Source organism: Lepeophtheirus salmonis, chromosome 4, assembly GCF_016086655.4.
Source record: "Lepeophtheirus salmonis chromosome 4, UVic_Lsal_1.4, whole genome shotgun sequence".
NCBI classification, from domain to species: Eukaryota; Metazoa; Arthropoda; class Copepoda; order Siphonostomatoida; family Caligidae; genus Lepeophtheirus; species Lepeophtheirus salmonis.
In genome coordinates this window covers 15,529,352-15,650,491 of record NC_052134.2, presented here as the reverse complement: position 1 = coordinate 15,650,491, position 121,140 = coordinate 15,529,352, and the positions used below count along the sequence as shown (strand labels likewise).

Sequence of the window (121,140 nt, the reverse complement as noted above, 5' to 3'; positions counted from 1 at the left end):
TTTGTTTGCCTACTTTCTTCACCTGATCGTTACCATGTAGGATATGGTTTAGCAAAGAACGATACTGTTCCAGCAAGGATAGGCTCAGGGGCAATTCAGGGTTTTCTTGGAATAATATTTTAGGTTTGAAGATTATAATATTGAAATTTCCCAGAAATAAATTGCGTCTACACGCAAAATAGATGTGGTAACCCAACTTAAGGCTCTGGCTGTGCCAAATGAGGAAATATTCAGTAAATTCCTAATATTTTGAATGTGTTTGTGTCGGACAATAAATCTTAATTAACTCTTATTCCAGAGTAGTTGTGAGCCAATTTTTATTTAACAGTAACTTAAAGGAAGCCAGTAGGTATATTTTTATGTGGATAATATAACTTACCATGATCCTTCAACTTCCCTCACTGCCATTTTGCAAATATATATAAAGTGTTAATGAAACAATATAGTTAAACTTAATGGAATGCATACAAGCAACTAAAACGTCAAAAAAGAACTTCAACCCTCACGGGCTTGCATGTTATTTAATACTATGCCAAATATTTTTTGATTAACAAATTATACGTGCATATTTATTTTTAATTGGTGTGGCCAGAAAGGTCAACGAGTCCAAACTTCACACATTTTGATCAGGTATGTATATTATTTTATATTGGTCAACAGAAATTAGAATCAACAGCATCACTGATGGAGGTCTTCCATCACCACTAACATTGCATAGAATCAATACATAAATAACCTTTTCAGTTATTTTTTCAATCTCAAATTATCTACCCCCCCTCCCACTATGAAAATATGCGGTTTGTGTGAGCTCACACATGTATATAAATATATATCAGAAATTAAATATCAAATATTTTGACATATCCATTTATAACGTCGGTTATACAGTCTACATACATATTTATTAATTGGATAACATATTTACTAACTTGGTACATATGTATTTATAAAACATAATCACTCATTTTTAGACGTTCCCCGTGTGTCTAAAAATAAAAGCCTCTTGGAGCCTTTGTTAAATGTTTATTGACTTTTCACTTCTTTCAAATTGTTTTCCTTGATTGCAAATTGATGAATTTTTACCTACAAATGACATAAATTGCCTTAATTTGATTTAATTTTATAAAAATAAATCCCGCGTAAATTACTTGAAAGGTCATTGATATGAACATATTATCAATTTGTTCGGATTTTTTTTTTTTTTTTTTTTGAAGCCCCTACAAAAAGAATTTCTTTTATTTAGTAGTTTGATAAAGGAATATCCACCCTTGTTCGAATATTGGAGGAGACAACTTGATTTAAATTTTTAGTAGAGAAATAAAGTACTATAATTATGTTCAGGAGTATGTTAGTTAAAGGTTTCTCTAGAGGTGGTTCGCAATAGTTGATCAAAAATGTAACTATAATATCTTATTAACATCGGATCCTGTCGTGAAAAAGGAAAGTTCATCTTTCAGATTCATTCTATTCAAATTCTTTATTGTTTCATCAAATTTTGCTTAGTCTATTAATTTGAAAGTTAAAGACTCCAGTTTGAAATATATGATCGGTGTAGTCACATTAATATGCAAATTTTTGACAACTACAACAAAATTAAAGTGATGTCATATTTAGAAAAAATGATATTAAGTGTTAAATATTTATTTAAAGTTTTCTGTCTGATATCCCATTTTTCGACTCTAATATGAAATGTGTTTTTTTTTTTTTTTTTTTTTTGGGGGTTGAAATAGAATATGGATCCTTTCATCTTAATTAAAGAGTCCTTTCTTCTGGTAATACTTAGAACCTTTTTTGTTAGAAAAAGTAAAGACTTTTTGTCCTCTTTCATAAGCTGTGTAAATATTTCATTGAAGTTTGGTATGATAAATTTACCGAGATCAGAAAGTTTAATTTGAAAAGAAGTTCACCTAAACAGGTCGTTGATTCAAAGTGAACACACAACGATCTGTATTATTCTCAAGTCTAAAATTGCAAATCAGCTATAGCTCTAGATTAAATTAAAGTTACAGATTCAAGTAGAGGTCAAGATTATGCTCAGAGTTGTTTTATGCACATAAGTGATATTTCTATATTTTAGGTAGTTATTTATGTGTAGTTAGTAATACAACTTTTACTGACTTAGCTCCTTATTTTTTAATACTAACGTCTAGCAATAAAAGTAATTAGAGGGTGTACCCCCTTATTTCGGCTCTTGGGAACAAGAAAATCCGAGTAATATGAAATCCGTATTGTAGAGGGACTTTTTTAGAAGTAAAACTCGTAAAATGGGATAAATTATTTATCAAGGTCCTTTCTTTAATATTTTTCCTTTGTATTTTTTGTATGGTTAGGACAGAATAAAAACATTTTATGAATCATAAATTACTTAAAATAGTGTACATATACCAGGGAAGATGCTTATTAATTTTTTTATAAAATTTAATCTTAATTGAGTATTCACTTAATTTTTAATCCAGTGATTTCAATACCTAAAATTTAAATAATAGGAACCGAACCAATATATATTCAGCAACCAGTTTTCTTACAAGTTTGTATAATAAGGATTAACCAAACAAGATACTCATCCTATATAAATTTTATACTTCTATGACATGAATATATATATAGGAGTTCGTTAACAGCCACAAAAATTCTTGTTATTCCCAATATATAGTTTTTCACAATTTAGTATCATAATGTAAAGTGCAATATGAGAAGAATATACTGCACTATACAGGGAGTTAGAATATTACCAAACACCTTGCTATGTTAATTAACAGACTGCTTTATTGTCAAATTACGGTTCTTTTTGATCATGACATTTTTTCCAGGAAAAAAATTAGCGAGTTTTTGAAGTGGGAGTCTACCCAAATTTCGACGTTTTCCTTTGATAAAACAATGTTTGATTTTTCTAACTTTAAACGATCAATTTATGGACAAATTTTCTGGATTTTCATAGACACTTAAGTATTACTTACATTCTACATCATCTTGTAAAAAAAAAAACCCCATTTTGAGTTATGCAGTTTCATCTAGAGACGTTTTGGTGTGAAAGGATGATAGTACGTTTATCTTAAAAACCTGCCATGATGTGTTTTTGACATAGGTAGCTAAAAAAAAGGGAGAAAAACAAACAAATTTAAACTGGTGACATTCCCAGACTTTATCCAAAAAATTTTAACAATCATTTTTAAAGAAACAAACCAAGTTCAAAGATTACTAAACATATAGTATCAAGATGCCCATTTAAAGTATGATTGTGGCATATCTGAGGATTACAAAAAAAAAAGTATGGAAATCACACACAGCCTATCCAAAACTCACCAGTGCCACATTAAAGATGTTGACTTAATTTGTGTATAAGGCTGCAATAATATTTTGATTTTAGATCATTTGGCCTGAATAAATTCCCTTTGCAGAACACAAACCTATAGTCAACAAAACAAATCGATTATTCACACATTATCAAAAATGCAACCATACACCATGAAAATGTCTGAAAAAAAGAAGTATTTAGCGTGCATGGATCAAAGCAAATTGTAATTAAAAAAAATACTCAGTTACCAAAATTTCATATATTATTAGTAAATTTCAAGGTTAGACCCGTTCAGCCTTTTTCCACTATCGTTCGTTCATTTTTGAAAAAATATCGTTCAAATATTCATTTTTTTGCGTTCATTTGTTCATTTTTTTTAACGAAATGGCAACCCTCACGAGGTGTCCATTTTGAGGTACCACAGGTGATATACCCCCCCCCCCCCCTAACCTACTAAATGAATTTATGGAGGTTGATTGGTTAGTTATATAATAATTCATGATACCTTCAGCACCCCTATCCCACAAAAAAATTACTGCAGCTGACTAAAATTGTATAAAAAATTGTCACGCCTTGATTTTGTAGTTAAAAATGTCTTTGGAGAACAATATAATAGGATGGACGAAATGAACGCCATTTAAAGAAATCCTCCATTAATTTTTCATTGTTTTTGTTAGGCACTCAGGCATTCCAAATCAACAGCTGATAAATTTGACAATGACTAACTTGCGTTCTCTTATCAAGATGTTAAAGGAACTTCATACCAAAATTAGCAAAAATGTTTAAAATGGTGCAGATGCGTTTTGTAAAGTCTGGGAGTGAAGCTAACACCGTTGTTGTAATCCTTATCGATGCAAGTTTATACATTAAATGTTCATCTTAAAGTTATTTCATTGTAATAATTGTTATCACTGAAGGCATACTTAAGATAGTCAAAATATTTCTGAGGAACACAATAAAAAATTTAAAAAAAGAATAAAAAAGCACAACATGCTTATACAACAAATAATAAACTGGGATGTAGAAATGTGCTGCACTGCAGTTAGCTGTAATGACAAAAATACATATGATGCTTATCCTCAGTGAGACACTTGGTCTTGCTTCTGGGAAATAGTGAGATCAAGTCGTGGTAGGATGCGTGAGAGACTGATACGCATTCAAAGTTCATTTCAATATGTCCCTTGTATTTGATTTTCTGAGAGTCACAATAGAAACCCACATTACTCACATTATTACTCACAATAATAGGTGGTCATGAAAGGCAACATAAACTTAATTGACCATTTTGACCGAGAGGGATTTTAAGTGGCATCATGTATTCAGAATGAAGCAAGGTCTACTACCTATGTGAGCTGAAGCTTCAGGCTGCTGTTTGCTGATTGTTTCATCAGTTCATTTTCCAACACATTCAAGATACCTATGTCATCTGAAGCAGGATCCATAAAGGAAAGGTCCAAAATTTAATGTATGTATTCACATTTATTTCATCTATGGTTATACCCAACAACAAAACCCGTGTCTCACGCCTTTCTATAGGCTTTGGTTTTGCACAGCTGGTATCTTTCTTCCTTTAGATTTTACCTCTTCCCTTTGCTGAATAATAACAATAAATAACTTAGTACCACTTCCTCTGCGGCACACTGGTTGAGAAACCCTGCTCTATTGTACATGTATGCTAAGTACATAATATATGTATACACGTATTGAAACAATGAAATATTTAGCTTTTATAAAAAAGACATTCACATTATGTAAGATATAAATAAGAGTTCAAGTTTATATTTTACATGAAGCCATTTACTTTCATTTCTAAGGGCTTCTTTTTTTATTCATTTTTTCTCTTTCTTTCTTTCTCCTTCCCGGTCCTTTCCATTTCTCATAGCATGTTGCTTAAATATATACAATACAGTGAAGATTATCAAGAATTATTGCAAATTGGAAATTTATGTGTCACATTATAGAAAAAGATGTATCAGAATCAAAAGCATATCTTTGATTGTATGTACATTATACCTAGTGTCTAATAGGGCATTACTAATATCTGCAATACGGCGCAAATACAGTACGCAGTCATGCAGGATATCCAAATGAGACCGATATTATTGTGCGACAGATCTTTACGTAATTTTAAATATGACATGATCAAGACTAAACTTATGTAAAAGACTGAATTAGTTCGATCTAACAAAAAGAATAACGATCTCAACTGTTCTAGGATTTTTGATACCTAATACTAGATTTTCTTTATTTAAATATGAACTTAATAGTGAAAAAAAGTATTTAGTTTAAAACATGAATTCACATTATACTTAAGAATTAATTTTCTTTTGACCACCTCTAAAATCTTTCAATATATATCAACAACAAAATCATCATGATATTAATAGATATAAGTGAATAAAATGTTCCTAAGATTTTTCATAGTTTTAAATTAATACGGTTAATTCAAAGAATTCATCATAGAGGAACATATCTAAATTTGGAGAAAATATAAAATCCATATTTGTCAACTTGCGATATCCTTCAAGTGTCTTTTGTACTTTCTAATCATTGTTACTTGTGCCTAGGTTATGTCTGATTGTAGAACAATCAAATCAGATACATAATCAGTGCCGGCTTTTATGAAGGCATTAGAGATACTTGCTCTAAGCTTCGTGCTTTGATGTAGAAAAAAATAAACACATATAATACCTCGACAATAAAAATAAAAGTAACCCCACATTTTGTCTATGCTTTATACACCGCACACAGAAAGTGGTCCTGTTCCGTATTCCAAAATGTTTCAAGCAGCTTGGGAATATTTAAAAGTATAACCATTTCAAACTTTATAACTCTATGTATATGGACTAAAAGGTCGGACTGAAATTGTAGCATTATTCTAAACAGTCTAGAAAATTGGTGCAGTTTATATTATTTTTTTACAGCCCATAAAGGGTCTTGAAACGAAAAAGTGCACTATGAGAAAACCAAAGGTGATTCAAATTTGGACTCAAGTATTTTATGTTAGTGTACTTCAAATTACAAGCCTCAAAGGATCAGTTAATACAGTTATACACTGGATTACGAAATAATAATAGGGGTGTGAAAAGTAAACCGAATTTAAAATATTCGTATACTTGGAGCTATAAAAGAAAGTTAAGATGGTAACCCAGATAATTTAAAGAAGGGTTGGAGGAGAGCTGCTTAGCTGTCATGAGAAATTATTAGATAAACACAAGTTTCACTCCGTATCAAGAAGCAAGGACATAGATCCTTTCTATTCTACTCTGAGTCCAACAGGGACTTACGAGTAAACTTATAATTCCCCAACAAATTCCTCAGCTGTACCCTTTGTCACTCATGAGCAAAGAACCTCACGAAAGTACTTTATACTTATATTTTCTCTCCTCAAGAATAACCATAACAGTTTAAAGAAATAAAAAAACACCATTCAGATCGCCCGCATCTCACACCATAAAAAATATGTAACATTTATATCCCTACTTTTGCTACATAAACACTACCATTTCTTGACAATTATTTTTCATTGTTTCAAGACACAAGAAACTAAATAGTTTAGTTTTCTTGTCTAAAGAGATGGATTATTTATAATCGTTTTCGTATAAAAATAATATAGTTAACTAAAAGGGCCATCAAATAGGCCTTAAGTATTGTTGACAGAAGAATTATATTCGCTCAAGCTGTTGTTGGGAATTTTTGCAGGTCTTGTACGTTTTTTACGTGCCAAAATAGCTCTAATTACTGATTTTGTGAACATAAGACATAAATAAAAAAATTAATAATAATTAAATAAATAAGTTTACGACTTATATATTTTGACATAACGTACACAAAAATATATTTGGAATTTATTTTTCTTTGCCAGATTTTACTTCAAAAGGAAATGCATTCATCTACTTATTTTTACATGACCTTGGACATATTGTACTTCAGGATGATTTAATAAATTAAGCAATCTCCTTTCTAAGCAATCCTGCACAAAGGAGTATTTTCAACTACATTTCTTTATTGTTGCGTACTTTCTTTATAATATCAAACAATTTTTCTTTTTAAAGATAGCTGACAATTAGTTAGAATCGTTTGTTTTTTATAACGTTTGAAAACATGACGAGGAAGCACATTAAAATTTAATAACCAATTCTTTAATGAGAGGAAAGTTATGCAACATCCAGTATGAGTCTTTCTCATCCTCAATTTTATACTTCAAAATCAATTCTTACCTTTAAATTTTTACAAGAAGGAGAAAAATAATTTAAAACGAACGACCTTATAAATAAAAAGAAAGTTCATTTTAAGAAAGTAAGAAAACACTTTTTAAAATAAAATGTATTAAAATAACGCCAAAAAAATATTAATTAAAAAAAAAGGAAGGCCCTATATTTATTTTTGAATTAGTGGTATTATTATTTTTTAAATCCAACTTATAGAATGAAAAGGACCTTGCACATTTTATTTCGGTCGCAGAGCCACTGCTTCTAAAACTGGGACTGTGCCTAACAATTTTAGAGGCCATTGATGTGCTGAAAATTTACATATTGTAGGAAGTCTATCCTTAGACAAGGATGACACGGACTATATTATATTATAATTGTTGCTTCGATGTTTTTTGTTTTTTTTTATTAATTTAAAAAAATGCTTTACCCCTAGACATCATTTTAGATGTCAGGAGAAAAAGCCATATCCTTTGTATAGAAATGTAAATATTATAGAAAAGTACAACCTTTTTTTTTTTTCCCCCAAGGAATCATTACACAATCCACTGTTTAGTCAACTATTTTTCTATCAACATTATTAATAGTCGACACTTTATGTTCAAATAGCAACAATCAAACTAAGTAGTAATGTGCATTAAATGCAATTTTGTTCTAATATGCCTCCCTACATAAAAATATGTATAGAGAAAAACTATTTACTAAGGTGGTCCGAAAAGTTTCCGATCTAACAAGGATAAAATCAGTGATGGGAAAATTAATTTATCTTTTTAACTAGTTAAGTTACAGTTAATTATTATTTTATTTTTTTATAACTAGTTGACTTAAAGTTAATTTCTATGAAAATTAACTAGCTAAGTTAAAGTTAATTTGAGTTTTGTTTTGTTTTTTAACAATCTTGATTAAGATAAAATCAATTTCGGTTTATTAAAAAATAACTATTTAAGTTATTCCATTGAGAGATTTATCAAGGTTTTTTAAACAAAGGAATATTCTGTCAGTCTCTCTGGTTAAAATTTTCTCCACTTCCAATTCAACGATCAAGAAAATAATATGAATTCAAGTGTCTACTAAAATGGAAGTCAAAGACAGGTAAAATTTTAGATTTTTTTAGCTTCTATCTAATTTTAAACTATATTTAAAATTATAGAAATATCGGAGATAATATAAAAACGACATTTTCTACGACATTGACAAAAAAATCCTTTTCATAGATTTGGGTTGGAAAGTTTAATAAAACAAATAGTGTCGACACAGTGTTTAACTAAATTATCAGAGAACTAATGGGTACTTAGAGACAGCTTTTTAGCATATCAAATTAGAATAACAAAATAAATTCAACTTTAACTAATTAACTTAATCAAGTTAAGTTAAAAGTAAGATAACGAAGTTTAAAAAATGAACGAGTTAAGTTAAAAGCTAATTTTATATGAATTAAAAATTAACTAGTAAAGTTGAAGTTAAAACAACGCTGTTTGAATAATTGACAAGTTAAGTTAAAAGTTAATTAACTTAACTTATCTAACTGAAGTTAAGTTGAATTAACTTGCCCAACTATGGATAATATACATTGTTTCTGATTTTTTTTTTTTTTTTTATCCTTGTAACTTTATCCAACTTTTCTCGGCGATGCTCCCATCTCTATAACCCGTCTAAAAAGAACTCAGTGTTTTTTCTGCAAAATAATTGTTCACGATACACTTTATGTTTTTTACTCAATTACTTCAAATTGGATTCACTTAGACACGTTAATATTTAACACAACAATACTTTGTTTCAATCTATTAAAAGGTTACTCTTTCAAAAAAAAAAAAAATTGTTACTGACAGATCGATAATAATTTTTTGTCCATTCACTCACAACAAAAACACTCACATCATCTTTATGAAAGGACTGTTACATGACAACTGCGTGGCTTTAATGGCTGCAACTTTGGTGAGTAACTGTCAACAGATACTAGATAGATGTGACTAGCTTCTATTTATGCGTGCTGCGATATTCACGTTGGTTTTGGAAACTTTTCAGACAATTTTCTTACATAAAGTGAGCAAGGAACGTCTTAAAGGAACAAGGTTATTGAACTATGTGCAGTTAAATTACTTATACAAAAATTTCAGACTCAATCTGGAACGGATCTTTTTTCCATTAAGTCTCGAGTTATTTTTTACAAAACAATTTGGCAGATATATCGATACAGACTGCAATATGAGGGAGTGAATCAAAGGGACCCAAAACCGGAAATTCCTGTAAATAATAAATAATATTCATTTCTAAAACAAATAATTTTTTTTCTATACTTAGCCTTAGATCATACGCGACGACACAGCCCCAGCAAGGTCATGGAAATTCAAATTTTGTCAGCACTCAATGTGTATAGCATATACCCTAGAAATTGAGGTATAATTCATTTTATTTATCATGAAATCCTTCGTTAGCGAACAGGGATTTTCTGGAACCAATTCTTACAAAATTGCTTCCAATTTGTTTAAAATAGATTTAAATACTAGAAAGAGCGTTAATATGATCAAGAAATATCTTTTAAAATGAATACAACTTTTGTTGTTGCAAAAAGTATTTGATTGGATCTATTTGCAAAGTTTAGTAAATTTGATTAATTTGTTATCTTTTAAGTTATTCTTTTTCTTTATTTATTTCCCTTTTTTGAATTTAAGGTATATGTTGTTGTTTTTTTACAAATGTAATATCAGCTGTTATCCCATATATACCACTCAATCTTATCAAAGTTAATGAGTACATTTTTAGTCCCAAAAGTTAATTAAAAGTAATCAATATTTCTACTATAATGATAATCAATTACATCTTCCTGATGCACAAATCTAATGTTGTTATGATTAATTAGGGATATTTTGAGTCTATGTCAACAGTGTATCTAAAAATAAAATTTAGATTAACATTGAACCTAAGTTCATTAACTACGTCACAAAAATTATATTGACTAAATGTTAAAACGCAATCATCACAACAGTAAAACATAAAATAAAATCCGCAAAGATTAGATTTTTTTTTTTTTTTTTTTTTTTTTTTTTTTTTTTTTTTATCGAATTAAGAAAAAAAAAACATTCGATAAAACAAAAAAAAACAACCTCAGATTGGCCCTGGGTATACTGAGATTAAATAAGTTATAGATATGTAGATAGATGTAAACATAATGTCATTTCACCACAATTTTTGTCGAAATTACAAATTTGTTTAGTTTAAAAACATATCCCAAACAACCAGTCCCGTTAATGTTACCATTCAATCGTAAAATTTTTTTTATTCGATTGGATATCTCGGCGAAACTACCATAAACTATAACAATTTAAGGAATTTTGTATATTTATTCCAAAAAAAGTTATTATTTTTTGTATGATCAATTGTTCTCAAAAAAGTGGACTAATTCTTTTTTGGTCTCACTCCATAAACTAATTGATCAATGTACAATGAATGAAACCCACAATAGTAGCTAATATTTTATATTGTGCACGCCACTGATGGCTATTAATTTGATTCCCTAAAATTCGCATAAACTAATTAATATTTCATAGATATTTTTATCAAAAAAATTTAATTTTGTACAAAAAGAATAACAAATTAAGTATCTGTGATTATATATCTAAGAGTGTTGTTTATTAATACGTATTTTAAAGCATGACGATAAAGAGTGGAACATACTGCAACTCTCCAAATGATAATATTATTTATTTAAATATAACAAATACGAATGTTTGGCACATGAAAATTTGCTGTCTATATTATTTTGACAATGCGCCATTTTTTAAACAACATTTTAAACCATTACTTTTTTATTCATTTCATTAACCGCAGGAACGTATGTAGGGGATGGAATTGAGGGACTGTAGCCCACTCCCAATAAAATTAAGAAATTTTTGCTTTTTATTAGAAAATGTAATATTGGATTTTTTTTTAAATCCTATATATAAAATTTAATTTAATTTTTGAAATAAAAAAAAATAAAAATTTCTGTGAATAACTTAGAATTTTTGAAATTTTTCTCAAAAAAAATCATTTTTGTGATAATAGTTATGAATTTTTAATTCTAAGAATTTTTTATTTCTTGAGAAAGAAATTATGAGTTATTAATGTAATATTTGAAATGTAATTTTTGAATTTTTCATAGAAACAAAAATTATTTTTTGATTTTTGTGAAGTAAAAAATCCAAAAACCAAGCCTATAATCCTACGGACGCCCCAGAAACGTGTTATTTAAAGGACGGACACTAACAAGGAAAAATAATCTTTTCACTTTTCTATGCTCTTTCATAAATTAGTACATACAGACAAGCATAAATTTACAATGTATTGACTACAGACTCTGTAATTATTGTTAACAGTGATTTCATGAAACGTGTATGTAGTAACTCATAAATAACTGATTTGTTGATAGGTAATTTGTATTAGGGTGGCCCTAAAAAATCTATGTTTTAATCCTAATTGTCTCACCCCTTTCCATTGTATGCCCTTCATAATAAAACTACACTGCGCAACATATTTTTAAATTTAACTAATATTACAGGAGAACACTCATTTTGTACAAATGAATTTGAGAATTTATCTTTGAGCAAGGAAATCCACAAATGAACTAAGATGTTTCAATCATCCGAATTCTGAAATATCTGGGATTATAGTCATTTGAGACTATTTATTATTGTTCAGAGTTATTTTTTACCCTTAAAACAATCCCTAAATTAAAAGTAGGATTTATAAAACATATGTAAAACGGTTTTTATTGATTCTGTATCTCGTTTTGAACTCAATTTATTGTCATTTTTAGACGGAAAAACGACAGTCTTCTTTTGACCCTTATAACTTATTCATAATTACATAGATAGTGATGAGAAATATGAAAGCTAATAATACGATAAAAGAAAGATATAATAGTCCTGAATTGCTATATTCCCAGATATTTCAGTATTCAAATGACTCAGAAAAACTGTGATTAGTTTTGGATTCTACACTTATAGATAAATTCGATTATTGTCTGTCTTCAATTCATTTGTACAAAATCCCCCTCCCCTCCCCCATAATTGAATTTGTTCTTTTAAGAAATTTAATATTTGAAATTTCCATTTTTTTCCAAAAATTTTAATATTTGATTTTTTTTTTTGAAATTATTTTGTAAAATTCTAAATGTATGAAATGAAAAAGATAATCAAAAACCCTGTTCTAAAATTAATTATTTAACTGTTTATTTAATTTTTGGACCTCAACTCTTAATTCTTGGTTTCTATTGAAGTATTAACAGATAAAAATATTGAATTTTCCATTTTTTTTCTAATCAAATAAAACTATAATACTACTAACTTTGACTGTGAGCATAAATAAATTAACATAAATGATAAACGACAGAAAAAACTTGGAAATGTCTTGATCATTAACCTTATAAGCTTTTTTTCACTTGAAAATATTTTTTTCAAGTATAGAACGATTCATAAAATTAATAAAGTATCGTTTTAAAATTATATTAAAGGTCACAAAAAAGATCAACTGTCTCCAAATTTTTATTTTCGGTTGTGGTCTAGAGGGTTCCATATTTAGAGGGATTTATTAATTCGATTTTCTGTTGTTTATGTATGAAAAAGTTATGTTTGAAAAGTTTTAGTCTTCAAAAGTAACATGGATAGCCATTTTAAAATTTACAACAATCTCTACTTGTAAAGTGATTCAAAGGCTTTTATTTTAAAGTTATTTTGTTGAATTTCTAAAAATTTAATACAGATCCCCTTCTACGTGATATAGAAGAATATAATTTAGATTTTTCCTTTAGAAAAAAAACATTATACAAGTTGTGTAGTTTTAGTAGTTTCGATATTCAGTCCTTTTGAAGATTGTTTTCTATTTGTTGTATTACAAAGTACTTTACATAGAAAACAAACCATTAATGGAGTCTTGGTAATGGTAAAATTTAATTAATTCTAAGTTTCATTAGTGTTGTCAAATTAAAAAGTCAGTAAAATGTTGAAACATTTACAATTTTAGTCAAAGGCGTATATTTGTACAATTTGAACCAATTGAAAAGAACAAGGAATGAAAATAAGAACTTTTATTTTATTACTATTGTCAATTAATGTAATCCAACATCCATGGTATAAATTAATTTATAAATTAAAAATGACACAAAAAGGATAATAATTATTACAAACAACAAAAACTTAAGTAGAAATAAATAGAAACTACATACAATGTTTGTGCGTCCGTTCAAGTCATAGCTAAAGTTTTTGGCTCATAGACTCCGAAGCTGCCAGATAATAAATAATAATAATAGTAAACGATATACAATGAAAGCCTACACATTTAAAAGATTTGAGGTTGCGCTGATTTTTTCTCTAAATTGTTCCGATAGATTGAAATTAATATTATGTCGTGGGTGTTATTCTATGGAGAGAGAAAAAACTTTAATGACATAAACATTACATTTTCCTTGACCTCTTGTCGTCAAGCCTCCTCAAAAAAGTTATTCTACGTTGAATAAAAGTTTCGAAGCCCATAGGAAGGCATCCTTCTTCACATCGAATAGCATGTACTATGCTCAAAACACGTATAATTAAAAAAAATTAAAAAGTTGATTTTTTAAGTACACTATCAGAGCCACCCTAATATGTATACATTTCGATAAAGATAAAAGCAGTCCTTGAAATTTATGAGGTATGATTGGGAACATTTATACCATAGGTTCCTCATAATATTACTATACATAAATAAGTAGTTGCCGTTAGTCAACCCGTTTCTAGGCCAGATTACCGAAACCACTTTGGCTATTGTCACTTTGCTATACGAACATTCTGCCGAACGGACACTTTGAAGAATTATTATTGTGCCAAAAAAGATCAAAACTATATTTGATGATGATTCATGCTGCAATATTTATCTAATTAATTAACAGAATGCTCCAATGATAAACACATCTTGATCATTATATATGTATAACTATAATTATAATCAATAGAGTTGTCGGAAAGAGGAATTCATTACGTCTAAAGAAATTATAATTGTATCTGTCAAGGTTTTCTCAAAAAGAAGTTGGAGTACTCAAACCTCAAAAAAAAAAAAAAAAAAAAAAACAATTGACACCTTTTTCGATGAAATTTTGTGTATTATATAGATGTAATATTTTGCCTATAAATAATTAATAACTATGGAAGTGTTATTCTATTATTGTAAACATAAATTGACAAGAGATAATTAAATAAAATCAATCAACGTTCAAAACACTGTTAAGGAGAAAAGAAGCAAAAAAAAAATCAGCAGACAACAACGAAATATAGCGTAAATTTCTATATTAGCCCCCCACCTCAAAAAAAAAAAAAAATTAAGGCATTTTTTAAATTTTTTTCTAAAAAATTTAACTTTTTCTGAATAGCTATAGATTTTTGAATTTTTCTGATAAGAAATTTTATATGTGAAAATTCCATTTTTTTTCAAAAAATATTTGATTTTTTTCTTGTTTAAAGTTGGTTTGTATAAATCTACATGCATGATATGAAAAAAGATAATTAAAAAACCCTGTTCTAACAGCCACTTGTTTTAAGTCTGTCACTTTACTAAGTGACCATATCAAGTTTTCAAATTTAGATTATTAGAAAATAGGAAACTTAGTTCTAGAGATCACCAGCATTAAGAGGTTTCATATTCAGTGTCTCTTATTTGACCGCTTAATAAGGTTTAACTATGGTACTATGAGACCCATAAAAATCATTTTATTCAAATTATGTATAAATTTATGTTCGCCATCTATAAGCTTAGATTATTATAAAATTATCTGCATAATCGGATCATAATTTAACTAACTGAGATCTACCCAACCCTCAACTTCAGTTAATAAATATACTTTTTTTCATCTCCAGTTGGCCTTTATGTGTAGACTATACAAAAATTTAGTTTTGGATATAGTTGTTTGCAATATGAACTATGCAAGAGAAAAAAAAGTAACACCATGGTAACTCTGACTTTTGAGGGATTTTTGAGGAGAGCAGCTTATTTGTGATGACATTTTATTAGATTAGCTTTAAGCAACCTTCAGAGGAAGGAAAAAAACAAAAGTCCCAGTCTGTATTTTGCAAGGACATAGACACGAATTACTCCGTTGTCGATCCTCAATTATACTCGAAATCCAACAGGGACAGACGAGCGTACTTATAATTCCACAACAAAACATCAACATTCTCTCTGGCATTCGTGAGCAAAAACACTCTAAGTTACACTATATACTTAGGGGTTCTCTCCTCAAGAGTAATTATAATAGTTTTAGAAAATAAAAAACACTATTCAAGTTGTTAAGGATTTACAGCCCTACCTTCACTACATAAATACAATAATTTGCTTACAATTATTATGAATGTGTCTAGAGACAAGAAGCTGAATGGTTCTTGGATAAGTTTTTTTACCCATTTACAATTCCCAAATAAGAGAGGATTTTCCTCTTTGTCATTCACACTCTAGGGATTATTTTATAGTAAGACTTTCTATCTTCAAGAATAAAATAAGTATGACAACAACTTTGAAAATAAAAAACACTCTTCGCCTGCAAACGTCTAAGCTCATATTTTTTACAACTATATATATAATACTCGTTTATTTCTATGAATGTCTGTACACCTTCATATTAAAAAAATATTTGAATCATTCACTCTTCTTCTTCTTAATAGTTAAAGAAGAAAGATTCAAAAGAAGCCCCTGAAAGGCCAACGTTATTCATATTAGTTAACATGTACTCGTTAGTCAAGACACTACATGTTTAAGAGACTTCTCGGTCCCTCCTATCATTTATTTATTTGGTCGTCAATGATAACTTTTAGAAGGTGCAACCTGGATCATATCTTTATAAGAAAAAAATATATCAATATACCTATAAGTCCATTGTCCATCCTCAAATAACACCCTTCTCATCAAGATGAGTAATCGAATAACCTCAGCTAACTCCGTGACTTCGAATTCGACTCGAAATAGGGCTCCTTCTTTTAAGAAGTCCTCTCGAATGAATAGTCATGAATTCGAAACCGTTCGTCCCGATCAACGCATTCTCACTCCAGATGAAAAGGTAAAATACACATACATGCATTTCACATGATAATTTTGTCACAGATACAAATCAGATAAATGTTAACCATGTGACCTTGGAGGAGGATTTATTCCACTCTTAAGCACTAAGGCTCCGAACAAGGCTTTAAAATATCAATGTATAGTTTCTATGTATCACCTTTTCCCAATAAAATGTTTTATACCCAGTAGAAAGAAATGTAAAGATACATAAAGATATGGAAGATTTAGTCTCAAATATTTTAAAATTATAAAAGTATTCAAAATTTTAACTAAATTTACTTTTTTTTTACAAATAAAAAGTTTGAAAATAGTAAAAGTTTAAAATCATTTACATTTATTATATCCATGTATGTAGACTTTAGAATCTAAAATGGGCGTCTAAAGTTAAACCAATCCCATAAATTTTCACCCCAATGACATAATCTAAATCAAGCAAGTTACTTATAACCTTAATAGGACAGAAAATAAGCATAACACATTGTGATTATTTGTAGTGTATCAAATCTAAAAAAATATTTTTATTACTGTTTACCTATGCTTCTCTCCTGGGATCCTATTTTCCTAGGATTCTGCACCTACAGAAATCTTGCATTTAATTATTTCATAACATAAGTTTCATTGAATTACTTAATGACTTATTAATCAAATGTCTTATTAACATTTAAAAATATCTGAGCTTTGTTTTGTTGTAACAGTTATACTACCACAAGCTCCATAAAAAAATTATTTTGTTCATCACTTACTATTTCATTTTTATTGTGGCGGGCTGGATTGGATCAGGAAGTGGGAAAAATGGTGTCTATTTTAAAAGAGATCCCTTCAAAAATCCAACCTATATAATATTAGTGATAATGAAAAAATGAAGAAAATGATAATTGATAATATAATTTGGGTAAAACTAGCTTACTCCTAAAGATATAAAAAGGAAGCAATGAAATTTCCCTTTACTTATTATTTACTAACCGGATTTCTATAGTTTGTGGGATTCTATAATTTAAACATTTCTTTTCCTGCCATACCACTGTAAGAACATTTTCCATGAAATGAGAAACTCTAATATATACGTAGCCGACCAGTACAAAGATATTGTATACCTTACAGTTTATTTCTCTTCTGATATAAATTTTATACAAAAACTATTTCATCTCGTAATAAGATCTATTGTAATGATTTTAGAAGGCCTTAAATCAATTCATAACTCAAAATTGCAATGCACTCTGAGATACCCAACTACTCAAACATTATAAATAACAACTCTATATTTTTTAGATGTTTCTTCTCAATGTTGAACGTGGAGACACGGCTATGGTCAAACGAATAATCACAGCATTCTCCAACAAGAAGACCATATTTGATTTAAATTGTGTAGACCCCCTTGGACGAAGTGGTCTTGCCATAGCAATTGAAAATGAAAACTTGGAAATGATTAATGCACTTTTGGAAAACAAAATTGAACCAAGAGTAAATAATATACATTTTTTGCATTACATTATTTTTATTAAAAAAGCGTTCAAAGGTTTAGTGATACATTTATTTTCAAGGATTCTTTATTAGTCGCCATTCGTGAAGACTATGTCGAAGGAGTGGAGATACTTTTAGAATGGGAAGAAGAAAATCATAAACCAGAAACGCTCTACTCGTGGGAATCTGTGGATCAGGTCACTGCAAACTTTACTCCTGACATTACACCTCTTATTCTTGCAGGTAATCATCCAAGAAATAATATCCCTGCTCATTTATTTCCATTCCTTTTAACATTAGCCCAAGAACAAAAAAAAATCAGTCTCAATTTTTTTTAGTTCCTTTAACTGTTCAGATGAATTTGCACTGTCAATATTATATGAGTACTACAATTACTCCAACAGGCCTAATCTTGGAAGTCCATATACATAAAGTATACTTCGTTCTCTAGAAGCGACCGTGAATCGAACTTACGCATATGAAGATTAAAACAATAATTTCTCTCGAGCGCGTTGTCCATTGAGATATTCGCTCCAAGTTTTATTTTATTTTTCTTATTTGCTGTTTCTGTGCATTTCACTAATAGAGATGTGATAATTGTCGACATAGCTCAAAGAACAACACGCGCGGGAGAAATTATTTTCTTGAACTCAATGTGCGTAGGTTCAATACTCACTCGCTCCCACAGGAGAAAATATACATTATATACAATATATGTACTTGAAAGTCAGTTTATTATTCCTGGGTCAGATTGGGTAATTGTAATAGTATAATGTTGATTTACACTTCATCAGTACAACTCCATCTGAATAATCAAAATGAATTAAAATAAAAGGAGTAAAAAAAAATTGTTTTACTCCATGTAGCGCTTATTAATATTTTGAACTTTGATTTTTATAACTCATATCAGTATTTATAAAGATGCATTGGTCCCGTCCTGTCTTCTTCCAATCTCGTTCCATTATCGGTCCTTGAAAAACATTCCAAATAGAGTGACCTCTAATGGCATCATTTTGACTAATATGATTGCAAAGTAAATCCTTTTTCCAATTGAATTCGTTCGGTAAAATCTGAACGATCATATATGCGAATATTTTGCCAGTATTTTTAATTTAAGTAATTAAGTAAAATTGAAGTATTTATTATTCTTATAAAAATGGACCAACTATTATTGATGATGGCGTGGTTCATTTAATAAAAAAATTTGTATTAGTAGGATTGCGTCCGATTAGAACACGTTCTTAATATTTAGAATTAGATCAGTCCTTGTAATTTTTCTTAAAAAATGACGATGGTTTAGTCAGCCCAATAGGATATATATTAAGAGAATTGCATTTATCTTGTAAAAAATATTCAATTTTCTTTCATTAACAATATAATACGAACATATTATATTATAAAAAAATTATATCATTTATCATATAATAAATTTGGGGGTTGGCAGGGGCTTGGTTTTTGGAAATTTCTTCAAAAAAAATTCAAAAGTCTATATTTATGAAGAGAAAATTTAATTTTTTGCAAAATTTTCTAATATTAAATTTTTTGCAAAATTTTCTATTATTAAATTTTTTGAGGAAAATTCCAAAAACTAAATTCCTTTACAAATTTTTCAAAAATACATTGCTACTGACAAAAATTAAATTTTTTTAGAAAAAATTCAAATATTAAACTTTTTATCTGCTGCATAATTTGCCCAAATGGCCTTTTTTACGAAAATAATTATTGCAAAAAAAAAAATGAACCCCTCTTTTCGCGTAAATTTGTTCATCATGATAAAAAAATCAATAATATTGTGAGCCTACCACCCCACGGAATAATTTAAAAAAGGAAAAACACACTCAATGACGTCACGAGGGATCAATTTTACCTTTTTTAAGGACTGACAAATGGGACTGGACTGAATGGGACAGGATTACACCACGGTCTTCAGTCCTATATAAGAACAGGTACACCCCACGAATTACATCCCTATTAAGCTGTGTACAATCATCAACTACTTTTAAATAAATAATGGGAAATAATTAGATAAATGTTAAATGTTTGGACGGGGGTGTGAGGGGGAGAATAATGGAAAATAGACTCAAAATACTGTGGTATTAGCCAATTTTTCCGAATTGTGGAACTATTCTTCATTTATAGTAGAAAATTGTTCACAGTTTTATTTATAAAAGATTACACAAGTCAACCAAATTGTACTTCTTTTAAATTTCTTATACATTTCCAGGAGTACTTGACGAACTAATAAAGAATCTGTTATTTGTTTTTTTCATATAAAATCTGGATTTCAAGAAATTTTAATTTTAATTTTTTTATCTTTATTACCCTTTTTATAAGTTAGAGGGAACTTGAGGTTGAAAATAGTTGATAAATAGGTTGGAAAAAAAATCAATAATTGCAAGTAAAGTAAATCTTATATTTCCAAAATTTTACATGGATTTCAAATATGTTGCAATCATCCAATCTTGAGAAAATGGAATTTAAAAGTAAAAACACACCCTATATTATTAATTTTGTTTGAAAATAAATAACGGCCCTGTTTTTCAATTGTTGTTATGATGTGTTACGAACTTATGCGAAGCAAACAAATAATTAGGGTTTTATTTAAAAAATATTATTTGGAAATAACAGGTTGCAATATTGATTTTTTTTAACAAAAGTTTATTGATGTTAAATTTGTAAAAAAGGAAAAAAATATATCCAAATATTAATAGATTAACATTGGCATTTTATACTGTTAAGTAGATTATTGATTTTTTTTTTTTTTTTTCATACTCAATAATAAAATATGAAAAGGGTAAAAATATTCAAAATTTAAAATTTTCGAAAACTAGATTTCATACTAAAAAAATAATTACAGATTCGTTGTTGGCTTGTTAAGTACTACTGAAATTAAATATGGAATTTACAAGATTTTTTTTTTTTGACTGTCGTCATTTGTGTCTAAAAAATTAACGTTCAGAACAGAACAAATTGGGAGTGAGAGAAAATTCACAAAAAAGTACATAATAATTCTTGATGTAAAAAAAAAAGAAAAACCGAATAAACCATTTGTTAACAGTGACAATTCAAAGAATGTTTGGAAGAAGAGAAGCTAACCTGTCATGGTTAGATTAGCTATAAGTAGCTTTGTAAGGAAGAGAAGTAATACAAATTCAGCTCCATATCTAGCAAGGAAATCTTCAATTGCGTTACCACATCAATCATGCATGTACACATAATTTATTTCTAAGAACTTTAAAAATTATAATCTTCAAACCCCAATAACTCTCCCTGTGCAAAAAAGAGATTCTTATATTCTGGAAGGCCTGTGTTTTTGGAATTTTAAAAATTTAAAATTTTTGTAAAAAAAATTTCAAATATTAAAATTTTTGTAAAAAAAATTTCAAATATCAAATTTTGTGATAAAAAATTCAAGCAACCACAGTTATTTATAAAAAAAGATTAAACTATTTGGACCAAAATGAAGTTTTTTTGAAAAAAATTCAAAAATATTCACAAAAAATTATATTTTTAGGAAAATAAATTCAAATATTAAATTTTTGGGAAAAAAATACCAAATCCATAGCTATTCCTCTATAGTCAATAACCCCCTAAACATACAGAGGTTATGTGATTTAAAACAGTGAGGATTTCACTTATGAGCGAAATTCCATATCGGACTCATAGTAGAATGGAGGATTGATATGGGAGTCATCCCAACCAATGTGCTAGCTAAAGACGGAGTAGGGTTTGTTTGCAATCTGTTCTTTTTCTTTAAATTGTCATGGTTACCATATGATTTGTTGGCTTACTTCTTCTTTTTTTGTAACATAGTGGTAATTCCTTTTTATTATATTATGTTCTTTCTTCCATTGTTTCTAAAGGTCGGTTTACTTATTGGAGCAAAAAAAAAAGCTTTTTTTTTTTCTTTCCTTTTGTAATTTTTTTTAAACAAACCATAAAAAAATAGAGCAAAAAAGAGACTTTTTGCTCCCATCCGTGAACCAACAACCTCTCTTACTTTTCAAGAGCGCAGAATAAGCGCGATTATTCTTTATGAATGACTAGAGTAAAAAGTACAGAGAATCCGAATTACTTAATAAAGTCCATTGATAATATCCGAAACCCCAATAAATTCAAGCTCAGTCGTTTCAAAATGTCCCTGGCAGACAGACGGATCCACTGGATTTTGCGACTGTTGAGAATATTTTTCTACGCCATTCCTTTTCAAATAAAACCCATGAAGAAGAATGTGGAGATTTATGAATATATTTACTCACCACTCAAGGAGCGGTTTTTACTTCTGTTGTCCCTTCTATCAATGATTACTTTCATGGCAATTCCCTTGATCATTGACTTGGAACTTGGAAATGAAGAAGGTATCTTAACTGTTATGAGTAACATTGGAAGCACAACGAATTTTGTCGTCCTTTACTTTTGTCCATTTTGTCTCATCTATTATTCCTACAAATCCCGCTCTGATGTCATTGTAATAATAGATAAAATCCAAAGACATTTTACGAAAGCAAGATATATTAACTACAAGTTAGGTTTTCAGTCTGAACGTCACTCGAATGCCATAAATTATTGTCTATGGATGTCAGTAATCAATACTACGTCAAATTTTGGTAAAGTCCAGAAAGCCATTTAAAAAAATTAAACCTTTATCATTAGAGTCAAGCTTTTGAGCTCAGTCTTAGGACAATAATCTAATTTTTGAATTTGGTACATTTCCAGTTTTTGTTTTTTTTGTAATGTGTTTGCTTTTTAAATTCTTTTTTAATTAGAGAACGGAGGAGCATTTGTGGATTTTTTTTACCCTTCTTTTGAGGGTGATAATCGAAATTTGATTAATCAATACAAAAATGTCTCAAATTTTGATTATTCAAGTCATTGTAAGGTCGAATTTTCTAAAAAATACTTTGGGCGAGTACAAGTAATTTTCAGAAAATTACGTGTTTTTTCGGAGTTCAAGTAATACCGGAACTAACTTTAATTTTAATCAATAAAGTAAATACTCAATTACCATTAACCATTACAATACCGTCAACTAAAAATTGAATGCTAAATCATGGAGCTCTCGATACCTTGAATAAGATGCCCCCCCAATGAGTCATTTTTTTTTCTTTTATTATATAGAGGGTCCTTCAGATAAATTCGGATTATCTTTAACTACATCATGAACAATAAGGAATGTATTTTACTCGGTTATTTCAATTTTTAAATGAGAGGTTGAGTGTTAGCTTTAAGGTAGTTGCACATCTTTTAATTCAAAACAATTATGGTGAAGGAGACCTGGAGGAAAACCATCATCGAATGTACTTGCACGGGGTACAGCCCAGCATACATAAAGAAGATGCTCGGCTATCCAAAGAGCACAGTCTACAACGTCAACAACCCCTTGAAGTTGATCGAAGAGTATAAGAGAAAAGCCCGCAAGTTACAGAGTGATAAAAAACGCACTCATAGATTGATCGTAGGACTGAAACGATCTCTGAAGATATCTCCTCAAACTTCTTGCCAAAAGCACCAAGCAAGCCGTTCAACAGTCTCCATGGCCATAAAAACTTACCCGATAATGAGGTCATACCACTTCTACAAAATATATACCCTTGTTGACAAAATAAAGGCCACCCTGGCTGCTTACGGAAGAAAATTGCTGAAAGATTGGAATTCCCATGATAACCACATCCTACTTTATTCGGATGAGAAACAATATACTCTCAAGAGATATTACTACATCCAGAACGACAACCCACAGGGAGAGTCAATGTCCCCCATCCTTAAAACCAAGTTTCCAGCAAGCATCATGACCCATTGACCCATGTGATCATATCCCCCCTCCTCCATCTTCTTTAAGCCAAAAGAGAGGATGGGTAAAAAAAAAAGACAGGTACTGCGAATTCTTGTCTGAGCAAGTTATACCTTTGATGAAAGTTGAGGTCAATGGTGTTGAGTTCCGGCCTCAACAAGACTCCGTCCCTCTCATAAGGTCATCAAGACCCAAAACTTCTTGAAAGAAGAGAAGGTACCATTTTGTGACCCCCAGACCTGTAGATGTGGTGAAGGTCTAAAAATCCTTTAGACCTCGTATCCAGCGAATTATTTTCGAAAATGGCGGACACCAGGAACTTTTTTTTCTTTTGTATCATTATAGCTTCTAAATAAAATTTTAAACCTCTAATTTCTTACCTTATTGATCAGGTTGCAGATAAAAATGGTCCGGATTTACCTGAACGAATATGTACAATAATGTATAAATAATAAAATAGGGCCCAAATATATTGTTTTTAGTATTTTTAAATGTCAAACTACACATTTGCTCAAAAATTGGTCTTCCTCAGATTTTATTCATTACACATTTTAATCATAGCAATTATTTTTGACAAAAATTGACATTTTTACTTTTTAAAACTTTAAATAAAAAACTCAAAACTAACCATGGATATCGTTTAATATGTGTTTATTTCCAAAGAATAATGTATCTAAATACAAATGATATACTAAGAACTCTATAAAGTAAATATATGAAGAAGGATCTATGGCTCAAGCGGGAAAAAAGGAAAACAAAATGACATCGATAGATTTCCATGTATCTAAAATTTCATGGCTGAATATACATAGATGAAATAAACTTTTGTCGAAGTGATATACAGTCGAGTCATTCGATTATGACAACAGATCTGTTTAGAAAAAATGTGGGAACTTTCTAAAAGCATTAACTTTGAGTTGAGGTATTATGATCTTAAAACAGTCATGGAAGATTTATTTAACAGAGCTCTGTTAGCCTTTTTATTTATCCCATGATTTAATTTTTTTAAAAGGCTTCTCTGATTCTAACCCACGTATATGTCAGTCTTCGTCTACATGTTTTACACAATATATGCAAACAATAAGAGTATTTACATATTCATTATAATCGCTACACGCTTCATCTCTGCAATTATGATGCAGTTTGGCCCTGGATTTGGATCTGAACTCATAGTGATTCGATCAATGGAGAAGACATCCCGAATCATAAAGAAACTAACAACTCAACTTGACGTTGTTCATTCTCAATCGCAACTGATCAGCTTGCTCCGCGATATTCGAGATATTATTCATCTAAATCAGGAGATCTGTGGAAAGCTTAGCTTTAATACAATGTCGTTTGTTGTTTTGGAGTTTATAATATATGTATTTGGAGTTTTTGCCTTCTTGGGCTTTCAAATCAAAGATACTATCGCTGGTCTAGCTCTCTTTGTCTCATTTTTGGGAACGCTTATGCGATGTCGGTATTTGGTCTATACCACAGAAACGTATAACTTAGCTCTGGATCAAATGAATTTTACGTCCGAAAATAGGTTTTGCAGCAATCTGAAGGATAATAATAATCCTTCAAGGGAAATTATGTCGTTTAAATTCTTGAACCGGGAACTTAATGATTTGGTTCCCTTCTCTGCTGCAGGATATTTTGTCATCACAAAGAGTCATCTCGTCTTTATTCTTCTCTCCAGCATTACTTATATTTTCATCCTTATTCAGTTTAAAATGACAGAACTATCCAACTTTTCCCATTCCGTTCTCAAAGAAAAATTTCAAATTCTGAATGCGAATTGTAGTGCCTACAATTTAACCTCACACACAGAATGAGAGCTTGTTTATAAATATCGTATCATTTCACTAATTTTAAACCCATAATATACATAATATATAAATCTAGATTATAATTTTTTTATCAGCTCAACGGAATAACTACGAAATTCTAAAGCTTTTACTGGATCGAGGAGCAACAATACCCATGCCGCATGATATCAAATGTAGTTGTGATATTTGCGTCAGCAGTCATTCCGATGATTCCCTCAGGTTTTCTCTCTCAAGAATAAATTCATACAAAGCTCTATCAAGTCCGTCACTCATTGCACTGAGTTCTAAAGATCCCATTCTCACAGGTGTGTATGTTATATACTGTCATAAGTAGAGCTGTAAATAATAACTAAATAGCAGTGCACGTAAAATAATAATATCAGTTGGTAACCTCTATGTTTCCTATTTTTTAAACTTTCCTTTTGTTCGTCAGATGGAGTTGCAGGGATTAAGTATAAATAAACATTACGGGTTTGCAGTTACTCTGCCTGATCTAGGAATTATCTTTGAAGCCAATCTGCTAAATGTACATATACTTCCTTCTCCAGGAGTGACAGTGAATTGAACTTACAGACATTGAATTCAATAGAATAATTTATCTTGTGCATGTTGTCCTCTGAGCTACGTCGCTGCATTTGTTATTTTCTTTTTCTTATTTGTAGTTTCTGGCATATCCTTGCTAGAGAACTGAAAATTGTCGAAATCTTTGCCTAACCAAATAAAAAAAAAGTGTTTGCTTATATTCCTCCTAGTTTAAAAATTAAAAAATACTAGTGTGTAAGGAGTACTAAAGTTGAGTTAGTGATGATGCCTGTGAGCAGATATCTCGTCTCTTAAAGTTATCAAAATGCACTATTTTTTTAAAGCTTACGCTCGCAAGGATTTCAACCATTTTCTAATCTCTATTCATGCTCAACTTACAGCCAATCAGGAAAGAAAAATATCTTCATGCCGGTATGTAACCCCAAAAGAAAAGGAAGCAGTATTATAAATACAAAACATATGTTGTTTTTTTATCCTTTTTTTTTTACCTATCGGGAGTGTTAATGATTTAAATTACTTGAGTGACTGAGTTATGCAGATTACCAACTGAATGTTTTATTATTATTCTATTTTATAGGTCTATTCATAAGGTTAATGTTGATATTTTTTATAGTTACATTGCGTCTTTATTCCAGCATTTGAACTTGGGAATGAGCTGAAAAAGCTGAGTGCGTTGGAAACAGAGTTTCGACAAGAGTATTCTGACTTGAGAGTACAAATTCAAACCTTAGCAACAGGACTTGTGAATCATGCAAGAACCAGTTATGAATTGGAAGTTTTGTTAAATCATAGTCCAGATGGAGTTCCTTGGACGCCAGGGAAACCGCAGACACTTGAAAGACTTAAACTTGCTATTGATGTGAATCAAAAAGATTTTGTGGCTCATCCCAGTGTTCAACAGCTATTAGGAGCTATTTGGTATCAAGCACTTCCTGGATTTCGTCGACTTCACTTTATAAAGCAAATCCTTGTTTGTTTAAAAGTTGCATGCATGTTTCCTGTATACTCAACTATGTATATGCTAGCTCCGGGCTCAACGTTAGGAAAATTTGCCAAATCTCCTTTTATTAAATTTATCCTTCAATCTGCTAGCTACATGTTCTTTTTATTTCTGTTGGCTCTTTGTTCTCAAAGAGTGGAATACATCGTCATTGATATATTGGGTAATTCTTTCATTCATTCAGATTAAAATATTAGCAGTACTTTAGCCTCAATCACCTATACAGTTTAGTTTAGTATCACTTCAAATCTATAAATTTGTTATTTATCTCATTAGTTAAATTTCAGAAATGGACGTTTTATCATTTCAAAAAATAATTCATTTTCTAATTATAGATAATGGATTCCTTGAGAGCACTGTTATCGTATGATTTCATTTCAATTATTAGAGGAGGAACTTTTTAATATACATACATATGTAAATATTGTATAAATTCCCCCAGCAACAGTTCACATGAAATCATGTACCTTTAACAGCACGCTCAAGTAAAACTCTGTCTCTCCATATATTATCTATGCCTCCAATTTTCAATTAAACACGTGATTCAAGTAGAAGCACAAGTAAAAGATATTAATTCAATATGTATGTAGGATCTGGTAGATAAATCCAAGATTGTCTGTAATGTTGTGCAGAACCCAAACTAGGTAGTTTGTGAGTTTGTTGTTTAAAAAATGGGTCATCTCGGAAAAGTTTTGACAGCTCCCTCTATGCGAGAAACATACGTATATATTATTTTTTATTAACTGATATTATCATTGAGGGAGTTGTATAATTTTTCCGCAAGATAGCACACCTCACTCTCTACCACTTTGTTTACAAACGAATATAAGTGAGCAACGTTCATGCCACATTATAGGATAAAATTATAAACGGAATATTGTCTTTACATCAATATACAATAACTCTATTCTATAAAGCCCCTCTCAGCGTCTAGTATCCTCGCCAAATGAGGCATAAATGCATTGATGGCCTTCATTGCATCTGAAAGATACATCTTTGTTCTAGTTCATGATGATAGTAGCCTTTATTGTTTTATTCAATTTTATATAACTTAATAATCTACCCTTGGAAGCATACAAAAGAACCTGTCTCTATATATTGCATTTATTACCGAATTAAAATGTACAATAATTTGGTTCCTTGTTTCTATTTATGACAAAAATATCCTTTGATATATGAGCAAAATGGAAAAAATATATGGAATGTGGATATACATATGACCACATTTCCAAAAAGAGTAATTACTACGTAAATATTAAATGTCCAATGATTGTGAAATGAAGTAAAAAAAATTACGACTTGTTATTCACAGTAGATTGTCCCTTTTTTGGGTGAATCCCTTCCCTTGATGTACCTCTGTTTTATCAAGGAATAATGATAGCTTCTATGGAAAATGAAAATAAAACACTTTTCAGATTGCCAACCAGAAAAAAATCTATCTCGCATTAAAGTCATATTTTATACAACTCTAGGTATTATGTTAAAATCTGAAGAAAAAAATCGCCCTAGTAAATTTATGGCTGCTTGAGTAAAATACTACCCCCCTAAAGTATAACAAAGGTTAACAGCTGACGACATTGGAACAGTCTTTCGCATAGCTTGTTACCTTTATACATTTCAAAAAGTTATTTTTGTTCAACAACTCTCAATTGAATTAGCGTTACATTTTCCTATGTTATGTTTGATAAGGCAGAGAAACTGCAATTTTTACCCAATTTATATCAAATTAAAATTGATGGTCTCGAACAAAAAAGGTATTTGTGCAGAGAGAGAAAAATTATTAATCCGAAAACGGGGCAGTCTAATCCATAGCTTGAAAAATTGTATCAGATCAGTTTTCTCCAAGGTAATTAGTCATTATGATAATTATATATAAATAACTAGTTTACTATATTTTGCTGCTATGACTACTCATTACATGACCCATGCTTAGCAAAACACTTAATCATTATTTGCTAGATAAACAAAAAGTATTCACTAATTGATTAAAATTATGTATGGGGGATAATCAACCGTAATTCATTTATATTTAAAGCGGCAATAGGTATTTTTTTCATGTTTTAAAACTTTTCATAAAAAAAAAAATTCGTATGGGCATTTTAAGTAAAATTCATCAAGTCTAGAGATACAGTTGAGTTCAAGACTCAAAGAAAAAATAAATTACCTGTTTAATAATTTTGATTACAAATCCAGCAATTATGAGTGCATTGAAATAAATTAAATGAGCATTATAATTTTATGAATAGCCACAGATCATAGAGGACGAAAAATATAAAGCTAACAATGCGAAAGACTGTTCAATTGTCTACGTCTCTTAACATTTGATATGCTTAAGGTATAGTATTTTGCCGAAAATGCCATAAATTTAATAGACTGATTTTTTTCCTTCGAATTTTAACATAATATCTAGAGGGCGATATTTTTTGTAGATGGCAATCTGAGAAAAGTTTTTTTTTCTTTTCTGTAGCTGTAATCATTAATATTTTATTCTTGAAAAGAGAAGATTTAAGTATAAAGTAGATATTAATGCATGTGCTCCAGTGGTAAGGAACCATAGGGCCAAACGCCCTCCACTTTTGCGGAACTTGTATAGTTATTACAATTAAATAATTCATCTTCTTTAAAAAAAAGTCATAATTTTGTGAAAAAATAATTAATTTCCCTATTAAGTTTTATATTAATATTCCTTCAAATTTAGCTCTAAATTTAGAAAAACAGTATAGGTCTTCTTCAAAAAAAAAATATATATTTGTCAAGTTATAAATAACAATAAACAATAAAAAAACCTTTTTTATCCGATTCTGAAAAAAAAACCCAACATACCAGCCCCCTTGAAAATACATTCCAGTGCCGTTGATGTGCAAATAAATGACTGATGGTAACACTGAGGAATTCTTGGAGAGTTATAAGTTGAAGTACATGGAATCAGCTTATTTGACTAATAAGTCGCTAAGTTCTTGCTAGAAACACATTGAGATTTTTGTTTATTTCAAACCTCTCACGGCATATTGCAGCTAATCTAATAAAATGTCGTGACAAATAAGTTACACTCCTCCAAAACATTCTTCAAATTGTCAAGGTTCCTTGTTCATTTTTTGGCTTCTTTTTTTAACATACCAGCAGGTTATAGTAATATCTAAAAATAGACCAAACACACCATTTGTATTAAAATTATCAAGGTAATAATTCGTATCATCTGTCCGCCTAACTAGTGCCAAGCAGCCAAGTAAAAATCCCTGTCATTTCTATAATTTTTCCCCTGTGGCAAAGATTATGACTGATAATAAATAAAAAAATGAGAATTTAGACGTTCTTATCGACCTGGTACTGGGTAGTGACGCGTTGGTTGGGCAACCCAATCTTAAATAATCACGAGCGATATATTGGTTTGATTGTAAGAAGTTTGAGAATAATCAGTAGCACTAGACAACAAAATGTCGACAACTTGTATGGCCTCGGTTAGAGAAGGTGGATTGCTTTTACCTTGATAATAATGAAAATCTTTAATTTATTTTTGGGGGGTTCCGATGTCATTAAGAGGCACTTTTTGACCAAAATAAATCCTTTTATTTCTCTATATCTCTCTGTTTCTCTCTCCCCCCCCCCTCTCTTTTCCCTCTGTCTCTTTTGTTCTACCTTCGTTCTTTGTTTCTATTCCTCTTTATTCATCCCTCCAACATGGGCACGCCTTGCTAGATTGTTTGTAGGTGTAGAAGTTTTTAAAATGTTATAACTATTTCTTCATCAAATTTATTAATCATAAAAAATACCTTGTGAGTTCAAAAACAAATCCAAAATAAGGATTTTCTTAGAAATTTAATAAATTTCTCATTTTGTATAATAATCATAAAAACCAAAGTTTATCGTGAAGACATACATCTTAATAATAAAAAAAAAACATCTTAAAAAAATAATACATCAAAGTTATTTAAGATTTGGTGCTAAAATAAATATTTTTATATACAAATAAAGCTATTTAGGTTTATTGCTGATATATGATACCTTGCTCTCTGTAGATCACAAAAACAGAAATTTTGGGTTACGAAAGTAATTTTCATTTGTATCGAGACTAAGAAAATCAAAAACATACTATATGAATCCAAAGGCCAAAAAATTTTAAATAAAGAATTTGGTTAAATTTTCCCTAAAAATTTATAAAAGTTATAGGATATTAATTCCTTGGTTGACATGATGAGGAAAATCTATATATGGATTTTTTGGAGTGGCTGTATATGGCATTATGGGTTAGTATTTCTACTCTGTTTTCAAGTGTTATTTTTTAATAAATCGGCCGATGAATCAATTATCGGGTTTTCTTTCACAAATAATCAGTTTCCTCGCCAAAAAAACCATATTTGTCAAGCTGTGTGTAGTTTAAGCTGGTTTAGGGCTAGCCTTTCTGACTCTAGCTCTCTATTTTAGTTTTTGCGGTTCCTGGATTGGAGTGGCTCGCTGATATAAAAGCTGATTGGATAAAGCACGAAAGAGGATCTCTTCCAAGTATTATAGAACTTGCTATCATAGGCTATATACAAGGACTCGTTTGGCAGTCCTTAAAAGTCCTGTGGAAGAAAGGTTTATTGGATTTTTGTTTGGATCTCTGGAATTTAGCAGATGTTTTTAGGTATAAGCTATGTTTAATCATGAGCCTCTTTATTTCTGTTTTGTTCTCTTAAGTTATGGATCATTTATGGGTTGGATAGGAATGAGAAGTTTGGCGTTTTTGTTAGTTCAAAGAGAAAAGTGGAATGAAGTTCCCGTAGAGGAAATTTGGATTCCACGAGAAGAATGGCACGTGTTCTCCCCAATGCTGTTGGCAGACGGATTGTTTAGTGCGGGAATGATCTCAGCTTATCTGAAAATCATTCAAATTTTTAGTATCAATCCATATCTTGGACCTCTACAGGTGTCTTTAGGGAAAATGATAATTGATATTGCAAAATGGTTAGTTCTCTACATATTAGTCCTATTCTCCTTTGGATGTGGTTTAAATCAGCTTCTTTGGTAAGATACTATGAAAAAAAAACTCCATATCGAATCTACGTATTCTTTATGTTAACATCAAACAGGTATTACTCAGATTTAGAAAAACAGAAATGCTATAGTCTTCCAGGAGGACTTCCCGACTTTGAAGTAAGTTTTTCTTCGATATGTACAGCACCATAACTACAGAGGGGGACTAGAAAGCCATAGAAAGCCATACTATTACTATACATTGCTCGTGCACCTTTATTGATAAATAAATAGTTGAACCATTATTTAAATTTTATTCAACAAAAACTGCAGAACAGTTACTGTCTTCTGAATTATAGTGAATAAAACCCTTTACTTTTTAATATTCCCCCAAACTTGTAATTATTGAGAGGTGTAATGTTAAATGATTTTTCTTTTTTTAAATTTAAAAAGTCATCAAAAAATTCATTTTAAATGTAGGGTTTAAAAAAATAAAAAAAACAATTAAAAAATTTCAAGAATAAGTAAATATAGCAATCATCTAAGCCATTTAATTTTGCAAAGAAAAACCTAGTCACGCCCTAGACCCTTTTAGAGTTTGGATAAAGGACTGAATATATATTTCAACTTTTATATTTATTTAATTCAGAATTTTGGAGATTCCTGTGTAACTTGGAGACGATTTTTTAATCTTTGGGAAACGTCACAGTCCTTATTCTGGGCGAGCTTTGGTTTGGTCGAACTCGGGGATTTTGAATTATCTGGAGTGAAAGAATTTACTCGATTTTGGGCTTTACTGATGTTTGGAAGTTACTCTGTTTGTAATATCATTGTTCTCTTGAACATGCTCATTGCTATGATGTCTAATTCTTACACTGCCATTGCTGAGAGATCTGACACTGAATGGAAATTTGCAAGAAGTACTATATATATTTATACAGGGTACGAATTCTCAACATAATAACCAATGTTATGCATAATATATAAACAAAAATGATATAAATGGTCGTAAAGTAACTTTCTATTAAATGTAATTGTCATTAGCGGCAATGAAGGCCTCAATCTGGCCACAAAGTCGGATATTGACAGTTTCAGAATAACACCACGTATGTTCTTAAATTCTTCGCATATGGTTTTGATAAGGCTGACGACTTTGCTGGTGTGAGGAAGTCTGTTTGTATGAGGTTCTAAATCACAAAATAGTTAGTAAAGGTAAGGTTTATCGAGTTTGGGGCTATAGTTCTATCAACACTAAGGTCAGTCTAGTCAACGCCATGGGGAAAAAAATCAAGAACTTAGAAAGGGCAAACCTACAGCCGATTTTGTGACTGGATTGAGGCCAACATAACCGCTTATGGCAATTACATTGAATATAGCTACGAACTGCCATTGACTACGTGGGATCTTGAAGCCTCCTGTGTGCATTTATATGCAAACAGTCTTTTGTGAATTTCTTCCACGATAGTCAAAATTATTTTTGAGACTTTGATTGTCGTAGTCGAGATATTTAGATTAAAAAATGGCGAGAGTTGAGAATCTGCACTCTGTTCGTAGGTGCATATTTTGTGTAAGTTGTTATCTTGAACATTTTAAATAAGGTCGCCTATGGATTTCTTACTTTGATGAAGGATCCACCGTTCCACCGCCATTTAATATAATTCCAACTGCCAAATCCATGAAGAAGTTGTTTACTTGTTTGTATTGTAAAGGTAAACAAGCTGAAAAAGTAGATTCAAGGCAACGTAAAGCAGCAGATAATAGGTACTACGGTGTGGTAAGATGTCTTGTCAAAAGATATATCACAGAAGAGCAAAGAAAATCTCAGGATTTTAATGTGACGGAGGATGATATCAATGAGGTTAGGAAATTATGCCTAAGTTTTCATATCCCAGGGATAATTTGTCCTATTATACTTTAAATTCTCTTCTTAGGTTCGTCAGGATATTCGATCATTTCGTTATGATCTCATTAATATTTTGAAAGAGAACAACATGAAAACTCCAACAGTTCGTGAAGAAAATGTAATTGGACGTAAATCAAAGGACTTGGTAAGTTCAAGCAGTATTATTTATGTGCCTCACTAGGGTTACGAGATTTTTTGGGGTGAATGAGTAAGATTTCTATGGGGCTCCTTTGTTTCATTCTATCAGGTATTTGTTAATGACATTAGTAAACAATACCCTGATATAAATAAATGAAGGTAAACCCAATTCCCTGAGGAAATAGCTAACATGTAAAAAGCTTGAAGTGGCCCAAGAAAGTGCCCTTCAAGGAAATGGAAGAATAATTCAACAAGATCCCAATTCGATAATACAAGAAAGAAACCATTGAAATTGCTTATCTATCACTTGGTCTATAATACCAACTGTAATTGTTCTTCCTTTCCTTAAACTCAACAATAACTCAACGTTTTTCGCAACTCTAGGCATCATATCATTAAAAAAACAGTAATTCTATTTATGATAATTTAGGAAAGAATGATAGCTAAGGGCTTTAATATGGCCAAAGTAGAGGGTGTCATGTCAAATATGTTTGAGAAGGTAATTCAGACTTCTAAGCCCACAGATATATTCAAAAAGTTAGCAAGAGTTGCAATTAAAAAAAAAGTGCCCAAACTTGGAAGTGCTCAGCAATCTTTTGATTCCTCCAATCCAATTGGCAGTAAAGCAGCATCACTTAAGAGAAGAAATACTTCACTTAAGCGCTCACTTTTGATTAGAGGTAGAGTTTTTGTCGCAATTAAATGAAAATCGTAATTAATTATGACAACTTTACTTGGCAGGTAACTCCCGCGAAGATATTGAGAAAAACCTACTGAGGGATACGAATTCATTGCTGAGTTATAATCCAAGACTCAAGGATGTGTCCCCAGCTATGAGAATCGCTTGGGCCAAGTTTAAAGGAGGTTTTGATGATGTTTTATATGAGAAAGAAGAGGAATTATCACCGTAAGTGTCCTATATATTATTATTTCAAACTACACGTTAACTATATCCGTTTTTCACTTTTATAGACCCCCTTCGCCTCGTGTCAAGGCGGAAGTCAATATTATTAATGAAGGATCAAAAACTACTACTGAAAATAATAAGGTCCAGGCCACAACTCAAAAGGCAGAGCCAAATAATGAAAAGCCAGTAGCTCCGGAGAATATACCGACTACATCATCCTCAATCAGTCCACAAAAAAAAGAGCCAGGAGTCAACAGTTCCAGAAAAGAAATCATCAGAGGTCGTATCGATGGAAAAGGAGGGTCCCACTCCTGCTTTGAGTTCTACTTCGCCTAAAGATCAAAGGAAGTCCTCACTTGCAGTGGCAGAGGACCCTGGTTCTGCTCCTAAAACTCCCAAAAAGGAAGTTGGAAGATCCAGAAAGTCTTCACTAGCAGTCACAGACGAACCAAGTTCTGCTCCTAAAACTCCCAAAAAGGAAGGTGGAAAATCCAGAAAGTCTTCACTAGCAGTAACAGACGAACCAGGTTCTGCGCCCAAAACACCCAAAAAGTCTCCTAAGAAAACACCCAAAAAATCTCCCAAAAATAAGAACTTGTCAAATATTGAGCCTGTTAAAAAGCCGCTAGACTTGGAGGAATTCTTGGAGAAGGATGACAATGAAGAAGACAACAATGATGGGAGTACAAAAAAAGATGAAGACGATGATGCCCCCTTATTTGCCGAGAAAGGAATGTCCATAGTCACGGGGAAAGCAATTACGGGGTGGATATAAATTGTACCCTCCTTTATCCTCTACCATTCCTCAAAGTCCTAAAATGGCTGTCTTTAAAAAAAAAAATAATATATATATACAATAATAACTTTTGAAAGAGTCTTTGAATGTGAATGAATTATAAGTTTCCTAATGCCATATATCAGTCTTTGTACATCATTGTATATATATGTTTATATATTTCGTTTTTGGGGTATGATTTTCTTCTCCTTTTTTTGTCAAATCGTTTTGAGGAGTAATATTAAATTTTTCATGCAAAAAAGTACCAAGGACCCAGAGTTTTACATTAATAAATAGATACAAATTTTAATAAATTATTTCACTTAACAAACACCAAATCTTATAACGGATCTTCCAGCCACATTGCTATTCTTATTGTATCTCTCACCTTTCCCTAAAAACAGAAATAAGGGGAAAGAGGCACCAAACCTACAGGTAATTGGCCAATGATGTCCGTCAAAAGGTTACAATATCCTCTGTTTAACAGTTGGAATATTCACAGGTTAACAAGAAATTGTGTATGCTTAACAAATCAACGTTCAGTACATAACGTTCTTCAATCTATCTCTCAGCTTTTTCACCCAAAAGAAAAAAAACGTCAAATTACATAGTGGGACTATGATATTATTTTTCATTTAATAGTCTGAATTGTTCAAGGCTTTAAAACAAATCATTCCAGTTCAAACAATCAGCATTCAGAATAATAATAAGGCAAAGAGTAGATGGTAAATCGTCAAATGATAAGCAAATACATACATGGGAGTATTATTGTATCTTGCAACCATCCTTTCAAAAAAAAACAGAGAGGAAAGCCTTGGTTGTTGAAATTTTCCAGGAAAAAAATCCAAAAATTAAAATTTGGGGGGGGGGGGAAAAAATCAAAAATCCATAGCTATTTTCACACAAAATTAAATTATTTGGAAAAAACAATCCAAAATCTATAGCTTTTCACAAAAAAAAAATCAAAAAACCACATCTGTTCAAAAAAAATTTATCTTTTAGGATCAAAAATCAAAAATTAAATTAAAAATATTAATCGTATTGTTGAAGATCAACTGTAGTCATTAAAAATGGAAATGATCAAACCGAGTTCTTCCCTATGGGGTGGGAGGAAGGGGCAACAGACCTTCCTCGAAATTAAGGAATTTTTGCTTTTTATTAGGAACTGTTTTCGTCATTTGGGCAAATTATGCAGCATGCAAAAAATTATATAGGTTAAGTTACGTATCGTCGGACGTTTCAAATTGTCGGACACTTAATGGTTAAGGAGCAACAAATCACTTATCACTTCAACCAAGGATATGAAAAGGGACAGTTGTGTAATCTTCACACATTTCAAAATAATCCTGTAAAATTTTGAATCGATGAATGATATATTTTTTGAGAAGCGAAAGTTTGAGTTAAAATTCAACACTTCTATGTTTTATGGTGAGTGATAATGTGAACATTTTTTTTTTCCCCCTAAAAAAAGTATATACATATATATATATGTAATCCTGCGGACGTTCCTGCAAACAGCCACTTAGGCCCCGTTAATTCGACAACATTTCCTGAGGAAAACGCAATAAATATATCCGATTTGAGTATGTATTCATACCGATACGGGATCTATTTCAACTAAAACGATATTTTCTGAAAGCGAATTCTAATTAGGAACTCAGAACTAGGGATACAAAAAGAGGGAGGGGATGCCGAACTCCTTTTTCTTCAAATTGTCATAGTTACTACGTCATTTTTTTTTCTTTGCTTTTTTACAAGAATTTCCTTCACTAAAAAAACAAACTATTATATTTTTTTGTCTGCTGTCGATGTTTCTACTTTCCCCCTCTTATCAGCGTTCTGGCCGTTGATTGGGTGAATTTGATTTAGCTCTTACTAAACCGTCAATAATTTTTATAGTTGAATCGGCAAACTACCTAGCACCTACTTATTTTGCACTTTTTCCTGTTTCTTTCGGATGAGAGGCTGCAATAGAAATATAAACGTAATGCCGTTATAAGTAATAACCCTACTAATGTTGTTTGCACATTAAACCCCTTCAAATTGGACCTTTTTTTTCATCAAATATATGCAAACATTTATTTTTCCTATTTTTAAGGGTCTGAACTAACTAAATATACGAATAACTTTGATTTTGGACCTTGATATGCCCGCTTCAAGAGTCATTTAGGTTTATTAATGACATTTTTCTAAAAATCAGCCAAATTCGGGATATTATGTCTTTGTTTTCGTTGAAGCTACCCTAGAGCATTGAAAGTGGTACCAAATGAAAACTAATAAAAATATCTTGAGTAAATACTTGTAGAAATTTGAAGTATTTTTGATGGTCAGTTATTCATATTTTGTAGAATTGTTTGGAAAGGATGACATCAAATGGTTAATACATAATTACTCTAAAAATTGGACTCCATTAATGGATTTTCTAGTTTTAAAGACAAGAGGCTTAGATATTGATGACTTTTTATATCGGCCTCCACTGAAATATGAAATAGAATAAATACTCGCTCTAACTTGTGTTGAAATGGATTATTACGGCCATAACAAGAACTATGATTTTCCTTGAATTACTACAAGGGACATCCGCCAGATTATTACACACTACACTGGGATGTAAAACAAACATGTAAGATATGTTTTTGGTGAAATATACCAAGTGTAAAGTCTTGCAGTACATATATATGGTATTCCATTCCATACTATGAAGAAGGAAGACTTCTTGGTGTGGTCTTCATAGAAAGTTCCACTGGAATCCAACAATACAATGCTACATTGTAGCTGATTGAAACATTAGTAGAATGAACGGTCCCATGATCCTTAGGACTCGTCCCATTTGACTCCTTAGTTAACTGTTATAATAAAACAAACATTAATTATATATATCTAGGAAAAATAAGTATCAATGAGTAACGCCGATCCAATTAGGATCTCACGATAAACGTTATAGGCAGGATATTTCATATCACCGTAAGTGGTATCAATAAAGGTACAGCGAAGCTAATAAAGTTGGACACGTTGGATAAGGACTGTCTAAGAGTTCTTAGCCAAGTTGAAAAATACTTGAACCATAAGATGACAAGCACAATTGTAGCCATAAGCAATTTCCTTGAGGAAGCAAGTTCAAGGGCAGAGAGGGGGCACAGCTCAAAAACATCCTCAAGGTACGCATTGCTCGATCCAAGAACCATTTACCAAGCCTGGTGGATAGCCAGGAACATTTGCCGAATAAGAAGCTCATGTTTTCCAAGGAACAAAAATACAGTAAGGAAACTATCTTCAAGCTGGAGAGGACGAACCAGCTTCTGGCCTTAATCTAGACCAGGCACTGGATGACCACTACATCTAATGCACCAATCCCTGATCTCCAGCTTATGAAGAACATGCTTCAAAACAAACAGCGTGACAATGAACTGTCAATCACTGTGCTTAAGGAAATAAACAAGTATCGCTGTTATCCGACTAAGAAACTGGCGCCATTATTCTTGTTCAGTTCAAATAACAGCATGAAGAAGTCTGCAAAGAAGAAGCTCTAAGCCAAGCAATCGGAAATAGAGAGACTTGAGAGCTACAGAAAAGACAAGGCAGGGTTTCCTATCATCAACACAGCTACAGCTCTCATAGGCCTAGTAAGATCAGAGTCTCACTTTCTATTGGATAATCTTGATCGTGTAATGTAACTAGCTCATTACTCTTACTAACAGATGGGAAGATAATGATAACTGCAGGAAAGTACATAGGATTGTGATGTCAATAAAAGTGAACTGCGATGTGGCTATGAGAGGTATAAACTGATGAGTGACTTCGCAACTCGAATCAAAACTGATAAAGAGATGAGAAGCTGGTTACTACAAATACTAGAATACAACAGGAAGAAACTTGACATTTTCAAGAAAACCACATTGAACAAGTGACAATCCATGAATTAGTCACATCCTATGTATTTTTTTTTTCCTATATTTGTATGTTTGTGCATTAAAAATAGCTAAAATTTTCAGAGGTAAGTATTGATTTGTTTAATTCCATATTCAAGAATATTTTATTAGCTTTAATTTGATACAACTTCCAATGTTAAAGCATCACCTCTGGGTTGGTTCTATAATGAAAAAAAAATTAGATAATTTTTCAAATTTTGCAACATTTTTGAAAAACTTCAACTAATGTCAGTTAAAAAGATCTTGCAGTAAGAATATTCAATGTCCAAAATCAAAGTTATTTTTATATTTAAATAGTTTAGGCCTTGGAAAATGGAATAAGATAATAGTTTGTATATGTTAGATGAAATGAGTCAGATAGGAAGAGGTGTAATGCAAAAACTACTTCGACACGTATCGAACCCCTTTTCTTTATTATTCATTTATCTTTCATTTTATTTATTTATGAAATTTCAAAAATTGATAAGGTATATGATATTTGTATATTTCAGTCCATATATATATATATTATTGACTTCAAGTGCCTCATGAGGAGTATTATTTATTTTCCTCTTTTTATATTTCATTTTAATAAGAAGTATGTTTCAATTATTCTCACAAGTGTATCCTCACATAAGGTTTCGTGATCATCAGATAAAAAAACCAAGCAACTATGTTTTTCAACTCCATTATCGCGTACGTAATTATCATTAATCTTAAGATTTAAGTAGTATTACTACTACTCCAAGTACTTCCTTTAAAAAAATCCAAAACGCTAGATGTATAGTCACAAACCTAGCCACATTTTACTAAGGATGAAAATTACTAAGAGTCGGTACATTGGGCCAATATGCGTTTTTGTCATTGTTGGTTTAAGTCACTTGTTTCCTTATTTTTGCTGCATTAAAGTACAGATGGCCGGGACTGACTTTAGTCTAAGCAGGCAAAGATATATGTTCGGGCACTATTCTTTACTTTTTTATATTTAAATTTTATTGTTTATATAATTTAGAATCTTCATTTTTAATACAATGCCCGGCCCTTTTTATAAGGGGTGTACCAAAAATCAATTTGACCGATTACTGGTTCATTGACAGTTGTTTATCGGCAGATTATTGATTAATTTTCTAGTAAATACTAAACAGAGTTGAGATAAGGCCAGTGATCTTATTGTAAAAATCTCACAGGTAACAATGCATTCCCCTCTCACTAGTTACTTTCAAACCGTTGGAAGACGAGGATACTGTATGTCACTGCAATGACCTTTTTTACAAATGATTTATTAATTTCAGAAAACTATACTCTTTGCAATGTCTCTATTATTTATTTATAATCAAGTGCGGGGCCGGCTCAAATGACCTTATGTCAGAATTGTACTTTTGTGTAATATGCGGAAAATTTTGAAGAGCCACAATTTTCACTTTTGTCTCATTTATATATGTTTATTAGAGTGACCATATTTTGATTTCCAAAAAAAGATGACACGTGGTTGAGTCGTTATTATTTTTAGGATTATTATTTTTTTTTGAATATTTTGTATCTCCCTTTGTTTATTATTAAAAACTTTTTGAATTTTAATCTTATTTGTTTCTAATATTACATTTAACTATTTGTCTCCTTTAAACCTTCCATGAATGTATTAAAAATGTTCCGGGAGCATATAATAACAGGATTTGTCCGGAGAAAGAAGATGTTTAGTCATTCTAATTTATATTAAATAACAGGACTTAGGTAAATACGTTTGAGTGATGCAGTCAGTCTTCTACAACGTCTTGGGATACAGAAACGAATTCATTTGTGGAGGGTGGATCAGTTATTCAAAAAAGGCTGCCTTATATTCATGACATCCTCATTCTACAACTTTTAATTGGTATTATTTCTCAATAAGTTAAAGCCAGTTAAAGGCTTATGTTGTTGTTTTTTTAATTTAAAAATTTCATAATTTTCGAGAAAAACAAAATTTAAATATTTCTTCAATAAAAGAAAAAGTTATTTGACAAAACTTGTCAAAAAAGACCTACCCACACCCCTTAATTGCAAATACATATACATTCTAGCGCCGGTGAGACAATGCCTGTCTATCCTTCTTCTGTTCCTGTGTCTATAATCAGGGGTGTAAAAAATATGTAATTTGAAGATCGTGACCTTTTTGAGATTGCCTGCTGAGAAGATTTTTTATCTACCAAATCTGCCATCATTATTTTTTATTCTTGAAAAGGCACAGAGTAACTCTGAAGAATTGTTGCAAAGTTAAAATTTGCAAGTCCTTGTTGGACTCAGAGTAGAATTGAGGATCGACATCGTTGCCATTCTTGCCTATAGCATATCTAGATACGGAGTGGGGCTTCTAATGCATGAAACGTCATGACAGCTGAATTGTTCTCCTCCAAAACATTCTTCAAACTGTCAGAGTAAACTTTGAACCTTTATCTATGACTAGGTCCACCTTACACATTATTCATGTTAAAAGTATTCATGCAAAAAAAGTATAATATTGACTCTATTGGCGTCACTCAATTTTTACTTAAGCCGGCAAAGATAATAAATGATTACATTGGCGTGGAGCATGTCTCCTTCATGGATACTGCAAACATTATACAAACATACTCACGACTAAATTTTTTATTCTCTCTCAACCTCAACTATCAAAAAGGAATCCAGTATTCTGGATATCCATTTTTTTGTACCTGAAAAAAACGAAATTGTAATTTTCACTGATTTATTTTTTTACCCATAACTTTTTTGATTTTGAATAAATTCAGAAAACGTCATATTTTTTTTTTTTTCTTCATCGAATTTTGAATAGGTCGTGTTAAAATTAGCCGTTTTTGGGGGGATTTGATATTTACTTAATGTATAATTTAACAACGATCTATTTTAGATTACATTTGGGATTTTACTCGTGTGTATCATTCTCGTGTCCAGTTATGAGTACATTGATAGCTCTGGGTCTGCGATTCAATGCTTCATGGATAGAGGAGTTGATATTCCAGAAAATGTGATAAATAGATATTGTTGGATCCAATCCACATTTACACTCCCAACGGTAAGATATGATTTGAGCACAAATAACTTAATTCAAAGAGTCTAAGAAAAGAGACGACAACGCAGTTTAAATTGAGATGAAACAAAAAATTATGAAAGCAAATAATGTTCAACCATTACCGCAACTTCAATAGAGAAACATTGACTAGAGTGGTACTTTTGTAGAGTGCAAGGATAATATGACATTCACTTTTCTCTGCAAAAGTCCCATCTGTAACAAACAAAAGAGGAACTTAGCGCAGAAAAAAAGTTTAGACTTATCATAATTCAAGGTGATCATTTTTTTACCTATTTATCGTCTCTTTCCTTAGAATCTCTTTAGCTGAATCAACCAACTGAGTGTCCCTCTCTTTCTATTGTCAATCCTTTAGAGTTATGATCCGGCTTTGATTTTAAGAAACAACCCAGGGGTTGGAGCAATTTTTGATGAAAACTCTACCCAATATCACGCATACTATCAGTGGGTTCCCTTATTTCTTTCCATGCAGGCGATATTTTTCTACTTTCCACATTGGTTATGGAAAGTAATGGAGGGAGGACGACTCAAAGTAAGGCCTGTTGATCTCCCTCGTATCCTAAGCCTCTACTATCTTTTGTTTATTTCAGAGTTTAGTGGCCCAACTGAAAGAGAAAAAAGAAGAAAATGACAAAGAGGCACTCCAAGAGTGTTTTTCCCGTATATCTGAGTATTTCGCTGTTCACATGAAAGAACAATGGGAGCATAGGATTTGGGCCCTGAAGTACTTGTTTTGTGAAACATTAAATCTTTTCAATGTCATTTTTCAAATGAGTCTTACAAACACTTTTCTTAGAGGAGAGTTCAAGGGATATGGAGGCAAAGTAATGTTATTTTAGTCATTGAATACTTTACCCAATCATTAATATTTCATAATTTCCTGATTAATTCCAATTGAGAATGCCTAACTATCTAAATACTTTAACTATGTAATCCGAGTTTTGTGCAAAATGGGTAAAAACTTTGAATATTTAAAAAAAAAAATTCCTGACTGTTACATGAAATGACAATTTTTTAAATTAAATAAGAGACCTTTCATTTTAAATAAAAGTCCTTTCTTAAATAAAAATTTAGGTTATATTAATCCAATTACCTTTTTATTCGAAAATAATGTTTTATTTAAGTTTTGAATGACTTTTTTTCAATTTTTAAAACCGACATCCCATTTTTTGCGACTTTAATAGTCCATGCAGGATTGTCTCCCACCTATAGCATTGAATCTGCTCGTAACTTAAGTATGAAAAAATTATTCGTGTTTCGGTCACATGTCGCTAGTTGGCGTATTGTTTAGTGGGTTTTAAAGCGTTCAAAGACAGTGATCAAAGCTTTTCCTGTATTTTTTTTTTTTTTTTTTTTTGTGCGGTTTCATGAACTGTTTTTGACACTTAAAATGTGTTCCAATAAAGAAAGAAGAAAATACAATTTTCGAGCTAAACCTTGATAGTTAAGAAGGAATTTTTAGTATTTTTTTTCTTTTGTTTTTTGTGGTAAAAATTTCAGAGAAACATCAATTTTTATGTGTCAAATTTATACGTAAACGTGGATCAAATAAGTGTCATGTTCCAAGGGGTTCTACTGTATCTAAATAAATAAATACATATTTCTCATCTTTTAGAGAAGCGATGGTAAATCAAACTTTATACCTATGTATAATTAAAGCTCCATTCTTTAGGTCTTGGACTACATTTTTCAAGACCCAGAATATCGAGATGATCCCATGAGTAAAGTATTTCCGAAAGTAACAAAATGTACGTTTAAAAAATACGGTGGATCTGGAACACTTCAAAAATTGGATGCATTCTGTGTTCTTGGAATGAATATCATTAATGAAAAAGTATTCGTTTTCCTATGGTTCTGGTTTTGGATACTACTCATTTTAAACATTATTAATTTAGGAATGAGGGTTATCTACTATTTCTATCCACAAACACGTTACACGTAAGTACATATTCTAGATATAGATTTAATGGCAATCAACAAATTGGAAGGGGTTCAGAAAGTATGTGAGGATCATGGGTCCCAGGGGCGTCTATAGGATCATGTGTATATATATGTCGTTGGTTTTTGGAATTTTTTTGAAAAAGACCCCAAAATTAAATTTTCTGAAAAAAAATTCAAAAAATCCACAACTATTCACAAAAAAATTCGAATATCAAATTTAAAAAAAAAAAAAATTAAAAATTACATTTTTTCAAAAAAAATTCTAAAATATTTCATTATTCAGAAAAAATTAAATATTTTCCAAAGAAAATTTGAAAATCAATGGTTATTATCAAAAAAATTTTTTTTTTTTTTTTTTGTAATTTCAAAAATTCATAGCTATTCACATAAGGTAAATTTGAATGTAAAAAATTTAAAAATTCCAAAAAAAATTTCCAAAAAAAATTCTAAAATTAAATTTGTAATATAATATTTTCTTAATACAATAAATTCAGATATCAACTGTTTAAGAGAAAAGTTTCAAAAATCCATATTAATAAATAGAAAATTATTTTTTTTTTTTGGAAAAAAATTTTAAAAACTAAATTTTCAAGTAAAATCAACAATTCTTTAATTTGTTGGGCATCCATCCCTTCCGGCCCACCTCAGTGGACGCACCTCCATCTCCAAGGTCAACTGTGTCTACGTCACCTCATACCCCGTATTCATGGTTTCTCTACTTTCAAATTCTTTCATATAGTCCCAAAAATTGTATTGTGAACAAATGAAGAAATATAATGTCAAGCCATATTTATCAACGTCTAGAGGTTACACATCACTTATAAAGTTTTTAAATTTCACATTGCATATTTATTTAAAATTTATAACATTTAAAAAAATATGCGCTTCTTCAGTTGCAAAAACTGCTAGGTTTGTAAATTCCAAGCACATCTTAACATGTAAGATTTTTTAGAGTTGGCAACCGGAACAAAAGTTTTTATATTCTTCAGCTGTTACCATTATTCTGTATTTCTTGAAGAGAGAATAAATAAGTAGGGATGTAAATATTGGCTAAAAAGAATGTCATAAAAATGTGGTAATTATGGGAGATGATACAAAGATCACAGTATAGCCTAAAGTGAACCTTGCCCATTGATACGTAGGAATTTTCAAAATAAAGAGTAATAACAGGGTTTTTTTCTTGAAAATTTAATATTTGAAGTTTGTTGTAAAAAAAAAATTTGAAGTTTATTTTGAACAGTTTTGGATTTTTCCAATTTTTTCCCCAAATTTTATTTGAATAAAATTGAATATTTGAATTTTTTTCCCAAAATTTAATATTTGAAATTAATTTCCATGAAATTAAATATTTCATGGAAATAAATTTCCCAAAATTTACTTTTTTGAGAATGGTTAGATTTTTAATTTTCTTTTTTTCCCAAAAAATTTAATATTTTGTGAATAGCTTTGGATTTTGGAAAAAAAAATTTTAAATGTAATATTCGAAATTTTTTTCCAAAAATTTAATTTTTTGAGAATATCTATAGATTTTTGATTTTTTTTTTTTCCAAAACATTTCATATTTTGTGAATAGGTTTGGAATTTTCAAAAAAAAAATCCAAAAACCAGGCCCCTACAAAAAAAATGTATACACGATTCTGCGGACGCACCTGACAAATAGAAAGGTAGTTTCTTAATCTAGGAAAACTATTTTTTTAAACTTCTCTATTTTGACTAATTTTTACTATTTTAAGGGAAGAATGTCGTAAAGAACATAAAAAGTACGTGGTGTTCACGGTACAACAATATTGTATTATTCATTTCTTCATTAAAAATACTCCTTTTAGAGAAAACTTGAATTAAAACTTTTGAAAGATTGTTTCTTAATCTAGGAAAGCTATTTTTTAAACTTCTATATTTTGACTGATATTTACCATTTTATGGGAAGAATGTTTTTCATTTATTGTAAAATTTAGAAACTTCACAAGGGATGCCCAACCTTTTATCAACAGGACTCTGCTTATACTAACTAATTTAAAACCCACTTGAAAAGTATTAATATATATGTATATCTTACAGACGGCCTGACACGACCGATTTAAAGCATTGGAAAATGAAGCCTAAGTTCATGGGAAACATGGATGTTGTTAAAAGAATGACTTTTTCAGATTGGATCGTTTTTGCAGAGATGTCACGTGATATCGATAAGCAAGATATCAATATTATTTTGGATGGTATTGCACGAGAGTATCTCCCATCTTATTCTATGGAGATGTCGGAACGTCAGAATGAGACAGATACACTCAAACTCAAATAACTCATCAATCACATTCAGTATTTAATGCATCTATATATTCGTATAGAACATGAGCTTTAATTTGTGTTTCTTTTTCATTATGTGTGTCCAAATTATGTATCAAATTGTTTGTAATAGTATGCTGTATTTCAATAACACTTTATTAATAAAATTAAAAAAATAAGCTCTCCATTCAATTCTTGACGCTCTGATTACGAATCTGTAATTCGTTTTTCGTATCAAATCCGGTTTTTGAGAATTTTTACCCTTTGTATAGGTATTAACTAGTTTCTGTTTGTATCTGTTTGAAAATCCTAGACCTGCCTGAGGTTTTAAAAATTTTGTAAAACAGAAAAAATTCCTTCCAAGTTCAGTCTGGACCGGCGTCTTAGTAAAATTAGGTATGTACAAAAAATTGGTCTTTATGAACTTTTGAAAAAAATTTCTATCTACGATTTTATTGTCGATTCGCAGTTTTAAATAAACTCCCCTACGCCCATGGAGTACACAAGACAAACGCATAGACTTATATATAATGTTGTTACCTTTATTGAACAACGTAAGCTTTTTGTCGAAAAGAAACATAAAAAAGGCCAACATCAGTTAATTGTTAGCCAATGGACTATGGAATTACTATTCAATACGTTTTAGGAATTGTTTACAGGTTGAAAGGAACTCATTCTAATTCAACCAATCAGCGTTCAGAACACTCATTAGGAGAAAATAAGAAGAAATATTAACAACTGATATAAAATAAATTAATACACTGTATAACTTTGTATTAACAGGGTAACGTCATCATGATATAGGTTCTATTTCCCTATCACCTCAAAAATATTGATTTTAAATACCATGAGTGAGCCAGGAATCACTGAGTCCTTAGTGTTCCATAAAGTAATCAACTAAAACCATATAATACTGTTGATTTTTAGTTTCTTTTTTTTTAATATGCCCATTATACACAGGATTTTCTTCTATTTATTAACTATCGATAATAATTGAAACCTCTTAAGAGCTTTAGCCTTCTTAAACACTATGAGTATGTAAAAAATTATAGTGAAATCTCAGTGGAATCATCTTCATGTAGGCATATAATTGAAAAAATTCATATTTGCAATAATAGTAAACTTTTTATTTTTGTGAAAGAAATATAAAGTTTCAATCTTTCCTTCCTAAACTTTCCAACTTATAAATATATTCATAATCATTTCATATTTTCTTTTGATTATTTTATAAGTTTTTATAAGTAAATCAATCTTAAAAATTTAATTTAAAAAAAATAATATAACATATTATTGTAAAAATTACTGTCCTTCCATTACTAGTTTTTGATAGTTATTTTGCATATTTCAATTTTTCCATTAGCAACAGACCAATTTTAATTTGATATCGATATCAAAATAATTATTATATAACTAAACATTTCCTAAATCAGACTAACTCAGGGATTTTTATTTTTTGTACAATCACATCCCTTTGAGTGTTTCACTTGAGTACTTAACATTCATTTTATAATGTTTTCCGAAGCTAGTCCCTTGATCAACAGACATTTTACATGTCAGAAATATCCAATGTACAGAGCTATTTCCAGTTATGAAAAATATAACTTTATGCCGGACCATGAAGATGGAGACAATTTAGAGTGACTTCATTGTTTTATTTGTCCAGATTGGTCATACAAGGGAGTCCTCATGGGTTATTATATTTCACTGTTACGTAACCTGTGAGTAATCCAGAGTAGGTGAATTACTATTTATGAACCACCAATTTAATTATCGACTCAGCTGCATCGCTTTATTTACCAACTCTGATTAAGGCATCAGTTTCATGCATACATGAATGAAATTGCCAGATCCTCGGCAATAGTCGCAAAGCTCAACCTCCTCTTCAAAAAATTATTTTTAATTTCGTAGTCTGCCTGCGTAGAAAAACAAAACTTCATTCCCATTCGCTGGTCTTTTACCATGAATAGTGGCAAAAAATTACATAATTCAGCGATATGAAAGTGAACTTTGGGCATGTCAGGTTTAAGAAGGTTTTACAGTGTTGCTATTGATCAGCGCAATCGTTTAAAAAGTTGTACATCATTTTTATGATTCCGAATATTGTTAATAGGCACCGGAACCAATTTACTGTCCTGATTCGTAGCAGTTGTTGTTGGAGATCAATGAGTAATAACAAAAAATTTCATTTTTTTCGTATTAGAAGACCCAACTGTGTATGGCCTCCTGTTGAGAACACTGATGGCATAGATTACAAAGCTTTAATTTTCAGAAAAGTCTTCAATGTTAACAAATTTACCTTCGCTATATTACAAAAAAATCATTAGTTTTTATAAAGAAAAATACGAAATTTACTATTTATTAACTTTTTATTTTGAACCCTTTTGAAGCTTACGAAAACATAAAACCGTCCAATGACGTCACTCTGTCCCCCAATTTTCTCCGTTTGCTCGCGCCTTTTAGCATGCGGGTAACTGGAACAATATTATTGTAAGTTTGTGTTTGAAAAGAAAGTGGTTTATATGATGCCGGAAGAATCCTCAATAATTGTTGGTAAAAAAGAAGAAGAAAAACTTGGGGAGAGACGCATTGAAGAGAGTTATAATCTCTGTCCTATATTTCCAAGTGTCCAAGATCGCTATTACACTAAATTTTATTATCGTGACCCTGATCGTGAAAGACATTTGGATCAAGTCCTTCTCCTTCATTCCAACCGGATTGTCCTCGTGACCCTCGCACCCAGACACCCCCTTCTGTGCACATCTTCAGCCACTCCCTTTCAAGTGAGTCTGGAGTTAGTAGTAGCTTGATTTCCATTTTGGTTGAAATGTGTTTCTTTAGGTGGATTACCGCGTCACACCCAATTGCGACCGATCGCTCAACGCCTCCAGAGGCAAAGGGAAGCGAGGAGCCCAGGGATTAGACTCCAACTCCAATCTCTGCTTCGTCAAACCCCAAGGCTCATCAGACTCGGAATTTTACCGCGTCAAATCATTGGTCAAAGGAAAACTCCTTGAAGTAAACGAGTATTTGATCAAGGACCCGGAACTCCTTCGTAAAGATCCTCAAGGCTCCGGATATATTGCTCTCATTCTTCCCACTCTACCGGACGGACTTCACGAAATTAAAACTCGCTACTTAACTCAGGAAGAATATTTGAAGGAGGAGGAGGATTAATACGCTAGACATTCTATTTTATTGATATTCTCCCTCATCAACCTCAAACATGATATCCCCTCATTCCACTCTCTCCTTAATAACAACTTGGGTCGTGGAGGCGGCTCTCAAATTAGATAATAGATCTAAATTATTTCAACTCCTAGGGAACCGCTGTCCACAATTTTGGCAACGTATAAACAAACACAAAATCTGGTACCTGTCTCTTCTCACTTTGGACAATATTATAGTACATTCAAATAAGGCATACGAAATTTTCTCGGATGAGTACTTTCTTAGTTCCTTCACGCATCTCTTAGAAGAGATATTTAGATTAAATCCATTTATCTTTTGCGGTGCCGATCAGGAGCGAATACGCTCTGAAGGTCGAACTCTCCTGAAATCCTTACGATGTATTTTAGCTGTTGCGGAACAGAGGAGACAATTAGCAAGAGGGACTTTAATTTACCTCCCTCACAAGGATGAGCTATCACATAGAGTGGATCATGCCTCGAAAGAAGTGGAAGAAAAATTAAAGGAGAAGTCACAATTTTTCTGGAACACTGTAGTTGATAGTTCTGAAGAAGCATTTTCCCACTTTGTGGGCTCTGTATTGGATCCACAAACCTTGGGTGTCCTTAAGTACATTAGCAAAGTGATCCAAGGCAATATTATTATGGGGAGAACACGACTCGAAGCATTTTTTGAGCGTGGTTGGGAGGACTATGTACACTCGGAAGACAAAATTTTTCAGGGCTTAGTGGATATTCGAAAAAAATATATGGAGTATAAGGGAATCAATGATGCCATCATCATTGATATCATTTATCTCCTATATACACATGAAAGAAAAGATATCCTGGTTCCTTCGAGACTACCACTTTTAAACAAGAACAATGAGATCTACGTGGTAGAGACGAGTTAATAAAAATAAATATATTTTGATATAGGTTGTATTCGGTCTGCCAAAGTAATGAATTCAGTAATTGTTGTTTAATATTTAAATGGTTCTGTATTTAAATTTAGTATTCAAGCTACATGTGTTTTTTTTTTTTTTTAAATATAAGTAGCATACTTCTAACAAGGATAGTTATTATCGCAGAGGATAAAAAATAAATGATCACAGATTTTATAAATTTAAGTTGTTTTTTTGAATATCTGCGCCTTCACAATAAAAATACAACGAATGAACCTTCACATTAATTTTTTTTAAATGACTATAAAACATAATAAACTTATCTTGTTAAAAAAAAATGCTAAATATTACTTGTGAATGAGTACAATGTAAAAAGTATTGTAAGAAAAAGCTCTATTCTTGTTCAAAGTTTTTTTGGTTTTTTTTCTTCCTTTTTTTTATAGATATAACACGTGTGTTTCTTAGGATAAATAAATAAATAAAAGCACCATGCTAAATAATACAAATTCAAACGACATGCACATCTAAACTCAAATATCTATCACAAAATATAGAAAGCTTCCTTAAGAACGCATTTTTTTATAGTAATGATTTATCAATCAATCGGTTAACAACATGCTTCCTTTCATTTTTTTTTTTAAAAAATATATGTATATACCTATAATAATATTATCTAAGCCTATAATGAAATTCTAGTAGTACATAATAGTATGATGATCCTAACATCTTTTTTTTCTTTCTTAAAATAAAAAAGTTATTTTAAATGCTATAAAAGTAATTATTTTGTTGTAAAAACTAAGTTTCAATGGATGATCCATAATAATAAATCATCTGCGCGAGAAAAAAATAAAAATAAAACAAGACTTGCGTTAATTTAATAATACATAATAATTAATATAAAAAAGATATTTTTTTGTTCTTAAAAAGGCATCTTAAGTATGTATGAGTTGTGTTTTGAGTTGGCGGAGGGTGTTTATTTGGGGGCTGAAGAAGTTGTGAGGGTGGTTGTGGACGATGAGGTGGATGACAAGGTAGAAAGGTTTAAAAAGATTTTAATATCTCCATCGTAGTCTCCTGTAACAAGTACGTAGCCTTGCTTACGATCAGTGTCTATTTCTTTCGTTATTCTTTCCGGTTTACTTGCAAAAACTGAACAAGTAACGACAGAATTATGAGCTGAAAGACAGAATTGGGAAAATATATTAATTAATCATATGTAAATATATGTTCCTTGATAAGATTATGGAAATTCTTAAGAGTTCCAGGAAATTTCCCCGCAAACATTTTTAATGAAAGGAAATGTTTGCTGAAAAATATTTTATAATATAAATGAAACCTTTGATTTTGACTAATTTTTGAAGATCTTTGTCTCGTCTTGTAGTCTTAGCTTCTCAAAGTCTTGATCTGAATCCTTCAAAGTCTAGGTCTTGTCAAAACAAATACCAAAGCAATAAGATTAAAAAATGTATTTTTTAAAAAATCCATATTATTTTTTTTAATTGATCTTGACATAGTCTTGGGGACGGGTAAGCTAGGCCGGTCTTACATCGTCCCTTCCTTATATTAATTTTTTGTATTAAGATTAGAAGACAATGTTGTTCATTTCTAGAAGAGGATACTATGTCCGCTCAGAACCTGTTTTAGAGAGATTATCGTCGGAAAAGTGCACCAATTCCGCGCTTACAAGATTCAGCAGGAATTGTGAAGGATATTTGATAAAATAATTGTTTTCGAATAAGGAAATAAATTTCAACTTTTGGTATAGAGCATTTCCACTTCTTCATAAACTGCATCCTAATTGAAGGAGACCCCATCTTGTTGATATTTTGACTACATAAAATTGAATAATTACTAATAAATCTTAATTAAACTTGATCAAATGCTTTTACAAATAAAATAAAAAGACTTAACATCTCCATTGAATACTACTTGATACAGATGATAAACACTGATTTATGAATTAAAGCAAAGTAATAAGAACTAAAAATCCCTAAAAAGGGCTAGATTTGTACATTTTTGTTAATCAATTGGGAGAAGAAAAGTAGGATAATTAGAAAAAAATACCTTCTTATTTTTTCAACTGTAATAGTTAATTTTTATCTACAATATGGAAATAAGATTATATTACCATGTTATAAAATATTTTTTATACATTTTTGAGGCATATATTAAATAAAACTGGGTAATATATAGATAAAAGCAGTAAGGTTTAAGTCCTTTTATTTGTTAGTCCCATTTTGACAACCAATAGTTCCCTAGTTTCATTAATATTAATGAAAAAAGGGGCTTCAATGTTATAAAGCTTGGTTTAGGACCCCAAAATGGCCGACATCTACAATGCTGACGTCACGTGAAAACTCTCTATTTGTTGGATATTTCATGAATTTCAATACAATAATAAATTTCAATAAATCTGAAATGCACAAAAAAGAAGTATGTTTGTTCACTTCATACAATTAGAAACAAGGTCAATCATTATAATAATCCAGAACTCATTAACCCGAAATAATAGTAGCTAAACGCTTGTTTATGTTCCCTAATAGCTATAATAAAATATTTTTCAGCAAAAATCCAAGAACCGTCACACTCTATAATGAATAAAAAAATGAATTATACCTTTGATGGCTTCAAAAAAACTATTTCTATCCTTTCTTGCAGTAAGATTGGAGGGATCATAATGAGTTTTCCAAAGGTACAAACATTGATTCTCAGATCCACAGGTAATATATTTCCCATCATGACTATAAATAAAAACAAATCAAATCATTTAATACTCAAAACTATTAAACTAGGGTTGTCTCAAATGAATCAAATGAGAGGAGTCGTGTCGTTGAAGGTCACAATACAAATGGGAAATTTTAAATAGTACACTACCAATTTAAACGTCGACAAGAATATACATGGTATTTAGTGTATCCTTTGATTTCATTTATATGTATTAAGTACATAGCAATGAGATTGTTGAATCACTGTTAGATCCATAATTGAGGAGGTCATTTATAATGGATCAAAAATAAAATATTTATGGAATTTAGAAACAAAAATCTCAAGAACGTAGGCACACTTGCGCAAGCTTGACTCAAATTTAAACTAGGAACTTATGAAGTATCTACATTTAAGTAGTCTTAAAGTTAAATTTAATCTTGGCTTAAAAGTAAGAATGATTGGTGCAAACGGCACACAAAAATTATTATCTGCCATTTTGAGAGGAAGAGTTATTAGAAAAGGAAAGTGGTGGAGTAAATTATTATTTTAATGCTGCCCAAAAAAATTAATATATATAAAGAATAATGTCTTCCAAACGTTTATTATTTATCCTTCAAAATATGATGAGTACAACTGTATAATATATTTTATAACTTCTTCATGCCAAGGTTAATCGTCTCTAAGGAATTTTAAAGTACAGTACAATCATCTAGTTGGGAAAAACTGTTTCTTAGAGGAACGTTCAGTTTATGGGTAAAGTCAGCAATCATAACTAAAGTACAATAATTTACTGTACATAAATAGAAACTGAGTGAAACTGAAAACGAAAATAAAATTAAAAAGACAAAAAATATATAAGGTGGAGTTACGTTTGTTTTATATATATATATATTGGTTTCTACGCGCGCGTTTTGATGGTTCAAATTAGAAAATTCAAGCACAACACATATATTTTATTAGTAGTTAGTTGATAGTTATCGTTCAAAAAGAATGGATTTGAGAGCAAGACAGTTTCCTCACTCTAGCTATTCATCCACCTCCACCAGAGATCACACAGATATTCCAAAGGATTTGTGGAAGAGAAAATGGAAAAGAGACACTGGAGAGATCAGTCGATACTGTAAAGATTTAATTTCATGTAAAGCACCTCGGGTGCACTACACTTTCCTACCCATAATCTTTGCTATGGGATGGATTTTACTATATTTTATCATTGATATTAATAGAGGCATTGCAATTGATAAAAAACTTGGCGAGTCTTATTTAAAAGAATATTACCTCAATCAGTTACAAAGGGAAAAATTGATGGAACTTGAGGAGGAAAGAAATATAGGGATGCCTCCGAATGAGTTTTTGAATATCATATATGCAATGCCATATTTAGACACTAATCCAATCATGAGTGCAGAGTAAGTAGAGATTAATCGTCATGATCTGATAAATTCAATATCATGTATTTATTTATCTCACATTACAGATACTTGAAATCTATAGAAAAAATAGTGGAACACAGTACTGTTCCTCTAAAATTTAATATTCTTACAAACGATAAGAGTGAAAAATTTGTGAATACAATCATGTCCAGGATTCGGGAGAAGTCAACAATAAGAATAGAGCATCAAATATTAACCTTGAACGAATTCTACTCCAAATCCAAAAATACTATATGTCCACGCCTCACAGACTCCAAAGAATTTTGTGAGCTCCTAATTACCCATTTGACTCCTCTCCTCTTCCCATATGTATTTAAAGATATAGAGAAAGCCATTTATTTGGAACATGGACTCGCATTTCAAGATGACATTGGTATGCTTTATCACACAATGAAGAAACTTAACATAAGTCATGAGGGGATTGCTGCTGTCTTTGAGCAATCAAGTCGGTATATGAGATCCTTTGGTACGTGGCAAAGGATTAATCCAACAACTAAGTTAGGTAGACCCCCATCAGAGGCTAGAGGTAAACCAGGTTTTAATCAGGCTTTATTGGTACTAGACCTTTCCAAGCTTAGAAATAACAGAGAATATCGTACTTTCCTCAACGAAAAGAGGATTGCAAAGCTCATCAACACCTACAAATTCCATGGAACGGTCAAAACGGAACACAACATTGATTTTGGAGATGCGCTCAACCTCCTGGCCGTGGATGCAGAGTACTTGTTTTACACTCTTGACTGTTCATGGAATCGTCGATCTGACACGAGTTTGGACATAACGGACATGAAATTCAATGTATGTGATATCAAATCCCAAACACGAGCCTGGAACGGAGTTCCCAATCCAGACAAGATTAAAAGTGACAGGTTTAAAGATAATCAACACCACTCATTTGTCATTCGTAAACTACCCAGCTTGGAGGACATTTAACATTTGATAGCTATAATATATCATATTACCTGAAAGAGGCTCGAATTTGACTACTGTTATTTGTATATCCTTTGTATTTACAACTAAGACTTAAATCTCTTAAATCATACAGTCGTATTCGGCTATCATTGGACGTCACTAGTATCTAAAAAGGAGGTGAAATGAAAGATTAATTATTTTCTCATTTATAGCCCCTAATGTACAACAGTGTCTCTTACTTTGTCCTCGCCCGGCATGGGTTCGATCCCAGTTACTTTCCTACCACGAGAATTCTTTCCTCTTGCTGATCGGACATTGATCATTGTATGATATTTTAATTGATCTGTTATATAAAAAACGCATCGGCCATCATATGTGCCTACCACTGCGAACTTTCCATTCTGTAATAGAGTAAATAGAATAATTATGAAGTGCCTTCATATTTTGTAGATAATATGTTATTATGTGTAATTATATTTTATTAATTAATAATGAGAATAAAGGAAGCGATAAAAACGTCGTGTCAAAACAAAGATATAGGATATGTTATAATTATGTACACGTCAATTATTTCTTCCAAAGGGAAAATTTTTCCACAACCATTGTAGAAAAAGTGTTGATTGAAAATAGGTAACTGGTTTTATTGGATTATTGAGCTGAGAGGAAAGTAACAATAGTGTTGACCCACTTTCATCCTATTGTTTACCTGACGACATTTTAAAAAGGGGTCAATAATTCCCACTCTAAAAATAGTTCATCAAGAAAGAGTGATTCTCGAAATTTTCAAGGCATGGTTGAATTTACATAATATTTGGCCCCTCAACACAAAAGCAAGGTAGAATTATTTTTATTTAAAAAAATTGAATCTGGATTACATTTGTATTTTTATACAAAAATCGTCAATTTTTATCCACAAAGTATACAATTAATCCTTTGAGTGCGCAGCAAATTGCACTTGAAGTTGTAAACGTTAATCTCCGCAATAAAATAATTATTAATTGATAGTTTTTATTTGAAAGGTCATAACGGGGCAAATTAAATATCACACATCAAATGAAGCTTTTAAACTATAGTTAAAATTCATTTTGTGAATCTCAACTCATTCCAGAAATTTGAATACTAAGCATTCAATTGGAAAAAATATGTCTATGAAATATGTAATAACTGTATGTGAATATTATATAAAAAAAATTGACATTTCTCCTTTTTTTAATTTTTGTTGAAGATTGTTTTTGCTTTAACACATCACGATTATCATCACTTTTTATCAATAAAGTATTCTTCAAAGATGTCGAAAAATGCACTAGGTAAACTTGACAAAAAATTCCAAAGTGCAATTAAATAAAAATAATAGTATACCTAGATTCGATCCGAGCCCATATCAGGGGCAAAAAAAAGTCTCATAATATATCATTTCCTTGGTATATCAACCTATTCTAGAAAGTTGTATATAAAGCCCATAAAAGGGCTACACAAAAGGGGTAAGAGGGCCCATGGCCTTCCAACTTTTGAGAATTTACAATTATCAGATATCAGCAAAAAAATGCCCCAAGAATTGATCAAAATATAAAACCTTTGAAACATTGATCAATCATTTATCAGTTACTTTAATTATATTTCACAACCTTTGTTCCCAAAAGAAACAAGGACATAAAGTCCAAATCAGTTGATAGTTAGTATTGTTCAATAATAATTGTGGGAACTGTTCAGAGCTTAACAATCAGAGCTAATTCAAATTCAACCAATAAACGTTGAGAACACAAATAAATGGAGAGGAGAGCAGACATATCAACAGCTGACAAAAATATACACAGTAAATTTTTTATGTTATTGAAAGGTAACGCCGTGTTTATAAATCTTATTTATAAGAATAATATATATAAACACGTCATTACTTTTATTGGATTTTGCAAACTTTTATCCAAAAAGAAACTAAAAAAGACCTCAAATCCTAAGGGGGGGGGGGGACAAGAAAATTGACAGCTTACAACGTTACTGTGCAAATTTTTGTGGTAGTGAGGTAACGCCATTATAAAAACTATGTACATTGTGAATTTCCTACTTTTGTTCAATATTGATAACTAAAATGACTTATAATCAATTAATATTAATGACTCATGCAGTGTAGATTAAAAAGAGTACAAGTATTAATATGAATCTATATTTTTTTTAATTGAAATATAAAAAAAATTATATAACTTCAGCTATGACATGAAGAAGAAATAAAAAAAGATATTAGCTTCTAAGTAATGTCCTGCATTTTACTGTATTTTTTGGTGATCATATAATTTTTTGATAATTGTAATCAAGATAAAGTAAATCGAATACGAATGTTTGTATCAATTTGTTATTTACTTTGATTTTCATAGTTATAGTTCTTTTATGTCGAAATATGGGACAAAAACGTAGTCATAACCAAAAAAAAAAAAAAAAACATCTTGATTTAGAAAAAGGCTTTTAAGGCGAAACCTGTAGAAGTTAAACGTTTTAATGGTCATTTTCGTATTCAACGGCTTAAAAAACAATAGTAAAAGTGGGTTTCAGCCTACAGGGGCTCCAAGACTTTCATTTTGTTGCATGGTGCAATTTGAAGAGGTCTGTTAAATATTTGTTACGTGTTCTGGTATGATTGTAATGTGTACCATCACATGCCTAAAGGTCGTCCGCAGGGGGAGGGCTAGAAGGGTTGTACCCCCTCCCCAAATTAAGGAACTTATTATTTATTTATTTACAAAAAATTAAATTTTTCAAATTTATTTCCAAAAAAATAATTCTTTGTAAATAGCTATGGACTTTCGAAATTTTTATCTGGAAAATATAATATTGGAATTTTTTCCAAATAATTTTATATTTGAAATTTAATTTTAAAAATTTTTTCCAAAAAATTTCATTTTTTGTGGACAGCTTTGGAATTTTTAAATGTATTTCAAATAATTTAATTTTTTGAAATATTTTTCCACAAAGTTTAATTTTTCAATTTTTTTTTCAAAAAAAATCAATTAACCAAGCCCCCTCTCCCTCCAATATAATCCTTGTTCCTGTATAAGGGTCCTTCATTTTTAGGAAAAATGTCTCTTTTAGATATTTACAACTACATATTAAATATGTAACTATATGCTACTTGAGTGAAAGTTGATTTAAATCACAACTAAATGATTTATAATCTTCATCATTTCAATAATCATGAAGCAAATGCCACTTGGAAAATATTTTTTTTTTAAAACAAAAAAACCTTAGTGTTTTTGACACTTTCAAAACTTAACTTTTACCGTCATAAATCAAAAAAAAAAATGTATAAGATTATTTATATGTCATGTTTGTTCATTTACGATCTTCACTATCCAGGACACAAAGTCCTTGTACACAGCATTATTTTCATTTTTATTCAACCTACAGAAGAAAACCTTCACTTTCTTTCAACTTTGTTTCTATTTTCTTTAAAAAGGAACAGTAATCAATCTTATCACATAACGGTACATAATACTGAGCAAAATTCACTTTTCAAAGTTAATAATGCTTTTTAAATAATATTATTACATCAATTGAAGAATTTTGCTTTGGAGCATTAAAATGACGTATTTTCTTTCTTATATAAGAAATAAATCTTTAAGATGTTTGTAAGTACATAGATAAAGCAGATAAAGTTTACTCAAAGTCTTTTATATGTACGTATGTATATTCTCAAGACAACGTGACTTTGTCATAAGGGGCCATGTTCAAAGTATGTATGTACGCATTTTTTCTTTTTTTTCCTTTGCTACACATAAAATATGTTCTTCATTATAGACTGTGTTCGCAATTTCAAAATTCCCACTTGTCCCTGCGTATGTACATAGCCAGGGGCGTCCGCAGGATGAGAGATATTTTTTTATTTCAAAAATTAAAATTTTTGAAAAAAATTCAAATAATAAATTTTTTGTATTTTTTTTCTTTTTAATCCACAATTGAACACAAAACATTGAATTTTTCGAAAAAAATTTATAAAATTCAAAATTGTTTCCAAAAAAATTTAATTTTTCTGAGAAAAATTTCAAAAATCTACATCTGTTCACCAAAAAATTAACTTTAAAAAAAAATTGAAATATTTATTTTTGGAGAAAAATTTCAAAAATCCTAGCTATTTTCATAAAATTAAATTTTGGGGACAAAAAAAAATTAAAAATCCAAAGCTGTTCACTAAAAATTAAGAGTTAATTACTAGTCAATACTGGAAAATGCTCAATAATGAGCATATATATTAAGTATATGATTATTGATTATGTACAAAAAATTTTTTTTATCTATTTTCAATCTTTAAAGAAACTCACCTGAATGAAATTAGCAGCAGTAATGAGTCTTCCATTACCAGGAACTTCGTTCCACAATGTCACCTTCTTATCAGGTATGTTCCAAAGTCTTAACTTACCATCCAGTGAACCTGAGAGGAAATATTGATCGTTCCTTGGATGAAAGGCTAATGCCGTTACAAAATCGATGTGCTGAAATATACAAAGGCACTGTGTTCCGGAAATATGCCATAAACGGACTGTTTTATCCATGGATGACGTGAGTATAAAATAATTCTACAAATAGTTAAAGGAAAAATGAATACAATTCCAATATATTACAGTATACTTACTTTAGACCAAGATACATCCAGAAGATCCGAAGTATGGCCTTGATAGGTACAAAGAGGTTGTTCGTGGAAAATGACGCGTTGATCCGAAGGTGGAGCTTTTATGGCCGTTACATCAGCTAACACACTATCGTAGGAATTGGTGGGTGAAGTCTTTTCCTTAGAATAGCGAGTTCTCATATCTTTGAAATAACTTAAACTATTTTTCAATGCCCAAATTTTGAGTACTTTGTCCTGTCCAGCTGTTGCAAGAAGTTGGCCACAAAGACTAAAACGCATACACCAAATGGGACCTATATGTTGGGCAGGAATTTCTTGAGCCAATTGAATGTGTTCGAAATCCGTTGGCCCAGTCTTGTGGCCTTGCATTCTTTTAAGTGGAGGATCATTCACATCAATCGGAATTAGGCCTTTTTTTGGACTCTTTGGGTTTCAAAACAGTAGCTCTTTTTGCTTCCACCGAAATGGTTTTAGCAACATCTGTTGTTATTTTCACAGCACTCCCAAAAAGTTTTCTGACTGAACTGGAAATTAAATGTTTTAATCATTAATTAATTACTCTTTTACTTTTTGAACCTCAAATATATAAGCTAAAATAATATTTTGTATATCCTTACTTTTTTCTTTTTACGACCAATTTCAAAACTACCAACAGAGGATATCATACTCTCCGTGTCCGAATCATGTAGACCTTGATCACCACTACGAAAAAAATATAAAAATCGCAGCATTAATTTAGTTATAATAAGAAATATGTAAACCACGAGTATGAAAGGTATGGAAGGAATGGATAAGAAGCTAAAATATAACAGAGAATGGTTCTGAAGCGTATTGCATCACAAAAAGAAAGCACTTTCTTCCATTCCTTAAATACAATGATTCATAACAAAAAGGAAATATCTATACTAGTACCAGCTGTATTCTGACGTAAGCCGCATGATATGTAATGACAATGGATTCAATGATTGAGGAAGTTGTTCCTCTGCCTCCACTAAATCCATTTCCTCTCCGGTATCAAGGTTTTTCACCTTGACTTGCTTCAGTATGTCCTTAAAAAATGAACCAAACAAAAATTAAAATTCAATTAAATAGTATTCTCTTATATATTCTTACTGTATCCGAGAGTCTTTTTCCTGAATCTGTGGTAATTCTGAGAAGTTGATTAAGCTGGTTCTGTGTAGAGCTACTCGATATATCTCGGATTGATGGGACCCCGCTGTCCATTGATCCCGTTGTTATAAAATTTTTCCTTTTTGCACCGTTGGAGCCCAATGAGTGTTGACCTACAATGTTAATAATTGGAGGATTCCCACTAACGGATGAAGAGCGTCTTCCTCCAGAGGAACCTTTGTTAAAGCCTTTCATATGTATATTTGGGTCCTCTTCTTTACTTCCATTTGAATCTACATAGAACACATTTAAAAAAATTAACTTTCAACACAAAAATACATCCATGATTGATTGAAATCAACTTTATGTGTCAAGTATAAAATGTTAAATTTGAATATGATTGGATTCACTCCCTTGAGTTGTATGTGTAATGTATAGTAACAGACCTCCCAAGATTGTAAATAATTAAGTCAAGAGGATTATAACCAATAGAATTACGTTACAAAATTAACATTGCGTTACAATACAGCTTAAAATATTTCCTGGATCAGAATGTTAAGATACCGATTCTATATAATTTCATACACAAAAACGATACGTCTATCGTTTTTATTGGTAGGACTAACAACAAAAAACCTTTCAAGTTCCATATTCCATTGCAGTAGTACTTGACGTAATTATTTAGAATTAGTCATTTTTTATTTTTTTTGTAACAAATCTGATTATCAATAATTTTAAATTTTGAGTATTTTTTAATTATTCAATTGGAGTTGGACCGATCAATTATTATTAAGTAATCATTTTATAATAACAATTACTCCGTTTGACCTAGAAATTGTCTTTGAATTTAATATACATTAAGTATATATACTTTTCCAGGAGCAAACATGAATCGAATCTACGAACTTTGAGTATTTTAAATAATATTAAGACAATTTTTGAATAGGAATTCACAGGAAAGTTAATTTATTTTTTGCAATACTTAAACGTTTTTATATTTAATGTGGGATAATACAAATCTGAAACAATGTCATTTAAAGATTTACAACTTATTTGAATGCTTTTATTTGATAAGGAAACACGTTTCCTTTTTATCATTATTTCCGCATCAAGGGTGTTCATTGGAAGTGAAAATAATAAGGTTTCACTTACAAAAATAAATTTACTTAGTTCAGTTACAATATTGATTTGTTTTCAATTTTATTGATGAATAAATTGCTCGAGGTTACGTCTTAAATATTTTTTAAATTCTGTGAAAATGAATTCTATTGTATTCAAAAAGGAAATGAGTAAATTCAAATATAAATACGTAGATACATACATGATGTAGTTCTTAGATATTTTTATTATATCAACCAATATAAAAAGAGTAAAAATACTCAAAAATTTCAATTTAAAAAAATCTCGAAAACCAAATTTAGTACAAAAAAAGATTAGTAATCAGCGCGTTAAATGCACTTGATTGAAAAAATATATGAGATATTTATTTTCCAAATAAAGTTCATTTGAGCGAGAAAAAAAATGTCTTTCTAAAAAGGGTAATTTTAATGGAATAATATGTTTTGAAAAAAGTAATTCAACAGACTATTAAATCGACTAACTGTAGTACCCAACATTGCCGGAGAAATTAGACGTCGAGGAACATACAAATTTTACTTTAATAATGTAAAAAATAACTCCCTAACAAATCATTAGTGTTAAGGTGGGTTCACTGAAAGTGATTACGCACCATTTAGCACGCATTTCTTCTTCCTTTTTATTATTATTATTGTCCTTATATAATAATATTTTATTTTCAAAAAAAAAAAAAAATGAAGGGAAGTGGAATAATAATGAAAAGGGAGAAATTATCACTGCGAAATGAATGCATAAATACTTCAAGGAACCGACTTTTACTCTCTGTTTTTCATGAGCACACTCACACGTAACTTAAATCAATCTGCATGAGTTATCTCCTCATGAATAAAAGAATAATAATTAGAGTTTATCATGACATCATTTAATATAATGTCATAAATAATAGGTCAGGGAGTACTGAAGTCTCTCTAGAGCGCTCACTAACAAAAATAGTGCTCTTTGTATACACGCTCGATGCTGCATTCAATACGCCTGCGATATTTCATGAATAAGGCTACTTATAATTTCTTATATCAACAATATATATATAATATTTAGCAGGAAGCTCTATATACAGTGCACTCTGTATACACGCTCAATGCTCATAAATGACTGTGAGATCTACATTGATTACATTGTTCTGTCTTAGATAAAAATGCCTTCATTTGGTTCAAAGATTCATAAATACATACATACAGATAAACTTTTGATTTATTAAAATAGACTTATTAAGAAGCTCACAAGACGGCCTACCATTTTCTAAAAGAAAAGCCACTCTAAAAATTAAGCATTCCTTTCTAAAAAAAAGTCATTGGATTCTAAAATATTATTATCTTCTAAACAAAACGCATTGTTATCTTATAAAAAGTAAGAATGTTTTTGTTTTAAATCGAGTTTTCAATAACCTTATCCATACAAAGATTGGGATTTGTGCCTGGCGCAATCCGTTTAGCATAGGTACCGCAATAGTTAAGGGTGGCCTTGTATAAAAAGATACAAAATTATTCGTTTCTTCATTTGTATCTCTAACAGAGTTAATGAGGAAGGTGTACTTTAGGGTGGAGCTTATTTTTTTTCAATTTCCGAAATTTTGGGTTTTTAAGATCTCTTTTTTTTTTTTTTTGCTCTTAAATTCAAAGGTAGCTCAAAAGCCCTAAAGTTTGTATACTTTTTTTTAATAATTAAAAACCCTTTACCTGCATTTTCGTTCAACGGTCGCAAGACTGTCTAGCTACAGCTCTGTAATTGTAAAAACTGATTACCATAACCGTTTACTAAATGATGCTATAATTCGTAGTACAATTAATAGACGAAATTAATTTAAGTCTTAATGATTAGTATTTCACTTTTTATTACAAGTATACATTATTAATAGATTATTCTATGTACCCTCCTTTATTTTTATCTACAGTCTCCAACTGCCGTTTTAATTATTTACACGAATCACGCAAATTCATTTGAGAATTAGGTTCCATTCTCGGACAATTAATCTCTTTGGAGCATCAATATTTTCAGAGCTATATTCCTTCGAAATATATCTATATGAAGTACTCCATTGGGTTCAAATCTATAGAGAAAGAGGACATATCTGATTTGATTCCAACCATAGTTAAGTATCCTTTCAACTGTGACTGGGTACAGACTTTTGCTGGAATACATATTTATTATTGTCTGATAGTATTTTTCATGAACCAAAGCTTTATCACAGGCTCCAAAACCAAATCAATTTACGTCTTGGAGTAGGTTTTTGCATCTATATTGAAAAACCATTGAAAACTTCTGCCCATTGGAGGATACGGCACCCCATACTATTACTGTAGTAGTTTTTACTCGTCATGTCACTATTTTCTGATGACCCGGTACCTGAGTAATGTTATTATTCATAATTCCATAATTCATTATTCTTCCCGACAGCTTCAATAGTGAAACAAAAGTTCAATACTGAATACGAAATTACCTCAGTACATGATCTTTTCAAAAAGAATTGATAATCTTTCACGATTACTTTTTTAAAAGCTTCCGTTATAAGGTGACGAAGTCAAGGCTTGTATAATTTCATTTTAAGATTCTCTTTAACCATTTGTATCATAATCCTTGCTGACATCTTCAAGAATTTGGCACTTCTTCTTATCGATATTATTGGATTGCGTCATAGGTTGGTTTTTTTTGTCGTTTTTTTCGGACTGTAAAACTTCATTAGTGTATCTCAAGGCATATAAAGAAAATAAATCTCTTAATGTTTTACCATTTAATTAACTAAGAACTTTTTTTTAAAAAAGGGATGTTTTCTTACTTGTTTGAACTTTGAAATTAATTAATTGGTAAAACATCAATGTCTTTATAATAGACTAATTACAATTCTGTTTAGGGACAGTTTCTAAAATTGACGACCAAATTCTACATCCTTTCTATAAAGTAAGGTTGGGGAGACAAATTAAGTGTTGTGGTGATCCTTATCTAGGACGGATGACCAGGGTCCACTTGTCGGTACTTAGAGAAAGTAAAAACGATCAATTGTGACCTCATTGAGTGACAATATATATTTTTCAATTAAATAATTAAGTAGAAATATAATATGTTCGTTTGCATTTTAATGAAAGCAGGAATATTTTTTACAAGGTATTTGTAATACTCTTAATGAATATCTGATATACATCATTTGACTTGATAAACCATTGACATTTTTTGGAAAAATTCAAGAAAAAAAGTCGACAGGACCGGCCTGGAAGGAATGAATTAGGACCAACACTACACTAAAGACCACGTAACAGTAGAAACTCTTGGCATTTTGTTTAATTACTGTGAGTTACCAAATTTTTACACAAATAGTTAAAAACTTCACAAAAAGCCAAATTAATTAAAAGGAACTTATGATTATTATTTTTCTTCTGATTTGCATTTGGTCATGAAATATCCCAATCCCCCTACGCTCAAGTTAAAGCTAAAGTCGATACGGATTGTCTATGTTCTAGAGCAGTGATTCCCAACCTTTTCAACACTGCAGAGCTCTATAGCATTTTTTTAAATATCTTGCAGCATATGAAATGAACTCATTCAAATGTTTTATTTATTATTATTGTAAACTTTCGCAAAGTCCCGATTGGGGAACAGGGTTTTTGGGAAATCCTTTTTTCATATTTGTGTAGGGAAAAATAAGGGCATTGCAAAAAAAAAAACAATACTTTGACTTTTTTGAGACACATACATAGGGAGTCTCGAGAAATTTGAGTTATAAATTACCTTTATTAGACTGTTTATCACTCGCTCCATCCCCTCGGGTCTTTTCATCATCCTGAAATTATAAATAATAGGAATTGAAGTCTACTACTTCAATATAAAAATACATAATATATTGTAGTATTAATTAGTTACATAATTAAATTATATAAGCATACAGATGCACACACATATATATACACACAGAAGAGAAGCATTAATTAGAAGAATTGAGAACCATTGCCATTTTTTAAAAGATTGATAAGAAGATGATTGGTAGATATATTGGCTCTCCAATTCGATGTTCCTTAAATGATTTTTTTAAGTTTCTTAAATTATTAAAATCTACAAGTGTCCACATGCAAAAAAACAAAACAAGGACAATACATATTGGAAGAATCAGCAATGATTAGAGCTCAATATACATATGTATGTAATATCATGATTCTAATTTCAATGAAATATTATGAGTTAAATGAATATGTAGAGAGAGAGAGAGAGAGAGATAAAGAAGAAATGACGAAGAATGACTTGGACAAGTCCTTCCTCATTAGTTACAAGACCATAAATGTAGTAATCTATATGTGTATGTACATTTGTAAAAATATTTACCTGCGGCTTAACCACATACTGTCCCTGAGTGGCGGAATGTAAATCAAGAGCGAATGAGTTCGTCTCGAATTCTCGAGCTAAACTCTTTTTGGATTTTGTTTGAAACTCCATGTCTTCGTCATTATTATTTGCAGAAGAGGAGGAATTGGAGCAAAAATCCTCAACCACAACAGCCGGGGTGGAGGTTACAAGGGAAACACTGGGAGGACAGGGCAATGAGTCTGATGGCAAGCATACAGGAGATGCAATTGGAGATATTGTGCTACAGGGATGGTGAAGGAGGTGATGGTGACGAATCGGAATCTGTTGGTGTAGATGGTGACAGCGACGAATAAAGGAAGAGGAGGAGGAGGTCCCAACATTGTGATTGTTAGTTTTATTATTAATCGTGCTGCTGCTAATGATCTAAAGTCAAAAGAAGGGAATGCAGAAGGAACAAAATGAAATGAGGGTAAAAATTTAAAATAACAAAAAACAAAAAAAACATCATAACCAAATAATAAAAATAAATTAAACATAAAAAAATAAAATCAAACTCAAAAATAACGTATCACTATATAGTTGTAGAATAAAAAACAAGGGACAGGGCAAAGCTTATAGAAATACAAGGTAAGACTGTCATGTAATCGGGCTTGCTATTATTTTCAATTTGATGTATCGTACGGACTGCTAGGCAAGAAAATCAGATTTTGATAAAACACACAACCACTCATACACAATTACATTAATATTAAAAGCGTGGTGGAGTCAAACATCAGTCGTACATGTATTATGATATCACCTTGTATTTCAATTAAGCTTGGGACAGGGAAAGAAGCTGGGCGGGAGGGAGGAGGTTGAATCAAGAAATTAAATCTCTAGCTAGATTTCATTTAAAATTGTTACGTATATATAATATCAAAAAATTAATAATACAATCAGCACCATGAATGAAATAATTCGTAAGGCTTTTTTTTCAAAAATAAAAAGTAGAAAAAAAATACAACAACAAAAGACTCGCCTTGTTCTATAATTACTAATTAGTAATTAATTACATATTATTATTACAATTATTTGACACTTGACAAAGAATATGTATGTACCAAGTGGCGTTTAAATGCTACTAATGAACTATTTTTTGACTACATTTCATATCGTTGTGCTAAAAATATGTATACACATGAAAGTTGTGTTCCAAAGTATTGGCACTCCAATCGTTTCCCCTCCTCTCATATCACGGCAACTCAAGTCTACAGAAAAAGTATTAGTATAATAATGACATTCATAAGTATAATTATAAATGATATTATGAAGGAATTGAATGTAAAAAGCCATTTTAGTAGTATTTTCCTACAAATTTCTTAGGTTATGTTTGTATTTATCTTAAACTATCGACACCCTTTACCTATCAATCATGAATACATAGATACCAACTGAAGTTTAATGAAATTTTAATTTATAATTGTTTTCAAATAAAAGCTGGTTCATAGTAGATACAAAGTCCATATAAATAGGGTGACCCATGTTTTGTTTATCAAAAAAAGAGGGTATTTACCCGGATCAAAAACAATTTTAGTGTTAATATTTGGCATCAATAAAATAAAAGAATATCTAAAATATAACAAATAAATATTTTAGATCTTTTGGTTTCCAAATAATTTTACAAAAAATGAATTTGACCTTTCCTTATTTTTTATTTGATTTGTATCCTAAGTCAAATGATAATCGACTTATCACAGGGAAAAAAACTCAAGATATCATGTATTTATGAACTAAAGTGGAAAGGATAGTCACCCTAATATAAACCTTTCAAAAATTTAAAATACCAAAATATGAATAATATAAACTTGAAGCAATAAAGTGAATTAAAATATTATTATAGTGTTTTATGTTCAAATATGATCAAGGGAGGAAAAAGTTTATTTTAATTTTTTGACCAAACTAGGCCTTTTTTTAAAGACTTAAGTCATCATTTTGGGGAGGGGGAAAGGAGAAGAGCACTGATACATAAGAAGACTACTGTGTGAACTAAGATGATAATTATTTGTAGAGATTTAATTTTCCAAATTCATCCAAACTGTGTTCCTTAATTTTTAGCATAACATAATTCTTCTGAATCAAAATTCATGACCCTGCTTGTGAGCCATATAAAACACATAGGCATACAAAGCAAGGTTAAATACAAAGAGTCCAGCTAATCCAGTGCATAGACAGGCAGAGAAATGCTTGTAGTACATCCTTCCCAGACATGAATATGGAGATCCTTCCAATGTGCAAGGTAGAGGAGGAAAATTCACTTTATGATCACGAATCCCCTCGTCATCACCGTACTGAGCGTCGTCTGAGTTGAGTATGGGAATAACGTATGAATTGGTTGGAGAGACGAGCTCAAGTCTGAGGTAGGTAGGATTATGATGGGACGAGTTAGACGGGGGTTGAGGAGGGGATTGAACAGCTCCTGACAAGTGAGTATATCCATCATCATCTTCCAATTCGTCCAAGTCGACGTCGTCATCGTCATAAGTGGTATTAGTGGTCGTTGTTGAACCATTTGGATTCCATTGGTTATCAGTCGGTGAGGTAGTTGTTGTAGGGGAAATCTTATGTAATATTAATTATGCATAGAGGGGTATTATTAAAGAAACAAAAATAATAAACGAATAATAATTAATAATTAATTAAATAAACAAAATAATATGGAGTTGGTAAAGAGAGGTTGGTAATGGAGAGAGGTGAAATGTGAAGTGTAGAAGAGGTTCAGAGAAAAACATAAGAAAAAAAAATTAGAATTTAGAGTGTGTTGTTGAAAAAGATGATGATGATATGTGGTAGATCAACACACAAACAATATTGAATATATAAATAAAAGGAAAAATGGTCAATTAGCCAACTTTATACTTGATAAATGCGCACACATAAATATTTCGATCAATTATCAAATATCATTAACCCTGATTTAAAACATTCCTTTTATTTTTGAAACTTTATTTGGCCCCCAAAAAGAGATAATTTGACTATGAGCAGAATCCTTTTATTTGCTTTATTAAATATTTAAATTTTATTTAGAATTGTGCTTTTTTTAAAGAAAATAAATTTGAATCCTCGTTTTGTTTAAAAAAATAAATAATGTTTACTTATAATTCAAATAATTTTTGCATAGCCCCTATATTATACAATCAAATGCAAAGCAAATTACCCTAAAACCCCTCACCTAAAATTGCCCCCCTCCCCTTCATACGGCACTTCAAAATAGAATCAATGTGTCTATTTTTCTTTAATGACTTTGATAGTTTTTTGGGACCTTGAAAAGTGTAATTTGCAGTGTCTCCAAAGGATTAATATGAATATTTTAATACTAGAATTAGATGATAATTATAAGATGAAGTATTTTGAGAAAAATATTTCGTGCTTGTCTTAGTGTTGACGGACCACATATTATAAAAAGAGTATGAACGACATATCAATATCATCATAAGGCGAAAGGGACAATCTTTCAGTTCTTGGTGCCAATGCAGTCAAATAAATAAGAAACATACAAATAAAAGTACTTTTAATGATATTATATACTCTAAATATGAAGAAAAAGGGAGGAAGAGGGTGCAAGTACTTAATTAAGAGACTAGAACGAGCATAATAATGATAACTGCAGATATAGTAGTATTCATCTTTAAGTCAAATTGCTAAGTAGGTATGTGGCTAGATATATAAAACTTGCCTTAGACAATGAGTGGATAATATGGTAAGTGATTAATGTAGAAAATTTTGTGGTGAGTCAACACAAAAACCATCTTGAACAAAAATCAAGAAAATAAATATGTTGAATATAGTTTTTCACATCATATATTTCAGTCAATGATACTTTGTATACAAAATTCTGGGATGGCTTGAGATACCCAAGAATGTTAACTCTAGTAAAAACCTTTATTAGATTTATGAGACTTAATTTGGCTCCGTTATGGCCCCAGTTAACTATATATGTAAAATGTATCAATTTCTATATTTTTCATGTAACGATGAATTTTTGATTATTAAAGTGTAATTTGGGGCGCCTCCAAAGGATCCATCAGAATAATTTGTTACTAGAGATTGATGAAAATTTGTCGAAGACTATAAACGTAATCCAGACTCCATTTCGAGTGTGCTGACGGATCAAAATGATAATGCAATCATAAGAATTCCATTAAATGTAAATGAGTGAACATTACCAATTGATAAGCTAAGTATTTAGACTATTCAAGAGTCCAGAGTTATATCATATGACCCAAAATATATAATACATTCTGCAATTTTAGTAGATCCAACCATTATCAAATCTCACTCTACTACATATGTTGTATTGTATCAATTGAAAGAGAGTGAATTAATAAGGCAAGTTTTATTCTAATGATTACTATGTACATATTAGATTGTACATATTATGAAAATACTTCATAGCTACTACATACATACATATTATGCAAGTAGATATTACGATAAATATATTTGTATTTAGTCCAAAAGGGGCCTGGGTCAGATACAATACAATACAATGGTGATAATAAAAAATAATCAATTAATTCAAACACAGTAATACATTTCCAATCGACATACATTATATAATTATAAAGTGTACCCAAATGATGTATGATTGTACTAAAAAAGATGCTTACTGTGCAGGCAGGAAAGTCCTCTCCACCAGCCCCAGTGCTGCACTCAGTCTTCTTTCTACGAAGAGGACGATATGCACTCACAGGAGAATCTACTATTATTCCCTCCGTTTTATCTATAATTGCTGTGGAAATAGAGGCTCCAGATAGGGATTCTGTAGTAGTAGAACCAGCAGTGGAGTCCTTCACCACATCCGGCACTGTCCTTATACGATAGTGTTGTGTTAGTTGTGGTGGATGCCCTTGTTTCGGAAAATCATCTAAACATTGACTACTTCGTCGTTCCTCACTCCCGATTGATATACGATCCCTACGCTCATTTCTTCCATGGATGGAACGGTTATCCGAAGACGTAATGGATCGAGTATCTGGTTCAATCACCTTAAATGGATGACTCGCTCGTACACCGCTCAAGTAAATACCTATAGTAGTATGAAATCAAAGTCATAATTATTTGCTGCATAAGATTTATGGCGGTCTGCACCTTCAACTGAGGATTCCGTCGAGTCCCTCACATGAGTGTCTTTGTCCTCATCTTCCTCATTGGGTATATCATCTTCATTGGTATTGTCTTTCCTTCGAAGAATTTCAAGTCTTTGAACACGTCGTAGTCTCTGTTCATCCGCCTAAAAAGGAATAATTCCAAAGATCAATCAAGGATGATTTGTATACATATAATAAGGTGGCTCGATCAATGTATGTTCAGTTTAGGGGGGTAATATTTTTGTAATAAATAAATTTGAGAATGAATTCTTTTATTCATTAATTATTTCATTGTTTATATATATATATATATATATTTTTTTTTACAAAAGATATTTTGGATCTTATTTTTTTTTTTTTTTTACATTTGTCTGCATTTAATTTAAAATTACTTTATGCTAGACATAGTTTAATGAACAACGAGGAATTTTTCTTCTAAAATCAGTGTGAAAGCAAATTTACTTTCTATTTAAGTCAATATTCAGCATGTTCTGTTTATCCATCGTAAAACCGGAGATTTCAAAAATTTATAAATAAATAAAAAAGTCAATGGACTCTTCGTAAAAAGAGGACTTGTCCAGAGATACGGAAAACGTTCGATCACCCTTAGGCTTAATGCAAATGGGCTGCATCAACAAAAATCAAGAAAATGTAAAAATCCCAACTTATTTCTTTACTTTATATATACATATAGTCTAATAAGTCATAGACTTATTTTAGAAATTTATAGCCTTTTATTCAAATTTGTGTGATGAGTTAAGATACACAATAATTTTAGCTATAATTTAGAATTGATTAAAGTGACTTATATGGTCTTTCAAATGAAATCGATCAATTTTTTTTATTTTTTTTTCCTGTGTCACTCAATTTTGGCATTTCAAGTGCAATTTGCAGTCCCTCCTAAGGATTACTAGGAATAATGTGTTGATATACATTGACGATAGTTCGTCGAAGAATACGAATGTAATCCACACTCAATTTTGAGAAAACCTAATTATTGTTTTGACGGGGCAAGTATAAAATAACCATATTTATTACTTTAGATATTTCCTCCAGCTCTCGAGTAATTTCTTCAGGAAGAGAGACTCCAAAGATATCATCGCTAACTGTAATTAACGGTTTCATCAAAGGTACTGGATGAGGCTTGATAAATAAGGAAGAATCCTTTCGATCGGACGAAGGAAGAGGATTCGATCTCCTAGAAGAAATAAAAATAAATCAATGTGTGGCATTAAAAACTGAGTTTTGCATTAAAATAGGAATTATTATATTTTATCTACTATACATAAAATACATATGTACATCGTGTGTATACCTATTGTGATCACGTCATATTATGCATCACTAAGCATTGAAATCTGCTTTATGGAGCAGAAATAAAGAATACTTTGACATTTTTAGAGCAAGATTATTATTATTTATTGTGTAGAGTCTCAAACTAAGTTGCGCACTCAAGAAATAACATATTATTCACATAAATTGATACGCTCATCTTACTATTTAGTATCCTATCACTGGAGCTAGGATTTAGTTGCAATATATTCTGCCTAAAGTTCCAAAAAGGTTGGATTTTCGAACAAGCTGTTCAACATCAACATTTGTAAATGAAGACAATTTAAAGTCAGCAAGTTCATATGGGCACATATGAAAAAAAAAACATCTTCATAGCTTCTGCAACATGTTACATTTTAGTCTTCAATTTTATAACTATTTGGCTAATTATAATTATTTCAAATTATTTATCTGCCAAAGATTCAACAATTGAAATCTTTTTTAAATTTTTTCTCGAGGTTCTGTAATTGTAGCCAGTAAAAAGGACAAATTTGATTGAATAAGAACAAATTCCCATCAACAGAGTTCACTCCTCTAAAGATTTGGCAGTTTCTAATTGAAAGGCCATCATTTGAAACCAATTTCTTTAGTTGGTCAAAATTGTAATAAATGGCAGCTCTAACACATTATTCCTATTTTGTTTGCAATGGTTCCGGTGGGAAAGGTAGATAGGGCATGAATGAGTGGCAGTTGCTGCCGTGATTTAAAAAATAACTTCTTGGTTTCAGCTATTAGCTGATGAAAAAGTAGAAAAGGCTTGTCAATTTATTTATGTGCTAAAATAGGGCAAAAGTTGCAATTTTATTATTAGGATTTAGTTGCAATTTGCAACTAAATCCTAGCTCCAGTTATCACACAAAACACCTCATAGTAGGTGGTCAACTTACATAATAAATAACCTAGAGGATTGAGGAGTAATTGAGTTAATTCCCATGAATTAAATCTTGGTTTATGCCTGTACGAGTATATTTTTTTCACTGTGCTTCTTCCTACTAAGACTGATAGTATATCAGAGAGAAATATTATTATTAGAAAGTAAGTTTTCCAGCTTAAAAAATCCCCACTCCACATTATATTATTATAACATTTGGTAGTTAAGTTCCTCGTTGTTCTCGTAGCGGCTTTCCTTGACTATTTTTATCCTAAAATCTTTATTCTTGCATTTCTATTTTTAGTTAGACCGTTTTTGCAATACAATTGGTTACTTTCCTTGCTCATTCTCTATGTGTCCTCACTTGCTGTTGCCATGTACATTAAGGTGTCCCATAAAATTAAAATTAATTTTTCAAAAATGCATACCCTCAATTTTTTTTTCTTTTTTATCTCAGCTACTCAATTATGAAAACAAAATTTCTCAAAGACAACGATAACAGGTGCCGACGAGAGCTTAAAGTCAAATCGATGACTTGATTGTAGGGTGGACCGAAAAATTAATATTCAAATAAAGATTACACAAAAAGTATTTATCATAATTGTATTTTAACTCATTTAATTATTATTAAATAGATATATATGTCTGTTTTTGTAAAACTCTGGTTGGTCTGTCTAATTTGAAGTATCCCCAAGTAATTCAGTAAAACGTCTTTTTACTTTCCTTGGTCCACGATACTCTATATAAAGTGATGATGTTGAGTGTATCTTTCAGAATTGATAAATAATAGGACTCTATTTCATAAATTAGGATTATTTTTACGTAATAACATAGTGAATAAATGTTTTTGGATATATTTTCTACTAAGTGTTTTATTTTACATTCAGAATATATCTTCTAGTTTTCTTGAACGCCACGTAGTAGAAATTGCTTTTGTTCCTCATCCGCTGAAATTAAACCATGGAAGTCTTTCGTAAACTTTTGAAGGGTATCTCAGCCGTAACATTAACTGCTCTAAGAATTGCCAATTTTTTTCGCCCTTCAATCCAAGCAGAATTACTATTACATTAAGGTGGAGCTTCATGAAGAAAATAATTTTCAATTTTGAAACGGGAAAAAAATGGCATTATTTTTTTAACCGATATGAAGAAACATATTTTTTTTTTATCTGAAATCAAATTTCAGATAATGATGGACGAGTTGTTAATAAAACAATAAATAAAGTTATCTATAGATTTGAAAACATTCACGCACCAAACTAAGAACCATCAAATACTCCATTCGATGCAACATATCTGTAGCCATGTCCCAAGATATTTTCATTATTCAAATTTACGACCATTTTTTCTTTAGCTTCTTGATCGACATCATCATTGAAGAATGAAAGAGTAGCAGCTTCCTCAGTCAAATACCATAAATGATGACTAAGTTTCTTTCTGAAACTTTTTTTTTTTTTGTTTTATGATATTGTTTTGTCGATTTTTTTCATAAGCTTTCAATGGTTTTAACAAGCTTAAATCATTAAATGGTTCTTTGACTGCTAAAATACATATAAGGCAAGGCTTAAGGTATATTGTTACAATCAATAAACACATATATAAAATAACGCTATTTTATCGTCTTAATTAGGATATTTTTAGAGAGTATAATTGCTCTGGCCATCCAACGAGCTTGGTGCATGATACCGGGAGGTCTTTTTTTTCCTTATCATTGTCTCCACCTAAAAATATAATAGATAGTTCTATGAGCTCCATGAGCACTGCGATAATATTTTAATAAATCTTCAATTTCCAAAAGAGATAAGTAACTTTGTAATAATGATTGTAAGGAGTCTATTTTGAAGGAATCTATATTTTTCTAATAATCTTTTAATTTTTGAGAGAAAGGAATATTTGCACTTGTTAATACATTTTTGATTTTCAATTAAAAAAAAAATTAATAATAAGCAGTTATTTTTCAAATTTTTGCTCCAGAAGTATAACGGTACCATAAAGACGGCCAGTATTTGAAGCTGTGGTATCACAGCTCAGAGAACTTGCACATTTTCTTTGAGTTCCCAGTCTAAGATTGTTTAGATATAAATTAGAAGAAAATTCAAACAGATTATATATTATCTTGGAGCTCCTAGTCTGTAATTACCTTTGAAGTCAAACAGGGTCACAACATTTCTCTAATTTGAAATTTAAAATGTAATATGTAGCACCTCCCTGTCTTCAAAATATACTAAGACCCAATGGAATACTATAATTATGAATAAAAAAGGTATTATTTATGAATTCTGAAAGATAAACTCAACATAATCACTCTATATTGAGTAGAGTGGACCGACAAAAGTTGAATCACGTCTTTTGAATTACTTGGAGATACTTCAAATTACATAGACCAAAGTTTTGCGCAACAGACATGCATCTATATAATAATAGTAAAATGAGTTAAAAGCCATTTATGATAAATACTTTTTGTGCAATATTTAATTGGATGCAAATTTTTCGGTCCCTCCAACAATCAAGTCATCAAATTGACTTTAAGCTCTCGTCGGCAACCGTTATCGTTGTTTAAGAGATTTTTTTTTTTTCATATTTGAGAAAACTGAGATCAAAAAGGATAAAATTCTTTTTTTATGTTATATGTCATGGGACACCCTAATGTCCATACATATATTTGCATTAAGAGTGGTACACCATTCAAATCAAATTGAAGGAAGTATAATCTCAATTTTATTTTAAGTAATAAAATCATCAATACGCATACACATGGCAATATTAAAATATAATTATTTGCTTACAAATTCAGGTAAGAAGAAAATATGTATATACATCAAATGCTCTCCAATCGTCAATTACACTTTGCAGCGCAGAAAAATTCGGGTCATACTTCAAAATAAAATAACTATATTAAAGTGAATAACAATTGATAAAAAACATTTCAGCATTCAAAGGATAAAATATTTATTAAGTTATCTTAAGTACAGTTTTTCCAAAATGTATTTAATCATACAAAAACTAAGTAAAATTAAATGTTAGATTATTTACATCTAAACAATTAATACTAACCAAATATTTAAAATATATTTCAATTGGGATTAATCTTCCTGCCTCTAAAATATTAATTACTTATTAGAATAAGTGAAATTATTGATTCAATTACAAAGCATTTTCACGGAACCTTACATTACTAATTTCAATGTATATGCCCTACATGAGAAGGTGAAGTTATAATTACATATATTAATCATTTGTAGATTTGTTATAAGTGCTTCATTGGGAATCATTTTTGTCCATGCACACAGCACTTCATTTGCAAAGCGTAAATTGTTAAAAAATGTATCTCAAGCGAATCTTCAATATTTTGAACTTTTTCCTTTTCTCATTATATTATGAAATAATGTAAAGCGAAATTTTACATTACTAATTTTTTTCGGGAATTTCTGGGAGGTATAAAAAAAAATGATAAATCCTGGGGATAAAACCTATATGTATGCATATTAAAAAGCTATATATATATTTATTTAATGTCCATTTTAAGCAAAGGTGTATAAAATACGCCTTAGAAAGCAAGACCAGCTTTTTCTAGACGGCAAACTGAGCATGTTTTTTTTATTTTCCAAAGCTGCTATTATTATTATTATTTAATTCTTGAGAAGGGAACATCTAAGTATTAAGTAATGACTAGTGCATGTGCTCACGAAGAGTAACACTGAGGGTTTGCTCCTCAGGAGTTATACATGTAAGTCCTTATTACCTGGGTGTAGAATTAAGGATATATATCGGAGTAACTACAACTTATATGTCCTTGCTATAGGTATACGGAGGTGGACTTTTGTTTATTTCCATCCTCTCTAGCTGCTTGCAGCTGATATAATGACACGTCATGACAGCTAAGCTGCTTTTTATCCAAACTTATTCAAATTGTCAGGATAACCGTATTCATTTCCGGGTTTTTTTTATTTTTACATGCCGGCAGGGCATGTTTTATGCATCACTGATTTTAAAGTTCTAAGAAGCATCCCCGTCACTTAAATACCATTGTCTCTGATAAGAAAATATTTTAAAATGTAGTAAATTAGTATTGAAACCAGTATTTTGAGCCATTACGTGATAAAAATATAGGACACCCAATGTTGTAACTCCCAAATTCATGTCCTAGATACCTTCCACTACGCAAAACAAACGCACCTGTAAATGCATGTTTTTATAAATTTCGTTAATAGGTGTTTAGGCAGGGTTCACAAGAGAAGATTAAAAGAGCTAATGTTTTACTTTTCTTTGTTTATTATAAGATTACTAGTTTTGTTGTTAGGTTTTCTGGATTAATACTGCTATTCTTTAGAGCATTGATCCTGGAACAGCGATAAATTACCGCTTAAAATAGGGGTCAGCATCATTTTGGAGAGTAGGGGCCAAACAGCCATGTTGTGTTATGGCAGCGGGCCAAATAACTATCGCTACAGAGTCATGGTAGAAAACCATGTTATATAATGTATAATTGATTTTTTGTGTGTTTAGAGAAAACAAGGATTCAATATAGTTTTATATAAATAATACCCGCATTTTTTACTACAGGAATTATAATAACGAAATGAAATATTAACTCAATTTAAAAGAAAAATCTATATTTTACCTTTAAAAAAAGGAAAGTAGAAAAATACTAATTATTTAATGAGACACTTGTTTCCCCTTATTTTGGGATATTTTTTCTGTATCAGGTGAAATATTTGTCGAGGACAGAAGCAAAATATCATTCAGGTGGTTGTCACGCAATTATGTTCTCAAATTACTTTTAGTGTGCTTCCTTTTGGAAAAAAAAATTGTTCACAGACATGTGCTTCCAAACAATGACATCATCAGTTATGCGTTATTCATAATATTTTTATGTTTTCCAGTTGGTAATATATATGTATTTCTTGTTGAAATAACAAGTGGGTTTGAAATGAAACTTACATTGCAAAGATGAATTACATTGCAAGTCAATTAAATCCAAATGATATTCTTCTGGCAGATACCCCGCATCTGTTTCCTAAGGAGTACCAAATAATTGAAATATAATTTTGTATTTCCAGAAGTCAGCAAAACGAGAGGAAAACTCTTTTCTCAAATCATTAATAGAGCTCACAAAGATCCCTGTTATTATATCACTCTTGTGATTTTGAAGACTTGGGAAATGAGAGTAGTTTCCTTTTTGGAGATGTGATTCCCAAAGTTCAACTTTTATCTTAGAAACAGTAATTTGACCAAACATCTCAAATACAATATTTTTCTTTCGTTGAAGTTCAAGATTCAAAGTGTTTTTAATGGGTCGTAATGTCCACTAAAAAAGCTAATTTGCCAACAAATTGTAGATCTTGAAAGTGATAGATATTTTCTTCATTGCTCGCTAAAAACATAGATATCTCTTCTCTCAATGCATATACTCGTTATAGCATTTTTCCGGGTGAAAGCCATCAAACATTTTTAAAATATTTTAGGTCGCTTTGTTTTAGAAATTATTGAAACTGGGGGTGATTTAGTTCTCTTCACAATATAAAATTCACTACTTTTACGACTCAAGCCATGATGTCTTGGAAATTCAGTGATTTTGTACACAATACTTATTGATGAATGATGGAATGAAGTTTCATTATTATTATTTTTTTTAACCATTGCTGGTGCTCAACCTGTGATTACTCCAGAAAGCTTTGTTAAATGCATATTCATTTCGGTAATCCATTTATTCAAAAATACCCTATTTGCTGCCAGATCTTCCATTCACCTTGTTATTTTTTCTTTCCGACAAACTGACAGAAGAAAATCATTCCTTTAACAATAATTCTTTTAAAAAAATTCCATCTGTAAAAGGTTTCATAAGATGGCGGGCCAGACAAAATTCAATCGCGGGCCAGTGACCTCTGACTTAAAAGTATGAGCCTTTAACAAATATTTGTTTTACATTGTGAGTACTCAAAAATTAGAAAATTTTAAAAGCCACTTTTCACTTGCACATATCTTATTTTGTACCATTTGTAAGGCAAACTTTTGCAGCAAAAATTGGTAATTTTCTAAACTTTTTATTCAATATGTCTACCTCTATTCTGAATGATGGCTTCAATACGGGGACGAACAGAAGCACAACTGGCCTTGATGAAGTCCGAGGATAAGTTGTTCCCCTCCTCCGTGATCACGGGCTTCGGATGATATGTCTTGTTCGTCTTACCCTCCAAGACGTAACAAACAGTAAAGTCCAGGGGGTTTACGTTGTATGAGAACGAAGGCAAGAATTCTGACGGCCAAAAGGGAGCCATGTTCTCCCTGCAGAAATGTTGCACCTTGTTGTACGTGTTTCTTGGGTAAACACATAGTTATCGCTGAGGAACGTGATCTCCAACCATTGCAAGACATGGTCTCTGAGGACCTTGTAGTAGACGTCTGAGTTGACTTTCTCGTTGGCTTTTAAAAAGTAGGGAGGCATCTTGCTGCCGTCGGACGCCACGACGCCCAGGACTATGACCGGAGCAGAATATTTGGTCCTGAAGGTTCCCTCGACCTAGGCTATTGATTCAGTCAAGAAGTGATAATTTCTCCTGTTCAGAACAGCGTCCACTGTAAATATCTTCTTGTCGGAGATCAATTTGTGCACGGAGGAGATCGCACACCCTCTACCGTTTTGCTTGTTGCACAGGCATTTTTGATTACACAAAAATAAAGCAAACATCAAATTGTATCCTTGTGCATGTATTGTAGACTAGACGGCCTCAAAGTTGATTCTAATTTTTGAGTCCTCATCCTGTATATTTATGTAGAAAAAGTATTAAAATATCTACATAAAACGTTGGGTACCGGAACCAATAAACATATTGGTACCGTGACAACACTAGCCTGTATATATTAGGGTATCTTTCGTCATACAGTTTTACAGAATTTATGGGGGCTTGAAACCTAAAGAAAATCCTAATTTTAATTATTTAATAATATAAGTTCCACTTAATTGTATATAATCCACCAAAAAGGAGCTTTATCATCACTTCCTATTTTTTTTTTTTTTTTTTTTCCGGGTCGGATTGTATTACAGAATTCAAAAAAACTGAAGCAAGGGGTGATAGTGATAAAATGAAAAATTTGGAATTACTTATGTATTTATATCATAATAGCATCACTCAATCTCAAAAGAAAGCTGCAAAGTTAAATATAAATTTGTATTGAGTTTAAGTATGAAAATCCCAGAACTTATCGAGACCATTATCATTGATATATGAACTAATCTGGTCATAGAATTATAGTTTTACTTGTTGTTTGTTTTTAAAAAGGAGATGAAATAACTCTGGATATTTTTTTTATAGAAAACAGGATTTCACTTCCAAAACCAGTTATTTCCATTTTTCTCATTGCTGGTATTCAGGTATGGAAAAGCCCACCGGCTACAACCCACATTCATTATTGTTATTTTAGCCTTAAAACACGAAAATGACCATTAAAGCCTTTAACCTTAGCAGGTTTGTGTTATGTATTCATGACTCCTTTCCTGCCTTCTCACCTTTTAGTTATTGTTATTATTTAATATTTGTATAAAGTACTACCCTCATTATTATTCTTATAAATACCCGTGCATTGTGTATGTTTGTCAGAGTAGTAATGATTATGTATTAATAAGAATATATACGTGTTCCTATTAAATTACATCGTTGCCTTATTCCTCCACGTCTCTTCTCTCCTCATTTCTCGTCCTGGATTCCTTTGTTTAATAATTTGTGTCTCTTTAACTTCGTCAAGACCCAACAGTTTGGTCTTAAGAGCAAAACGAGACGTTTTAGGACGTCGAGTTGCAATTTTGGAACTTTCCACGCTGGGAAAAACTCCCACTGAAATTGCCAAGGTTCTGAACTGCAGCCACACAACCGTTTACAGCGTGGTAGCCAAAGGGACTCCTGAGGCGACCACAAGATCTAAGTCAAGGCCTTGAAGGTCGGACGAAATGGTTGCTGCCGTGGAAAAGTATGTCGAGGACAAGAGAGGTAAGGTCACTGTCAGCGGCCTCTCCAGTGAGTTCAACGTCAGCAAAAGGACAATAGACCGGCTAGTTAGGAAAGATCATGGCCTTAAGGTCTGAAAGAGAACCCCTTGTCAAGCCCTCAAGCCTGTAGACAAGGAAAAACGCCTCGCAAGGTCGAAGATTCTTCTCAACAAGCTTAAGAAAAAGCCAGCCGATGTCGTCGTTTTGTTCAGTGATGAGACGCCCTTCAGCCTAGGCGAGATTGTCCCTCGGTGCAAGAGATGATGACATGGTGCATGTGGGCGAGGAAAGGCACTTCGCCAGCCTCCAGGTCCTGGCGGTTGTTGCGTCTGACGTTCAGAAATGTGATCTCATCTTCTTGGAGGACCACGAGAGGCTTAACACTAAGACGTACTGCCAATACTTGATGGATAAAGTGGTCCCTTGGGCCAGGGCTACTTACGGGGACAGACGGTGGTGGCAGCAGGACGGTGCCAGCTTCCTTTACCAGTTCCTTCAGATCGAGACTTCAGCCTTCTTCGATCGGAATTCTTGCCCGCCTCACTCGCCTGATTGTTCGCCGCTTGACTTCGCAGTGTTTGGGCGTTTAAAGGGGATGTTTTCGGGAGTCCAATACAAGTCCAAGGACAAGCTGAAGTCTGCCCTACAGAATGCCTCAACCAACCTCGACCAGAGCTTCATCGCCAAGTCATGCAGCAAGTTCCGGTCCAGGCTGGAGTTGGTAGTGGAGAACATGGGCGGCCATATTGAAGACATGTGTCTAAGACTCTCACCTTTCATTTTAAATAAATTAATTCGTCGACCACTTTCAAAATTACAGAATTATTTCACTATTTTTTTAAATTTAAGAGTGTTCAGTTTTAGACGCGCACACATGACCATATATGAACGTTCTCCCTTTTTGTTTTGTTTTATTTTTAATCTATTTGATGCATTTTCTTATGGACACCCCATACCTTTAAAAAAAACTTTGAAACAAGGGAAATCAAACTTGTTTTATGAAAAAATCAACTTATTAGCGAGAAAACAAACTTTTCCTCATGATCCCAGGACTCAAGTCTGATCAGAATTAAACATAGCCCTAGGTACGTAACTTAGAATTTGAACAAGTTTTATTTTATGTCTAAAGTATTCTCGGATTTTGAAATGAATACCCTGGTTATGTTTTTTTTTAATTAGTGGACAGACATTTACTTTAATATTATATGTATTATAGCAGATTTTTTTTAAAATTTTGTTCAAAAATTCCACCCTTTGCTGGATTACATGGTGGAGACGAAAAGGAGCATGAGTAGAGGCAGCAAGGACCGTTTCTTCAGAGATATTGGCTAATGAGGGCACACTTCAGAGTGGATTTGATGGGATAATGCTAGTACAAGCCCTGACCTGACGGTTGATTCATCTCCTTCCTGTCTGACCTAATATCCACCCAGACCATAACACTAGGCGGCTTCTTAACTTAATTTATACTACAATTTGATCCGTTTCAAAAAATTGTATGCTAATTAATAAATTTATAAGCTATTACATATTTTCCAAACTTATTCCTCAGACCTCACCCTTTACGTCATGATTCAAAGCCATATTTCGAAGTATATATGAAAATGAAAGGTAAAAGCAATAGATAAAAACATTTCATTACTACTCGAAAGATACATTATTTATTAGGTTATCTTGAATACAGTTCCTACAAAATGTGTTTAACCATACAAGAATCAAGTAAAAAAAAAAGGATATTATTTTGGAAACTATTATTAATATTTTTTTTTTAATTACTTTATATTAAAGCTACAACGAAAAAATAAATCTTATATTAAAAACTTGAAAGGATTTACCTTTAAAAAAAGTTTGATTTTAATTGATTTTTTCAATTTACTTCTAATTTTCTTGTGGAATATTTAATAATAAGCAATAAAAAAAGATAACTTAAAAAGTGAAGGAATTATTTATAAAAATAAGTCGATTAAGATTACATAGTTTGGAATCTTTTTTACGCAATTTTATTAAATATTCTAATAGAAAATTAAAAGTTAAACTGTAAAATTCAATCAAAATTAAACTTTTCTTTACAGCAAATCTTTTGAAGTTGTAATATAAGGTTTATTCTTTAGTTTTAGCCTTAATATTAAGCAAATGATAAAAATATTAGATTTTGTAATATGATCCTTCATATTATGTACTTGATTTTCGTATGATTAGAAACATTGTGTTGGAATTGTATTCAAGATAACTTAATAAATAATTAATCTTTTGAATGGCAAAACGTTTTTTCCTTTCATTTTCATCTATGTATATAGTTATTTCACTTCTAAATATGCCTCCAAAAACGTGATTTATTCAGAAAAAGGCTTTAAATCCCAATCCTGCTACGATTCCAATTCTTAATGGTTATTTTTGTGTTCTATGGCTCAAATAAATAATAAAAAAATACATGTGGATTTTAGGCAGAGGACGATAATACTGTTGCAGTGATAGATATTTAGTAACTTGGGCAAAAAGTATGGATAAATAACTGTATTGAGATTACAAAAAAAAAAAAACTTTCTTTGCATGTACTCTTCTTTTTTTTCTTCATTCTTTGTCAAATCATTGTTGTGATAGCATCTCCTTACCTTGTTCTATATACTGAATATAATATTACTTGTGAAATGCGTAAAAAAATCTATTCTTATATGAAGTATAGAAGATTCTCAGTTCTAGACGAGAAACTCTTCATATTCTATTCTCCAAAATCATAACATACGAAGCAGCGGATTTTATAAATAAACTTTAACCAATAGTACTATATGTCTCGCTCTCACCCTCTCCTCGCCTTCATCCGTATGCCCAGTCCTAGTTATCAATGATCACCATAGATGAAAATAATATAATATAATGGAAGATGGCCCGCTTTTTGTAGTTGCTACCTGAATATAAGTTGTTGTTTTTTTAATTTTCTAAAGCTGTTTTCATTATTCTTTCATTCTTGAGGAGAGAACAAATTAAAATTACAAACTATAAAGTGTAACCACGAATTTATCCTTGGACTAGCAGTACAATTGAGGATTGACATCAGAGTAATCCCTGCCTATGGCATTGCATAAAAAGGAGTAGAGTTTGTGTTTATTTCTTTCAACTCATAGCTGCTGGCAGCTAATTTAATGAAACATTAAGACAGCTAAGCTGCTCTACACCAAACAATCTTCAAATTATTAGGGTGACCACTTTAATTTTATTCTATGAAACCGGCGAATATTGTTATTTTCGTTCATGAGCATTACTACTGAGTCAACTTGCTCCCTCAAATATTGATGGATCCCAGAAATTCCCAACATTAGAATTGATATAACAGCTAAAGCACCATGAACTATGTTATTGTAGTTGCATACTGTTTCAGATCTAAACATCACTTCTACAAGTTATATGCCAAAGAGTGAAAAGTGAGACCACCCTCTTATATAATATTTTCAATGAATAAGTAAATAGCAAGTCTTAAACGACCTAATCCTTGTGTTGAAAACTTAAATGAAGGTACTACTTACCTACTTATAAAATAACTTCTTTCTTTCTTTTTAATAGTATATAATTATGGTAGTCATAAATTTTGTTAAAACTGTTTTTGCATGTTTATTTTGAAGGGTATATAAATATGGAAATATTATAGGTACGATTACATATACTACCCCTGACAAAATAAAAGCTATTTTTGATTCTTTCTAGAGCATTTTCACTACTGACGTCCTACATTGCACCATAGGTGAAGGAGGCGACATTTTAGAGGCTGAAAGTTGATATTTTTACTGCAGGACAAATTTTCCAATATATTTTGACGAAATCCAGACCCGGTATTGAGGGCCAGTGTGGCCATGTCTGGGAGTTTATAAATGTTTATTGGCAATAAATCCTCAAATATCTTTTTTAAATAATCCTGGAAACTAGAGTAGAGTTGCCCGGAATATTAAGAAATTAAAATTAATTCTGAACTCTTTTGCTTCATATAAAATAATAAATAAACACCGTAAAATTCTAAAAATTATTCGCTCTACATGCTTGACATACAAAAAACATTCAAGTTGAACTGTCGTTTGCTCAACTTTCATATTATTGTCAAAAATCCATTAACATATCTCTCTTCTTCTCTAAATCTTATAATATCCTTTTAAAAAAAGTGTGCAAAGATACAAACCACCATGATGTGAGAATACCTCTTTGATTTTTACAGTCTTTATTTTTTTGTTTTATATGAAGTAATCGTTTTTTCTATTATTAAAAATGCTATTTTAAGACTGTCATGGTCTTGAAGACGCAAAAATCATCCATTAAACATTTCAGCAAAATCCATTCATTATCTTGGCCGTGATTCCTTGACAAACAGACACATTTACATTTAATATAGAAGTTATAAATACATATTTAAAAAGTGATGTCAGATGACATTGATTGTCAGGATCAAACAGTCACATTTAGACTGCGGGAGGAAAGAGAAGTGAATTTTCCAATCATGTCTGGATTTATAAGCCTTAAATAACAAGGACCGATAGTACTGGTCCTAAGACTGAACTGAGCAGCTGGACCGATCCAACACTACCGTAAAGACCAAAACGATGATGGACAAAATAAGAGTCAACTCTATTGAGATATTTCGTCCCTCCTTAGATATTATATCAAACGGTGAACACTCTACAAATAAGGGACCAAGGAACTTGCTTATTACAGATACAGATGAGCTGTTTGGTCAAATAAATTACTCGTTTGAGATTAGAAAAGGAAAAAAGTCTGTAGATTTTCCTTTTTTTCTTTCTTCTTTTTTCCTTCATTATTTATTAATATTTCTTGTGTACAACATCTGCCTCTAATAAGAGTAATATTGAATATAATTAATTTTTTCGGTCAAATGCCTTAAAAAAGTACCCCCTCCACCTAGATTGCATTTAATTGGATCTCCATCTATCCATTTTCCCTCGGACTTCATATTTTTTTCATTTGGATATCATGTAATGTATTCGTATTTCCTTCCCCCTTGTTCTCTTCTCTTATTTTCTTGTGTATATATGCATGTTTAAAGTACAGTGTTTTACCTGATTTTAAGTATAAATAGGTGTGTGATTTATGTATGTATTAGAGTAGGTTTTTGTATTATACAGAATACAGATGTTCTTATAAATAACCGTTGTATTATTCCTCCACGCCTTTCCTTCACCTCACTTATCTCGGTCGCACTGGATCTCTCCACCTTTAAATAGTTTGTGTCTCCTCACGCTCGTCAAGACACAACATATCCTAGCAACGCGCCTTCTAATCAAAGATTGGACAAAACTATCAAGAACAGAGAGGCAAATTATCTTTAGGAGTCTAGAATGATCTTCTACCCGTTTTCCAATGACAAAAGAGGCACACACGTAATAAAGAAATCAAGGGTCCAGGTTACATAGGTAATTATCCGTATAGATTATACATCACAAACTCCACCTTATAGATGGAATTGTGATGGAGATAAGTTATTTATACTTTACATACTTCAAGGAAACTGAAGGACTCTTATAAATGAAATATTTTTCTTAGAGTAAGAGACGAAGCAGAGTTGACTTAAGAACAAAATAATTTAAGAATTTCAATGAAGCAGCAGTGGATGATGGAGGATGAGAACTCTTTCTGTTCCTCACTTGTGCTTTCAGTTGATTATTCTGTCTTTTTATGAAACTCATTAGTTCTTATAGCAGTATACGATTATTCCATAGAAGATTTGGAGGAATTTATGTATTTTTAAGTATAGAAGCGATGTCAGAAGTCAAAATCACAGGCCTTGAAAGGGAAGGGGCATCTGCACAATGAACAATCCTTCCATTAAAGAAAATGGGATCCACCGAGTGAGGCACACAGAGACGAGATCCCTTGAACAGAACATGAAGAGAGGATCAGAAGGGGAGTTGCTAGGATATTCAAATGGAGAAATATGAACTCCAAAAGAAAATGGATAGATGGAGATCATATTAAATGCAATCCAGGTGGAGGGGGAACTTTTTTAAGCCATTTGACTAATAGACTTAATTATATTCAATATTATTAAGGTAAGCGGCAAACTTTAGTCTTCATTAGAGGGAGATGTTGTACACAAGAAATATTGATAAATAATGAAGAAAAAAAAGAAAAAAAGGAAAATCTACCAACTGTTTTCCTTTTCTAATCTCAAAACGGTAATTTATTTGACCAAAAAGCACATCTTTACTCCTTAGTTATTCCTACCGTAGATTTGAATTGTATTAGTAGAAAAGAAAGAGAAGAAAGAAAAATGGATTGTTGTTTCATGTGAAAGAGTAGTAATAGAAGATAGTAGGAAGAGTAATGACAGGATTTACTTCTATTTCCCTAGGTACCAATAAAATCTTTGGATTCTATTCCTACTACCTATTAAAGATTTAGAATCACCTCCTATCCATCCCTAGTCACTCGAGTACCGATTGCCAAACCCTCCGTGTACAACATTATAAAAAAAATACTACCTTTTTCAAAACATAAACCGTTTAACGTCACTCAATAAATCCGCTTTAAAATGGGAATGAAAAGAAGGGAATGATTTACTTGAAATGTAACTAGCGGCCATGGTCAGAAAAACATGAAGTGCAAGATTGACACAGAAACCATTTTGAGCACTTTTGGCCTCTCTCTTCAACTGATCGTAAGTTCGTGACTTTGCAATGTAGAATATGGTCAAGGGGAGGCCATTGTAGTTTCTAGACACAGCAAGGACTCCCTGATGGCAGCCACAAAGGTCGCGTAGGCAAAAATCCGTTATGGAACTGCTGACTTATAAAGTAGAGCAGGGATGGGTAACTGGCGGCCTGGGGACCACACACGGCCCTCTTCCTCACTTAGTTCGTCCCGCAAATAGATAAATAATAACTTATAATAATTATAAAAAACTTGTAATTATATTGTTGGCCGATAGAGGGCGCCATAGCAAAAAATGGCGGTACCCGGGCTACCTTTCGCATAAGAGAAGAAAAAAGTCTAGAGCCATGGCCACTAGCAGCGGCAAAAACAGAAAAGTTGACTGAGAAAATCGCACTTTTTAGCCAAAATGGGAAAAAGAGTACTTCTATTTCTAGTTTGCCTGGGGACATTATCAGCCCTAAAATATTACAACTTAAGTCACCATTACAACATCTTACATAAGGTTCAATATGGACCGTAAGCTGCTAGTTCTGCTGTAATAGCAGACCTCAAATCTAAAGTATCTCAACAGCAGGACTTTTTTACAAAAGCCACGACCTGTCGAGAGTTAGCCATCACAGCGTCTTGGGATGTGGTACTCAAACTTGCAAGGCAAAGAAGCCACTGTGGTATGGAGAAGTGGTTAAGACGTTCAGAGTAGCCAAAGTATTTGCATTTATATGCAGAAAATAGTTGTATACTGGTGCAATCAGCATACAGATATAATATGTATTCCTATTGAGAATCATTTGTAGCATCTAGAAGATGATCCTTTCATAAATAAAAATGTTTATTTTTATTTGATGATACCTGTCCATACTTTTTTTTAGAAATAGTAAGTAAACTACTTGTTTACGAATAAAAGTCAAAGTAATACAAATAAAAAAATGATGAATTATTACCGAATAGAGTAAGTAGGAACATAAAGTAAACAAAATACTTTTTACAGAGATAATCTATTTAATGATTTTACTCTACATAAAGGTACAAAGATACCCCTGTAATCAAGGAGCAAAACATGATATACAATACCTATAAATAATATAATGACTCTGGAACAAGGTATTTTTTTAAATACCTTGTTCATCATACATGTATGTTTGAAGGGAGCCGGATTTTAATACTCTGATAATTATCATTAAAAAATGAAATTAAATAAATATCACTTGAAACTATTAAACCCATTGGTTAAATTCCTTTTGTCAATCATTAATTAATTATACGTAGGTTTGTCTGTTGTGATCCCACTTGATATCTTCTTTTGTCGGTTCGGTCATAAGTTATTTTTTTAGCGCGATCTGGATTGATGTTTCGCTCAAGAATGCTTTCTCAAACCGATGTATTTTGGTCGAGTAGTCAAGTCACGGTAACTTCATTTATATAGTTAAAAAAAAAAGAAGTTTCATAGAACATTCCCGTATTAAGTAAAATAGGGTAAATGGGACCCAGCAACAAAAGTTAGCTTCAATGATTTTTGTCAAAATTGAGAGTGGATTAACTTTGTATTCTTCGACGATTTATCCTCAAATTTATTTAACAAATTATTTTTATTAACATATTGTGTACGCGTCAAATTCTATTTCAATTAGCCAAAATTGATAGAATTCAATTGAAAGACCATTTTGGGGACAATTAAAGTATCTTAAATGAAATAAAAGCTTTAAACTACAGCTAAAATTCTTGGGGTATCTTAATTTATTCAACAAATTTTAATACAAAGGATATAATTGACTCAAATATGTCTATTAAATATTGGGCAGTCTGTATTTATGAAGTAAAAAAATTAATTGGGATATTTTCCAATTAATGATTTTTGTTTAAGAGGGTTTTTATGTTGACCCACTACAAATATACATTGTACACACACATAAATACTACACAAATGAAGTTATGGTTTTAATAAATCACACTAATACCCTTAATTTCATTACTTTACCCGTCAGCATTTTTTTAAATAAAGATTTATAAGTGTTCTATCATTCAAAGGGTAAAATTTCAAAAGTTTCAAAGACCACAAACCTTGAAATATTTTAGGTCATGATTAACTTTTTTTTTTTTTTTAAATTAAAAAAATAATATTATTTAAGTTTTGTTTATCTAAGAGATAGCTTTAAATGATGAACTCGTGTTATATTTGCCTCTGATGGCTTTGGTTTACAATACATCACTAATCCAAAATTCATCAAAATTTCTACATCTCAAAACTCAAAAAGACGGATTGAGTGACGGATCCAATACGTCATTTTTGAGTAGGACTACATACTATAAATGATCCCACATACCAAATTTCAGTCAAATCCGTTTTCTCATGACTGATATATATAAAGAGGAGGTTTCGTTAATTAATCACATAAGTGATTACAATGAAAATCATGATAAGAGCTTCAAATTACAACAAATGTTTTATATACTGCTACTATGATTATTTAGAACACACACAAAAAAAAGAATAGAAGAAAAGAACGTATTGCGAAAATATACATACACATAGCTTGATGATAACATTTTCCCGTAACAACTACTTGTGTACAAAATATGAAATCATTTTCGCATGTTAATTACATATAACTATCAAGCTCGAGTTTTCGAGCATTGAGTCAAACCGAATGTGATTTCGTAAAAAGGCATCGGGGGGATATTTTTGTATTGAATTGATAATATCTAAGCTCAACAATGAAGTGTGTTTTGACTACCTCAATTAGGCAGTCAATTAATAATCTAATAATGTAGGTATTTTTATAAAAATATCCTAACTATGCATACTAGGAAATATTTTCAAAAAACTGTATCTTTATAATCAAAACAAAGCCGTAATTACATTAATTTAGGCTGAGGACATTTATATTTATTTATTTACATCCCTCCCTCGGCACCAAATTGGCAGGAATTGACAAGTATTTCCTGGATTGCTCAAACAAGTATAAACTAACCTACACTCGGATATTTCGACATTTGAAAAATTCAAGGTAAGTGAAGGTATTCAAATAATATTTCGGGGAGTTTCAGTAATTTTCAGTAAAATGTAGTAAATTTAGTATATTCGAGTAATATTCGAAACCAAGACTAGTACATAAGAGTGTAGAGATTACTCCTTCCTTACCTTGATGAAGAATTTGTCTATGGGTAATAATTAAATATCGATTAATGGAAAGAAAAATGCATGATTAATCATAAATAATCAACAATTCAAAATTGAAAGATGAAGAATCTTAGTTTCACTGCGATGTCACTCTACATACTATACAATGAATACTCTACTATGTATGTATAATTGAGTGAGTTCCAATTAACAATAGATCCTCAATTCAATTTAACCCCTCTCTTTTGTACAAAGTTACGTAATTTTTTTTAAAAAGAGAAACAAATGATGCAACTTTATCATTACTCAAAGATGCTTTCACAGAGAGCTTGCCATATAAAACATCAAATATATGATTATATCATATGCATGCATTAATCAAAGCTGAGTTCCCTTAGAAGATACAAAATAGGACTAGAAAAAAGAGGAGAAGAACTATTATACCGAATCATTATTTATAAAAAATATAAAAGTCAGAGCATATGTTTCAGACAATAAAAATTGCACACATAGAATGATGTAAATAACAAGACATGGATATAAAAAGGCGATTTCTATGTAGCTAATTGTTGTAAGGGATTTGCTGTAGCTTTTTGGGTCATGCGTGAGTCATAACATCATCGTTTCTTTAACGATATTTTAACGGTTTCTGTAACTCTGATTGAAGTAAAAATGATGTATGGAGCCAAGAATGTAAAACAGTTTGTAAGCAGATAAATATATATAATTCTAGGTGAGGCTAACATTGTAATTTAATGGACTAATGGGCTATTATCAATTAATACTTAATATTCTAAAGGTAAATAAGGATTAATATTTACTGGCTATCATCACTCAATGTAGGAGTCACATCGTAGGCATCAAAGAACTCTTCATCTTCCTCTTCACTCCCAGAACTCATGCTGACGACGACGACGACGACTAGGGCTTGTTGTGGAATGAACAAGAGTCAGAGAGCTTCGTTTTGAATATTATTATGCGATGAAAAGGTAGGGTGTCACTTAGTTAAATTATATTACATCTATCCTCATCTCTGATATTATTATAGGCATTATTTTATTCTGATGTATTTTTTAAGGGACACTGCTCAAATTGTTTGATCCCTAGGCACACTCACTTGTCTTTAATAATATTCAATCTGACGTCAAGCATTATCCATTTGACAGATTCAAGGGATACACCACGCCGCAGCTGACACACTCACTCTGGATCATGCGCTCTCTCCAATAGGAGCGCGCCATACCCATCATGTAGCTACTAAAGAGAGAAGTAAAGAGTAAAGAAGGAGGATGCCACCACACGCAGCAGGAGGAAGCTCAAACTTACATCTTCTTTTCCTTTTCGCCCTCTCTCTCTTCTCTTATTCTTCTTTTCTGTTACGTTAGAGCAGTGGTTCTCAAACTTTATCAGGTCTGAGCGCACTTAAAATTACAATACTTAGGATACTTGCTGGCGCATTGTATACAAAATAGGACAAATATTTAGGAGTAGGTATGTTAAAGGATTTCAAAATTTTAGATTTGACGATGATAATTAACTTTAATGGATGTAACTTTTTCTTCTGATTTCAATTATATAAATATTTCCTATATTTATTCGATAGGAACTGAATAATTTGTTTTTTTCGACAGAAATTTTGTCTACCTCTTCTCAACTTCTTTGTATTTATTTATAAAAAGATACCGCAAATATAGTGCATGCCAGTTTCGTATAACTTTGTCAGATGATAGATGAAATTTGTGAGAATAATAAGTTGGATTTAATAATAATATAAAGAAAACGAGAGTTTAATACCTATTACTTATTAGTAATTTCAACCTTGAAATTATTTTCAAAAAATTATACTATCCCCCCCTCAATCTCCTACTGAGAATAAATGGGCGGGGCTTGCAGTTCTTTTAACATACCCACTAATAACTTTTAATTAAATTTAATTTATAGAAAAGTAACACACTTAATAAAGGCATAATGAACAAACGTCTATGAAGTTTATTTATTCCTGTGTTAATGAGGAACATAAGCTGATAAAAGCTTGCGATTTCTTCGACCCAATACTTGAGCTAGACAAACGCTCATTTCCTTATCAATACATGGAAGAATTCCTCACTCTTTACCGTTAATTGTGGTGAGGGTTCAAAATCCCACATAAATATGAGACGAAAAAAATGCAATAAAATACTACAACTAAGCATAATAGCTTGCTTGTTATACCTGGACTGGACAAAATAAATGTTATTTGATCTACAGAATACTACAGAGCGCATCTAAAAAACTGTTGGGCGCACAGTTTGAGAACCACTGAGTTTGTTATTGCATTTTATAGTAAATGTTAATTTTCAGTGAACATAGCAATGCGTACCATGTGCTTTTAAGCAGTCATTCACGTCGTTATTTAAGGCCCCTATTTCTACTTGAATGACGTCAAAATAAATAACTTATGTTCTTGTTGTGTGATGAAGCCGAAGATAGTACCTTACTAATCATACTTAACTATAAAAATAAATAGATTAAATGCTACAAATATTAAAATTCGTTATCAGTGAACTAATAAATTTGTTGTATTTCCTTAGTATTTTGATATATTATTATTATCATAATATTATATTTTATTATAATTGAACCTCAGCGTTCAGTTATAACAAAATAAAACTTTATTGCAAGATGTCTTTATTATTAAAAAGCTTGTAATTTTTATAAAATACATACTACTACTAATTGATGAATTATATATTATAATAGACTAATAATATCAATAAATTATATCATACCATTATAAGTGAAGCAATTGCATGGATAGGAAATATAAATATGTTCTATTAACACTAGTATAGGCTTCAAATAGATTATAGTTAAAGTATGATTTGTAAAAATTAATAACATTTACAGTAATTCAATACTGTTACATAGTTCTCTGCTACACAATTTCTCTGAAAAATAAATTATCACTTTATAACGAATAAAATTCATATAATGGAGGAATGGAAATCGTATTATTATCAAGTATTTATTCATTCTTAGTTTCTTCAACATCCGAATCCTTTTCTTTTCTAAGATTTGCGATGCAAGGTTGGAAGAAAGCGGCCAGAGAGCCACTTACCATAATTATACCCATAAGAATGAATGCCGGTGCATAACTATCATATTTATCCTTTAGTAGTCCCGCAGCTATTGGGCCGAATAGGTTTGCACTAGATTGAAACAATCGAATCATTCCATAGGAAGAGCCGATGTTCTCAACCCCAAGGTAGTCCGCTAATAAAAGAGGTATCATGAGGAACCAAGCTCCAGAGCCCAAACCGTAGGCAGACATAGATAAAGCCATGGCCCAAAATTGATTACCAATTACAGACAAAGACAAAACAGAAAACCCACATGTCAATATAGCAAGCCCATAACAAATATGCTTAGGTACTAAGTTTGTATCGACGACTATGGTCAAAACGATACGACCTAGCATATCAGTAACGGAACAAATAGCAAGTAATTTGGAACCATCTGATCCTGGAAAACCTAAGTTACGAGCATGTGCAGGAAGAAAGAACAAAACGTGAGGCACTCCCAATGACATTGTCATCACAGTTATGGACATCATTATAAATAAAGGCTCTTTCACGATCATAAAATCTATATATTTTCTCAAGCCCGTTTTCTCATCAATCTTTTTAGAGTGGTTTGTAGACTTTTTTAACTTATCCAATTTCGGTTTAGGGTCCTTTATTTTTGGATTATCTACAAAATCCTTTTCATCATCGCTTTCATTTATTTTAACAGAAGGACTAAGTTTAAAACGTTGACCATCATCACATCCTTCAGAATAGTAACGAGGTCTACGATTCAAATCTTTTCTCATTTTCTGTTCACAGCTTTGCGAACGTTCTAAGAAAATAGAAGTATTTTTGGAAGAGTTGGTTATTGATTTAAAGTCATTCAGTGTTGGATGGCTGGGATTTTTTGTATCCTTCAATATTCCTGTTGAATCAGTCGTCATATCCTCCACACTAAGAAATCGTATTGTTTTGTAATTTATTTGATTTATAACTAAAATTAGATTAAATTACCTGAAAAGAATACTTCCTCGTCTTAAAAATGAATTGTTATAGAATAAAGAGTTCCTTAACGATCTTGAAGGGTCACGCTTTTCTGGATTGTGGGTACAAGAGTCAGAATTACCTAGTACATAGGACTTGCAAATGGATAGCTGACTTCCTAATTGACGAAGATATAATTGACGTAAAGTGAGTGGTGCTCCAGAATCTGTTGGTGGGTCCTTAGGAAATGTAAACGTATTTGCCTTGTCGTGTTCTATGGGCTCATGATTCTTTGGACAAGAGAACTCCGGCCAATAAAGCTCTTCATGGCTATTAAGATTAGAGCTCCGTAAATGACCACTACAGTTATGTTCCAGCCCAGGAGGTAAAGATCGGGCTAAACTTCCCATACTACCTCTTAAATGATGAAAATGTGAGTGATTATTCAAATAGTCTGATGAAGAATGATGATTAGGATGAATTACATGGTTATGACTGTGGTGAAAATGACTACTGGCTGAACTACAAATAGAGATATTGTCTGCTTCTGATGTAACTAATGAATTTAATTTATGCTTCACTTTATCTAGATCTGCATGGTAAATGTAACTATTGCATGGAGTTTTAGGTTCTAACGGCTCTTGAGTTACCGGAGAAAGTGCTTCAAAATCTGTATTATCGCTTTTGTCATACATTCTCCTCATTTTCTGAATTTTGGCATGATACGCAATAGGACGATATAAAGCTGCACTGATGCAAATGTGAAGCATACAACCCCCTAGAATTAAGGTAGCACCTCGAAAACCATATGTACTTATTAGATTTTGAATTGCGAATGGTAAAATAAAACTTCCAGCTGCAGTCCCTGAGAGACAGAACATATTGGCTAAAGCTCTTTTCTTATCAAAATATCGTGCTGTGATAATAATTCCTGGAGTTGTACTTAATCCAACTCCTATCCCTGTAAGTACTCCAAACGTACAAAAAAGAAATGGGATTCCATTGGCAAAACTTGATAATGATATTCCGAGCGCACATAAAAGTGACCCAAAAACAGTGACCCATCGACAATTAAATTTCTGACAAAGTGCAGATGCAATAGGAGCCATGGCTAAAGCAAACGTAGTCATAGATGCTGGAATCCAGGATGCGAGAGTAACTGATGCATCCGGAAATACTACTAAAATTTCTGAAAATAATATGCCATAGGATTTTATCATTCCAGCCGCCCAAAATAGTGCAATAAAAGCCCCCAGAGATATAAACCATCCGTATCCGCCATCAGGTGGAACAAACTCTGTATCTGGTGATAATTTATCTTCATCGGTTAATTTAGAAATATTAGATTTAATAGATGGAGATCCTGTTGATGCAAGTGATTCCTTGTCATCCTCTATCAGAGGTTCTTCTACCGAAAATAAGTCTTCTAGTCTTGCTGATTTGTTATGATGTAATGAGCTCAAACTAGAGGAGCTAGCTCCGCCTCTGGATCCAGAGGCCATATTTCGGCGATATTTTTGAAGCATTTGTACTCCTGCAAGAGAGGTGATTGTATCATGTGCACCCCCTTCATCCTCATCTTCAAGATCTGGTGGCTTAGCATTGTCTTTTTCCGGACTTGTTTTCCCCTTCAATGAATCAGATGAAAGTTTTTTATGGGATGAGTGATTTGAACTAGTTGTTGTACCAGGGAGATTTGTGAGCAGTGCATTATCCGCGCTATTGACCCTTTGAAGAAAACTCTTTTCTTCTGTGTCGTCAGATCGAATAGTTGGAGTACTTTTTGCAATATTATCTTCTTCGTTCATTTTTCTATTTATTTTTGACGAAGCCTCACTTGATTTTTTCCGAAATTAAACAACACTTTATACTAGCTACTATAAAAGTATTTGAGATCATGACTAATACAACTCTAACGATTTTTTACATTCGGATCAAACTTCTTCTTTCTATGAATTTCTTCATTCAATGATTCAACTTACTTCTTTCTTTCTTGTTGTTAGCTTCGAGCTTTCTCTTTTTACATAATAAATATATCATATTCATATATGTGAGTGAGGGTAAGCTTGCATTCTAGCGTAATAATTGCTTTTTCTTTATTCTACACACTCCCTCCCCCTCTCGTCAATGACGAACTCTCCTCCACAAAAACATGATTTTTGCATTTCGTATAGTGACTCCCTACATTCTAATATACTTTTGAAAAGTAGTAAGACATGTTATGGAGTTGGAAACATCAGCTCTTGATAATATAATAAACAAGTTGATTTTTCTATAAATATTATCTATACAATATTTCAATTTACGCGGTATTAAGAAACTAAATTACATTTTTTATACCCACCTCTTGTCACCCTAGGAGTATAACACTACAATAGCTACCATCGTAATCTTAACAGAAAGAATAATAAAACAAGAGCTTTAAGAAATTTCAATTTAAGGAATAATAACTTTATGTTGTAATTTCTATATTAATATTCTACTATCCAAAAATAAAGGAATATATTTCACATATGCAGTCTTCACTTTCTATTTTTTATTTTTTTAAATAAATGAACCGAATAGGTTTCCTTATATATTGAATAATTATATCAATTTTTTCATATGAAAAAATATCAAAAGTAGCAAAATATCGCAAAACGTGAATTTGTTCCTGTATTTATAACATATTTGATATTGCACGTGTGACTAAGAAAAAACTATCTAGTTACAACCCATTTTCTTTATAAATTAATCAAGAAGATTACTCAAGTAGTAGAGGTCCAAAGGATCCATATTCAATATAGTTAATGTTACGTTCCCTTAATTAAATCTATTGTCGAATATAAAAAAGGTATATTTAGAGTACCTTTCATTCATAGTGTACAAGTGACTCTAATTATTTTAGTATAATAATAATGAAATTGTATTGATTATTTAATAATGATACACTATTTAGTCTTAAATTTATACTATATGAAATAATAAATTATACTTTTGCATTTAAATTGATGTACATGACGTTTCGTGTATGATCAATGATCATTGATCATACACTAAACTTGACAAACATTTACCTGAATCATTCAATAGATGGCGTAGCTATTCCGAAAACTCCCTTAAACTGCTAGCTAGAAAAGTAACAGCAGCTATGTACACAATGACGAGGGAACACTCAAATAAATATATAACGCGATCTTTTTAGTGCTTGACAGGAGTGCAAAATAATTTTCTCACATTTATAAAGCAAATGTAGTAACTTCAAACTTGGAACAGCTCTTATCTTATCCATTTAATAAATTGAATTAAGTTTTTGAAAATATAAATTTTAAACATTAAACAGTTTTCATTTCAATGATATAGAATATGAATTATATATATTTTCAATTTAATCCCATTTTATAAAGAAACACAAAGATTATGTACAATAAACATTAAGTATCATTTACAGTATCATATGTGTCCAAGTCAATATCTACAAATGAGCGAGAGCTAATCAATTTCCTATCTAACTATTATGCTTTCGAAAGGCCTTCATACAGTCATAACCACCAACTCAGCACTTTTTCCAATGAAATTACGTCAAAATTCTTTTATATCGAAGCTAAAAAAAAAATTTCTAAGGCAAACAGCCAATTTCATGCAAAAATATAAAAAATGGAAAGTGAACTCAAAAATTCTTCTACTTTTTAGTTTTCAAAAAAATTGATTCAATTTGGAAGAGCTCCATTTTATTATCAGTATTAAAGAGTCTATTCTACAGAATTATTTATGTTTGGTTTGACAATTTTGTATATCAAAGGAATGATAATTTCTTAATGATTAAACTTTCTAATCAATAAATAATTTCATTCAATTTTTAAATGGGTAAGATATGAACTGTTAAAGTTTCAATTAACTACATTTACTTTATGAACATGAGAAAATTCTTTGTACTTGAGTCAAAATATGCGCACGCTATAAAAAGATGTCATCCCATTTTATGTTTTCAGTGTTCCCCTGCACTGACACATATTATTTTATATTTATTAGTTCCTTAGTAGTAGCGAGTGAAAAAAAGGAGAGGAAATCTAATAGAGTAATTATTACTAATAATATTATAAATATCAACGTAGGTTCTCTCTAAATAGTTAATATTAAACTAAATATAATATAATTATTTAGTTAATATTTGGAATAGGTGGTAAGTGTAATTTTGTGTGTCGTCTCTTTGCTTAGTTACTTATTATTATTCTAGTCGTGAGGATCTCGCACTGCTTATGTGTTTGCTGAGTTTCTCCTCGTAATTAATAGATTCAGCCGAGAGAAAATTATCCTACTTTGTCCTGTCATAACTTACACGTCTTTGTTGAGGGTGCATCCGACGTAGTCATTCAATATGTTACTCTTAACTCCTCTAATCCTTCTTCTACTCTCCTATTCTAATTTGGTCAAGGGATTCTATTTACCAGGGCTAGCCCCAGTTACATATTGCGAAAATCCAGATAAATTAAAGCGTTGTCAGGTATTATTCTTTATCAAATTCTAATCCTTTTTTTATCTCTCGCTTTCTTTGCCCATTATGCCTTGATTCATTATTTATTTGCGTCTCTGTTTTCTTTCATTAGACGGAAATCCCGCTATTTGTTAACCGACTCAACTCTGACGAATCCATTATTCCCTATGAATATGATCAGTGAGTGTTTTCTACAATAATAATATCTAATATTTGAATGTCTTGTATTCATTTTCAGCTTTGACTTTTGCCCAACTCCCGAGTCGGCATATACACCTGCTGAAAATCTGGGTCAAGTTGTATTTGGAGAGAGAATACGACCCTCTCCATACAAGGTAGAATTATTATATTACATTTCCTTTTAAGCTATCATCCCTTTTTAGATCTCTTTTGGTAAGAAAAAGACATGTCAAACCGTTTGCACAAAAAAATACTCTCCTTCGAACAAAGATAGTACGAAAATTGTCAAACAATTATCGAGAGCTATTCGATTGAATTATAAACATCATTGGATCATGGACAATATGCCCATCACTTGGTGCTATCCTGTTAAAAATGAAGAAAAATTTTACTGTGCCCGTGGATTTCCCATGGGATGTTATGTGGATAAAGCAGGAACTCCTAAAGATTCTTGTGTTATGTCTAAAAAGTTTCGCACTCCCGATTCGTACTATGTATTTAATCATATTGATCTAGTGATTGCTTTTAATCCTGGACAAAATGAGGATTGGAGCAAATATTTCACTACTTCGGAAATTGGAGGACGTATTGTTTGTAAGTATTATGAATGGTTAAATATCCATCGCTTTCTTCCCATTGTCTTAGATTTTTGCTTTTTTGGTTTTTTACTATTATTCATATTTCAAAGATGAACCCTTTCATCTTTTTTCTTTTCTTTATTTTATGAATTCGAAAATGAAATTCAAATCAAAAATTTTCAGATAAAATGGATTTATTGGTCATATATTCATTGTATCTTAATTTACTGTCGTTGTAACCTTGTCAACAATTTTTTGACTACTATGGTGATAGTGTTAATATTGGGACTTCAATCGAATAATAATTATGATAGGCTCTTCCTTTATTTACGGAATTAATTTTTAATCGAAAGACGAAATGAAATGATCTAATGGATGTATTTTGTTCCATATATTTTTTCATTGTTGACAAAAGAGAGAAAAAAAATTACTTTCGACTCGTCAACAGTTGAAATATCGTTAAGACTGTTGTTATCTATATTTCTGAAACTTAAATGTATGTTGTGGCTCTGTTGAAAATATATAAACATAATTTATTTCTGTTTAGCTGTAAAAGCCATTCCACGCTCAATAAATCATAAAAATGTTCCAAAGGATGGTAGTTGTAGCATTGGTAATATGGGAGATGATGATCCAATGGTTATTCCAGGAAATGGTCTTAAAAGTGATGTATCCATTACTTATTCATATAGTGTCACCTTTGAACCAAATTATAACACAAAATGGAGTTCTCGCTGGGATTATATTCTTGAAAGTACTCCTCATACCAATATCCAGTGGTTTTCTATCCTAAACTCATTGGTTATTGTTTTGTTCCTCTCGGGTAGGATCTATTTTAAAGTTGAATTGATTTGAGTGTTGATGTATTCGTTTTGTCTTCTCTCCAGGTATGGTGGCCATGATTTTACTTCGAACTCTTCATAGAGATATTGCTCGTTATAATCAAATTGATAATGGTGAGGATGCCCAAGAAGAATTTGGATGGAAGCTTGTACATGGAGATGTGTTTCGTCCTCCTCGATATGGAATGCTTCTCTCAGTATTCTTAGGATCGGGTACACAAGTATTGATGATGTCTTCCATAACACTTGTATTTGCTTGTCTTGGATTTTTATCCCCTGCCAATCGAGGATCTTTAATGACTTGTGCTTTAGTGCTTTTTGCATGCTTAGGAACCCCAGCAGGCTATGTCTCAGCTAGAGTGTATAAGAGCTTTTATGGAGAAAAATGGAAATCTAATATACTCCTGACTTCTATGCTTTGCCCGGGGTAGGATGTTATTTTTAAAAGCAATATTTTAATTAATTCTATTGACTATTATCATTTGCAGAGTTGTGTTTGGCCATTTCTTTATAATGAATTTGGTCTTATGGTATAAAGGGAGTTCAGCTGCAATCCCTTTCTTTACACTGCTTGGCCTTTTGGCTCTTTGGCTTTGTGTATCAGTACCGCTAACTTTCGTTGGGGCTGTTTTTGGATTTAGAAAGCGATGTTTAGAGCATCCTGTCAGAACAAATCCGATTCCTCGTCAAATACCGAATCAAAGTATTTACACGCAGCCCATTCCTGCTATAGCTATGGGAGGTGTTCTCTCTTTCGGATGTATTTTTATTCAGCTTTTCTTTGTTCTCAATTCCATTTGGGCATCCCATATTTATTACATGTACGGATTTCTATTCCTGGTCTTCGTTATACTTATCATCACATGTTCCGAAACTACAATTCTTTTGTGTTATTTCCAATTGTGTGCTGAGGTAAGATAAAGGATCATATCATAGGCGGAGTTTGACTTTTATTCTAGAGAATGGGGTCATCAAATTTGGAAGGTCTTATGAAAAAATAAAATATACATTTTTTCATAAAAATGACTTTAATAAATAGGAAAATAAAATTATTATAAACTAAAAAATGATGCAGTTTTGTAAAGGGAGCCCCGAAAAAGGCTTGACCTTTAAAAAAATATATTAATAAAATAAAACAAAAGATTAATTTCTAAAAAAAGCGTCATTTAGACAAATATGAGATATCAGTCGTAAAATCTGAAGAAAAAAACTCACAATACTCAATAGAAAAATCCCTGACCCTCCTGCAAACTCTGTCTATGGGTAATATGTATGTAAATGAATGAATATTTAACATTTCTTTCTAGGATTACCATTGGTGGTGGAGAAGTTTCTTAACAAGTGGATTCACTTCTTTTTATCTATTTCTGTATTGTATTCATTACTTCATTACAAAATTGGAAATAGATGGAACAGCATCCACATTTTTGTATTTTGGATATACGTCCATCATGGTTTTCATTTTCTTCCTTTTAACAGGTAATAAAAATGTATGTTTTTGATTAAAAGTGTCTTATCCTTTCTTCACTTATTTCCAGGAACCATTGGATTTTTTGCTTGTTTCTGGTTTACAAGGAAGATTTATAGTGTTGTAAAAGTTGATTAAGAATGTACATATTTTGTTGTCTATTCGATTTAAGTTTAGTACTTCTGTTAATTTTTTTTCCTTTGAATTATTTTTCATTTAAGGACAATTTTCCTGAAGCAAATGAGAAATTTTTGCTGTGATAATGTGATATGATTATCTTTCTTTCTTTATTTGTTTTCTTAATTTTATTTTGTGTGTATATCATTTTCATGTAGAAACTGAAATATCTTAAAAAATCAATCGTTTTCTTTTTCTTGCTCTTTTGTTCGTTGTTTAGTTTAGTTTCTTGAACATGCACTTACGTCCTTAAGTCTGACTGCTCTTTAAAAAATACTGTGAAAATAATAAAAAGCTCAAAATTATCATATATGAATTATAATTAATTGTGAAAATAAGGATACAGCTCGTGAAGGGCCTACCAATAATATTATTTAGCAGATTTTTTTCCATTTTCATCTTCCCCAAGCTTTATAAGGGATCAGTATTTCCCATCTAAAAGTCTTGGTACCTACTTGTAATTGACCATTACGGTTCTTCTTTTTTTTTTTTAATATCGAAGATCTATATAGTGTATTTTCTTTTAAGCTGTTTTCATTAATTTTAATAAGTTGACTTGTATGGTTTAAAGCAGCTCTACGTATTATAAACTCAAAATAAGGTATATATAGTATTTGGATTTGTACATTAATTTATATCAATCAAGGACATTCGTTTAGAATTCTTGTCATTTCTAACTCAGTCATTAATAAAATTATGAATTCAATCGAATATAATAACTATTCTCTAAATAATAATTAACAGTTGGGAACAAGAAAAATACAGTTGACTGGAAATATGCAGAGTTCAAAACAAGATACAAAATCATTTTTATAATTATAACAAAGCCCTTTTACATCATCTTTATCCATCGTGCTTCAATTTGGTGATAGTTTTATATATAAAAATGACTTTGAAAGATTTAAGTCCCGAATTACTATAATCTCAGATTTTTATTAAGCCTGAAGGTCCAGATAAAAACTGAGATCAGTTTTAGATTATGTGCGGAAAGATCAATTATATTCTTAGCTTCATTTAATTATTAGAAATTTTGTGTTGTCTTGTGTAATTAATAAATAATGTAAGAAAGGTTGCGTTATGTAATTTTTTATAATCCCATGATGAAAATGATCATAGTTATACTTATACAGTAATATTATAAATAATAATTCAACACCGTGGCTGTGTGTTGTTGAATTTAAACTTGAAACTCGATTCGAGAATTACTTTTGCGGATAAAATAAGGCTAAGCGATTGTCATGCCTCGAAAAAGAGCAATCCAACTTCTGGGTTCCCCCTATTCCACTCCCCTCCAATATTCTTTTGAAGTTCTCAAGAATGAGAAACAAATTTTGCGTCTCAAAGATTTTTTAGAGGAGTTTAAGGAATGGAAGGAAGATGTGGAACCCGATCCAAGGAGGCTCGTCTCTGGGAAGGAAATATTCCTAGTTGTGGGTATTTTCAGAGTTGAATCAAAATATTATTTTGAATGAGAGCTATTTTCGTTTTCGTTTCTTTTCAGTTTTACGGAGAATGGTATAGAGCGAAATTAATTGAAAATTCCGATTGGGATCCTTTGAAAAGTCGAAGGAGTCCCATTCCCGTTTATTTGATCGACAAAGGCATATCTTTGAGCAATGTTGTGTACCTGGAAGATGTTCGATTCATTCCTGAAAGTCTTCGTTCAAAATACACAGCGCTACCTCCACCCCTAGTGGGATTATTCACGATTAACATTGGTAATCTTGTCCCTTTCATTAGTGCAGCATGACTAAAACAGCTCATACCTTTCTATTCATCATTTCAGATTCGGAAAAAGATCTTATGTCTTCAATGCCTTTGAGTGTACAAAAGGAAATGGCCCATGATGTTGTTTCAAATTGTGATTCTGCATTTATAATTTTAGAGTCAAAATGTAATATTCCCTCTTCTTTATTTTCTGAGGTATCATTTCAAGGGGACCTATTTGTTAAGCTTAGGCCCAATTTTTGGAGCAAATATAGATACTGTTCTAGTTGGGGTGCTGCCGAGGATTCAGAAATATCCATGAAGGATATTATTTTAAATAATTCTCAAGATGATGTGAGTCTTTACTCAATATTTTATTGAATTACTCAATATTAATTTTAATTTTATGCAGGGCATAAAACTCCATCCTTTGATAAGTAATGCAATGAGCAATATTATGCCAAGTGGTGCCGAGTCTAGAGTCAAAACAAAAAAATTAAAATCAAACAAAATTAACAAATCTGTTGTTGTAAAATGTCCTCCTCCTGCCTATGAAGAGAATGACGAAGCCACTTTGAAAATAATGTCTTCGTTTTCTAATGGACCTAGTAGAAGTATTTGTAATATTTTTTATGATAAAGATCCCAAGGGTCGAAAATTGGGATCCCCTGTATTATATATTATAGAAGACTATGTAGGATTAGCTACAGATATAATTAAAACAATCAATTTCTATGGAGAGTCGAGTGCTCGAGGTATTTGCCCTGTTTCATGGCCAGCAATTGAGCTAAATGATACTGTTGTTCTTATTAGCTCTATAATGAAGAACAGAGCTCTAAGTTACTTAATACCTGTGATGAATATGATTAAAGCAAAGTTACCAGAGAGTCAATTAAACCGTACTTCTAAGTTATCTTGTCTTATGATTTGCTCTAGTTTCAAGGTAAACATTATTTTAAGCCCATTAAATCCATTTCAGGTATATTCTATACATATATCCTTCTTCTTGTAATCTAGACTTGTCTAAAATTTGAAGAGTATTGTCACTTTATATGTCCTCATGTGAAAGTTATAAGTATCTATCATAGTAAGGAACTGGACGGCAATACACATGCAGAAATTCTTAATGGCTGTGATATCATTATTGCAACACCTCTTTCCCTTCTGAGACATCTTGCAAATAACGCTATTAATCTAGATTCACTTGATACTCTTATATTCGAAGATGGGAATCTGTTACCTCTTTTTAAGACATTTTATCATGAAATAAATCAAGTAATGAAATCATTGAGTAATTATGATTTACGCATAATCGTCTCATCAAATTGCTGGTCTGATGAACTAAAAGTTTTTAATGACTCCTATCTTGTGACGGAAAACAATCCAATGCCAACAGTGATCACGGATGCACCTCTTGAAGCTGCTATCTATGGAGGAGTGCAGCTCTCAATTTTTCATTTGTCAAATATTAGCTTAAAAGTTAAGTACTTCCTTATACAAATTCTAATATTTAAACATGTCTCCTTTTAAAACTTTTATTCAGGTAAACAAACTCGTGGAATTATTAAAAGCAAAGTGCAGTCATCGAACCGTTGTATTTGCATCAAAACATGATTTCGATACTCTATATGAAACTTTAATATCCTCAAGCGAAACGATAATTGCAATAAGCAAAAAAAGAGCTAATATGAGTCAGGAAGGAGTATTAAAGATGTGGTTTGGAAATGAGGCTTCCTTTGTAACTCTTCTCATAACAGATGAGATGCTTATTTATGTCATCGAAGAAATTTATAATGCGGATTGCATTATTCATTTTAATCTTCCTCATCAAAGTAGAACAGAATTTCAATTAAGGTATCCTGACAACATTTTAGTTAATATACGTGAATATTTATTGATTTCAAAAATCATATTTTATTAGATTTATGTTAATGAGAGACAATTTCAAGAGATATAAATGTGATCGAAAGCAAACCACTTGTCACATATTTGTTGACGATCAAAACGATCAAGGATTGAAGTACATTTATCAATTTCTCCTAAGAGTGAAGAATAATAAAATAACTGATGTTATTTCAAAAAATTCTCCTGAGTATGATCAGTTGATAGCTTATTTCAAAAATAGTATATCATCTCTTTGTTTCAACTTTAAATGGAGAGGTTCATGCGGAGTAAAATAAATTTTTCATAATTAGTTTCCTAGTTTATATGTATTTTTTTTAAAGGTAAAAAATATGTGTCCATTTCGTCACCGCTTTGACCCAAAGCTAGACCAGATTTTTCACCCATTTTTTCCAACTGAAGGGATAATCTCTTTCACTGTAGGAGGTCTCCACGAAGATTATCCATTGGAAATGAATATTAAGATAAAGAAACTCAAATCGGAGAATCAGATATGTGATTTTGAAAAGTCTAACTTGGAATTAATGGAAGAATTGAAGGGAGTTGATACAAGGGGGCTGTCTTTGATCATAAAGCCAGAGCCTGATACACTATATTTATTTAAACATAAAGTAAATGATCTGAGAAGGATTAGAACTATCCCTAGAAATGGACAACATGTCATTCAATTTTACGATTTAGATGGAAACGAAGATGTTATTGATTTTGATGAGGACCAACATATATTATACGAATGTCCTTCACATATTGCGAATGAAAATAAATATCCTAGGTCTAGGGCACAGATTGTATTTATTGGTGTGAAACCCTTGGGTGAGTGTAGCTATGAGTATGTGCATACAGCATTAGTTATTCAGTTAATTTATAATTTTTTTTTCTTCAAATACGCTCAGATAAGGATTCAGAATGGTGTCGTGTTATTCGTGATACCATTCTTGATGCAGTTTGCACCACTAACTCAGGAGGTCAAACTCTTACTCCTCAAATAAGTGGTCGTATAGTTTTAAGAATTGGTTATACTTTTTGGTTGTCTGAATTAGAAATTTTGAATGAGACTCTTGAATCAGGGATTCATCAGTCAAAGGTTCAACTTTTGAAGAAAAATATCTTTTTGTCTAAGCAAATGCCTCTGGTGGAACATGATGAAGTCTCACTTAATTCCTTTTATAAGATTGCTGAGTTTTTTAAGGATCATCATCAATATGATTCACATGACAGCAGTCTCAGTATTGAAAATAGGATTGAGTCTGACAAAGATTTAGATTATGAGAATTTGATGCCAATGACAAGTGCTTTCTTTAATGATCCTTATGAAGAGGTCGTTATTAGTAACTTGGAATCGCCGGATTCGTTTTATGTGCAAAGAATAAAGTTTTTGGATCTTTTAACATCGTTGGAAGATGATATTGAGTAAGATTTTTAAATCTATACGAATAGCTGAAAACCATATCTATTTTTGTATATCTTTCAGGGCTGATGTTATCCAAAATAAGTTTATATTTCAAAATGGATCCAACTATAGAAAGGGTGATTTAATCTTAGCAAAATATAATGGAAAGTTTAGAAGAGGAAAAATCCTTGACTCTAACGTTGAGATTCAGATTTTATATGTAGACTATGGTACAATTTCTATCGTTCATAGATCCGATATAATTCCATATAATTCTTATATACTTGACTATTTTAATCGACTTCCTTGCCAAGCTATTAAGTGTCACTTACATAATGTTTCTCCTATTGGTATTGAATGGTATGTAGAATGCTTGGATTATTTAAATTATGAGGTCATGAGCTATGAAAAGATAATTTGTGAAATTCGCTCAACTTCTCCTGAGGATTCTTTTGGATACTCAGTGGCATTATTTATCCCAGATGAACAGAATAATGGTATTTTTGTTTGTTTAGCTCAATATTTGTATGAATGCGAATATTGTGAGATCATTGATGCAACGCAATATTGTTCTCAAACTCTGAATTACTTCAACACTGATGGGTTTAATTCTGATCTTTCAAGCGATGAAGGTGATCATGTTCAGCCACCTTCTTTGAATGCGATTAGTGCTGGAGATCAGATTATTACGTCAGATGTGAATTTATTTTCGAGTTCTAACGATGGGATGGAAATAAAATTACCAGAATTTATTAAATGGTACGAATCATGTTCTGAGCTATTCTTAACAGTTTCATGGAAGTTGATTTATGACGCTCCCATTAATCCTAATTCACTCTATATTCGAATTGATAAATACTCTGTTTTTATTCGATATATGGAAAAAGACTCCATTATGCACGAAACTCCAATACCTTTAATATTGAATGACTTGGTTAAGCCCAGTAAAACCAGTGTAGTCTATGGTAAGGGTAGATCGTTCAAATTGGTTCTCGTGAAAAAGTCTAAAAAAATATGGAATGCTGCACTCTTTTCAGGCCTTTCCTTTCAATGGATTACGTTTGACTTTGATCGTAATCCTGAAAAATCTCACAAATCAAACTCTCCTCTCCCTATCGATAAAAAGGCTCACATTGCTTTCCCTGAAGCTTATTTTGACCACTCTGGAAGTGAGGAGAGTGATGAGTATGCTTCCTCCGTGGAATCACTTGACTAATACAGAGCTTAGAATTACTTTCAAATGTGTATAAATCAGTTACTATTATATAATGACTATATATTTCTTATAAGTGATTAATCTATTTGATTACCTTTATAAATGTTAAAATTATACAAATTATTAAATATATTTCTTTACATTTTGTGCACTTTGGTACGACTTCATTTTGTTAATAAACAGACTTAGACATGTTGATCAGTTCATTTTTGAAAATTTCCGTTCAGGCGTTCACTTTTTTTAAACATAATGACGACCATAAGATCAATTCTAATCCAAATTTAGTTGCCTACGAAAAACTATTCCACTCAAGAGAAGCCCATTTTGAGATACCACAGATGAGGTTACATAATCACTTTTTTCCATATTTAACTTGTGAATTGTATAGAGACTAAAAAGGAAAGAGGAAAGAATGTATATCAATCAATAATGTGTTTTTCTTATCTCTAATTCTCATTGGTTTATAATAGAGTATTTGCGCTATGTTCAATACGTGCACAGTTCATTATAATATCCAATGAATTGAAATAATTATGATACAAAATTGTTCATTTGATTCATTCACTTATTCAAATTCATTCAATTGATATTATATTCAATTAGCATTTATATTGTTAATTATCATAATAGTGATGGGCTATGGCTTGAATTGCAACAATATGTCTAAAACCCACAAAATGGCTTCAGGTTCTACTTTACAAGGATTGGAGAAAGTTGTGGATTAGCGCTGTTAGACGTCCCAAGTGGACCCCAACGGATAATTCAAGACTTTGGGACCTAAGAATTTATGTTAAATAGTAAATTCAATATATATTTTAATAGCAAACATTTATATTTCATTATATATCATTTTACATTTTAGGCCCACTTTGAAAAGAATATGTTTCGTCGTCGGTCTGTAGAAGGACGATGTCTATTGACTAACAATACAGTTCCAATTCTTTTTGTATGTCTTATAAGAAGAAACAAGATAATCGGAAACCCCCAACAAATAGAAATAGATCTAACGTCGCTTTATACCATTCTTACACCAAGAATTATTCATATTCAAGTGAAAAAGGCGTTTTTATAGATCAACCATATGAACAGTTAGATGAATTGATGTTTCAAAAAGTCACTGACGTTACAATACCAGAAAATCATCAAAATCCCTGGGAATCCTAGACAAGTTGTAAATATTTTATTACTTAGGAATAAAGTTCTTTTAGAAAAAAATGCTACTTCTTGTGAAAATAGCAAAACTGAAGGCCTCACATAAATCCAGAAGACATCTAATTTAACAACCTTGCAACTTTAAAACGAAAAAGTTATTTTTCAATATATTAAGCTGCAACAAATTCAGAATATTATAATATTAAATAAAATATATCTTATAGGGTAATTCTCTTAATACAAATGACACTAACATAAAAAAAATTCTATGTCGAAGAGGCCCTTTGATCTTGGACAAACTCAACCGTCAAAAAAGCTCTTAAATTAAGGTATATAATAGTTTAGAAGTGTTAAACAATTACATCATTGTAATTTTCATAGATTTCACTGTTTGAAAATATTTATCATGTTGTTCAAATAATATAATTTGAAATACAATAGCAACTATATCTAAGCATAACTATAATTATAATTTATCATAAACTGAATTTAGTGATTGCATATTAATATATCGTTAGTCACTGAATAATAGAGGAGCTCAACATTTCTTCATCATTAAGAGCTTTATGCATACATAAGCATAGAACAATTATTTATTTTGGAGTCAAATCGGACTTAAGGTTTCCAAATTAATGAATCAACTTCGTAACAGTCATAATTAACTAAAATAACTGAAGCATTATTTGAGTACATATTGATATTTCAGTTATTAATTTATAAATCCTTCGGAATTTTTACTTTGATCTTTTAAATATATTTATTCCATAAGGATGGAGGTGAATATTTGTCTTTTCTATTCGTAGAGAAGTTATCTCTGATTGGTTTAAGTTTATCCTTCCATCATTATGATAAATCCATTTTCAGAATGATATTCAGGATATAGAAAGATTGTAGCCTTTATTAACTATAAGAATTATATTACGATCTAAAAGTGAGTGAGGGGTTGAGTGATTTATGTCTTAATATTTTTGTATCTACATAAATGTACTTTTTATTTTTTTTATTTAATTCAAGTTTTCCTGTGGATTGTGAGGATATGATGTTCTCATTTGTCAAGGATGCCCATTACCTTCAGTACGAACTCTTCAAAGGAAAACTGAAGGCATTGCATTTCAGAGTGGAATATTAGAAGATATTTTTTGTATTTTGATGCTTAAAGTTGAAACTTTTGATGAGAGGGAACCAAATTGTGTCACTTTAATAAATGAAATGACCATAAAAAAGTCTATGGACTATGCAAAAAAGGTCAGATTCCTTAATAGGTCATGTTACTCTCCCAGAGCATCAGGGGGCTTTTGCAACACATATCTTAGTAATTATGCTGGCTGGAATAAGCAATAGATGTAAGCAAGTTTTTGCATATTTTTTTTACACCTGACTGTTGATGCTTCTATTTTTTGCAAATTAATCAAAGAAATAATAATGATAGCTTCTAAAATTGATTTGGTTGTTCGATCCATAACTATTGATGTATGCCCATCGTTCCAAGCAATGTTTCGATGGTAGGGGTGTTAATTGTGGAAGAAACAAAACGATCAACAACTGTACTTCTCATCCTGCTTACTTTGAAAAAAAAAACTATATTTTTTATATGATGTTCCTCATTTTCAAAAAAATATAATCTCTTTTCTATTATATCGAACAACGATATTGTTCTTCCTTCTTTCGTAATTACTGAAAAAAACCTTCAAACTCCTCTGCTATCTGCACTATATCATATATGATAATTGATATCACATAGTTAAGTTAGATTATAGTTATTTTGTAGATATAGTCTATATCTACAAAGACTTATTGAAAAAGAGGACAAGCAGAAGTTGAAAATTGCTCATAAGTTATCTGATAGACAGTATTATTAATCCCACTCATTTTTCTAAAATGAGTGTAGGGGATGCCATGACATTCTTCTCCATGCAACAAGTGCAGCATTAAGATATTATTCAAATCATTATTCAGATTAAGGAGGCAATACTTTAGCTGAATTTATAGACTTAATTCGGAATTGGTTCGATCTAATGTAATCCATATCAATGGCATTAAGTTACCGTAACAAAGAAAAATATGAGGAGGCCATATTATTCTTGGAAAAATACTAAATTGTTACCCAAAGAATAACCGTCAGAGTTAATGGACGTTGGAAACCTTGGAAAGTTGGTATACTTTTATCAACTACATCTATTCTTCAACTTCAGTAGGAATTGCTGGAGGCAGGATTTTCCTACATTTTTACAAGTAGGTTTATTCAAGATGCAGTGGAAAATCTTTTCAGCATGATTAGATATAAGATTCCCACTACAACATCTTTGGAGGCTATCCATAATTTGAGAATAATAAGCTTCAGTCAATTTATGAAAGAAAAAAGAACCAACTATCAATTCGATGATGGGGATTATCTCTGTGATTTTCTCGAAGAAATCAAAGTAAATAAAAATAAAGTGGGTAATATTTTTCTTCAAAAGTTAACACTTGATCAAGAAATGGATGAGATCATAATAAGTAAACAGCAAAATAATATTTTATGTTATATAGCAGGCTACATTTTGAGCCAACTAAATTCTAGAGGGATATGTTCAGTATGTATAGATTATGTAACTGTTGCTAACTGTGATCCAAGACCTTATTCTAATCTTTTGGATTGGAAGGACTACACAGGTCACAGTCTTTTTCGATGCAGCAATTACATTTTAGAACAAATATTTTTACCTGCAGATAAACAATTCCGCCTAATTACAAATAACTCTAGTATAAACGGAATAAAAAATATTACAAATATACTTAATAACCAATTAAAAGTCGAAAAAAAGATGTCAATATACCCAACTGCCATAAAATCCAATCTAAAATAATAAAAAAATTCTGCCAGGTCAGAATTAAAATGCATACTAAATTAGTTAGGAAGTTTCTGAGAGAAAATTGTAAAATAAATAATTTGAGATCAAACAAAAATGTTGCTATGCATTAAATTATTAAAAATATTTAAACTATATAATGAATTATTGTATAAATTAATTAATTATGTATTCAAATAAATTATATATTATTGAGTAATGACACAGGGACTAAATATCTTTACATGTAGTTTATAAAAGCTTCGACGCAAAAATCTATAAGACCTTCATTATGATCAAATTAAAGTAATGAATGAATCAATATCCTTTTTATTAAATTATTTTAAATAGTAATTTGACTGTAGGTGTTCAAATTTATCTTCTAGTAAGGCATATGCTTCATAAAATCAAAGACTATACGTAGTGCCATATCTTAGAAAAACTATATGTATTCAATATTACTTACTTCATTTGATAGAAATTTATATTCACGTCTGATAAGCATTATGGAGGACAGAGGAATCTAATCGTTTGTGGAATAGATTTACAAAGTGTTTGCATCGAGTCATTAGAATATAAAATCTAATTATTTTTCAAGAATAATAAATAATTTAAGCTACATTTTTAGTAAGATTCATGTAATGTAATTTCATTTAAGTATACATTTAGGACAAAGTAATGTATTTTTCTTTAGAATAAACTAGTAGCACGAATTATTAATTAAAAATATAGTTCTTAGTATTTGAATCATAATTATACTCTATTTTTTTTTAGAAATTACTTCAAAACAAAAATACATAACCTTAATCATCTACCTAGGGTAGATATTTTTTTCTTATTGATTTATATTCAAATAACTTTTGATACACTCCCAATAATGATAGTGAAGAAGGCGATTTAAGGATCAACTATGTGAGCAGTCTACTTATGATGAATTGAAGGTTAAAAAGAAGTTTCTGTCATTGTAATACAAAAATATTAATGAAATCCCTATTAATCATGTACAAATTATAAATATTTATTATGTAAGAAAAAAGTTGTCTTGGAAAAGAATGCACAACTTTAACCAAATATTTTTAATTAATAACATATTATTTAATACAAATATAGCTTTTCTTTTAAAAATATAACCAAAATAAAGAAGAGGAGCATGAATAAACATAATATATAAATCAAGTAATGAAATAATATCTTTAACTATATTATTGAAATCAAACTATAATTTTTAATTCATTATAAACTGAATTTAATGATGACAAATTCATCAATTGTTAGTCGCTAAATAATAGAGAACCTGAACATTTTTTCATAATTAGGGGCTTTATGCATACAGAAATATAAATCTATTAGTTATTTAGGAGTCCAATCGGACACATGGTTTCAAAATTAATGAATACACTTCTGAACAATAAGAATAAATTATAATTTATTTGTGGAATGATAACACAGAGGTCCAATAAATTTACATCGATGTCAATGACTGAATACTTATTTCTATTAAAATAAATATATAATTAGTTAAGTACAATTAGATATTTCAGTAATTAATTTATAGATCCTTGGGAATTTTATGAAACGTAGAGTGAGTTTGATGATTTCAATAGATTTATCCTAATAGACCATCTGATAGTAGGTGTTTAACTTTATCTTTCATAATTAGCTGGACCATATCTTAGAAGAACATTCTGTATTCAGTATTACAAACTAAGTTAATTCATATGTTCAATATATATTCAAGTCTGATAAGGAGGAATATGGATAGACTCAGTTGTCGAAGAGTTTGTATTGACTCAGGAGAGGGTAAAATGTATTATTAGTTATTTTAAAAGAAAAAAAACAAGCTACATTTTAACTAAGATTCATCTATTGTAATTTAATACAAGTCGACGTTTCGTAAAGGGTTATGTATTTTGGTTTAGAACAACCCAGAAAACATAAACTATTAATTAAAACCATAGTTCATAGTATCTTAACCATAGTTATCTTCTAAAAATTGTAAAAGTTATTTTAAAACATAAATACGTAACCCAAATCATCTAGGAAGGGTTTTTATATTCTTTATTTTTTGGTTGAGGTTACGTGAATCCTTAACATATTTCATATAGATAGTTTTTGTTTCATTTTTATTTCAATCATCTTGTCTCCTCTTTCCTTTTTAGTCTCTTTAGTGAATTAAAATTCAATGGGGCGTGAGCGTAGATAAAAAAAATATAGAGTGCTTACTTGAGGAAAAAATTGAAGGGAGAGACAGCTGATAAATGCAAACAACAAAAGGATTAAAACATTCAAATATATATATAGTAAATAGCCGTTTCGTCTTACTCAAGGTATATATAATCATTAATTAGTTATGTTCTTCTGAAATTTTCAAGCGTGCCCACCAGAAATACGGTCCGGCACAGATTGTGACGTCATTGGATCTAAAATATCAATTATAGACCGTATACTACTAGTAGGTTGACGTTTTGCAAGAATTATGGGATGTAAGGGTTTATATATCCATCTGTAGATGTAATGATTTACGATAGTGGCGACAAAAGTTTATATACCTTTAACAAGTCAGACTGTTGCTTAGCAGAAGGAGTAATTTTTTCATCGGAAGATAATTAAAATTTCTTAGGATCTCCAAGCCTAGATTATCAAAGTTTATATAGGTAGTTGGCCAATTTATGAGTTTTTATCTCCTAATTCTAATTTTTGGAAATAAAAAAAAATATATCAAGTTAAATAAAGTAGTTTTATTAATATCATTTCCTAACAAAGAGAGTCATACAGAGTTTTACGAATTAAAGGGTTTTTGTTATAACAAAAAAAAATTAAATTATCAAATAAATAATGAAAATTGTAGAAAGTTAAAGAAATTATCCCCTAATATTTATACTAATATTCAGGGCCTTAATTCTTATAAATGTTCTTAGACTAGCGTACTTTCTAATAATATGTTGGTGGAAATCTGGAGCTGAACTTTGAAGAATTGATTTTAAAGTCTCAATAACATTAGGTTGGCTCGATATTTCCCGTCCATAATATGCTTCAAAGATTGTAACCATTTTTTTTATCTGAGTGAGGAAAGAATTTGTAGGTTTTGTCAGTCCTCCTTTGGATGATGCTGATATCCACGGTGTCATATCTGAATCACAAAAAGGATCATCCCTAGTCTTGAAACTTATTTCAGGATACTTCTAAGAAAACTTATGGGCCAAATATCTAGTGATATAACACAATCCTTGAAGTCTACAGTCATAGGCTGAGGAGGAAGAATTTGACGGTGCTTAGAATTCCAGATCCGCATTTATAGCCAACTCGGCAGCTAAAAGTGAAGCATCTTCATATTCTTTGTAATCTATTTCCGTTTCTTTATTTTTCGGTTCTATTTCCTTAATTAAACAACCAAGAAAGTTATCAATTGATGAGGTTTCTACCTCTTCTATTCGAACTGATGTTGACCCAATATGAAGTCGGTCGGCTTGGCCAAGAACAACTAGTCTTAGTCTATTGATACAATCAACACTAGTTGGGTGGTCGTTGGATACTCCCAAGGCTCTCAAGCGCGAGAAAATGTTTTCGAGACAATCTTGATTTAACCAAGAAGTAAGTATGTATTTGATTCTAGATGCTTTCTTAAGGTCATTGAATAAGGGGCAATGGAAATCAAAATTCCACTGTGGAAAGGAATAATTTTATTTCCTTTACCAATTCCCCGGATACATGTAATTATCTCTTTCAACTTTTTAAGAGCCTCTTCTTGTTCCTTTATATGATTACCAAATCCGACGTCGAACCATGAAACTATTAGGAAAATCGTAGAGGTTAGACTTTTAAAGTAAATAATGATAATATTAATTATATTTTGAAATTGTTCATCTGTTATCAATTATTTTAAACCCAATGACGTCAAATGAATGGCAACTATCAAATATAACTGCTATCTTGATATCAGGATGTCTCTTTTTGCTCAATTTTTTCACCACTCCCAAGGATTCCATAGTACTAGGTAGGACATATGTATGAGTAACGACTATATTTAAAGTTGGTCTTTTTTTCAATCATATCATCAGAATTCCTTTTTTTAGTACTGTCTTCTTCATAAGTTCTTCGCTTTAAGATTCGTCGATGGGACTCCACTTTTGGAGGGGGGCAATACATACTCCATCAACAACCAAAAAGAGTGTACTTAACTTTCTTTGTGCTTAATGATGTCAGTCCTGGAAGTGCTTAAAACATATCCTTGACCATTTGGTTTGTTTCCAATCTTTGCGACGGCTTTAGGAGTACTGTATATTTAGGGCATCTGAAGATAGATGGTTATGATATATATGAAATATTAAATTAAGTAACATCTAACAAGGATGCCAAAACATATGATTGTTTTATAAAGTTATGAAAATACTCATGGAAAATAGATTATTTTCACTTAATTGTGGTTAAGTTCACAATTCTTCCACAATTTACTAGAAAAATCGTACTCTAGGGATCTAGAAAAAGCCGGTGTTCTTAAATTACAATTGAATGCAATGCAAGCAGGCATTGAACTGAACGAATAAAAAAATAAGAATGCATCAAGTTCCAAAGATATACACTACGATAAACTTAACTAATACCAAACTCCTTTTGTAAAAATGAGAAGGTTATTTTATTACTAATTATTAATTTATTAAGATTTTAAGACATATTATTGAAAATTGAAAGGCTTATGCTGACACAATAACTGAATGATTTTATCCTTATGTTTCTTTATTGTTCATCAGCTGAACGCCTCAATAAATTGCCCTTGTCCTTCTAATGAGTAAGCACTCTATACTTTATATCTCTATGGTTTGAGCCCTATAGGCAGTGATGAAAATTGTGGGCATGTTAAAAAAAGAAAACTGAAAATCAACATGGTAACCTGTTTTAGAGGAGATCAGCTTCAATCAGCTATGACAAGGGAGGAAAGGGAGAAATAAATAAACAAGGCAATTGACAAGAATTACTCCGAGATCTGTCTGCTATTCTAATCTGAGTCCAACAAGGACTTACAATTATAACCCCGCAACAAATCCCCAGGGTTACCATGTTGATTTTCGGGTTTTTTTTTGAGTTGGTAAACTAAATAGTTTCTTTTCTTAAGCTGTTGTCATTATTATGTAACTCCAGAGGAGTCAATTTATTTTTCTCCTGCATTCAATTACAGGGTTGCTTTTTAAAATTATCAGATAAATAATTGGTTCTAAATCAAAACTATAAGACTACCTTTGGCTTTTTTTTACAGCAACCAATCTTTTCCGAACCGCACTACAACTGGCTCGTACTACATCATCTGAAATGTGGTTCAATTTCTTCTCAAGGGTTGCCATGAGAGCATCCTTATTTAGTGAAGGATAACACTTCACCTCCCTCTCCAACATTTGGAGAGGGAAATTGAACAAATGGAAATGTCTAAGGGGATTTAAATCGGGTGAAGAGGGAGGCTACTTAGATTTGTCCCAAAAATGCTGGAATTTTGTTTGACACCAGTTTTGAACTGAGTGGGCATCACGAGCTGAATCCTGAGTGAAGCAAATTTCTTGACGTGGAAATACTGTTTCAATCCAGGGCTTCACTTTTGTCTTCAAAAAGTCTAAATAAACTTTTTGATTAATTTTTACCGCATCAGGAATATAGGTGATTTTGCCACATTTAAAGCTAAAGTGCCCAAAGCCATGATTGGCTCTGGTTTTTGCAATTTGTAGGCAAATTTTTGGCTGGAATCAATGCTGTCATATTTCTTTGTGAAGTCTCTGTCATTTTGAATTTTCATAAGAAAAATAAATGATTTTTTTTTAAATGATCCATTGATATAAATAAATTTGCATCGATAAAGTTTTTGAGTCAAAAAATTGTGAAATATAATACTTATGACGTTCTATTCTTACCAAAATTATCACCCTTAGTGATGAGGTGGGCTGTGAAAAGAAGAAGGTCGTAGAACACTGGCGTAAAAACATTATCATAGTTCATGAAATCAAACTTGATTGGATCCTCAATAAGAGTATATATGTAAATATTCTTATCAGAGAATTGATAAAAAAATAACAAATGAAATATACTTACATGTAATAAAAATGTTCATACTAGTATACCCAGTCTTTTTCGTTTTCTTAGAAGTCTCTATTGCTCAATATGCAACTCATATTGATATATCATTTAACTCCTCCGATATCAAACTAAACTCATCTTCTCAATCTTTTTTCAAATATCAGCCCAATTTGAAATTGAAAAATGTGTCTATTGAGTCCGCTTTTTTATCTGGAATATGGCTTATGTACGAAGACATGAACTACAATCAAGGAAATCCAGGAGGTAAAGTAGTTTACGGATGGGGATATAATCATAGCATTCATTATAATATTGACCTAAGCAAGATTTCCTCTATGCGCTACAGTGGAACAGAATCCGGATTACAATTTGATACTTTGAACTTTTACAAAGAGCCAGGATTCATAGGAAACGAGGAGATGTACTATCAAGACGAAGCAATGTTGACTCGACCCTTCTTTGGAAAATCCATTATTCTGACAGGATGCAAACCGTGGACTTTATTTAGTGAAACTCATTTTCATGGTGAACATATTTGTATCTATCCAAGATCTAGATCATCAAATAATTGTAATCCTGGTTTTTTTGAAGCTCCAAGGGATTTTGGTGGCTTTGTAGATAAGGTGAGGAGTATTCGGCTTGGATGTTTTAGTGGTATTAACTTCAAAGGACTGGAATTGGCAATTAATACGACTAGATATTTCAACTATTATACATAATTGAATCATTTATATATATTGTACAAGG

General features: G+C 31.2%; 9 protein-coding genes and 1 long non-coding RNA gene across 12 annotated transcripts; 8 read left to right on the top strand and 2 right to left on the bottom strand.

Annotated features, from left to right (window-relative positions):
* The first annotated feature begins 16,126 nt into the window (after positions 1 to 16,126).
* On the top strand, positions 16,127 to 36,165 carry LOC121116903 (transient receptor potential protein). 2 transcript variants are annotated; one of them, XM_040711209.2, is made up of 14 exons: positions 16,127 to 16,564; positions 17,836 to 18,027; positions 18,108 to 18,270; positions 25,728 to 25,937; positions 26,811 to 27,338; positions 31,598 to 31,799; positions 31,853 to 32,179; positions 32,245 to 32,308; positions 32,778 to 33,048; positions 33,727 to 33,986; positions 34,060 to 34,176; positions 34,600 to 34,849; positions 34,911 to 35,076; positions 35,142 to 36,165. In XM_040711209.2, exons 1-14 carry the CDS (start codon positions 16,418 to 16,420, stop codon positions 35,410 to 35,412), a joined length of 3,168 nt encoding a protein of 1,055 aa, XP_040567143.1. In that variant the 5' UTR covers positions 16,127 to 16,417; the 3' UTR covers positions 35,413 to 36,165. The 2 variants fall into 2 exon arrangements, with proteins under 2 accessions (XP_040567143.1, XP_071743758.1); XM_071887657.1 differs by lacking the exons at positions 16,127 to 16,564; positions 17,836 to 18,027; positions 18,108 to 18,270 and adding an exon at positions 22,101 to 22,634 and having other exon boundaries at positions 24,863 to 25,937.
* Positions 36,166 to 40,269: 4,104 nt separating this feature from the next.
* LOC121116902 (innexin inx2) lies at positions 40,270 to 47,220 on the top strand. The gene is made up of 6 exons (XM_040711208.2): positions 40,270 to 40,455; positions 42,641 to 42,805; positions 43,176 to 43,352; positions 43,411 to 43,644; positions 44,493 to 44,758; positions 46,820 to 47,220. The coding sequence occupies exons 1-6, from the start codon at positions 40,360 to 40,362 to the stop codon at positions 47,055 to 47,057; spliced, it is 1,176 nt and encodes a 391-aa protein (XP_040567142.1). The 5' UTR covers positions 40,270 to 40,359; the 3' UTR covers positions 47,058 to 47,220.
* Positions 47,221 to 49,183: 1,963 nt separating this feature from the next.
* Positions 49,184 to 51,330, top strand: LOC121116900 (protein Abitram). The gene is made up of 2 exons (XM_040711207.2): positions 49,184 to 49,821; positions 49,880 to 51,330. Exons 1-2 carry the CDS (start codon positions 49,561 to 49,563, stop codon positions 50,213 to 50,215), a joined length of 597 nt encoding a protein of 198 aa, XP_040567141.1. The 5' UTR covers positions 49,184 to 49,560; the 3' UTR covers positions 50,216 to 51,330.
* Positions 51,331 to 51,957: 627 nt separating this feature from the next.
* Positions 51,958 to 93,672, bottom strand: LOC121116898 (uncharacterized). The gene is given in 16 exon segments (XM_071887507.1): positions 51,958 to 52,286; positions 53,727 to 53,851; positions 56,212 to 56,327; positions 56,401 to 56,562; positions 60,469 to 60,723; positions 60,780 to 61,193; positions 61,195 to 61,317; positions 61,394 to 61,478; positions 61,689 to 61,825; positions 61,890 to 62,179; positions 66,744 to 66,795; positions 67,332 to 67,736; positions 71,960 to 72,378; positions 72,441 to 72,582; positions 73,478 to 73,637; positions 93,216 to 93,672. Coding segments are annotated over 16 exon segments (3,168 nt in total). The 5' UTR covers positions 93,296 to 93,672; the 3' UTR covers positions 51,958 to 52,083.
* Positions 54,557 to 56,694, top strand: LOC121116899 (uncharacterized). The gene is made up of 2 exons (XM_040711205.2): positions 54,557 to 55,225; positions 55,294 to 56,694. The coding sequence occupies exons 1-2, from the start codon at positions 54,807 to 54,809 to the stop codon at positions 56,180 to 56,182; spliced, it is 1,308 nt and encodes a 435-aa protein (XP_040567139.1). The 5' UTR covers positions 54,557 to 54,806; the 3' UTR covers positions 56,183 to 56,694.
* A 1,372-nt stretch (positions 93,673 to 95,044) lies between the features above and the next one.
* LOC121116896 (uncharacterized) lies at positions 95,045 to 98,554 on the bottom strand. The gene is made up of 2 exons (XM_040711202.2): positions 96,453 to 98,554; positions 95,045 to 96,392 (listed from the first exon to the last, which is right to left on the bottom strand). The coding sequence occupies exons 1-2, from the start codon at positions 98,228 to 98,230 to the stop codon at positions 95,399 to 95,401; spliced, it is 2,772 nt and encodes a 923-aa protein (XP_040567136.1). The 5' UTR covers positions 98,231 to 98,554; the 3' UTR covers positions 95,045 to 95,398.
* A 1,006-nt stretch (positions 98,555 to 99,560) lies between these two features.
* On the top strand, positions 99,561 to 104,446 carry TM9SF2 (transmembrane 9 superfamily protein member 2). Its single transcript, XM_040711203.2, has 10 exons — positions 99,561 to 100,584; positions 100,639 to 100,905; positions 101,009 to 101,076; positions 101,135 to 101,231; positions 101,280 to 101,670; positions 102,202 to 102,477; positions 102,542 to 102,923; positions 102,985 to 103,408; positions 103,804 to 103,975; positions 104,035 to 104,446. Exons 2-10 carry the CDS (start codon positions 100,780 to 100,782, stop codon positions 104,100 to 104,102), a joined length of 2,004 nt encoding a protein of 667 aa, XP_040567137.1. The 5' UTR covers positions 99,561 to 100,584; positions 100,639 to 100,779; the 3' UTR covers positions 104,103 to 104,446.
* Positions 104,447 to 105,266: 820 nt separating this feature from the next.
* LOC121116895 (putative ATP-dependent RNA helicase TDRD12) lies at positions 105,267 to 110,552 on the top strand. 2 transcript variants are annotated; one of them, XM_040711200.2, is made up of 10 exons: positions 105,267 to 105,571; positions 105,643 to 105,859; positions 105,928 to 106,202; positions 106,261 to 106,791; positions 106,866 to 107,327; positions 107,392 to 107,702; positions 107,770 to 108,019; positions 108,074 to 108,563; positions 108,644 to 109,160; positions 109,222 to 110,552. In XM_040711200.2, the coding sequence occupies exons 1-10, from the start codon at positions 105,380 to 105,382 to the stop codon at positions 110,354 to 110,356; spliced, it is 4,380 nt and encodes a 1,459-aa protein (XP_040567134.1). In that variant the 5' UTR covers positions 105,267 to 105,379; the 3' UTR covers positions 110,357 to 110,552. The 2 variants fall into 2 exon arrangements, with proteins under 2 accessions (XP_040567134.1, XP_040567135.1); XM_040711201.2 differs by having other exon boundaries at positions 105,293 to 105,575.
* Positions 110,553 to 111,782: 1,230 nt separating this feature from the next.
* LOC139905154 (uncharacterized) lies at positions 111,783 to 113,153 on the top strand. The gene is made up of 2 exons (XR_011779677.1): positions 111,783 to 111,837; positions 112,523 to 113,153. It is a non-coding gene; the product is annotated as an uncharacterized lncRNA (long non-coding RNA).
* A 7,208-nt stretch (positions 113,154 to 120,361) lies between these two features.
* Positions 120,362 to 121,129, top strand: LOC121116894 (uncharacterized). The gene has a single exon (XM_040711199.2). The coding sequence runs from the start codon at positions 120,420 to 120,422 to the stop codon at positions 121,110 to 121,112; it is 693 nt and encodes a 230-aa protein (XP_040567133.1). The 5' UTR covers positions 120,362 to 120,419; the 3' UTR covers positions 121,113 to 121,129.
* Positions 121,130 to 121,140: the final 11 nt, after the last annotated feature.

Coding starts and splice junctions, on each gene's coding strand:
- LOC121116903 (XM_040711209.2), top strand. CDS start 16,418: ATGAGTAATCGAATAACCTCAGCTAACTCCGTGACTTCGAATTCGACT. Junction 32,309..32,777: donor GAGGACTTCCCGACTTTGAA/GTAAGTTTTTCT, acceptor TATTTAATTCAG/AATTTTGGAGATTCCTGTGT. Junction 35,077..35,141: donor AAAGAAGAGGAATTATCACC/GTAAGTGTCCTA, acceptor TCACTTTTATAG/ACCCCCTTCGCCTCGTGTCA.
- LOC121116902 (XM_040711208.2), top strand. CDS start 40,360: ATGTTTCAATTATTCTCACAAGTGTATCCTCACATAAGGTTTCGTGAT. Junction 40,456..42,640: donor TTTTTCAACTCCATTATCGC/GTACGTAATTAT, acceptor GATCTATTTTAG/ATTACATTTGGGATTTTACT. Junction 43,645..44,492: donor TCAAGGGATATGGAGGCAAA/GTAATGTTATTT, acceptor TCCATTCTTTAG/GTCTTGGACTACATTTTTCA.
- LOC121116900 (XM_040711207.2), top strand. CDS start 49,561: ATGATGCCGGAAGAATCCTCAATAATTGTTGGTAAAAAAGAAGAAGAA. Junction 49,822..49,879: donor CTTCAGCCACTCCCTTTCAA/GTGAGTCTGGAG, acceptor GTGTTTCTTTAG/GTGGATTACCGCGTCACACC.
- LOC121116899 (XM_040711205.2), top strand. CDS start 54,807: ATGGATTTGAGAGCAAGACAGTTTCCTCACTCTAGCTATTCATCCACC. Junction 55,226..55,293: donor AATCCAATCATGAGTGCAGA/GTAAGTAGAGAT, acceptor CTCACATTACAG/ATACTTGAAATCTATAGAAA.
- LOC121116896 (XM_040711202.2), bottom strand. CDS start 98,230: ATGAACGAAGAAGATAATATTGCAAAAAGTACTCCAACTATTCGATCT. Junction 96,393..96,452: donor CGAGGAAGTATTCTTTTCAG/GTAATTTAATCT, acceptor ACGATTTCTTAG/TGTGGAGGATATGACGACTG.
- TM9SF2 (XM_040711203.2), top strand. CDS start 100,780: ATGTTACTCTTAACTCCTCTAATCCTTCTTCTACTCTCCTATTCTAAT. Junction 101,671..102,201: donor AATTGGAGGACGTATTGTTT/GTAAGTATTATG, acceptor ATTTCTGTTTAG/CTGTAAAAGCCATTCCACGC. Junction 102,924..102,984: donor ACTTCTATGCTTTGCCCGGG/GTAGGATGTTAT, acceptor TATCATTTGCAG/AGTTGTGTTTGGCCATTTCT.
- LOC121116895 (XM_040711200.2), top strand. CDS start 105,380: ATGCCTCGAAAAAGAGCAATCCAACTTCTGGGTTCCCCCTATTCCACT. Junction 105,572..105,642: donor GGAAGGAAATATTCCTAGTT/GTGGGTATTTTC, acceptor GTTTCTTTTCAG/TTTTACGGAGAATGGTATAG. Junction 109,161..109,221: donor TCGTTGGAAGATGATATTGA/GTAAGATTTTTA, acceptor TATATCTTTCAG/GGCTGATGTTATCCAAAATA.
- LOC121116894 (XM_040711199.2), top strand. CDS start 120,420: ATGTTCATACTAGTATACCCAGTCTTTTTCGTTTTCTTAGAAGTCTCT.